Source organism: Diabrotica virgifera, chromosome 8 (assembly GCF_917563875.1).
Source record: "Diabrotica virgifera virgifera chromosome 8, PGI_DIABVI_V3a".
NCBI lineage: Eukaryota > Metazoa > Arthropoda > Insecta > Coleoptera > Chrysomelidae > Diabrotica > Diabrotica virgifera.
In genome coordinates this window covers 31,959,251-32,103,429 of record NC_065450.1, presented here as the reverse complement: position 1 = coordinate 32,103,429, position 144,179 = coordinate 31,959,251, and the positions used below count along the sequence as shown (strand labels likewise).

The 144,179-nt window shown below is 34.5% G+C and overlaps 2 protein-coding genes and 1 pseudogene across 5 annotated transcripts; 1 reads left to right on the top strand and 2 right to left on the bottom strand.

Annotated features, from left to right (window-relative positions):
• Positions 1 to 2,546: 2,546 nt before the first annotated feature.
• LOC126890124 (uncharacterized) lies at positions 2,547 to 3,296 on the top strand. The gene has a single exon (XM_050658971.1). The coding sequence runs from the start codon at positions 2,547 to 2,549 to the stop codon at positions 3,294 to 3,296; it is 750 nt and encodes a 249-aa protein (XP_050514928.1).
• A 30,485-nt stretch (positions 3,297 to 33,781) lies between these two features.
• On the bottom strand, positions 33,782 to 141,971 carry LOC126890455 (zinc finger protein 227-like). Of its 4 annotated transcripts, none has more exons than XM_050659398.1 (3): positions 141,628 to 141,827; positions 127,352 to 127,561; positions 33,782 to 35,345 (listed from the first exon to the last, which is right to left on the bottom strand). In XM_050659398.1, the coding sequence occupies exon 3, from the start codon at positions 35,323 to 35,325 to the stop codon at positions 33,787 to 33,789; it is 1,539 nt and encodes a 512-aa protein (XP_050515355.1). In that variant the 5' UTR covers positions 35,326 to 35,345; positions 127,352 to 127,561; positions 141,628 to 141,827; the 3' UTR covers positions 33,782 to 33,786. The 4 variants fall into 4 exon arrangements, 2 of the variants coding, with proteins under 2 accessions (XP_050515355.1, XP_050515356.1); XM_050659399.1 differs by lacking the exon at positions 33,782 to 35,345 and adding an exon at positions 76,871 to 78,456; XR_007700325.1 differs by lacking the exon at positions 33,782 to 35,345 and adding an exon at positions 90,878 to 91,946 and having other exon boundaries at positions 141,628 to 141,971.
• Positions 65,490 to 74,424, bottom strand: LOC126890526 (zinc finger protein 41-like; annotated as a pseudogene).
• Positions 141,972 to 144,179: the final 2,208 nt, after the last annotated feature.

Genomic DNA, 144,179 nt, shown 5'->3' with positions numbered 1-144,179 from the left:
TGTATAGTTATATATTATTGTATTATATATAGTTAAATGTAAATATACATTATAACTATATATTATGAAATACGTCCACCGACAACAGCCATTTCCTATTTATTAGATTCACTGACAGTAGGTACAAATTTAAGCGTATAATTTTTCGGAAAAGAATAGAACTTATATTGACTAGTTCTAGTTGTATTTTTACAATAAATAAGAATTTAGTAATAGTAGGCAACCAATTATTCAGCCACGTACTTGGGGTAAATAGCATTTAGGTATTTCTGTAAATTATTATAATTAAATCTCGAGTAGTTGATAATTAAATTTTTTACTAATTAAAATAAAAAAAGTCGTAGAAAAAGTATAGTATTCTACTCGCATGTAATGGCTATTACTCACTCTGATGAATTACGACACTCGCCTACGGCTCGTGTCGCAAACTTCATCATCGTGAGTAATAGCCATCATTACATGCTCGTTGAATAATATACTATTTTGAGTCCTTTCTATTAAAATATTATGTTTTTCATTGATACTTTACGACAGAAAATGCAAATTTGTTTAAATAAACACCAAATCACTGTAAAATCGCATAAAATCACATTTTGAGAAAAAAAGAAGATTTTTTGACCTTAAATATCGTATTTTTACGTCCCGCAGAAGCTATATACCAATTTTCAGACAAATCAGAGATCCAAAATTTTTTGCCTGAGTGATTTGACATGAAATGTACCGTACACTTTATAATACAAATCAAAGAAAATGCCATTTTATAAATGCAATAAACACAATTGATTGTTTTTATACCAAATTTCAAATAAAAGGGTTATACTGCAATACCTTTTTCATATTTGGCTGATTGCAATTTTGACTACTGTCAGATTTAACTAAAATGTCACGTTAGAATAAATGTGCATTATCACGGACTTACCTTTTTTCTGTCTATTTTGACCCCAAATCACAATTTTGGATTGTTACTTTATAGATAGATCTTAATTTTTAATCGGCACTCTTCCGTCTATCTGTATTTTATATATTTTATTCATAAAATCATGCACACAAGATTTAACGGTTAGAAGAGATAAAAAGCGTCATATTGCAGACGTATTCCCAGGACATTTGGATATTACTGAGCTCAGATAGAACAAAAAATACAAAGGGGCGGTGCCATTTGTGTTGTAGAGACAAAAACAAGAAAACTATGCGTAAAGTGTAATACTTTTGTATGCCTAGAACACGCGAAATCAGAGACAGAGACAGTTTCTGTACATTCTACAAATAGTAGTAGTTGTTATTTAGTCTGTTAGTATCAATCAGTAGAATGTATTTTGTAGTATAGTCCGTTCGCTAAACTCAGACTCAACTGGCTAGTGATTTAAGCTAGTAATTTTGCCAATTTGATAAAATTGGCAAAAAAATAATTACTAAATAGTTAATAATTAGGTACTAAATATTTAGTAATTTTGCAAATTTTGTCAAAATTGGCAAAAAACAAAAAAATTACGAACTAAAATTGTTGATGCCCCCTTAATTCCTTTATTTTGCCTTTTTTTATGACGTGGCAACGTGGTTAGTTTATACCAATATATTCACATATCATCATACGAAAACGAGAGTCGCATACCGGCAGTCGGCGAAGGCACACATTCGCACAAAAAAGGTTCGTTATAGCATACGCGTTAAAACCCCACGGACAGGTCATATGGGTGAAATATTCCCTTAGCGTGCATCATAATCTCTTCAAAGTGTCAGTGTCGTGGCGTGTTTTTTATCAAAACTTTTGGACAGTTCAAGTATACGGACTTATCCTATATTTTGCTGTTTAGTTTTAGTGTCTTAGATAATAAAGTCGATATCTCTTCACACGTTTTAATCATTTAACCAGCATCTTATTGAAGTTATTTATCGCGTTGACTTCACTCAAATTCATACGGGTCTCGATCCGTTTCCATGGTCCTTCTAAGCGAGCCAAATAAATACTTAACGTGAAAGAAGATAAAAGACTTTTCAAACGGGCCCTTTTTACAGTATACGACTGGCCGACTGTAATTCTTAAGCAACGTTGCGACCATTGCGAGCGAGCGGCCTGGCAACGCAAGCCAGATGTTTTAAGAGTGTATCGGTTCTTATCTCAAAAGTCGAGCGTGAATAAAGACTGAGTACCTGTGGTTTGTGGTTTTGAGGACAACTGATGACAGCATCTGCAAACGAGGGTGAGGTTCCTTTATACTTAAATTTATGACATTATTTATTGCGTGCTTTTGTTTGTATATTCGACGAAGGAATTTAAAAGAGCGTTTGGTGGGAAATTTTGAATAAATTACAAGCATTTCATTTAATAACTATTTGAACGATTTTGCGGATTCATTTTAAATAAATTATATTGTCATCTTGTCGAATAATCATTGTTGCGGATTATTACATTTAGCATTGCATTTATTTTTCATTTGCGATTTATTTTGAATAAATTAGGTACATTGTCATTTTATTGAATGATCATTTTGGGTTTTTATTTTGAATAGATTACTTTAGCAATTTTTTAAACAATCATTTGCGATATGGAAGGTCTTAGTCGTAGACGAGGTTCTCAGAAAGCCAAGGTTACAATCTTTAGCAAATACATATCTCCATTACATGACAGAATAAAAAAGGGTGAAAGCATTTCCGAGTTAGAGGTGTTACAGACGGTCGAAATGTTGAGCGGTATTGAGAACTTAGTTGAATTTAATGAAATTCAAGATCAAATTGAAACTTTAGTCAAAGCGGATCAGTTAGCTACGGAGGTTCTTGAGGGCGAGGAATTTTACAATAAGCACTCTTCTGTAGTAGCGATCGCGAGAAAAATCATCCGCGATTATGGGGGCGATAAAGCTAGTGAGCACTCTAAAAATTCATACGCGGGTCACTGTATTAAGCTGAAACCGATAGAATTAGGGCATTTTAACGGGAATATGGAAAATTGGCTTGATTATGCTAATATCTTTGAGTCCTTAGTCAACAAGAATGAGTACTTAGATAATATTAGGCGTTTTTATTATCTAAGAAGTTCTCTACAAGGCAGCGCCGCTCAAATCATACGAACTTTGGAATTCACCGCGGAAAATTACGAGATTGCGTGGAAATTAGTTAGGGAAAGGTACGATAATAATAGATTATTAATATCCAATCACGTCAATGCGTTATTCAATATAGAACCGATAAATAAAGAGTCATCTGGTAGATTGCGGCAACTAGTTGACATTTTTTCAAAACATTTATACGCATTAAAGCAACTAGGCTTACCTACAGAATATTGGGCGTTCTCCTGATTCATATTATTTCGAGCAAATTTGACACATATACTTTACGCGCGTGGGAGAACAGCAAGACGAGCAACGAAATACCTAGTTTCGACGATTTTAAGACGTTTTTAAAATCAAGGGCGGACCTCTTGGAATCAATTGAGGCAAATCAAGCGGAAAAACAGAATACGCGAAATAATTCGCAAGCGGGCGCATATCCGCGGAATACAAAAAATTCGCAGAATACTCGCGGTCTATACTCATCGCAAGACACTCCAAACAATATGGATAGTGCAAGATGTTGCCCTATGTGCAAGGGGGAACATGCTATCTATCAATGCGGCGAATTTTTAAGGCTTTCATTGAAGGAAAGATTCGATAAAGTACGAAAGATGAACCTTATTTGCACTAACTGCCTTAAAGGGGGGAACTACTACAGGAGGTGTAAACAATCAACGTGCAAGAGGTGTTCTTCTAAACATCACACGTATTTGCACCCCGATAGGTCAAGCGAGCGAAACACACCTTCAATGCGACAACCTGTAGTAAACGCGAGCGAAAATCAAGCGGTAGATGACCTACAAGGCACTCTAAATACTACCAATTTGACAGCTTCTGCTGTTAGCAGCAAGGCCAGCCCTGAACAAAGCATACTATCCACAGTATTGGTCAATATTGTCGATGGCCAGGGCAAATCATACGCGGTGCGAGCGCTACTAGACTGCGGCTCGCAGAGTTCATTTATCACGGAAAATTTATGCGATCGGCTTCGAATTAAACGAAGCAGAGTGGACATATCTGTCTTAGGGATAAACAACGCGTCATCTCCCGTTCGTTTCAGGTGCGCAATAAAAGTACAATCCCGTAACAACACGAGCTTTTGTACAATGTTAAACTGTTTCGTAATTCCGGAAATTACAGGCTCATACCAGCGGTTAAAATAGATATTAGAGATCTAGGAATACCCAGCCATTTGCAGTTAGCGGATGATTACTTCTATAAACCACAACGGGTCGAATTATTAATAGGAAGTGATCTGTTCTGGCAAATTCTTGGCACGACCCTAATAACACAAAACATTCCAGGAATGTTCCTAGAAGGTACACACAGGACATTGAAAACATTCCTGGAATGTCCCCAAAAGCACACGAACGTCCCTGGAAAGTCCCAGGAAAGTGCTGTGTCAGCATTTTAAATATTCCTTGAATGTCTTGTTGAAACATTCCATGAATGTCTACGAATGTTCTTTGAACATTCACAGTATATTGTTTAGACTGAATGTCTTGTTGAAACATTCCATGAATGTTCTTAGGACATTCAAAGTATATTTTTTAGACATTCTCTGAAATATATCGTCAGTGATGTGACAATACCTCCTATATGTTTTTTTCATGAGTTTTGCAGGAGACGAAAAACATTTTTTACGGTCACCTCCTGTTTCCATGCGTAAGTTTTGACTTGTTTTGTAGTAAATAGATAGTTGAATTTCCTACAAAACAAATCAAAAAATATGTGAAAACACGAGGTGGCCCAAACAAGTTTTTCATCTCCTACAAAATTCATGAAAAAGCAGATAGGAGGTATTGTCACATCACCGACGATATACCAGAAGTACAGTAGGAAAAATGAAAGAATACCCATGAACGAACATATAAAACACGCTGTATTTTCCTGTCACCGTGTCACACAAAAAACTGGTCAGCACAAGTACATGTAATAATTATTGTTACTTGCACTGGACAATTTTCTTTGTGACACGGTGACAGGAAAATACAGCGTGTTTTATAATGTTCATTCACGGGTATTCTTTCATTTTTCCGACTGTATATGTAGCCATACCAAATAATACATCCTTGATAAATATAAACATTTTTATTGCACAAAATCTTGTCATATATTTTTTTCCATAATCATCACTAAGATGACGATTCATTGTATTGAATTGTTCATTAGAATTACAATCTGGTCATAACTCTGACCAATGAGCAATTTTAATTTAACCTAAATTACTACTGTTCCTTAAAATGAAGAGCTTACCCATAGCGTCTCTTATCTAATCTAACAGGCACACAAGCACTATGCTCTGCTTTTCTAACCGCACTATTCTAACATACACATGCACACAAGAATTATGCTCTGCTTTTCACTATCACTCAAACTAGTTCAAAAGGCTTTGTCCTCTTCAATCTTCTAGTTTGCCCAGTAGTATCCAGGAGCTGGATTTCCTCAATATTCTTGTAGGTACTTACGAAGTTGTTGCTTGTGACTTCCAACTTTACTCCAACTTTAAAAACAAATCCAGCTGTAAAATATTTATGTGCCTGAAGGCTTTTGTCTGCTTTCATCTATAATATCTATACAGTAATCCCTCGTTATCCGCGGACTCATCAACCGCGGTTTCGCTTATCCGCGGTTGCGATATCTGTTGAATCTTTAATGAGAATATTTTATTATTTTTATATATTTTTTATAATTTGACCAGTCGCCTTAAATTACTCATGATACATCACTGGCGCTTGTTCTTAGTAGTAATACTACGGCAATTAGTTTATAGTTCGGAAGGTTTAAAATACTGGCGAATGTAGACGCTGATCTCTGCGTCTTTATTTTTGTTGATATGACTAACTGCTTATTTTATTGTTTCATTTATACAGGGTGTAAATAAAATACAGGTCATATATTTAATCACATATTCTGGGACCAAAAATAGTTCAACTTAACTTACCTTAGTGTAAATATGCACATAAAAAAAGTTACAGCCCTTTGAAGTTACAAAATTAAAATCGATTTTTTTAAAATATATCGAAAACTATTACATATTGTTTATTGAAAATGAACATGTGGAATTCTTATGGCAGTAGCATCTAAAGAAAAAATTATAGTGAAATTTGGACACCCCATCAAAACTTTATGGGGGTTTAGTTCCTTTAAACCCCCCAAACTTTTGTGTACGTTCCAATTAAATTATGATTGTAGTACCATTAGTTAAATACAATGGTTTTAAATTTTTTGCCTCTTAGTACTTTTTCGAAAAGTCAGTTTTTATCGAGATATTTTGAATATTTGTCAAATCCACTACAATTTGTATATGGTTAAGTACGTTTATGGAGACTTGGTAATACATAATATGATTTATTTATGATTTACATTTTTAGGTATTTTTTGAACCATATTAAAAAAGAAGCCACATCTCGATAAAAGGTGCCTTTTCGAAAAAATACAAGGAGGCAAAAAAAGTTTTAAAAACACTGTGTTTAAGTAATGGTACTGCAGTAATAGTTTAATTGGAAAGTACACAAACATTTGGGGGGTTTAAAGGGACAAAACCCTCATAAAATTTTTATGCAAACATATTAAAAAAGAAGCCCCAACTCGATAAAAACTAACTTATCGAAAAAATACTAAGAGGCAAAAAAGTTTTAAAAATATTGAATTTAACTAATGGTACCACAATAGTAATTTAATTGGGACGTACACACAAGTTTGGGGGGGTTTAAGGGAACAAAACCCCCATAAAATTTTTATGGGGTGTCCAAATTTCACTATAATTTTTTCTTAAGATGTTCCTAGCATTAGAAAGCAACATGTCCATTTTCAATAAAAAATCTTTAATAGTTTTCGATATATTCGAAAAAATCGATTTTCATTTTGTAACTTCAAAGGACGTATAACTTTTTATGTGCATATTTGTACTAAGGTAAGTTAGGTTCATTCGAACTATTTTTGTTCCTAGAATATGTGATTTAATTTATGACCTGTATTTTTGTTACACCCTGTATATAATGTACATAATTTCATCATATTTCTTTCTATGTACTAATATACGTATCCAAATTGGGATTATGTCATATTCGTCTTTGGATCGTGGATCCCTCGCCAACCACGGTTTCACCAACCACACCTTTCTCTTCGGAACGTAACCCCCGTGGTTGAAGAGGGATTACTGTAATAGTAATTTGGTGTAATGCACTTTATGGTAAAATCCAATTCTGACTGAATTGTATATGGATCTAAATCCCCAATTATTTTCAGCTTTAATAAATATCTAAAACAATAAAAGAAATAATGTTATTGCTTGCAAAATTCATCAATATTGATAAATATCAGAGAAAAATGAACATTGATAAAAATTGTTTGCCCTACCTTTCTCCAAACATCTGGTGTCTCCAATAATAATTTCCTTAAATAATCACTTTGCAGTGTGGTAAAGTTTATAAAGTTCACAAAATACAGCAAACGAAATCCAAATGAATCCAAAATATGATGATAAACAGTGAAATGAAATGATATTACAAACATAACCTCTGTAACCTGTGTGTATGCCATGCCAACCAGAACCAGATCACGTGGTTTGGATTGCCTAAATACATATACACGCGCAGCAAATTTGAAAATGAATGCAAATTGAATAGTAAATGGCCTCTCTTAAAATATAGGACATTGGTAGTATGTTCATAGAATGTCTTGTGGTAACATTCCACGAATAACTTAATCAGATATTCACCGAATGTTCCTTGAATGTCCAGTACATTCAAACATTAATAGAACTTTGATAGTACATTCCTGGAATGTTTTGTGTTGTTAGGGGAATAGAATTTTTGTGTTGTTAGGGGAATAGAATCAGTTTAGGGAAGAATAAACCATTTATGCAGGAAACTTCATTTGGTTGGATCATAGCAGGGCCGTACTTTACCCGAAATAACTCAGCAGGAAACGGAACAACCAAGTGTAATTTTGCCAACACTATGGAGGTCACAGAGCAGTTAAGTAAGTTCTGGGAGCTAGAGGAGGTTTTTAGCGACAAACCGGCCTTCTCAAGCGAAGAAGTTGCGTGCGAGAAAAATTTTGCGAATACCGTTAAACGCGATGCGGCGGGAAAATTCATAGTATCCTTGCCGTTCAAGGAACCGATAAGTTCACTCGGAGATTCTTTTCGGCAAGCGAAATATCGTTTTTTAAATCTCGAGCGAAAATTAAGTAAATACGATGATTTGAGAACTCTTTATAGCACATTCATTGAGGAATATAAAGAATTAGGTCATATGAAAAGTTTGTGTAAAGTTTCGGAAGCGGTAACAGACTTTAGCGAAAGGGCACATTTTATTTTATGCCACATCATCCAGTTCTAAAGGAAAGTTCTCTGAACACACGTTTGCGCGTCGTGTTCGATTGTAGCGCTCCAACAACGAGCGGCGTCTCATTAAATCATATTCAAATGGCTGGGCCAACCCTGCAAAATGATTTACTCTCCATTTTATTGCGGTTCCGAACCCATCTATATGTGGTGAGTGCCGACATAGAAAAGATGTACCGCCAGGTATTGGTTGAAGACGAGCAGAAATCTTTGCAATGCATTTTGTGGCGAAATCGTCCGAAAGAGGCTATTGAGGTTTTTCAATTGCAAACAGTGACGTATGGGATGAAATGCTCTTCATATTTGGCGATAAAGTGTCTAATGACATTGGGCGAGGAGCTAGAAGCTAAGAACCCGGCCCTTGCTGACATTATAAGGAACGATTTCTACGTAGACGATATATTAACGGGCTTTAATTCAAAACGAAAGGCGCGCGAAACCTGTAAGCAACTTTTTGAGGTCCTCAAGACAGGAGGATTCACATTGCGTAAATTTTATTCAAATAAACCGGAAGTATTAAGAGATATTCAGGATACTACTGTAGCGGGCTCGGTTATTCAATTCGGCGAAAATGAAAACGCGAAAACTTTAGGTTTGTTATATTCACCTCAATCGGATACTTTATTTTATAGTATAAATTCGTCTCTATGTCGTACCGTTACGAAGCGAATTTTATTATCGGAAATAGCTCAAATTTTCGATCCCTTGGGTCTGTTAGGCGCGTGTACAATTACCGCGAAAATTATGCTGCAAAGGTTATGGCTGGAGCGTGTTTCTTGGGATGCTCCCATACCCGAGCATTTAGCGAAAAATTACATGCAATTCAGGAGCGCACTACGGCATTTAAATAAGTTAAAAATACCGCGGCACGTCATATGCTCTCGTGCGGTCAATGTTGAACTGCATGGATTTCGTGATTCATCTGAAAGAGCATACGGCGCTTGCATATACGTAAAATCTACCGATACGTTAGGTAGATCACATTCATTTTTATTGTGTGCGAAGAGCAAAGTTGCGCCCGTAAAACCCGTTACCTTGCCGCGTTTAGAGCTCTGCGGAGCAATAATTTTGTCGCGTTTGACCAATAAGGTCAAAATGTCATTAAATGTACAATTTAACGCATGCTACCTCTGGACAGACTCCTCAATAGTGATTAGCGGTTGAAAACCCCGGCTAATTTATTGAAGACATTTGTGAGCAATCGCGTAGCCGAAATACAAGAAACCACGTCATTTGCGCAATGGCGGCATGTTCCTGGTAAAGATAATCCTGCAAATTTAGTGTCCAGAGGCGTGGAGCCAGAAAAAATAATGGAATGCAACTTATGGTGGCATGGACCCGAGTGGCTCATGCAAGAATCTGATAAATGGCCAAATTTACAAGTTGCGCCTACTGAAATAAACGAAGAGCGAAAAAACATAAAGGTTTTTGTCAACAAGCTGGACGCAACACACAATGGGGAAGTATTTTCGTTTGAGCGCTTTTCCAATATTTTGCGATTGAAGCGAACCGCCGCGTATGTGTTCAGATTTATTCACTTTTGTAAAAGCAAAGAAAAGACTTCCGATCCCCTTTCGGCAGAAGAAATAAATTCCGCTTTTAATCGAATTTTAAAAATATGCCAGGCACAAACGTTCTCTAGCGAAATTGGTCTTTTGAGTCAGAAAAGGCCTCTGGAGAAAAACAGTAAGCTCATAAACTTATCTCCATTTCTTGATGGTCAGGGCATTCTGAGAGTAGGCAGTCGTTTAAAACATTCGGAGTTTGCGTATGATAAAAGGCACCCAATCATTTTAGGGGCAGATCATGTAGTTACGGTTTTGATATTTAATCATTTTCATAAGGCCTTAATGCATGCGGGTCCTCAACTTTTACTCTCTACAATAAGAGAAACTTTTTGGCCCATATCGGGTAGAAACTTAGCACGACGTACCGTGCATAAATGTGTGAAATGTTTTCGTTTGAAATCTAAGCCCATTCAGCCAATAATGGGAAATTTACCTGCGTCGCGCATCGCAGAGGGTCCACCGTTCATCGTGACCGGTGTGGATTATGCGGGACCTTTCTTAATTCGCGATAGAAAGGGTCGAGGTTGCCGATTAATAAAGAGTTATATGTGTTTGTTCATTTGTTTCTGTACGAAGGCCATACATTTAGAATTAGTTACAGAATTATCTAAGGAATCATTTCTGTTGGCTTTTAAAAGATTTATTGCGCGTAGAGGCAAGCCTCAAGAGATGGTTTCCGATAATGGGACCAATTTCATAGCAGCTAGTTCGGAATTGGGGGCTTTGAAAGAGTTTTTAGAGCAGCACACTCCAGCAATAAGAGAATCCTTGCTAAAGGATAATATTTCGTGGTCTTTCATACCTCCGTATTCTCCTCATTTTGGCGGCTTGTGGGAAAGCGGGGTAAGAACAGTAAAGCATCATTTACATAGAGTCTTAGGAAATGCCCACCTAACGTTCGAGGAATTTTATTCGTTGCTTGTGCAAATTGAGGCCATAATAAATTCCCGACCTATTCATCCTTTATCCTGTGATCCTAATGATCTCTCCCCCCTGACTCCTGCACATTTTCTCATCGGAAGACCACTTACTACTAATCCAGATCCAGATCTTCGTCATATTCCAGTTAATCGTCTCTCGAAGTTTCAACATATCCAGCAGCTTTCCCAGCACATATGGGAACGCTGGAACAAGGAATACATCTCCGAACTACAGAAGCGTACCAAGTGGACTACTACTCATGGTGAAGTGACGGAAAACGCGTTAGTGCTTATTAAAGAGGACAATTTGCCTCCATTAAGGTGGAAGTTAGGTCGCGTGATTGAACTGATTCGCGGCAGCGATGGCGTAGCAAGAGTTTTTAAGATAAAGACAGACAATGGTATCATTACTCGTTCCTTCGCCAAAGTGTGTCCGTTGCCTATTTCGGACTAAGTTACTTAAGACATTTGAACAGTTGTTTAGCGGTATTTGTTGGCAGTGTTTGCCAAGGCGGGGGCCATGTTGATGCCCCCTTAATTCCTTTATTTTGCCTTTTTTTATGACGTGGCAACGTGGTTAGTTTATACCAATATATTCACATATCATCATACGAAAACGAGAGTCGCATACCGGCAGTCGGCGAAGGCACACATTCGCACAAAAAAGGTTCGTTATAGCATACGCGTTAAAACCCCACGGACAGGTCATATGGGTGAAACATTCCCTTAGCGTGCATCATAATCTCTTCAAAGTGTCAGTGTCGTGGCGTGTTTTTATCGAAACTTTTGGACAGTTCAAGTATACGGACTTATCCTATATTTTGCTGTTTAGTTTTAGTGTCTTAGATAATAAAGTCGATATCTCTTCACACGTTTTAATCATTTAACCAGCATCTTATCGAAGTTATTTATCGCGTTGACTTCACTCAAATTCATACGGGTCTCGATCCGTTTCCAAAAATCATTAGCCATTTGCGTCTTAGTTTAGCGAACCGACTATAATGTGTATGCTTTAGGGCCGGTTGTTCGAACGCTAATCAACATTGATCACTATCAAATATTTAATTACTGTCACAACTGTCAATGTAAACTTTGGTTGGGTTGCTGAAAACATAGTTAATTATAATTATGAGATTAGTTAGTCAATTAACATAACAATTATTAACATAATTGATTAACTAATTTCATAATTGTCATCAATAATTATGTTTTCGGCATCCCAACCAAAGTTGACATTGACAGTTGTGACTGTAATTAAGTATTTGATAGTGATCAATGTTGATTATCAAATATGTAATTACTGTCACCAACTGTCAATGTCAACTTTGTTTGGGTTGCTGAAAACATAATTGATTACAATTATGAGACTAGTTAATCAATTAACATAACAATTATTAACATAATTGATTAATAAATCTCATAATTGTAATCAATTATGTTCTCAGCAACTTTCATGACAGTAATTAAATATTTGATAATGATCATTTTTGATTAGCGTTCGAACAATGATAACTATCAAATATTTAATTACAGTCACCAAAACTGTCAATGTCAACTTTTATCGGGTTGCTGAAAACATAATTGATTATATTTATGAGTTTAGTTAATCAATTAACATATCAATTATTAACATAATTGATTAAGTAAGGTAAGCGAGTGTAATTTCGGCGGTAAGGGTTATTTCGGCGGTTTTCTCAAATTATTAAATTTATTAACGTTCACAATAAAAGAAATTAAAATATAGGCATTTCTACTCATTCCCTATACATCTGGCAACAATATTAAATAATTTCGGTTGGAATAAATACCTACGTGCCGGCCTAAAAAATCATAGTTTACTCGTGTGTTAGACATTGTAGAAGATGAATCTGCGATCTTATAAGGTAAGTGATCTGTACGGATTTTTAAAATTCTTTTTTCTTGCATTTTACTTGTATTTGAAAATATAATTTTGTGTTCGGAGTAGTCTGTAAGGTTTGAATTTTATGCTTTGAGTCGTATTTTTACGTTTTGGCTTAGTTTTTACAATAAATAGAGCACCCCGAAATTACCAACAACCTAAAATAAAGTGTTGGTAATTTCAGCGGTATTGCCGAAATTTACCGCTACACCAGTTTATATTAGGATTTATTTATTTAGTTTAATTGTCAGCTAAAAATATAAAAAACAATAATTAAGCTTAATAAAAAAATATCTCTTTTTTTTTAGGTAATTTCGTCATTCTTTTTGTAAGGTTTATTCTAAGTAATACTATTCCTAATTTTTGACGTATTTTGAATTGCATTAAAAAAAATTAAAGTTGCAAGCATTTTTTTCTATACATTTTTGTTTATATTAAAATTGTGTTTTAAATATTGTTTTTCCTCCAGGTAAGCCTCAAAGGTTTAGACTTGGTGTTTTAAGTCGTATTTTAGTTTTTTTGTTTTATACTTACAAAAAAAAGTGAATGCCGAAATTACCAACAGCCTAAAAGAAAGTGTTGGTAATTTCAGCAGTACTGCTGAAATTTCCTGCTAGACCAATTTGTATTAACATAAAGTTTGTTTAATTCTATTGCTAACAAAAAATATGAACAACTATTAAATTTAATAAAAAAAAAATAACACATTTTTTTCTTGAGGTAATTTCGTCATACTTTTTAAAAGTTTTATTTTAAGTAATACTATTTCTATTCTTTAACGTGTTATGCATTTCACTAAAAAAAATTAAAGTTGCATGTATTTTTTCTATACATTTTTGTTATACTAAAATTGTGTTTTGAATATTGTTTTACCTTCGAGTTAACCTCAAGGGTTTAAGCTTTTTGTTTTAGGTGATATTTTGACTTTCTGTTTTATACTTACAAAAAAAAGTGAATGCCGAAATTACCAACAGCCTAAAACAAAATATTGATAATTTCAGCGGTACTGCCGAAATTTCCCGCTAGAACAATTTGTATTATTATTTATTCTTTAAATTCAATTGCCAACAAAAAATATGAAAAACTATCAAGTTTAATAAAAAAGTATCTAATTTTTTTCTTGAGGTAAATTCGTTATTCTTTTTGTTAGTTTCATTCTAAGTATTACTGTTTCTATTTTTTAACGTGTTATAAATTACATTAAAAAAATGAAAGTTGCATGCATTATGTATTATGTCATAGATTTTTTTATATTCTAAAGTTGTGTTTCAAATATTATTTTAACCCCGGGTTAGTTTCAAAGGTTTAAACTTTATGTTTTAAGTCGTATTTAAATTTTTTGTTTTATACTTACAAAAAAAAGTAAACGCCGAAATTACCAATAGCCCAGAACTAAGTTTTGTAGTTTCGGCACTATTGCCGGAATTGCCTTACAGACCAATTTCATTAAGTCATAAAGTTTTTAAATTTAAGTAGTTGTTAACAAAATTGATAAAAACGTATATAGTAAGTATTTTATTAAAAATTGTCCAACTTTTTTATGCGGTAATTTCGTTATATCTTCTTTCAGTTTAGTTTTAGTTAACTAATATTATTAATTATAACTTAACAATAAATTGGGTCTTCAGTAGTTAAGTAAGTACTTAGCTATTTTTTTTAGCATAATGAAGCCCAAAAAGACAAAGCCTTATATACTCAAGAAGCTATTAAACAAGCTGTTGATGCCATTGAAGCAGGAATGTCCATCACAGCTGCTGCTAAACAATTTAACATACCCAGACAAACTCTTTCTGATAAACGAAATAACAAACATACTGGATCAGTTGGGACTCAGACAATTTTGTCTAAAGATGAAGAGCAATTTTTAGAAGAATGGATACTTAACTCAGCAAGGCAAGGATTTCCCGTTACAAAAGAGCAGCTTTTAAATAACGTAAAAGGAATACTGGATGATCTGCAGCGCCCAAATCCTTTTCACAACAAACGGCCGGGTAGGGATTGGTATGACAGATTTATGAGAAGGCACCCAATATAAGTCTAAGGATGTCCCAAAATTTGACTAAACAACGTTCTAAAGTATCGGAAGAACAGATACGTAACTGGTTTGCAGAAATAAGTAGCTACCTTGAAAAAGACGGCTTCTTAGATATCCTCCTAGATCCAAGCAGGGTGTATAATTGTGACGAGGCGGCTTTTTTTCTGTCTCCAAAAGGAGACAAAGTTTTGGCCAAAAAAGGAGATAAAAGCGTCTATGCGTTTATTACTACAAGAGAAAAAGAGTGCCTTTCTTCATTAATAATGGTTAATGCTCTAGGCCAGTTGCCTCCTCCTATGGTAGTTTACGCAATGCAACGAGTTTCAAAAGTGATCAGTTCCAGCTTTCCCAAAGGTTGGGCAATGGGACGCTCCGAAAATGGATGGATGACCCAGGAAACTTTTTTTGAATACATTGCGAATGTATTTATTAAGTGGTTACATGATAACAAAATTCAAAGGCCAATTATTTTATTTGTTGACGGTCACACTTCTCATCTAACCCTTCAGCTCAGCCGATTCTGCTCCAAAAATGGAATAGTTCTGATCAGCCTATATCCAAACTCTACCCACATATTGCAACCATTGGATGTGGCTTTATTCCATTTTCTTAAATCAACCTACAAAAAACTTATTCAAAACTGGCGCGTAGATAATCCTAATAAAACCTTTGCCAAAGATGATTTTGCTCCAATTCTAAATGAAGCGTTATTAAAAAATTGTCACTTTTCAAAAACAATACAAAATGGATTTCGAACTTGTGGGCTCGTGCCCTTTAACCCAGATAACATAAAATTCCAAAAGTTTTTTAAAAACGGTGTTACTCAGGATCTGCAACAAAGTTTAGATGTCGAAAAAAAACTAAAAGAAATCAAAGAAAAAGAGGAAAGAAAACAAAGCAGGATTGATAAACAAAAAGAAAAGGAAAACCAGCAGTTAAAAAAGAAACCAAATACAAAAAAAATAAATCTTTCAAAGATGAACCAGCAAAAACTGCTTTAAAATCAGATGTTGGAGAGTATTTGTGGTAAATTATGAGGACAACCTATTTCCAGGAATAATTATCTCTGTGAATAAGGAAAATAAAAGTTTTAATGTCAGGTGTATGGAAAAGTCGAGGTCTTTTTGGAAGTGGCCACAAAAGGAGGACATTATAACCTATCCAAAAGAACATGTTGTCTGTTCAATTAAAGAACCAAAATTGATAAATGAAACCAAAAAAATATATGAAGTACCGGATATGCCAAAAAAGTTTATCAAATTATTTAATAAATAAGGGTTCCTGTAATACCAAAAAATAGTTTTAAATACCGTTAAATACCTATTAAGTTCAACACTGTTTTGCAATAATAAATGTTTTGTGATTATTAGTTGGTATATTATTAATAAGGAATATTTTTAAACATTTAGATGTAAGTACTTATTTGTCCGTTCTGTTTTGTTATGAACGTTTTTTGACAACATGAAGTAAGTAATGTTTAATGTGTTGTCATATTTTCACATCTATACATTTTTTAGGTGTTTATTTCAGTTTTAGTTCCTATAAATGTTTGTTTAAAATGTTAATAAATGTTGGTTTATTAAATGTTTGTTTAAAATTTTCTTATTTAAATTTTAAATAAAAAAAGGCAAATATTCTTCTAACAATAGTTTGTCTTCAGTCACCACCGAAATTACCAGCATAACCATCACGAAAATAGCACCTCCCTATGCCGAAATTACTGACGTAGGTAGTTTCTGCACTCTTCTTTTATTTAACTAAATCAGAAAAATAAATAAAATAACTAGCCTTCCCCTTTTGATAAAGACATTATTTCTGAGCCGAAATCACATACTGCAATTTTTATAATGTGTATAACTGAGAAGTGCTTGCCCTAAAAAATTATACCTTAACAAATAAGGCCTTAAGCCGCCGAAGTTACCCTCACTTACCTTAATTTCATAATTGTAATCAATTATGTTTTCAGCAACCCAAACAAAGTTGACATTGACAGTTGGTGACAGTAATTAAATATTTGATAATGATCATTGTTCATTAGCATTCGAACAACCGGCCCTAAGTCTAATAAATGTTCAATACTATAAAAATATAGTGTTATTGTTACAGTTTTTTTTTTCGTATACACATAGTTCACGCATTATCAGAATTGGGTCCAGACCCCCCGTCTTTTGTGTAATATATGAGGCCCGTCCGATGAAGGTTAAACTACGCTAACTAAAAGAAACCTTCCAGGATGAATTTGCATAAATGAAGATAATTTAACTGATTCATGGCTCAGATCCGAATCGGCTGTGATTATCTCTGTATGCTCATAACTCGGATTTAAGTCGATAGCCCGATCAAAGAACAATCTGACCCCAACAAAAATAAAGGAAGAGTGAAAATTTGGGAATAGGTAGTTGAAATTGTCTATTATTATATAAGACGAAAGTAAAAAATATACATTCAAAATAAGACCGGAATTGGATAAAATGACTAAGTCTAAACAACTTTTGTTCTATAGAGTTTTTTCGCTAAGTCAATACTTTTCGAGTTATTTGCGATCCGAAGTGAATTGTTGCGAGTGAATATGTTCATTTTTAACAAAAAAAAAACATGTTTGTGGACGGTTTTTCGGGAATAACTCAAAAGGTATTTTGTTGAAAAAAATATTCGTAGCAAAAATGTAGCTTATAAAAAATTGAAAAACATGGTGTATGCATTGAGTTGTATCGAATGAAAAGTAGGTTCTTCTTCGTCAAATTCCAAATCGAATATTTCAATGGGAAATTTCAAAAAACGGCGCACTTTTCGAGGAAAATTCATTTCAACTTTTTTAAAGTGTTTAAAAAAAGGTTTTTTTTGTTTTTTAAAAAACTTCTTAAGTGAGTTACGCTCAAAATATTGTTGGTCCCTATTATTTTTTGGTAAAAAAAAATCGCGAAAATTACCTCCTAATTAGCATAACAAATAAATTTTATCATTACCCCTTGATAAGTTACTTTGCTTATGTATTATTTATATGATCTGTAAGATTCATCGGTTCAAAGTGCTTATTTTTGAAAAAGCTGTAGTTAAAATAACTTGAACGAGTAACTAATCACGAGTTTAGGCAAATTTTGAACAGCCATAGCATAACCAATTTTTGTCTGTAACAAGAAAACGAAAAAATCAAAAATATTCAGAAAAGCAAAACGAACATTTTATTACTCTTTGAGATTTGTGGTATTACTAATAATTTTTACGTTACCTAATTGCATAAAAAATTTCATTTTTTTCAAAATTAAAAAAAAATGTTTTATTTTAAACCCAATTTTTTTTCAATAATGAGCACTTTGAACCAATCAAAACTTATAGGTAATATAAACAATACATAATGGACCAAGAGCTGGCAACGTCGAAAAGAAATATTTTAAGACAACTGGTTCTTTAATATATTATTCCCTATGCTTCCTCGAACACTGTACCGGCCATCTGGCTGCTGATACAGGTTGCATTCATTACCGCGCAGCACACTTGTACAGGTAAATAGATCGAATTTAAAATTATTTAGGACGAAAAATTATTTTGTCATTACTTTTTAAACATTATTAGAAATATGAACTATAATTGCCAGACATTTTTGTGGTTTAAAAAGTAATGACAAAAATTTTTTCGTCCTAAAATAATTTAAATTCAATATGCAGGGTGATTGATGAGTGTGATCAAGCTCAGTAGATCCGCTATAGTAATAGATAGCAATAAAAGTTGATAACAAAAATTGTAGCCAACTTTCAGCTTTACATTACGAAATTAGTTAGAATGTTACAGGGTGTTCTAACATAGTGGCAGACCAAACTTATGTTTTTTTAAATGGAACACCCTATATTTTATTTTTTATTCGAAATTCTCTTAATTTTCTTATCACAAAAATATAAAGGTTTGTTATGTTATATAGGGCTTTTACAAAGTTATAATCAATTTTTTATGAAAAACGTAATAAGTTCAGCTCCCTGTATAAATAAAAATAAGCAGAACAGCAATGGTTTATTGGTGCTATATTTTTTTGTTGATTGTGAGAATTTTTAAGAATTGTTGATATTGCCACAGAATATATAGCCACACAGAAGCGAATCTGACTGCCGTTTCCATTGATTTTGTTGGGACCGAAATATTTGACCTTGTGCACCAGTTATAGAATAGAACTTGATGTTCTAAGGAATAGACCATTAAAAATTAGGTAATATTTTTATTTATTTATTGACGGGATTACCCCATTAAAAGTTATACAATTAACAATAATAAGTTTACGAGCTAAATATGTACTAATAATACTTCAACAACATTATAATTAGATAACAAATATTAGAATAAGAATAGGTAGGTACTTGTAACCTTAGAACTAACAAAAAGATTAAATAAATATGTACTCTATTTAAATTATTTTTAAACATATTCAGAGATATATCAAAAATTTCAATGTGTTTGTCATTTATAAGTTTACAGTAACGATCTATAGGTGAATTTTGGCCATAACTTGTGCGATGGAAAGGAATATAAAATGTTATAAAATCACCTCTTAGATTTCTAGTTTGTATATCAACATTAATACACTGTAATAGATCACAGCAATCTAAATTTCCATTTATTAAATTATACAAAAATACTAATCCTACTTGATTACGTCTATTTTCCAGTGTATTAAGTTTTAAACTGTTTTCTATTAATGAATAATCGTGATCTACAATAGTTTCACCTAATTTAAATGCACAGAACCTCAAAAATTTGTGTTGAATTTTTTCAACAGTCATATTATGAACTGCATGGTATGGAGACCATACTATAGAGCCATATTCAAGTTTAGATCGCACCAAAGAACAATAAACTCCTCTTACAGTGTCAACTGAAAAATTACTACAGTGTCTCAAAATAAATCCTAACATTTTTGAAGACTGAACTGTTACGTAATTAATGTGTTCAACAAAACTCAAACTTTCGTCAAAAATCCCTCCCTAAATCTTTAACTTTTGAAACATATTTCAGATCTTCATTACCCACTTTATATGAAGTATTGATCTTCCTATTACCTTTGAAAAAAACTAATGTAACAGCATTTTGAGACATTTAGGTTGAGTTTGTTTACTATACACCAATGTGTCAATCTATCCAGGTCTTCCTGCAGAAGGTGTTGGTCTAAAGGACTAGAAATTATCTTTGATATTTTAAAATCGTCAGCAAAAGCTAAACCATCACTGTTTTCAAAGCAGTCGAAAATAGAATTCACAAACAGATCAAAGAAAATCGGTGAGCAGTGCCCGCCCTGAGGAACGCCCGATGTAACTGCAATAGAGTTTGACAGAAAGGATCCAACCTTAACCTTCTGCTGGTGGCCAGACTGTGGTCTGGTCAAACTCTTGACCCAGGTGACTGTGGTTATGCCAAAACCAATATCGATGAGCCTCTTAAGGAAAATGCTATGGTCAACTCGATCAAAAGCTTTAGAAAAGTCTGTATACACTGTATCAATTTGTTTAAAGTCTTCCATAGCATTTATTAATCTATTCTGATATAAAACTAAATTGGTAATAGTAGATCGACCCGAAAAAAACCCATGCTGATTCTTATTTATTAAATTTCGACATAACATAATTTTTGACAAGTTGTTATTAATTAAATATGAAATATAAAATTTAACTATAAAATATAAATTAGATATAAAATAAAACATATATAAATATAAAATTTAACTATAAAGAACTGTCACGTCGCGTCAGTCGCAAAAGTGAGGTTGCACCAATTACGTTGACACATGAGCATGAAAATTATGTTACCGTTTTCGGCAAGAGTTTCGCTTCTGTATGGGTATTTATTCTGTGATATTGCTAATTTTCCTTATATCGAATACAGGGTGAGTCAAAACGCAAGCACATTCTTTTCTCAGAAATTTTAAATGGAACACCCTATATTTTATATCACCATCGAAAAGTATCATTCATTACCGTACTTTAATTGTTGTATAATATTCCCTATGCCCAAATTTGTTAGTTTTCCAACCTGCCATATCCGGACCTCCCCATATCCGGACGGTTCTGCGCCGTCTGGATCTACCGAAATCTACCGAGAAAGGCAGTGCTGCTGTTGGACAACGCACTAAAAGAAGAACTAAAAGATGGCGAAATAATGTATTATAGAATCTATAAAACGTGTCTATCGACGAAAGTTATTGATGGCGTTGATTACTGGAATGTATGAAGGAGAAAACCTTTCAGAGACTGTAAAAGAAGTAGTGGTCTTGATATCCGGATTTTTTCATATCCGGATCAGTCTGTCGCCACATTGATCCGGATATGGCAGGTTTTACTGTATTTTCATTTTTCAGAGCAAGTTATTAATTAAGGTGTTCTATTTAAAATTACTGAGAAAATAATGTACTTGCGTTTTGACTCATCCTATATTCGATATAAAGAAAATTAGCAATATCAACCATTTTTATAAACTTTGACAATCAACAAAAAAAAATGTGACACCAATAAACCATTGTTGTTGTTTATATTTTTATTTATACAGGGAGCTGAACTCATTACGATTTTCGTAGATCATTGGTTATAACTTTGTAAATACCCTGTATACAATAACAAACCTTTATATTTTTGTCATGGGCACCCAGGATATACGTGAGATGTGTTTCTTTTTATTTTATATTCGAAATGTTAAGAACATTTCGAATATAAAATAAAATATGGGGTTCCATTTAAAAAAAACAAAAGTTTGGTCTGCCACTATGACATCGAACACTCTGTAATATTCTAACTAATTTTGTAATGTGAAGCTCAAAGTTGGCTAAAATTTTTGTTATTAACTTTTATTGCTATCTATTACTATAGCGGATCTAATAAGCTTTATCACACTAATCAATCACCCTGATTTTGTATTTACCTGTACAGGTGTGCTGCGCAGTAATGAACTCAACCTGTATCAGCAGCCGATGGCTGGTACGGTGTTCGAGGAAGCATAGGGAACAATATATGAAATAATCAGCTGTCTTAAAATAGTTTCTCGAAAACGTTGCTAGCTCTTAGACCATAAGTAAAGTAATTTGTGAAGCGGTATCGATTAATTTTATTTGGGAAACTCATTAGGGGGTGATTTTCGCGATTTTTTTAGCAAAAAACAAAAAGGACCACCAATATTTTGATCTTAACTCACTTTTAATGTTAGAAGTTTTTTTAAAAACAAAAATAAACCTTTTTTAAACACTTTAAAAAAGTTGTAATGAATTTTCCCCGAAAAGAGCTTCGTTTTTGGGATATTTCAAATTGAAATATTCGATTTGGAATTTGACGAAAAACCTACTTTTCATTAGCTACAACTCTTCTTCTACTGTGTCTACAGACCTCGTGCATACTACACCATTTTTTCAGTTTTTTATAAGCTATATTTTTGCTAAGAATATTTTTTTCGCTAAAATACTTACTTTTTGAGTTATCTGCGAAAAGTTGTCCAAAAACATGTTTTTGTTGTTAAAAATAAACTACATATTCACTCGCAAATAACTCGAAAAGTAAGTATTAACTTAGTGAAAATACTCTATAGAACAAAACTTACTTAGAATGAATCATTTTTATGCAATTTCGGACTTATTTTGAACGTATATTTTTTCACCCCCGAGAAAATATTTTTCACCTCGTATTTGCCAATTTTTGTAAAATGGAGGGGATGTAGAATTATTATAAACTTTTTCTTATATAATAATAGACAATTTCAACTACCTATTCCCAAATTTTCATTCTTCCTTTATTTTTTTGGAGGTTTTCCTAAAATCTTGTGGGAGACCCAAATTAAAAGCATCATTACTCTTTTAGCGCTTGAGTAAGATCATTGTATTTTGACGAACGTGTTTGTATACCCTTCTGTATTTAAAAAGTGGTTCTCGTTTGTGAATCGTAACATACAGTGTGCGAATCTGGATGTACAGCAACCTGGCATTTCGGGAATTAAAAAACTTATACTACGAAGTGTAAAATTCACACAGGACGAATTATTTAAAATTCTAACAACTCATTTAGTGATGACATATACAGGGTGAGTCACCACTAACGCGACGGAAGATTACAGCGAAATGGTAAAAGATTTGAAAACAATTTTTAATTAGTGGTTTGTGCGTTGATAAAATCTACATTTTAAAATTATTTTGAAATATACAGGGTGTCCCAATAAATGGCGGCGTATCAAAGTTATATTTTTTCTTATGGAACACCTTATATTTTATTGCATTTTTTAATTGTTCGCAAAAAATAAGGTATAGTTTCATAAGGTTTCCCTATACCTATGTACAGAGTGTTCTGAGTTATGGTGACTTTTCTTAAAATGTAAAGTTTTAAAAGAAGGCTTATTATCAAGTTATTTAAGAAATTATAAAAAAAATACTTTTACATCTAAATACATATTTGGATATTGGTTGAATGTATTTCATGATTGTTACACATTTATTTACAGGGTGTTCAAAATTTACAGTTTTATTATTGGATTATTCAATGTGTCATATGATTCTTATTTTAAATGGAACACCATGTATATTAATAATAATTATACTAAACAAATCTCTCTCTTTCGAATGGTATATGGATGTCCTATACCTAGGTGTCATAGTGTTTGCGTAATTTACAATTATTAATAAAATTCTTAATCTGTAAATCGATTTTAAAACAAAAGATGTAGTTAATTAATGGCATTGTATGACGTTGTCATTTTGTGACAGTACGGTCTGGTAAGTATTTTATAATTAATGTATTCCATGATTGGTTAATACACATTTATTTGCAGGGTGCTCAAAATTTACAGTTTCATTATTGGATTATTTAATGTGTCATATGATGCTTATTTTAAATAAAACACCATGTATGTTAATAAATTATTATACTAAACACAGGTTACTCTTTCGAATGGTATAGGGATGTTCCATAACTAGGAGTCATAGTTTTTGCGTAATTTACAATTTTCTTAAACGGTAAATTGGTTTTAAAAATAATATTTATGCACTCTCGATTTTTAAACTGTACGAAATAAATGTTTGTTTACTGTATCATAATGAAATGAAAATTATGTCTATTTACTAGACCATTATTATGAAAAGGAGGTAGCCTGTATACAATACATTTAAAAAAAATCAGGATCTGCTCCAAAGTCTTAAGTCCATACACGAAATATTTATCATAATCCTGTTCGGTCTAATATTGGTGTAGTTTAGTTTTATACGGATAATAGTGGTTTCTCTTAAGAATTCTAACAGTCCTTTGACTGATTTACCCGAAATTTTTTCTTTACTAGCATTTGGGTTTTCCGTAACAGAAAGCAGGACATCAAATTCCTTGACGTGATCACAAATAACTGGTTTATTTTTATTTAACTTTCCGAAATTTCTCAAAAACCTCCTTTTTGGGTGTCTTCTATTAGGATACCAACTTTTGAGCATAAATTTTAGAAAGTAAGATACAATTTTGCAAACACTCCCCAATGCAAAGTACAATGTCTAGTTTATATTTCTGATAATTACCAGACCGTACTGTCATAAAAGGACGATGTCATACCTACAATAAGATACATCTTTTGTTTTAAAATCGATTTGCAGATTAAGAATTTAAATAATTGCAAATTACGCAAAAACTATTAGACTAGGTATAGGACATCCATATACCATTCGAAAGAGGTGACTTCGTTTAATATAATTAATAATTAATATACATGGTGTTCCATTTAAAATAAGCATCATATGACACATTTAATGATCCAATAATGAAACTCTAAATGTTGAACACTCTGTAAATAAATGTATAATAATCAATCATGGAATACATTCAACCAGTATCCAACTATTTAGATGTAAAAGTATTTTTTTTTATAATTTCTTAAATAACTTGAGAATAAGCCTTCTTTTAAAACTTTACATTTTAAGAAAAGTCAACATAACTCAGAACACTCTGTACATAGGTATAGGGAAGCCTTATGAAACTATACCTTATTTTTTGCGGACAATTAAAAAATGCAATAAAATACAGGGTGTTCCATAAGAAAAAATATAACTTTGATACGCCGCCATCTATTGGGACACCCTGTATATTTCAAAATAATTTTAAAATGTAGATTTTATCAACTTACAAACCACTAATTAATTTTTTTTTTCAAATCTCTTACCATTTCGCTGCAATCTTCCGTCGCGTTAGTGGTGACTCACCCTGTATATTAGCGACGAAGACTCTGAGATGCTCTGAGCCTCCCGAAGATGATTATTCCGGTAGGTTAAAGAGATAGTGGGTGCATTCAGCAGACTCAATCGATGACTAATCGCTTAGTGATTTTCTGCTGAATGCCACATAAATTGTCGATTAGTTATCATTCGATGACTTATCGGTCGCCATTTTAAACATCGGTTTTGAAACCAGGGCCCGGATTACGAACACTCGATACGAATCGTATCCGCCATGTTTTCCCATAAGACGCTACGGTAAAACATGGCGGATACGATGCGTATCGAGTGTACGTAATCCGGGCCATGATTACTTAGCAAATCAAAATAAGATTGACGTATGACGTGTGTCTAACACGTATATTTTAAGTTATGTATCTTAAAATTAAAAAAACATGAATTGAAGGCAAGGAAGGCTGAAAGGCATATAAATCACGCTGATAAATATCTGAGCTGCTTTGTTGGATTATTCGTAACCTATTAGGTTTACCTATGTCGTAAGAAATTCAAGAATTTGAAACTATGTATGAATTAAATGGGTTTATTTATAAATTACCATTTCATAATAATTTTTATTTCTGTTCTTGGGGTGTCTTTCACGTATTTGCAAATCATTTTGAAAAATGTGACAGTTGTCATAACCTATTTCGTATGTACACGAAAGTATACCATTCAGAAGAATCGTTAGCGATTACACATCGCTAAGTAATCGATTAGTCATCGCAGTTTTCTGCTGAATGCAGCCAAGTGTGTTCACTCTCAAATTACTTGCTGTAATAAACTGCTTCAAACAAATTTCATACATCTGAGGTTCTTCTCCAGTGTGCACTCTCACAGGGCCGTGCCGTGCTATGATGTGGAGAGACAGTCGCATCACAAGGGGGGTAATGATCATAATCAGTAAAATAAAAAAAATTTCAGATTGTGTAAAAATGTTGTCAGAAACTATAGAAAAAATTAAAAGTTAGAGACAATATGGCTAATGACCAAATAAAAATTTAATGAAATTGAAGAAAATTTTGATATTAGTTTCGAATTACCAGCTGAAAATGAAATTAGAGCCAGGAGAAAAAAGCGTTTATTTGACTACGAAAAATATGTGGAGGAGCTCTTAACAGATAAAGCTAAATTGTAAATTTTGTTCATCTATACTTTAAACATTGCTGTTAATTTGAATGATCGATTTTCCCTTCTAGAAACTCATAATAAAAATTTTAAATTTTTATATATTTTTAAATTGAGGGAAATAGGTGATGAAACACTAGAAAAATATTGTATGAATCTTCATTCAATACTTTCAATAGAAAAAGAAAAAAATCTGATGAAATAATGATCTTCTAGGAGAATTGCTTAATATATTTCAAATGATACCATACTCCATGAAACCTTTATAGAGGTTTTGAACTATTTGTGCCAAATTGACCTAATGTCTTTATACTCAAATGTAGTTGTAAACTAAGAATTTTATTAACACTCCCTGTCTCGGTAGCTAGTAGGGAAAGAAGTTTTTCCAAATTAAAAACTATTTACCAAGCTCAATAACACAAATAGTTATGTCGCCAGGGGGGGGGGGTACAACGGCCTCCTTAATTCAGATGGACTTACCCAAGTTTTTTTATGTATTTTGACCCGTAGAACACGAATTTTTTGGGTAACAGTTGATCCGAATATCGATAAGATTGTTATAAACAAAGAACTTGAGGAATTACATAACAGCGATTTCTCACAAAATAAAACATTTTTTTTGTATTTTTTGGGCCATTCTAAGCAAAAAAATGTTCTTACAAGTTTTTTCGTAGGATGCATAGTTTTAGAGATAAACGCGGTTGAACTTTCAAAAAATCGAAAAATTGCAATTTTTGAACCCAAATACCTTTTGATTAAAAAATAAAATAGAAATTCTGCTTACCGCATTTGAAAGTTCAAGTCAAATTATATCGGTTTTGATTATTTGCTTTGGTAAAAATTTATTTTTTTATTGTTAAGCAAAGCTGTAAACACATAGTGCTTGAGTGATGTTTTCAATGATCTCCCATTTAAAATCGAACGACTAGGTAGAGTAGGTATAAGTGTAAGCGAGACTATTTCTACGTAGCATGCATTAAAACGCATGTATTTTGCACGGGAAACACTATGTGTTTATAGCTTTTTTTAACAATAAAAAAATAAATTTTTAGCAATGCAAATAATCAAAACCGATAAAATTTGACTTAAACTTTCAAATGCGGTAAGCAGAATTGCTATTTTATTTTTTATTCAAAAGTTTTTCGGGTTCAAAAATTGCAATTTTTCGATTTTTTGAAAGTTTAACCGCGTTTATGTCGAAAACTATGCATCCTACGAAAAAACTTGTAAAAACATTTTTTGCTTAAAATGACCCCGAAAATACAAAAAACTGTTTTGTTTTGCGAAAAATCGCTGTTATGTGATTCCTCAAGTTCTTTGTTTATAACAATCTTATCGACATCCAGATCAACTGTTACCCAAAAAATTCGTGTTCTACGGGTAAAAATACATAAAAAAACCTTGGGTAAGTCCATCTGAATTAAGGAGGCCGTTGTACCCCCCCTGGCGACAGGACTAAAACACAACCAAAAAATTTACAATTTATTTCAATAGAGTTCTCACTAGCTGCTACACCTGTCTCCCAACTAGACGACACCAATCTGATTGATGAGTTTGCCAAAATTAAAGTCAGGAGGGTAAGGGCTTGTTCATATAGGGCGGTTTGCCAACGTCGGCGTCGCGGTTTACCTTTTTTCCCCCTGTTTATCTTGGTGACTTCAAAGACGGCATTAGGGTGAGATCAAGTAAAACAGGTAAATCGCGTCGACGTTGGCAAACTGCTCTTATATGAACAATCCCTTACTTTATAATTTTTGTAAATGTTACTTAAGAGCATAGGCGCAAAATTTGCTTGCAATGCTTTTAAAATGCATTCACTTTTTTTCAGATCCTGAAAAAACTAACAAATATTTTTGAAAAATTTAAACGCAGATTGAAAGCTTACATTATTACAGAGAGCCGAAAGTCTCTTAGAATAAACAAAAAGTTTCTTTTGAATAAAATATTTGTAATTAAAAATTACACTCAATTTTCTCTTTTTGGAGTTATACTTCTTTAGGCACGAGGGTGAATTTTTATTTTCCTGGGCGCATGCTAGGGATGGGAAAAACCTACCGGTTATAACCTAAAACCGTGTTTTTAATTCGATACAACCGGTTTTACCGGTTGTTTTTTTGTCCCGGTTATAACCGGTTTTTCTTTTTAAAGTAATAACCGGTGAAAAACCGAATAAGTTACATGTGGACAAAATTTATTTAGAGAAAAATGAAGAAATTTCTATCTATTTTCGATCTCAATCATATGTATTATAAATAATATGCGAAGTAATTAACCCAAACAACCATAATTCAACTTTTATTTTATTTGCTAATAGAGAACTGGACGTAAGTGTCACATCAGCTTTTATGAAACAATTTTGGGAATAGTTATTTAGATTTAGATGATAATATATTTACATAAAAAAGTAAGTGATCTGCTTGAAATCCATATTCCAACCATCATCTAAAAAATTGTTTATACTTGAGTACTTGAGACTTAGAGTCTTGTATGAAATGTGAATACCGAAATACGATTAGGAATCTCCATTATGTAATTTTTAAACAATAAATAATTCTTAGGAAATAAAAGGTAGGTATTATACAAACGTATTAAAAAATATTACCTACTGAAATTTTTTGATGGCAATAGAGAAGTAAATAATGAATTGGTTTATCGAATTTATTTTTAAGTAAAATATAAGTCATTTGGATATTTTTTTAAACTTGATAGATCCAAGGGTCATTTCGGTAGATCGGTAGGATCATCACTTTTAGGAATATCCCAATTATTGACAACGCAATATACGCCGACGCCGTCTACAACGAGAGACGAATCAGATATTGGGGTACTTTCACCCATTTTTAGGGTAATTTGAAAGCGCATGGGAAAATTTTTATAGGTTGAATTGGTTGGGGAATTTTCGGGAGGAAAATTGAGCAAACTAAAGTGCTATATAAATATAACATTATAACCTATTGAGTATTTGCTTTTGATTAAAAAATAATGTGTGTGTACTTTGTACGCACGTAAGAAGTTATATTGTCCTTTTCATGATCATTTTTCAGTGCGTAACAAATGATAGGAAAAAGGGTAATTCCGTGATAATACACATTTATAACATTTATTCTAACATGACATTTTAGTTAAATATGACAGTTGTCACATTTTATTTTCAATTTGGAATAAAAACAAATCAAATGTGTTTCTTGCATTTATAAAATGGTATTTTTTTTTTATTTGTATAGTGTTATAAATTATACAGATTATATTTGTAATATTATTATCTAATTAAAAAAAAAATTTTTATTTATGGCGCCATCTATCGACAACTAGAATAACTAGAATGTTATAAAAATGTCACCGACGAAATGTAATTACCGACGTGCCTTTTTTTCTGTCACATACAATTTAATGCGTTAGAAAGAAATCGAAAAACTGTGACGCACTGAAAGATGATCATGAGAAATACTGTACTTCTATTATATGATTTCTTAAAAATAAATATACTTTAAACAGTTTGTTTTAATTTTTTTTTAAACACCAAACTAATTTTGTGCTTACCGCTTTCAAAAAAATAAAAAAAGTATAGGATTGCACTGGATTCGAACTCACGACCTCTCGATCTCTTGCCGAATTAGTCGAGGCATTGAAGCACAAAAAAAGGCCTTACTCTCGATTTTTGGCGCAGTAAGACGGATTTTAATGCAGTTTGGTGCATTGGATTCGTGAGAATGTCAGGAAATTTTGTGAACTATTGTAATGAATAAGAAATCTGAAATTGCATTTGCGATACAACGGCGATATTAGGTATAAACAAAACAAATTGGTAAGTAAAAATTGTAAAGAAAATTACTACATACTTAAATGTATTATAAAATTAATATATTCCTAAATTTTAGAAGAAACATTCGTAAATAGGTATTATTAATATCTATTAATGTTACTAAATGAAATATAAATATTTTGACGTTTCACAATTTGACAATTCACTTTTAACTGCAGTGCCTTAAAATTTTTAAAGCACCGGTGCTTTAAACTAGCATTTTTAACGCTCCTATGGAGTGCTATAAATTGCATTTTTAACACGTTTGTAGAAAAATATATTTAAAAACACTAATATATTCTTTCCATACCTTTTCTGGACTGATAAATACATAAATTAAAACATTTAGTAACGAACTCCATACTGCCTGTGTGCGCAGATTACTAAAAAGAAGTATAACTTCAAAAAGGCAGTATAACTATTAACTAACCTTTGTTGTTTATCTTCCCACAAATTTTAAAACGCAACAACCATACATAACCAAACCGTCAACCGTCCACACCACAGCTGTGCTACAGCTGCCATATTGAATAATTTTTGACACGTCATTTGAACATCCAATCAGAACAAAGTTATAATGCGCATGCGCCCGTATCGTACGTTTTAACATATAAAAACTCACCCTCATATCGCGCGTAAAGAAGTATAACTTCAAAAACGAAAACCGGTTGTAACGTCCCTGGTTTTATGGCCGTCAGCCGGGTGACTGTGTTGTTGGTCGCGGTAACAAATTCTTTCCGTGTAAAATGATGTGTTTTTCGTCGGCGGCTGATAATGGAAATGTTTATGACACGCGATAGGAGCAGGTGCATTTTGGAGGATAGTAAAAGGGATTTATGATTTCGTTTGTTGGGTGTTGAAACTTCTAAGAGACGAGAGAAAAACAGATTCGAGGATTTTATGGCAGTGTTATTTTGTTCTTTGGGGAGTGCGCTGCGAAGAACGGTCAAAATAAAAGACGATTGGAATGTTTTTTTTGCTCGGCGTGTGTGTAAGCGAACGAAGGGTAATTGACTTTTCTTATTTCTTAGTAGGACCTTAGAACATTATAGACGGTTCGGTACACCGGTTTTTGGAACAACCGGTTTTTTGACCGGTTATAACCGCCAAGTTGAACCGTAAGTAAAAAAAAACGGTATAACCGAAAACCGGTTTTTTGTTCAACAACCGCCATCCCTAGCACATGCGCACACCGACAGTGTGGTCACGTATGGTATTAGTCGCTCAAACGTTATACGGGATCTGATTGGGTGTTAAAATCATCTGTCAATAATTGTTCAATAATATGGAGGTTATGGATAAATAAGTGTTGTGTATATTAATTTTTATTGTTGTGAGGACAGAGACAAAAAGCAAGTTTATAATTGTAGTGACTTTTTACATAGTTTTTAAAAGCAACAGTTACGTACCGTATTGTAATAGTTTCGGTATTGTAATAAAAAATTACAAATTACATACCTATTTGCAAAATGTACTTACCTAGCTAGTAGGTAATGCTTTGATTTACATAATTTGATATTTTGTCGCATTTTAATTCCACAAGAATCAAACTTATTTGATTAAACTAAGAGAATAAGCAACTGTCAAATAAAAATTTAAAACGTTTAGTGGCTATATCTTCCCACTTCATTCACATGTCTCGGTAGTTAAATTCTGTGTGGGGAGAGTTCAAAATAATGTAACAACCTGATAGATGCAGGTTCAAATCCAAATTGTATCTATTATATATTTTTTTCAGAAAATACGTATTTATTTATTTAAAAATTTTCTCAACAATTATTGTTCAGAAATCATTTCTCTGTTTCATTTTTCAATGTGTTTGCGTGTATTTTATTCTTATATTTTTTTAATTTTTGGTATTGTTTAATAAAATTTTTTGGAAAGTAGTAAGTATTAAAATTATTTTAATATTTAAATAAAATATAAATAAACTGTTCAAAGTATATTGATTTCGTTGAAATCATATAATAGAAGTATAACGTGCGTATACAGTACACACACTTTTTTTCACCCTGTAACCTATTCAAATAAACATTATAGAGATTTTCAGGGACGTTCGGCTCTCTGTAATAATGTAATCTTTTAGTCTGCATTTAAATTTTTCAAAAATACTAAATTGTTTTCTCAGGATTCGAAAAAAAATGAATACATTTAAAAAGCATTGCAAGCAAATTTTGCGCCTACCCACTTAAGTGTTAATACATATTTCATTTAATTTAAAGTATGTTTTGTTTTTAAAATAGAAGTTTTCGTTCATTTTGTGTAGTTTCTCTTAATAAAAATAAAAGTTAGGTAAGTTTCAATAATATTTAAGGGGCGGCACTTCGAAGACTTGCATCATATTGAAAAGATGTACCGCACGGCCCTGCACTCTCACATGTAAATAATAAACTGCTTCAAACAAATTTCTTGAAACAAATTTCACACTTGTGAGGTTTTTCTCTAGTGTGAACTTTCATGTGAGAAGTTAAATGAGTTTTTGGGCAAACTGTTTTAAACAAATCTCATACTGATAAAGTGTTTTTCGAGTGTGCACTCTCTGCTGAAAACAAATTTCGTACTTTTAAGGGTTTTCTCCTGTATGATTTCTTACATGTTTATTCAAATTACCCCTATGAGAAAACTGCTTAAAACAAATTTCACACTTGTGAGGTTTTTCTCCAGTGTGCACTCTCAAATGCGTTTTTAAATTACCTGCTTCACTAAATTGTTTAGAACAAATTTCACATTTATGAGGTTTTTCTCTGGTGTGAACCTTCATGTGAGTAGTTAAATGATCTTTTCGAGCAAACTCTTTCAAACAAATCTCACACTGATTAAGTGTTTCTCCAGTGTGCACTCTCAAATGTATGTTCAAATCCCTTACTGTAAGAAACTGCTTGGAACAAATAACACAATTATGAGGTTGTTCTCTAGTGTGTATTCTCAAATGTACTTTTAAAGTAGTTGCTGTAATAAACGGCTTAAAACAAATTTTACACTTATGAGGATATTCTCCAGTATGCACTCTCAAATGTATTTTTAACTTATATACTTCACTAAACTGCTTACAACAAATTTCACATTTGTGAGGTTTTTCTCCACTGTGCACTCTCAAATGTGCTTTTAAATTGCCTGCTTCACTAAATTGTTTAGAACAAATTTCACATTTATCAGGTTTTTCTCTGGTGTGAACTTTCATGTGAGAAGTTAAATGAACTTTTTGGACAAACTGTTTTAAACAAATCTCACACTGCTAAGGTGTTTCTCCAGTGTGTACTCTTAAATGTTTCTTCAAATCACTTTTTTGGTTAAACTGCTTAAAACAAATTTCACAATTGTGAGGTTTCTCTCCAGTGTGCACTCTCAAATGCGCTTTTAAATTACCTGCTTCACTAAATTGTTTAGAACAAATTTCACATTTATGAGGTTTTTCTCTGGTGTGAACGTTCATGTGAGAAGTTAAATGAACTTTTTGGACAAACTGTTTTAAACAAATCTCACACTGATAAGGTGTTTCTCCAGTGTGTACTCTTAAATGTTTCTTCAAATCACTTTTTTGGTTAAACTGCTTAAAACAAATTTCACAATTGTGAGGTTTCTCTCCAGTGTGCACTCTCAAATGCGCTTTTAAATTGCCTGCTTCACTAAATTGTTTAGAACAAATTTCACATTTATGAGGTTTTTCTCTGGTGTGAACTTTCATGTGAGAAGTTAAATGAACTTTTTGGACAAACTGTTTTAAACAAATCTCACAATGATAAGGTGTTTCTCAAGTGTGTACTCTTAAATGTTTCTTCAAATCACTTTTTTGGTTAAACTGCTTAAAACAAATTTCACACTTGTGAGGTTTTTATCCAGTGTGCACTCTCAAATGCGCTTTTAAATTACCTGCTTCACTAAATTGTTTAGAACAAATTTCACATTTATGAGGTTTTTCTCTGGTGTGAACCTTCATGTGAGTAGTTAAATGATCTTTTCGAGCAAACTCTTTCAAACAAATCTCACACTGATTAAGTGTTTCTCCAGTGTGCACTCTCAAATGTATGTTCAAATCCCTTACTGTAAGAAACTGCTTGGAACAAATAACACAATTGTGAGGTTGTTCTCTAGTGTGAACTTTCATGTGAGAAGTTAAATGAACTTTTTGGGCAAACTGTTTTAAACAAATCTCACACTGATAAGGTGTTTCTCCAGTGTGTACTCTTAAATGTTTCTTCAAATCACCTTTTTGGTTAAACTGCTTAAAACAAATTTCACAATTGTGAGGTTTCTCTCCAGTGTGCACTCTCAAATGCGCTTTTAAATTGCCTGCTTCACTAAATTGTTTAGAACAAATTTCACATTTATGAGGTTTTTCTCTGGTGTGAACTTTCATGTGAGAAGTTAAATGAACTTTTTGGACAAACTGTTTTAAACAAATCTCACACTGATAAGGTGTTTCTCCAGTGTGTACTCTTAAATGTTTCTTCAAATCACCTTTTTGGTTAAACTGCTTAAAACAAATTTCACAATTGTGAGGTTTCTCTCCAGTGTGCACTCTCAAATGAATTTTCAAACTACCTGCTTCACTAAATTGCTTAAAACAAATTTCACACTTGTGAGGCTTTTCTCCAGTGTGTACTCTTAAATGTTTTTTTAAATGTTCATCTCGACTAAATTGCTTTAGGCAAATCTCACACTTGTGAGGCTTTTCTCCAGTGTGTACTCTTAAATGTCGTTTTAAATGTTCATCTCGACTAAATTGTTTTAGGCAAATCTCACACTGATAAGGTGTTTCTCCAGTGTGTACTCTTAAATGTTTCTTCAAATCACCTTTTTGGTTAAACTGCTTAAAACAAATTTCACAATTGTGAGGTTTCTCTCCAGTGTGCACTCTCAAATGAATTTTCAAACTACCTGCTTCACTAAATTGCTTAAAACAAATTTCACACTTGTGAGGCTTTTCTCCAGTGTGTACTCTTAAATGTTTTTTTAAATGTTCATCTCGACTAAATTGCTTTAGGCAAATCTCACACTTGTGAGGTTTTTCTCCAGTGTGCACTCTCAAATGTACTTTTAAAGTACCTGCTTCACTAAATTGTTTAAAACAAATTTCACACTTGTGAGGTTTTTCTTTGGTGTGAACTTTCATGTGAGAAGTTAAATTAACTTTTTGGGCAAACTGTTTTAAACAAATCTCACACTGATAAGGTGTTTCCCCAGTGTGTACTTTCAAATGTACTTTTAAATAACCTACTGTAGAAAACTGCTTAAAACAAATTTCACACTTGTAAGGTTTTTTCCCAGTCACAACTTTCGTATTTTGATTTGATGTTTTTTCCTCAGCATGTGGATTCATATAATTTTCTTCGTAAGATGAATGTTCATTTAGTGTCTCCATAATTACCATCTTGTTCTCTTCGAGACAACCTGAAAATCAAACTGACTATAATATTATAAACATTTGAGTGCAATGGAAAATTAATGTAAAAATAAAGAAATCTAATATTTAAGTTCAATAAAATTCATTCTACTGAATTATGTAAAGAATTTTTCTCTTCGTGAAGTTAAATTTGTTTTTTCGTTAGTTTGTTGTCAAAATTAAACTTAAATTATACTAAATTTACAATCAAGATTCAGTAGAAATAAACAAACTAAGACACGTTAAATGCTACTAGGAGCACTCCCGAATCATAATTTACAATGTATAATTTAGTCATTTTTATAGATATATTAAAAATTGGAACTATTAAACCACTATTAAAATCTGGCGAAGAAATATATTGTCAAAATTATAGACTTATAACACTGATCTCAAATATAGGCAAAATATTTGAAAAAATAATCAAAATAAGACTTACAAATTTTTTTTAAAAATTTAATATACTATCTGAATGTCAATATGGGTTTCAAGAGGAAAAATCAACCGAAGATGCAATCTGTGCTCTAACAGCTAACATCTACAAAGCTCTTGATAATGCAAAACCATCTCTTTGCATATTTTTAGATTTAGCAAAGACATTTGATACGGTTTCACATAAAATACTGCTGAATAAACTTCAAAAATATGGTATAAGATTACAGTAGAACGTCAATAATCCGGATTAATTGCGACCGGACCCCATCCTGATTATCAAATTATCCGGATTATCGAATTTACCTCAAAAAAGGCCAGTATACACATTAAAGTACAACAAACGTTTTAAAATTTTATGTTTTCTCTTGTACAGTAAAGTATCTAGAGGGGAAATTAATCAAAACATTTTTTTATGTTTAAACACTGTATTGTAATTAATTTATAATAGCACCATGTGTACAGTAAAAACATCAGACACTATTTGGGCTTTTAAAAAAATGTGTAAAATATTTTGAACTGCGGTAGAGGTTCGTTTTTCGCAACGAAGTTCTTAATTTATTTTAAAAGAATCAGATATTTTTGCTAGATACAAATCCGGATTATTGACGGTCCGGATTTTTGACGTCCGGACTATCGACGTTCTACTGTACTTGCATATAACATCCTAGAAAGTTATCTGCTAAATAGACAACAACATGTTTCTATAGATGGAGAAATCAGTAAAGGAAGAATTATATCTTACGGAGTACCACAGGGAACAGTTTTGGGACCAATTATCTTCAATATTTATATCTATGATCTATTTAGACTAAATATCACAGGTAAGATAATAAGTTTTGCAGATGACACAGCTATTTTCTATGATGCAAATACATGGAATAACTTAAAACAAAAAGCTGAAACAGATTTTGCTACAATTCAGAAGTGGTTTCAGTTTAATAAACTTACCTTAAATGTAGAAAAAAACAAAATATATGCCATTTACATCATATGTTAATAACCTTCCAAATCTTGGCCCATTAAAAATTGATGCAAAAAATGAAATTCCACATACATACGAGATTAAATATCTAGGTATAATAATTGATAAGCATTTACGATGGAACACCCAAGCAAATAATATAGTAAATAAATTAAGAGGACTCTTATCAAGATTTAAATTTTTAAAACAATTTTTAGGAATAACTCATTTACGAATTCTTTATTATGCACTTATACAATCTCAACTTACTTATGGTCTTTTAGGATGGGGTGGAATACGCAATAATTACTTACATTCTCTAAATATTATTCAAAAATGGCTAATTAGAATTATATACGGGAAAAATTTAAGATATTCTAGTGAGCTGTTATATAACGAAAGTAAATTTTTAACTGTACGTAAATTATTCTATTATAAAGCCCTTATACATATACATGAAAAAAAGATAATATTAAATTTTAACAGTCATGCCCACCAAACTAGATATATAAAACATAATGCAATTCTACCAAAATATAATAAATCCATCCTCCAAAGATATGTTGGTTACATAGGGCCCAAATTGTACAATTTACTACCGGATAATTTAAAACAATTTAAAAATTATAAAAAACATAGGTATAAATATGAAATTAAACAATGGATTGGGAGCAAATCAACAAAATTCTGCGAATAACTTATTAATGGACAATTCTAATAAATAAACTTAAATATGAAATAAAAAATGATAATCAAAAATAAAGTTTGTATCTATAGAGATTTTTATTATCAACTGCAACATTCCTTGAATTAATGGACATTTATATCACAAATTACATATAGTAAAATTAGTATATTTTTATTTTTTTCTTATTTAATGTTAGAGTTTTTAGTATTTTTATAAATTCCCATATAACTGTATACATTTATAGATTTGTTAAATATTTTTTGTTTTTGTTTATATTTGTAAGTTAAAATATTATATTTTTAAGTCTCACGCACAAGGGGTGCTACTTTTGTATGTATATTAGTAATATATATACAAGGTAGTTCAACTTCAGTGAGTTATTTATGTTTATTTAGGTAGTACTCATTATGCTTTTTATTTTTTGTAAATCTTTATTGTTATTCCTAAATAAACATTATTATTATTATATAATACGTAAAAACAAAGAAATCTAATATTCTAGATCAATAAAATTGATTCTACTGAATTATGTAAAGAATTTTTTTCTTCGTAAAGTTGAATTTGGTTTTTCATTAGTTTGTTGTCAAGATTTAATTTATTTAGTACGTAATGTATGGTAGCATATAATATTTTCCTTACTTCTAGATTCTTAGTAAACCAAATGTCTATACCAGTGTTTTTTAGAGCCCCAAAACAGCACATGTGAGGTTAAAGGTCGATTCGCATTTTACGGAACGTCAACGTACCGTCATGGACCAGCAACGTCCCGTCAAAATATTCTGTAATGTATTTTAAGCCAGAATTTTTTCATATGTTACCACCGTCACGGAACGTCCCGCTCTCAGAACGTTTCTCTGAAACAAAGTTTTACGTGACGGTCTGTGTCGTTGATTGTCCATTCCTGCATATTTCTAGTATGCAAATGCGGAAAGTACAACACCGGCGTCAGGGACGTATTTATAGTTTTTTAATGGGGGGGGGGGATCCTAATTACCAAATTAAGTAAAACCGGGGCTTGGTTTTGAAATACCTTTGAAAAAAATAATAAAAACAAATTTCTAAAAAAATTATTAAAACTTAAAATACCGTTTTACAAAATTAAATTCATTCTCTTCCTTCTTTCAGCTAACTTATTTACAATTTCTGAGGAATTTAGACCTATTGTCACATTCCGATGAATACTCATGAGAGCTAATCCTGTAAGCCTCTCGTCTCCCATTCTATTTCTAAGATAAGTTTTTAACCGTTTAAGTGATGAAAAAGTACGTTCAGGTGTGGCAGTAGATACTGGAAGTGTTGCTAAAATTTGAAGAAGTTTCCTAACCGTTGGAAAAAAAATTTCATCACATCGGTCCATAGCTTCTAGTGCAGTAGACGGCTGTTCTTGATTGCACCAGTGGTTGTGCCAAAGCTCATACTCACTTACTAAATGTTTTATTTCAACTTCCCTGAGAAATATTTCTCCGATTCCTGCTATACATTTATATGCTCTCTCAGTATTTTGGGTGCGATCTGGTAGAAGCAACTGAATTCCTGAAATTGCTTCTTCGTGAGGTTTAAAGCGAGCATCAAGCTCGGTCACTACATGTTCTATAAATGGATAAAATATATTTCGCCGATAGTAAACTTCAGCAGTGTCCCCTGGTATATTATTGCGGTTTAATTGTCTCCTACTTACTCTTGGAACAGTTATATCTGCTGAAATTAATTTTTTTTACTTCCTCAAAAAGATTTGAGAATTCACGTTCGTTACGAAGGTTCTGTAAAGTGGTTTTTATTGTTTTTACGTAACTGCAAGAGTCGGTTAAATCTACATTGACTTTTTGTAGGGTTCGGTTTAAGCTTGACGTATAGGAGAAAACCTTCCTTAAAATAGTTAGTGAAACTATAAATTGACTGTTTTCCATTGCGACTTGTAACTGGTAAGCTTGGGTTGCAATTTCCCTTCCAGATTCTTGAAGTTCTTGAAGCACGGAATTTACTACAGGAAACATCTCCGCAAATTTTTCGACGGCTGTATGTTTTTCTGTCCAGCGTGTCTCACAAAGCGAGATAAGCGTTGAATGAGGTGCTTCAATCTCGTCCGCAGTTCTTTTTAAAAGTCCATCCCGGAGTGCAGATTGCCGAAAGAAGTTAATTATACTTTTAATAGTTCCGATGCAGTTTCGTATTGCAGGGATCTCGCATGAATGACCCAAAACTAAGTTTAATGTGTGCGCCACACAGTGTACGAATAGTGCTCGAGGATATTTGTCCATGATTATTGTTCTTACTCCTTTAAATCGTCCGCTCATCACAGCCGCACCATCATAGCCCTGGCCAACTAAATTCTCCAAATCTAATCCAAACGACTTAAGTTTATCGATGATTATCGTAGTTAGAGCTGATCCTGTTACTTCATCAACGTGGATAAATTCAATGAAATCCTCTCGAATAAGTGCCTTTCCAGAAGAGCAGTCTACATACCGAAGGCAAAGTGAGAGTTGTTGGTGACGCGAAATGTCTTGAGTTTCGTCGGCAAGTACAGCAAAGAAACCTGATTGTTTCACTCTATTTATTATTTGCTCCTGAATAGCATTTCCACACAAATCAGTAATTTCATTTTGAATGACGGACGATGTGTACATAGCCCGAGAATGATTGCTTTGAGAAATAAGGTGATTTTTAAGTACTTCATCACCAGCTTGTGCACGAAAACGAAGTAGTGCACGAAAATTACCGTCATTATGTAGAGGATCTATAATACCGATTTCACCAGAGTCTTGATTTCCTCTCAAAGGCAATTCCTGCCGTCCGCAGAATAAGATTGTGTCCACTATGGCACATAGCCTCTCTCTATTTTCTCGGGCAATTTTTTTATTTTCTCCATTAAACGACTCTGTAATATCACGAGTTTGACCTTCCATAACGCTTACAAAATTTCTTGCCCGTTCAACAGCATATTTATGATAATTCTGTAAAATCATCTGTACTAATAGAGAGATATCGCAAATGCATTTTTATCGCACGCTAATAGCGGAATACGCTATTTTGACATGTACGCAAGCGTAGAATGAATGTTACGCTAATACCGGATAGCGTGTCCCGCTATTTAGGTTGAAATAAGGGACGGTAATAACGTTAACGCTAATTTGACATTTGGGATGAAACATAAAAATAATTTATAGAATACAAATTTTATAAACTAAATACTGTGAATCATCTTATGTTGAGAAACACGTGCATTTTTATTTTGTCTACAATAGATTACTTTTTGTGGTTAGGATATTAGTTATTCAGATATTTTATATTATTTTTATACTAATTATTTATATTTATTGTTGGTTAAATCATTAAAATTAAAATGCATGTCAACCAGCTCAATATCCAAATTCATTTTTCAATAAAAAACAATTACAGTATTCCTCAAAATTAATTTCTAGGTTACATTTTAATACCAAACGTCGGTTGTCATAATAACGTTAAGCCCCGCCCCAGAACATTTGCGATAACTCTCTTGTTGCCTGTGCTGAAATAGAACGTTATACGTTATTTACGTCTTGACACGATATTATCGTTTGCATTTGCGATATCTCTCTAATATCCATACTCGGCGTAGTTAGAATTTTATCGTTTTGAGGGTTCAGTTCATCATTAGTTTTCCCCTTCTTTGGAAAAAATCCCAAAAGCGACTGCTGTAAAGTTCGTTTCATACTTCTTTCACTAAAACATTAATATTAAGCAATATCCAAATAATAATTATTATATTATCTATATATACGTAACGACACTGTAGATACTTACACAAACACCACAAAAATTTCGACAAATACAACAGTTTACTGAATTTGTAATTGTACAATAGCAACAAAATAAAGAAAACAATACACAAATCCACATATGCACCGGCCGGCCGACAAACAAGACTGGCACTAGACTGCGACTCATATATAACCACCGTTCAGTGATAGAATAAGTTGGGTCACTCTCGATTTAGCGCCGGTTTACCTGCCCCCGTCGTCTCACGCCCCGTACCTACCAAATTCTCACCAGTCAGTCCTCTCAAAATTTCTATCGTTCAGGCACCGTTCAGTGTATTTGCGGAGCGTTCAATATAATTTATGACTACCGGCAAAAAATCTTTCGGCGAGAGCCGAGATCAAAAGAGTGAACCTACTATTTGGAATAGGTGTACGGTGATATAACTACTAATAGCGTTCTAATTCTAATAGGTATTAGTTTATCTGTATCTACGCTGCTACTGCGGACCGACAGCATCCGTGCGCTGACTCATTAATTTATTTTTATTTTTTATACATGTAATGATATTGGATTAAAAGTAATAGTTTTGCATGGACTGCAAGGAGGGGGTTTGAACCCCCTAAACCCCCCCATAAATACGTCACCGGCATCACAATTGAATATTTGGAGATATTATCTCTTCAGTTTGAAGTTTGAAATAAACATGGTACATAAAACTAATCCCGAGACATTCTGAAGTATTTATAAAAACAAATTTCGTCATCATCTAGTTCTTTAAACACTCTCAATGTATGGTACCTACTCACGTATTTTCTATTAAAAAAGGTCCTTCGCACCCACATCTTTTTTTTTAGGTTTGTTGCTTGCCTGCGCCTGTTCGTCCAATATTAACACAATTATTGCTATTTTTTTTTTGCTTAATTTGCTCATCGCTAAACCTTTTGTTGTAACTGAATGAAGTGACAAACCTTCGTAAACGTTACTGCACGACGTACACTTCGCGTCAAAAAAAAACTGGTACAACTCTTATAACCGAAAATCGTGTTTTTCAAGTTGTGTAAGTTGATCTTGTCACAAGTGTCATTCCAATTCTAGGGCAACGTTGCCAGTTCAACGAAAATATTATATCAAACTAGGTAAAAACGGGGCTGTGCGACAGACCGCATTTTTAATATACTAAAAACTAAAACAATTGTAATTTTCCGTCATGTCAATTAAGTATCCATACATTGATTCGTGTTTTATTATAATTTATGAAAATATTTCAATTAAAAAATAATGATAGATAATAAATCTTGACATGACTTTAAATTATTATGTTTAATGTCAAATCGAGAGGTGTGAATTAAAAATTTAATTTGAAATTAATACAAAATGAATAACTTTTACAGTGAACAAGTGTGTAATTTAAATATATGTATTACAATTCGAAATATACATTTCAAACGTTATTTTTTGTATTTAGTTTTAGTGCAAATCCGTTATCTGTGATGGCAACAACGAAGTGATTCACGAACAATAATTGTCAGTCTGAACACAGGTTTACATTGGGAAAAAAAAGTGTACCAGTTTTATATGACGCGAAGTGTACGTATAGTGTGAATGAGCGACAGTTTTGACGTAACGTTGCCGGTCCGTGACGAGGCGTTGACGTTCCGTAAAATGCGAATCGACCCCTTACACGTTCGGCCCCGGCATGACATTTTTTTGTGAGATCTGCGGAATCTGTGGAAATTAATTTTACTTAAATTATCAAATATGAACCTTTAAATAACCCACAATATAATTTCTGTTCAAATTTAGTCAATTGTGTTTCATTTATGTAGCAGTGAAAGTGAGAGACACGGGTGGCTTACCCTGTCTGGGGTGCAGATGAGCACATGTTTTCGATGGTTGTTGATGGCTTGTCGGTTCTTATTTCACTAAATTAAGGCGTTGAGGGTTACTTGTGAATATTACATTACTTGTAATGTAGTAATTGTTGAACGCATAATTTGATAAGTGTTAGAAATAGCGCAGTATGTCTTCTTTTGAAGCTAAACAAGCTCAGATAAAGAAACTATGAGATGAAGTAATGTCAGATGAAGATATTAGTTTTATCAAATGATTTTACAACAATTATAAACCAAACCTAAGCTTTATTTTTGTTTAGAATAAATATTTGTACAAGTACATATGGCTGTTTTTTTATGATTCATAACTTGACATCAAATTATCCTTAAATCATCTTGGAGAAGACTACCAACTCAGTGAGAACTTTATTAGTGGACTGTTTGGCATAGGGGTGAATTTAAAATAAAATAAAAAAATAACAGTAAAAAAAAACAAGACCTTAAAGTAAATTGCAATAAAAATATCTCCTACCTTGTCATTTCTCGTTGCACAAGCTGGAGCAGGCCTGCTATGCCTCGTACTGCTATTGCTGAGTAGTATAAATCACTCGCGAGGACTATATTGAGTTTCTATACACTTTTCGGAATAATTATTGTAAGTGACTGTTAACCAAGAGAGTTGGTTGGCGAATTGTCTTTTTAAAATGATGCGAGTAGGTAGGTAATTATATACAAAAAACTTTAAGGTTTTTACTTGAAAATAATGATAAAAATTAATACATACTCACTGAATTAGGTATTGGCCTACTCGTATATACGGGGTGTCCCATAATATTGAAAAGAAAATGAATTAAAATATTCTTTACAAAAACAAGAAAATTAAAAATTGTTATTCCTACTTATGTGGACGAACCACAACCGCCCACCACAATACGCAGTATTGTTACGGCTCAAAAGGCAAAGGACTTAATTTTACTATAGAGCGTTTATATATACCACTATTAGTTTTCACTGTGGCCACTCTAACTATACCATCAGATCCAGGATGAACCTCAATTATACGGCCCAAAGGCCATTGTAGCGGGGGAATATTATTTTGGCGGATTACCACTAAGGTACCTAGTTGGACGTTTGAAGACGGAGAATTCCATTTAGCCCTTTGATGAAGAGTTTGGAGGTACTCCTTAGACCACCGTTCCCAAATCTGTTGGTGCAACTTATTTAATAATTGCCAACGATTCAACCGATTGTGCGGAACATCGAGCAACGTTTCTTCGGGCGGAGCACTCAAAGGCTCCATGGTCAAAAAATGTCCTGGAGTTAACGCACTAAGATCGTTTGGGTCTGAACTTAACGGGCATATTGGCCTCGAATTCATGATGGCCTCAATTTGAGAAAAAATAGTATATAACTCTTCAAAAGTTAGTACTTGTTCTCCAATTGTGCGAATTAAATGACCCTTTACCGTCTTAATATTAGATTCCCATAAACCTCCAAAGTGTGGAGAAGAAGGGGGAATGAGATGCCATTGAATAGATTCATGAGAAGCAGCTTGTGATGCCAATCTGTTAAGTTCTGCTCTGGCTCCAACAAAGTTAGTGCCATTGTCACTATAAACATGTTGACATCGGCCTCTACGACTGACAAATCGCTTAAACGCAGCTAAAAACGCGTCAGTGGATAAATCAGATACGAGCTCTAAATGAAGAGCTTTTGTTGAGAAACAAATAAAAAGCGACAAATACGCTTTAAGAGTTTGAGACTTTCGAAGTTTGGAAGCTCTTATAGGAAAAGGGCCCGCAAAATCAACTCCAACATTACTGAAAGGTTTTAGTTGAGATATTCGAGCTAGCGGTAGATTTCCCATTAACAGAACTGGAGACAAAGGATTCACCTTAAACATTTAACACATTTAGACAGTACTCTACGAATGGCTCGTTTGGAAGATATAATCCAAAAACGCTGAGAAATTAGGTATTGAACAGTTTGAAGCCCGGCGTGTAGATATTGCAGATGAGTAGATTCAATAATCATATCAGTTAATTTACAACTGTTAGGAAGTAATGCCGGAAATTTGCGATCATACGAAATGGGCGCATTAGCTAGGCGACTACCTACACGTAGAATTCCCTTTGCATCGATAAAAGGTGAAAGCTTTCTTAAATTTTTTGGAAGCAGCTGTTTATCTTGGATAAAATTTATTAAAGTATTAAAAAAGATCTGCTGTGTTCGTTTAACAAAAACCAGTAAGGAGTTATGTTGCTCCAATAAACTTAAACAACCTATTTCCAGATTACCATATCGGTTTTTGGTTACATAATGGAAAAAACGAATAATGTAACACAAACATCGAACACACCTATTTAAAGACGAATGACGATCCAATAAAATATCTAAAAAATTATTGGGAAGTTCAGCAATCAATGTGACAGTCCTCACTTCCAAATTTACATTAGTAGACTCCTTTCAATTAAGTTCAAAGAACGTTAGCGGATCAGAATGTAAGAAGGTTGGCCCCGCCCACCATTTGGAACAGTTATTAACTCAGAGGGTAAGCAACCCCTTGAACCAATGTCAGCAGGATTTTCTTCAGAAGGAACATAATGCCAACATGAAGAAGCTACTCGTTCCTGCACATAAGCTACTCTATTGCTCACAAAAGTTTTCCACTGATGAGGGGAAGATTGTAACCAACGTAATGTAACAGCAGAATCAGAATAACAGTATATTTCCTTGATTTCTACTTTATCTTTAATAACAGAAGAAACAAAGGAGACTAGTCGAGCCACTAAAACCGCAGAAGACAATTCTAATCTTGGAATAGTAAGTCCCTTATTAATGGGTGCGACCTTAGATTTAGCTATAACAAAAGAAACAAAAGGTTGGCCTGAAGGTGATAAGCATCGAAAGTACAAGACAGCGCAGTAACCTTTCTCGCTAGCGTCACCAAAACAGTGAACTTCTAAGCGTAAAATATCGTCAATTAATAAACGACGAGGTAAATTTAATTTACTCAAATATGCTACATCATCAATGTATTTTTTCCATAAACGGATAATTTCTTTTGATGGAGCATCATCCCAACCAATCTTTTGAGTCCATATTCTTTGAATAAGGTGTTTAATTAGAAATGTTATTGGAGATAAAAATCCAAGAGGATCAAATATTTTTGCTAAATTGGACAAAAGATGACGTTTTGTACAAGAAGAGTCTAAAACTTGAACTTTAAAAGCAAATGTATCCGAAGAAGGGTCCCATTCCAACCCTAATACTTTAAGTGTTTTGGACGAAATATCATCATTAAATGTAAGAGGTTTTATTGCTAAATCTGATACAGCTAATCCTTTCAATAAATCGGGTACATTACTGGACCATTTTTTCAACTCAAAACCTCGTTTGGCAAGTAAGGCAATAAGTTCGTCTCTTAGTGCTAAGGCATTTTCGAAACTAGGACAGGAAGAAACGATATCATCAACGTAGGTTCCAGTTTTAAGTGCCTCGGCTGCTAGAGGAAACGAATCCCCGTCATCATTAGCCAACTGATGTAGACATCTAATAGCAAGATAAGGAGAACAAGAGACCATAAACAACTCTGTTGATACGAAGATCTCGAACAGGTTCAGAATTATTAGAACGCCAAAGTACTCTTTGATAATCTGTTTGAGTAGGATTAATTAAAATTTGCCTATACATTTTAGAAATATCGGCCGTAATTACATAACCATGCAATCGAAAGTTAATCAAAATTGTACAGATGTCAGTCTGAAGCTTAGGACCAGTGAATAATTTGTCATTGAGTGAGGGTTGATTTGGAAGATGCCCGGAACCATTAAAAACGACCCTTAATTTACTTGTTAGACTTTCAGGTCTTAAAACACAATGATGCGATAAATAGTAAACATAAGGTGAATCGAAGTTATTCAATGGGACAGGTTCCATGTGACCGAGCTCAACAAATTCCTTCATAAAGGTGCGGTATTGGTCATAAAGTTCAGGAGATTTTTGAAGCCTTCTTTCTAATGAATAAAACCTACTAAGAGCAAGTGATCTAATATTAGGAAAGACAGGATTTTCTTCCTTAAAAGGTAGATCTACTACAAAGCGTCCTGATTGTTCACGCGTGTAAGTATTCATAAACATATTTTCCACTTTAGCGTCATCAGGAGCTAAGCAAAAAACTTCAGGGACTGCTTCTAATTCCCAGAATTTCTTTATTTGCTGATCCAAAGAAACCGTATCTTCAACTTGGCAAAATAAAGAAGTAAGAGTAGGTGCCTTTGAAATATTTACTTTTCCCATAAGCACATAGCCAAATATAGTATTAATTGCATCAGGTTGATCTTGATTGCCGTAAATACGTCCATCCAAAAGAATTGTAGAGAATACATCAGCTCCTAAAAGAATGTCTATGGATCCTCTACGAAAGAAGTTATCATCTGCTAACTTTAAATTAGCAATATGGGGCCAAGTATTAACTTCTAAATTACATAAAGGCTGATCCTCACATATTTTTGTCAAGACTAACGCATCGGTTGTCAAAATAGGAGAAGATTTAAGTACTGGTTTAAATGAAATGATAACCCCACCTAAATTAGTGTTCGACTGCATAGAACCTAATCCTTGGATGTTAGCTGAAGTTTTCATGGGACGTAAACCTAAACGCCTAAGGGTCTTTTGACAGATGAAGGACGTCATGCTTCCCGAATCTAACAGACACCTAACAGGTTGGTAGTTACCGTGACAATCAAGCACCTCAATACATGCAGTGGAAAGCAAAGTACTTTTATCAGCGGAAGAAAAACACACAGAAACGGATGATCCAGTCGTTGAATTTAAAGTGGATGCCGCCGAATCTTGAACATTCTCTTCTTTCTTAGAAGAGGAGGAGCAAAGTAGTGTATGATGTTTTTTATGGCACGAGTGACAAGTCCATGTAGATTTGCATAGGCTAGAACGATGTGATCCAAGACAGTTAATACACATCTTGTTCTTTTTTATTAATTGAAATCGATCTACAGGAGATTTTGCCAAAAAAACGGAGCATTTATAAATGGCATGGGTATCATTAGTTTTACAGATAGAACATTTTGGTTCAGGTTCTGTTTGAGCAAGCAATGATGTAGATTTGGAAGAATTAGGTTTTTTAGAAAAGTTAGATTTTGGTTTAGTGTGAAAATCAATATTATCTAAAGCGAGACAACTTTGATTTAAAAAATCAATCAGTTTTTTATAGCTTGGGATGGTTGAATTATTATGAAAAAGCTCAAAACGTGTTACTAAAGAAACAGTTAATCGTTTTAAAATCATTTGAACAAGTATAAAATCCCAATGTACTGTGGGTACAGCTTATTTAGAGATGCCACATTTTTCGAAAATGTATCTAACAACTTGCGTAGTTCTTTTGGATCTTCTGAAGTCAGTTGTGGTGAACTTTCAAGGTTATTCCATAAATTGGCAGCGATTACCCTAACATTATTAAACCTTTCACAAAGCAGATCATAGGCAATTGGATAATTGTTTGCTGTGATGTCAATATGATCCACAGCATCGCGCGCTGCACCCTTTAAACACGATAGTAACAAATTAAATTTGTCAATTGGTTGTAAGTAAGTAAGAGTATGAACGCGAGCATCAAACTGATCTATAAAACTTCTAAATTCAGTTATTTTTCCACTGAAAGATGGCAATTCCGGTTTCGGTAAATTAAAATAATTTATAGGTAAAGGATTTTGAGACTGTGAAGTTGATGTAGTTTGCTGACTTGATGTTGAAGATTTTCTAAAGGCTTGCACGTATGTTAATTTAATTTTATAATATAATTTGTCAAAATTACTACGGCAATCATCTTCGACTTTAAATAGCGCGTCCTCATTATCTTGCTCAGAAACTAACATAATTATTTTATTATGAAGAACATAAAAATTGTCACGAATTTTTTCCAATCCTTCATACATAACTTCCAAAACCGGGTAAAAATTCTTATCGTCAGCAGCTACCTTTAAAGCAACATCATGAATTTCAGTCATTTGTTGCACTTCAACTTGTCTTAAAGATTGATATTTTTTAATTTTATCTGCCATTTTGTAAATTTAAATGTAGAATTAATAAATTTAGAAAAATATGAAATTTGCGTTAGGAAATAAAATAGGTTCACCACACGAAAATTAATAAAATACAACCGAACTTTGTGCTAATAAAATAGAAAACTATGTCCTCTGCTATTTGAATATTTATAGACAAAAAATAATTGTAAAACATAAACCCTTTAAATAAAAATTACTGTGTAAAATAAACACACAGTTTCATCTATAATAGAGTCAACCTGTATAATAATTATTATAACAAAATTTGTCTATTGGCCGACGTTGACAATTTAATAATAATTACTTTTACATTAATGTGTTCCTTTTTTACTTAAAAAACAACATTAACTGAGGTATAGGTACCACTAACGATCGGCACAAACAAAAAACCAATTTACTAATTGATACGTGATTTTAATTTTGTAAAGAATATTTTATCGCCTTATGTTAAAGAATAACAAAAAAATAAAGTCAAAGGAAATGCGGTTAAATAACCTGAATTTGATTTTGATCTTTGTAAATTAGCAAAGTATGACAATAAAATCAAACAATTCAGGTTTAAAAGAAACTTTCCCCGACTATATTACCCTCTTAGAAAAATGAAAAATGCAAGAAAAAAATATAGAAAATGGATCTATCAGGCTCGTAACGGATCAATAAATCATCTTGGAGAAGACTACCAACTCAGTGAGAACTTTATTAGTGGACTGTTTGGCATAGGGGTGAATTTAAAATAAAATAAAAAAATAACAGTAAAAAAAACCAGACCTTAAAGTAAATTGCAATAAAAATATCTCCTACCTTGTCATTTCTCGTTGCACAAGCTGGAGCAGGCCTGCTATGCCTCGTACTGCTATTGCTGAGTAGTATAAATCACTCGCGAGGACTAAATTGAGTTTCTATACACTTTTCGGAATAATTATTGTAAGTGACTGTTAACCAAGAGAGTTGGTTGGCGAATTGTCTTTTTAAAATGATGCGAGTAGGTAGGTAATTATATACAAAAAACTTTAGGGTTTTTACTTGAAAATAATGATAAAAATTAATACATACTCACTGAATTAGGTATTGGCCTACTCGTATATACGGGGTGTCCCATAATATTGAAAAGAAAATGAATTAAAATATTCTTTACAAAAACAAGAAAATTAAAAATTGTTATTCCTACTTATGTGGACGAACCAATCCTATTTTGAAACCGCAAACACTGAAGTGTTCCCCTAGACCGGCGTTATTTAATGGTATAATACATCAGATTACATCGTGTCTCTTCAGCTGCTCACGCGGTCTGGCAAGATCACAGCACCGTAAGACAGCATCTGTGTCACGCGGGGCTTAATGTGTTAAAGGTTGAATGAGATTTTTGAGCAAACTGTTTTAGACAAATCTCACACTGATAAGGTGTATCCCCAGTGTGCACTCTCAAGTGTATTTTCAATGGATCTGCGTGACTAAACTGCTTAAAACAAATTTCACACTTGTTAGGCTTTTCTTCAGTATGCACTGTCCAGTGGAGACGCGTGACTTTCTAAAGTGTTACCAAAATCAGATGCAAAAAATCTTATTTAAAAAAATTGAAGATATGGCTAAATGTATGGCTTCAATAATATAATTTTGTATATCACTTGAAACTATCGAAAAAAACAGTTGATGTTTCTAGATGTTGGCAAAATTTTTGACCTTTTTTATTGGTAATTAATGTTAATAATTCCCTGTTATTGACTCGATTGTCAGAGTTATCGCCCACAAAATGACCAAAAACGTTAATTCTGGTTTGACCAAAAAACATACGGCATCTATAAGTGTGCTAGCGATATATCTATTTTTTTAACACTTATTATGTTTAGCAACATTTGCTTCAAAAGCTTGGTTAAGAGACTTTCGATTCTTGTTTTGCCAAAATGAATCAAATTGGTTATACATCTTACATGTAGATAGCGGAGAAATTTCATGTCTCCTTTTTAAAACTCTCTCTCTCTCTCTCTTGGACCATCACTCCTAGTGGAGTATTCGGCGCATCTGCGTTTCTTGTGGATTTGCATCTGAAGAAGAAGTCTTTCTCCCGTGTGTGTGCACTCTCAAATATTTTTTCAAATTGCTTGCCGTAATAAACTTCTTAAAACGAATTTCACACTTATAAGGCTTTTCTTCAGTATGCACTCTCCAGTGGCGACGCGTGACTTTTTTCAAAGTGTTACCAAAACCAGATGCAAAAAATCTTATAAATGAAAATATGGCTTCAATAATATAATTTTGTATATCACTTGAAACTCTCGAAAAAAAAACAGTTGATGTTTCTAGATGGTGGCAAAATGTTTGATCTTTGTTGGCGAAATGACCAAGAAACGTTCATTCTGGTTTGGCCAAAAAGCATACGGCATCTATAAGTGAGCTAACGATATATCTATTTTTTAACACTCATTATGTTTAGCAATATTTGCTTTAAAAACTTGGTTAAGAGACTTTCGATTCTTGTTTTGCCAAAATGAATCAAACTGGCTGTACATCTTACATGTAGATAGCGGAGAAATTTCATGTCTCCGTTTTAAAACTCTAAAACCATTTAAATCGTGAACTCCGCCGCTGGTCCACTCAGTTTTTTTCTGTAGAAAAAAGAAAACGTGACCAACAATACAGTCTATTTTTTTGCAACCACAACCAAGGATTTTCACTGTACCAACTAAATTTAAAATATCGAACTACTTTTTTTGATTCCTTTTTTAAATTGTTTAAAATAGGTCTTCCATTTTCAATAATCTCATTTTTTTCTTCAATATTATTATACAATCGATACTCATCCATGGTTAATTGCACTCACTGTAATAGGTACTAAACTAACCAATAAGTATCTTAGTAACCAAAAAAAAAAATATAGTAACGAGCCTACTGATATACACAGCGCGCCCACGCCGTCGCTCCTTCAAAATTTTCAGACATGAGCCGTTGCCGACCGAGAGCTAGGATCATCACGCGTAACCACAAACGAAAGTGGTAACAACGTATAATAAAATGCAACCGATGTTTTCGGTTATCTCCAATATTTTCGTCAATAAACTCGCCAATATTTTCGTGTGTCTACGAGTAGTTGGCTATTTAGTGAATCAGGTACTATTAACACATATTTCCATTGGTAAAAGATATAAATGGAATTATTTCACAGTATTCATAAAATATTTCATAGCCCATACCTCGCTTTACGGCCGCTCTTTATACGGCATTTCGTTATAACAGCGCTCTTCAATTAAGGCACGTTTTCGATTTACGGCCTAAAATGTTTCGCTATAACGGCCAAAAACTTTTTTTTTGATGTCGATACACCTACATTATGGAAAATTATATTAACTCTATTATAGAAAAAAAAAATGGAAAAACTATTGATTATATGAATTGAGGACAATAACAAACAGAGAATGTCAATAAATCAAATGACTGTCCATGAAAAACCTTTAAGTATTTTCGAAAATTTGGAATGGAAATATGTACCGATAAATCTGCTGAAGATGTCACATTTCAGGCAAGCCGAGGATGGTTTGAAGATGAAAAATGGTTTAATTTGCATCATATGAAAATGAAAGAGGAAACAGCTAACGCTGATGAGACCGCAAGGAATATATAACATTTTAAAGCGAATTATTGAAAGAGGTGGTTATAAACCTGAAGAAGTGTTTAACATAGACAAAACAGAGCTGTATTGAAAGCGAATGTTTGATCGCACGTACATTTCATCAACCAAAAAATCTGCGCCTGGTTACAAGGTGTCTAAAGAACGATTAACATTGCTACTTAATGCAAATGCCACGGGTAATTTTAAGCTAAAACCGAGCTAACTATGTTACATATTTAAAAAATTTGGAACCGATCCGAATACTTGATTTCTTATACGGCTTTTCGCTTTACGGCCAAGTTTCGTGGAACGTATCTAGGCCGTAAAGCGAGGTATGGAATTCATAAAAATAAAACCTGTCTTGTCCCAATAAAATATTTATTTACAAGATTTTTAACTGTTACCAATTAACAGTGGTTACATGGACGATTCGCCAGTGGCACTCTCAAATGTCTTTTCAAATCACATGTAGTACTAAACATGTAATGCTAAACAAATTTTACACTTGTGGGTTTTTCTCCAGAATGTACCTACTCTTAAATGTACTTTCAAATTACTTGCTTGGTTGAACTGTTTCAACAAATTTCACACTTATAAGGTTTTTCTTGAGTGCCCACTCTCAAATGTACTTTTAAATTACCTACTTGGGAACATCCATAAACTACGTAGTTGTAAAAGGGTAGGGGGGACTTGGCCTATTATGATGGTATACGACAGGGGGGAGGGGGCCATGAGTGCACATCCGACGTCGTTTGATGTTCACGAATATAAAAAATATACCCTATTTTAGAATTGAAAGAATATATTACTTTTATCGCATACTTTTAATAATAATAATATAATAATAAAGGTCTTTATTTTTCCTTCAAGTACATACAGTACACAAAACATACAAAATATAAATGCATAATATAATAACAAGAAAGAAAAAATGCCGAAGATCAGTTGGTACTGATTTCAAGAAATCAGCACCTCTGCTTTTCATCTTAAGCAAGAGAAAAAAAATGATATATTTTTTTTCATGTTCTGTAACAAATCGAAAACCGTGACTAATAGGAACATTTTGTAATTAAATATTGTCCAAAAACTATCACATAGTCATAGTCTACACATGCTATATAACAGGTCATTAACTATGGCACATGTGTTACTCAGTTAGCAATTTAGTTTTAAGAGATTTCTTAAAAGATACAATCGACTTTAATTTGAATTCTTTTGCTAATTCATTATATATTTTTGATATTTGATATGTAAATGAGTTTTTGAATTGCTCTGTACGATGTGGTGGAGCTGTAATTGTGTTTTTATATCTTGTATTGACATTATGTATGTCAGTTCTATATATAACTTTTTTAAAAAGATATGCTGGTAATGAGTTTTTGATGATTTTATGGAACAGACAAGCAGCATGTAGATATCTTCTCTTTTCCATGCTCAACCATTTTACGTGTTTTAGTTTGTGAGAAATAGGCTGGTGTCTTCTTACACCACAGATCAGACGAAAACACGAATTTTGAACCACCTGGATTCTTCTCCTGTCATCTGAACTAATACAAGGCCCATACACAACATCACCATAGTTAAATTTAGATAAAACTAAACTTTCACACAGTATTCTTTTTACCTTGTAAGATAGATAGCGGCGATTATGATAAATTGTTCTTAAACTGAGAAATGCTTTACTCACACAGGTGTTAATGTTTTGTAAATTTTAGGTGGTTATCTAAAGTTAAACCTAGATTTTTTGCACTAGTTAAAGGTTTAATGATTTCATTATCAACAACTATTTCAATGGTGTTACTCATCTCCAGACATACCCGGCTAGGACCACAAACCACCAGATTAGTTTTTTTAGAGTTTATATTTAATGCATGATTTCTTGCCCAATCAACCAATGATTTAATGTCCTGATTAACAGTCTCAATAGCACTTGCTCTGTCAACCAGGTAAAATGAATGGTAAATTTGTATATCATCTGCATATATATAAAATTTACAGGTATTCAGGGAAGTCCCAATCTAATTAATTATTATTACATGAACTTGCCCTGGTCAATTTTTTTTGTGACACGGTGACAGGAAAATACAGCGTGTTTTATATGTTCGTTCATGGATATTCTTTCATTTTTCCGACTGTATTCATGGTTCAAAATTGGCCATTTTCATTAAAAACTGACACCTTTTTAGACGGTTTTCTGCGAATACCTTAAAAACTATGCATCTCATTAAACAAGCTATATTGTAGCTTATAAAAAAACAAAGAGATTCGTTCCTTCATAAATCTTCTAGTTATAATACAAAAAGAGATGTAGTAGGAGAGAAGAGTTTGTTTTTTTGGTACATGCTCAAATCGGTGTATTCAACTTGAAATAACAGAGAAACAGTCGATTTTAGATGTATAATGCTACCAATACCTTTTGTAGTGCTTGAAAAGACTTTTAACCCTTATCCGGGCAAGGTGGGTCCAACAGGCCCGAGACGCCAATTCTTTTATCATAAACTGAAATTTTTATTGAGTTTTATGCATCACTGAATTTATTTAGAAGTATGTTTCCTTTAACATAGTCATGAGCTATTCAAAATATTCATTACCATTTTTGAAATTATTGCGTCGAAAGAATTTTGTCACGTAAAGGGGCAACACGGTCCCGTCGGACCCTATTTGTATTTATACCTAAAGTCTAAAACTTTGTTACAGAAATTAATCTGGCAGTCAGGTAATGTTTTCGTGGATTATCTAAACGACTTTTATGATTCCGAAAATCCAATAATAAAGTATAAACCTGTAACAAACAATGTAAACATCTCTTTGGTGTGAACATCAAAGAGATGCTTACAATAGGTGTTATATCTATTCTAAATGAATTTTAAAAACTGATAATCATTGTTGGAATGCAATAATATTGTTAGGTAGGTATATATTATTGCCCTATAAGCTCATAAAATTATATTGAATTACAGTGAAAGTAGATAGTGCGAATAAAATGTCCCGAAAACCATTATCAGCTGCAGAACTACAAAATATTGCTAATAATTTATGGGATTTCGATGATGAAGAATCTCTTAAAGTAGGTGGCATTAAAAGTGACTCTGAAATTCAATATCATTTTTCGGAAGCAAGTGAAGAGGATGATCAGCAAGTAGTATTGAGTGATAATGAAGAAGAATGTGTAGCTACAAGTTCTCGGATTTCAGAGTGTGTAATTTTTGAAACTAAGGATGGAATAAACTGGAAGAGTCAACCACAACCGACAGGACGTATGCGATCTTGCGACATAATAAAAAGCAAAACGCACAAAGTAATGTTAGCCCCTGGTCAAAGTGTAGATGATCCTGTTGATTCCTTTTGTTTGTTTGTGGACGAAAAAATTGTGAACGAAATAGTGAAGTGTACAAATGAAGAAGCCGAAAAAGTCCTGGGGATAGAAGAAATATTGAGACTCTACAGAGCTATATGCCTTTATTGGACTACTACTATACTACTAACTGCAGGGCACCTGAGTGCCAACATCCACTAAACGATTCAAAAATTTGCTAAGATTTGTTCGATTTGACCATAAAGACACGAGGTCTGAACGAAGAAGGAACGACAAATTAGCAGCAATACGCGATGTGTGGAATCCAGTCAAACAAAACTTTCAGAAATACTATTTACCAGAAAAAAACATAACGGTAGATGAGCAACTTGTAACGTATCGACGTAGGTCTCCTTTCAAGCAGTATATGCCTTCAAAGCCAGACAAGTATGGCATGAAAATATGGCAAATCCTTCAGGTAGATCGCACCCTCAAGGTAGACCGCATACTATAGTAGCACTTTTTATTAATCTAGACAATTTAAATATAACTTTTGTAAAAAATGAAAAAAGAATATAAGAAATATATGGGTAAATATTAATAGTACATTCACGAACAGTTGAGGGCCCAACGGACCCGAGTTGCCCGGTTACGTAAGTAAAATGTGTTGCCCGGATAAGGGTTAAAATGAACAATATTAAATGTCGATTACATTCAAATTAAGCGAGATATCCTGCAAAAAAAATTGATGACTAATATATTTTAAGAAAAAATAAGTATATTTAATCCCTCATCCACCAGAATTTAAATGCCTCGTTTTCTTTCTACTATACCTTTTATTATAGTGTTATTTCTATGTTCAAAAGTTGGACGGGTTTAAAATGAATGGTTTTTGAAAAAAATAAGATCAAATTATAGAGCGCATTTTTAAATTTTCTTAAAAATCTTTTTTCTTTCTCCCTGTAACTTGAAAACAGTAAGAGATACAGTAATGTAAAATGAAAACAAAATTTTTATCTAAAAAAACCCTACATTTTTGTTCGGCATCTTTTTTCGTATCTCTCATCATTTTCGAGTTACATGGAGAAAAAGGAAGATTTTAAGAAAATTTAAAAATGCGCTCTATAATTTGATCTTATTTTTTTCAAAAACCATTCACTTAAACCCGTCCAACTTTTTGAACATAGAAATAAAACTATAATAAAATGTATTCCAGAAGGAAAACGATGTATTTAAATTCTGATGGATGAGGGTTTAAAAATATATTTCGCATTTTTTCTTAAAATACATTAGTCATCAATATTTTGCAGTATATCTCGGGTTGAATGTAATCGACATTTAATATTGCTCATTTTAACCCCTTCGATACGGTGATGCACCCGTGTGCATCATGCTTGACTGTCCACTCAGTACGGTGATGCACACGGGTGCATCATGAGTTTTCGTTCGCCATAAGGCGGTGACACCATCTTCATCATATTTCAGGTATTTTTGTTTCGTCCGAATTACCTTATTCAAATCTAAAAGTGGGGAAACCACGCCCAAAAGTGGGTGATGTCCAGAAGGAGATTAGATTTAGTTAATTTGATTGGTGATAAGGTTGTTTGGATGTTTGACTGATGGGATTGTGTGGGAGGTGAAGGTACTGTGCTGCTGTTTACAACTTACCTTACTATCCCTTGCAAGATAATTCTGATGGAATTTCAGATTAGGAGACTGGGACGATATCAAGCACAAAATAATCTGGGGAGTTCCATCCGAATTATTTTGTTTATCTTTTTTACTAATTTTTGTTTAAAATGGTATTTTATGGATAAAATTTAATTTAACTCACATACTATGTGTATCGAACCGTCTATAATGTTCTAAGGTCCTACTAAGAAATAAGAAAAGTCAATTACCTTAAATCTACGACTTCCGAAGTCTCAGCAAACACACGAACTGGTTGACGTCCTCTGCGATGGCGATGAGACACCACCTCTAGTATCCGCCACTGTCTTACTGCTCCCGGGTCCCAGCTAATCCGCCATTTAGTGTTCCAAGTCTACACTCTAGACGACAACTTCGGACATAGTTAGTACGGTATTACGCGAATTCGTATTTTTTCCCGCAGATCACTAGTAGTTCCGATCGCACCCCTTTCCACAAGGAATTAATCCGTAACAAAAAAAAAATTACCCTTCGTTCGCTTACACACACGCCGAAAAAAAAACATTCCAATCGTCTTTTATTTTGACCGTTCTTCGCAGCGCACTCCCCAAAAGAACAAAATAACACTGCTGTAAAATCCTCAAATCTGTTTTTCTCTCGTCTCTTAGAAGTTTCAACACCCAACAAACAAAACCATAAATCCCTTTTACTATCCTCCAAAATGCACCTGCTCCTATCGCGTGTCATAAACAATTCCATTATCAGCCGCCGACGAAAAACATATCGAATTACACGGAAAGAATTTGTTACCGCGACGAACAACAGTCGAACAACAGTCACCCGGCTGACGGCCATAAAACCAGGGACGTTACATCACTCCCCTCCACATAAAAAGATTGCCCCAAGGGTAATCCTTTTCAATCCTCTACACGATATCTAAGGGGTTTTCGCCTCTCTCGCTGAGGCCGGCCTCCTCTTGATAACCTAGGTTCCTCCACGGTTGCTTCGTTAATTACGTCTAGGATTTCCTCGTCACCCGAACTTTCCCCTACTTCTGCCGCTACCATCTGCTCTTCTTCACTGTTGGTGTCCGTAAGCTGCTGTAAGTCCTGCAGTTCTTCACTGAGACCGGAGTCATCTGTCCAGAACTCACTTTCGTTAACTCCATCGGAGGTTGGAGTGTATCGCTGTGGAGGCCTTCTCGTTCTTGGGGTTATCATTCTCGATTCGTCCGGAACGTCTCCAATATCTGCCGTACCCCCTAAGTCATCGTCGTCAACCTCTGGCTCTCTTGCATAACCCCATACAATCTCTCCTTCCTCGTCGCTTCCCTCGTCGTCGGTCATCCTGGGTCTCTCCTCTACTCCATCTTCTATTATTCGCGGAAGGGATAACGTAGGTTTTGCTTGGTTGCCGATTTGTTCTTCCGATACGTCTGGATCTTCCCAGGCTTTATAATATTTTAGCCGATCTATGTGGTAAGTTTGGGTCTTACCGTCGCCCTTATCTACCACGTAGTTCACAGCCCCGCGTTTTTCTATGATTTTGTATGGCCCACTCCATGGTTTGAAAAACTTCTTACTGACTCCGCTGGGCACGATCGGATTTTGAATATATACATAATCACCCTCCTTTAAATTTCTCTCGTGCCTTCCCCGATTCATTCTCTCGGCATTAGTTTGTTCTAGTTTCCGCGCTTGTTCTGCTGCTAATATATAAGCCTCGTCCAGTCGCCTTCGCAGTTCCGCTGGGTAGCTTAACTCTCCTCGGTCATCTATTCTCGGTCCCACGTCACAGTCAAAAGGAATATGTACTTCCCTCCCAAAGGTTAACCAATTTGGGGTGAAGCCCGTAGCATTATGTTTCGCACTCCGGTAAGCCATTAGCGCCAGTCCTATATGTTCGTCCCAGTCCCGTGCCTTACTGTTCACATAATGCTTCACCATTCCAATAAGTGTTCGGTGCAATCGCTCCACCCGTCCATTTACTTGGGGCCGATACGCCGTGTTGAGTTGCCTTGAAGCGTAGGCTATCGGATGCTCTTCTCCTCCAAGTCGCTGTGACAAAACCGCACCTAAAGCTAGTCCCGACGCATCAGTCGCTAGGATGAATGGCAGTTCAAAATCTGGATAGCGCAATACGGGGTGTTTCGACAAACTCTCTCTTAGTCGGTCGAACGCTTCCACTCTAGTTGGGGTCCACTCAAACGTAGTTTCCACTCTTATTAGTTCCGTTAGCGGCTTAGCTATTTCCGCATACCCTTTTATGAACCGCCGATAATATCCCGTCAACCCCAGAAAGGCGCGTACTTCTCGCACCGTCTTCGGCCGCGGATATGTGCGTATTGCTACAACCTTCTGTGGGTCAGGTTTTACACCTGCGCTGGTGACTAAATGACCCAAATATATCAGTTCACTCATCATGAACTGACATTTCTTAAGGTTCGCTTTAACACCTACTTCACGTAGCCGCTGTAAAACATTTCGCAACCGCCTATTGTGTTCCGTCTCATCCGCTGCAAAGATCACTACGTCGTCCAAGTAAACATAGCACTCCGTCCCCTTTATTCCCATTAGTACCGCGTCAATGAATCTCTGGAACGTCGCTGGTGCTCCTGACAGTCCAAACGCCATCCGGTTATATTCATAGTGTCCATCAATCGTATTGAACCCAGTCTTCTCTCGGTCCTCTGGTCTGATCTCAATCTGATGGTACCCGCTGGCTAGATCAATGGTCGTGTACCACTGGCATTTTCCCAACCGATCCAATGTTTCATTTATGTTGGGAAGGGGATAGGTGTCCGCCCTTGTCACCGCGTTCAACCCCCTAAAATCAGTACAAAACCTGTACTTTGCCTCCTCCCCCTCCAGAGCCTTTTTCTTTACCAACACCACTGGTGCTGCCCATGGTGAAGTCGACGGTGCAATTATACCCTTGTCCAGAAGATCCTGTATTTGCCGTCTCATCTCGTCCTGCAAGCGGAAAGGCACTCTATAAGCCGGTTTAGCTATCGGGGCAGCATCCCCCGTGATGATCTTATGTTGCACCTGATTAGTACATGAGAATTCCCCCTCCGTCTCTGCATCCATCACATCGCGGTATTCAAGCAATATCTCCCCTATATTTTTTTCCTGCCCAACTGACAAGTGGGCCAACTTCTCGTGAATTTCCTCTGTGAAGTCGGACCCTTGAGATTCAACTCTCACCTGTCTCACCAACTTGGTATTATCTCGAGTGATTATTGCCGTCTTTCCTACGACTCTTCCCGAACTTAGCTCCACGGATTCCTGGTTACAATTTATGAACTTCACCCATACGTTATCTCCCATTCGCGTTGCCATCACTCGGTTCACTCTAACACCTGATGGTAGGTGTCCAAACTGCTCGACAATTATTTCCTCTGGTTGGTTCGGTCCTCTAATTTTGGCTTTTAGTATAGTTTCGCTCCAGGCTGGCAGGTGGGCCCTACTTTTTAGTACCACTTCAGCTGGCTCCCAATTTTTCTGACAGACTCCGCCGCAAATTGCTCTTATTCGCCGATCCTTTGGTGCCCGCTGAATCTCGCCATCTATTACTTTAAAATACTCTCCTTCATCCATATGATCTCCCTGAATCTGAGTCCTCTGCAAACACACAAATTCGTCTTCCTTGCTCCTTCCATTTTCCTTTGTTTCTTTGAAATATTCCCGCACAAACTCGACATGTTTCTTCTGGTTCTCTCTATGCTCTTCACTTTGGTGCGAAATAATGGGGATATTGTCCTCCTCTGCCTCAAGTAACTTAACACGATTCTTCAATTCTATTCCACCACGTATCCCACTTTCATCAGCTGTACGCTTTATCGTCTTCTTTCGTTCCCTATTCGTTTTGCTTTTGCTCTCTGTACACTGCCGTGCATTTTGTTCCATCACTCCTTTGATTACTTCCCAATATTTATCCCGCATTACATATTCTGTCAACGCTTGCCTCTCACAGCATCTCTTGTCGGGTTGCAAGACCTCTCGAATCCTTTCTGCTAACTTAATCTTTCCCTTAAGATTAAAATGGAATCCCTGCTTGGTATAATCGCTTCTCCTTGTGCCGCTGTATATATCGACCAGATCTACATTCATATGTATCTGCATCACCATTAACAAGTCCAAATTATGTTGACGGATGTCTTCTACAACAGTAGAACCTGACACTACGTCGAATCGTTTTGGTAGATTACAGAGAATAATCTTAGGTTTTTCTGTCTTCACAAATAACCTCGCTCTTGCATCATTTGCTTGCTCTTGTTGTTTCCGCCGAATATCGTTGGTGCCCGTTAACAAAACGAGGCAATCATTAGTTCCAAGTGTACTCGTCCGTTGCTGTACCCCATTAATAATATCTACAGTACCATGACCTGGCCAAACCATTTCCTCGATTTCCCATTCATCTCCAATCCATCGCTGAAGAAGTGGTTTCAGGAAGCGTCCATGACTATCCGCTGCGATCACTAATGTTCGTCGAGCAGAAGTTTCCTTACGGTTAACCCCCCTACCGTCATTTCCTAGCTTTTTCATTGTTGTCTCCACATGATACTCCTTGATTTCGTTTCGCTGTAAATCAAATGTTACTTTTCTCCTTTTACCTCCCAGTATCTCGTGAGTGACTTTCCGTATAACAGGTATCATGGCCTCCTTCGTCCGCAATTCATTTCTATTAACGTCGATCACCAGTCCAAGTCGTTTCATCAGATCGAGTCCCAATATACCTTCAGCTCCACAGTCCACATCGACTACCCATACCTCATGTATGGCTGCGGTATCACCGATGGTTACGTTTAGCTTCTGCTTACCCTGGATGCGCTGACATACCCCCGTCACCCCCGTAATGGTCTCGCTTCGGCCGGTGATAACTGGTACACCCTCCACAGCTTCTCGCAGTAAGGTTACATCGGCTCCCGTATCCACTAAAACTTTTCTATTAGCCCCTTGAAAATCGGCGGTAATTATCAAGGATGTTACTCCCCCTGCGGTTACGGTCGCTTTCCCAATATATCCCCCTCCAGTTTTCTGGGCCATCTCCAAGCTAGGGGAACCTGGAGGGCCACCTAGTTTGGGGAAACGCTACGGCTTTCAGCCCGTCTTCCGGCTAGGCTCGCATAATCTTCCACCCCCCTGTCTGACTTATCTGATTCCCATGGCCGTTGTCGCCGCGAAAATGGGCCCCTCCTCGCGGATGTTCCAGTATTTTGGCACTGTCTCCACACGTGACCGCCATATCCACAATTATCGCATATGGTCTGTGGACATGTGTTTATAAAGTGCTCCGGTCGCCCACACTGAAAGCATTCTTCGTTGCTCGCCCTTTTCCCCACCCGTGTTCCTTCTTCCGGTTTCCAACGTGACTCTCCACTCTTCTGGTAGCCCAGATGTATCGTGCACTCCCGTGTCCAGTGACCAACCTGTCCACACCTCCTACATGGGGTGTACGGTACTCTGCGCAGTGATCTCTGCCGCTCTCCTTGCACTTCTCCAGCCGGATTCGCCCTATCATGCCATTTACTCCCGCCCGCTACTATAGCATCTGCGCGGTTCATCTTTACAAATCCTTCCTTCTTCTCAACTTCGATCCGCCGAATTCCTCTTCGCTCGCTGCTATTGCTTACTACCGTCGCAAAGCTCTCCTCAGAACCGCTGCTGTTTGCTTCTTCTTCCTCTAGTTCCTTCCTCACCTTCCTTACTCTTTTCCGGTCACCTTCCTCTCCTATGTCCTTCAACATATCCAATACCACCGTCAGGGTATTTACTCCCTTCCTAGCCTTCACCACACGTCGTACCTCGCTATTTAAACCCTCCATGAATACTCCCAAGATCATCTCCTCTCGAATCTCATTCGCTACTTGCTTTTCCTCTTCTTTCTCATATTCTTTCACAACATAGCGCGCCGCTGTTCTACACCTATCAGCGAATCTCCGATAATTTTCCCCCTCCTTCCGTCGGATGTTCATTAGTTTCGCCATTTCCTCCACTCTGTCTTTTTTCACCCCAAACCGCTGCAATAGCAGCCCTTTTATCTCCTTCCATGTCCATCCCTCTTGCTTCTGACTCGTCGCATTTCGCAAAAATTCTGCCGACTCGCCAATCATTCTTCGTCTCACCAAATCAGCTGTGTTCTGCTCAGTCCACCCATTAATTTGCTGCAACATCTCTACTCTCTCAACAAATTCCTCTACACTCATCTCTCCTTCGCTACCACACCATTCTTTCACCTCTCTGGCACCTATCATTTCCACCCTCCTATTTCCGGCCATTCTCAGTTCTTCCATTTCCTTCCTCAAATAGTTCAGTTCGTTTTGTGCGACCCTCTGTCTCTCATCTTGTAACTTGCATACTTCCTCTCTCGCCTTTTCTAACTCTTGTTTCAACCTATCTACCTCGTCACCAACTTCCGCCATGGTTTTTAGAGACAAAACAAAACCCCAGTCTTACACCCGTCGGCACCGTGCCTTTCGCTTGGTTCTCGTCACACCTATACCCCGAGTAGACAGCCCAATGTCCACGACAACTAATAACTAATCTATCCCACCGCTGCCACCATTGTATCGAACCGTCTATAATGTTCTAAGGTCCTACTAAGAAATAAGAAAAGTCAATTACCTTAAATCTACGACTTCCGAAGTCTCAGCAAACACACGAACTGGTTGACGTCCTCTGCGATGGCGATGAGACACCACCTCTAGTATCCGCCACTGTCTTACTGCTCCCGGGTCCCAGCTAATCCGCCATTTAGTGTTCCAAGTCTACACTCTAGACGACAACTTCGGACATAGTTAGTACGGTATTACGCGAATTCGTATTTTTTCCCGCAGATCACTAGTAGTTCCGATCGCACCCCTTTCCACAAGGAATTAATCCGTAACAAAAAAAAAATTACCCTTCGTTCGCTTACACACACGCCGAAAAAAAAACATTCCAATCGTCTTTTATTTTGACCGTTCTTCGCAGCGCACTCCCCAAAAGAACAAAATAACACTGCTGTAAAATCCTCAAATCTGTTTTTCTCTCGTCTCTAACAGCTTGTTTACATGGGCGGTTTGCCAACGTTTGACGCCGCGGTTTACCTGAAAAACCCAACCGCCGCGGTTCGTACACATGAGAGCGATTGACTGGCGGTCTCATTCCTCCCCTAGTAAACTTACAACCGCCGCGATTTGACGACGGAAAGGTTGCATGTGTACGATTTTGAGCGGTTGCATTTGTTTCTATGTTAAACTTGAACCGCGGCGGTTGGGTTTTTCAGGTAAACCGCGGCGTCAAACGTTGGCAAACCGCCCATGTAAACAAAGCGTTAGAAGTTTCAACACCCAACAAACAAAACCATAAATCCCTTTTACTATCCTCCAAAATGCACCTGCTCCTATCGCGTGTCATAAACAATTCCATTATCAGCCGCCGACGAAAAACATATCGAATTACACGGAAAGAATTTGTTACCGCGACGAACAACAGTCGAACAACAGTCACCCGGCTGACGGCCATAAAACCAGGGACGTTACACTATGTAGAATAATAAATTTAATAGAAATAGTTTTATTTCTAAAATTAGTGTTATTATTACATTAACTTTAATTGTAGTGTGATACTGTATTGTGGGTGGTTCCCACCCACAAGATAAAAGCGCACATCGGCATTGGGTAGACTTTGTTTAATTATCTATTCCCTACTTACTCTGAAAATATCCAGTAAATCGATGTAGTAGGATAGAATTCGGAGCCAAATATCCTCATTGACTGCCCTAATATGTAAGTATATCGGTATAAGATTACCACGTTGCCACGTCATCAGAAAAGGCGTTAAAATTAAAATAAACCATAATAGGGCATAAACACTCTGCTTCAAACAAATAGCACTTTTAAGTTTTTTTCCTGTATAATTTCTCACATGTTTATTCAATTGACCTTTATGAGAAAACTGCTTAAAACAAATTTCACACTTGTGAGGTTTTTCTCCAGTGTGCACTCTCAAATGTACTTTTAAATTAATTGCTTCACTAAATTGTTTAGAACAAACTTAACACTTATGAGGTTTTTCTCTGGTGTGAACCTTCATGTGAGTAGTTAAATGATATTTTCGAGCAAACTCTTTCAAACAAATCTCACACTGATTAAGTGTTTCTCCAGTGTGCACTCTTAAATGTATGTTCAAATCCCTTGCTGTAATAAACTGCTTGGAACAAATTTCACAATTATGAGGCTGTTTTCCAGTGTGTACTCTCAAATGTACTTTTAAATTAGTTGCTGTAATAAACTGCTTAAAACAAATTTTACACTTATAAGGCTTTTCTCCTGTATGCACTTTCAAATGTATTTTTAACTTATTTACTGCACTAAACTGCTTCAAACAAATATCACACTGGTGCGGTTTTTCCCCAGTGTGCACTCTCAAATGTACTTGCTTCACTAAATTGTTTAAAACAAATTTGACACTTGTGAGGTTTTTCTTTCGTGTGAACTTTCATGTGAGAAGTTAAATTAACTTTTTTGGCAAACTGTTTTAAACAAATATCACACTGAAAAGGTGTTTCTCCAGTGTGCACTCCCAAATGTACTTTCAAACTACCTGCTTCACTAAATTACTTAAAACAAATTTCACACTTGTGAGGTTTTTCTTTGGTGTGAACTTTCATGTGAGAAGTTAAATTAACTTTTTTGGCAAACTGTTTCAAACAAATCTCACACTGAATAGGTGTTTCTCCAGTGTGCACTCTCAAATGTGTCTTCAAATCACTTTTTTGGCTAAACTGCTTAAAACAAATTTCACACTTTAGTCTAGAGAAATAAGATTTTTCTCGTGACACATCCCCCGCCAGGCCGAAACCAAATTTTTTAGAATAGAATAGAAATATGCTTTATTGTCATGAAAAATTGTACAATTTTATCGACAAAGCTTATAAAAAGTCAAGAAAACAAAACAATAACAATCCAATTTACTAAAATTATATAAATCGTCAATATATTTACAATAATAACAATAATAATGAAGTTAAACAGAAGTAATCAATTGCAAAATTTAAGTAAATTGCAAATGCATAGTCTACATAGTAATTAATAAGTTTAAAAGTTAAGCTGCTGCATATGACACCCAAATATAGACAAAAAAAATGATAATAAAAATACTACTTGTGCAAAGGGTACTGTAATTTCTTAGTTATTGATTAAGAAAATCTTCTACTGAATAATATGGTCTTTCAGATAGGTAGGCTTTTGTCAGTTTACGGAATTTGGGGAAAGATGCTGCAGATTTAAGTTGTAGAGGGAGATGGTTGTAAAGTTTTTTTGCGGAATATAATATAGATTTCTTTACTAACTCAGAGGACGGGGTCGGCATATAAACGTCAAACGTAGAATTTCTCGTGAAGTAGTCATGATTAGGTCTTGGTGGAAAGACATGTAGATGTTTACGAATTAAACAAACAGTTTCTAAAATATACAAAGATGGAAGGGTTAAAATTCTGTGATCTTTGAAGTAACTTCTGCAATGTGTTGTTCTTCTGAGGCCAAACAGATATCTAATTGCTCTTTTTTGTAATTTGAAAATAACATCGAATTGGGCAGCTGTACCAGAACCCCAAAAAGGAAGACCATAACGAAGATGTGACTCGAACAAAGAAAAATATGTTATTTTGGAAGATGCTAAATCGAGTTCATTCGAAACAGATCTTATAGCATAGCAAGCTGAGGATAGTTTCTTCCTTAACAAATCGATATGGTGGGACCATTTAAGGTTGCTGTCTAAAAAAATACCAAGAAATTTCACAGAATCAACGGTACTGATCTGGCTGTTATTAAGAGGTAAGGGTTGAAGGACTCCTTTATAAGACAATGCTACTGTTTTATCTACGTTAAACGAGAGTAGATTAGAGTCAGACCAGGTTTTTATTGTAAGTAGATCAGAAGTTATAGTAGCATGAAGAGTTGCAATATTTGAGTTGCTCCAAGTGATACTGGTATCATCAGCAAAAAGAAAGATTTTTCCATCGATCTTTAAACTAGTGATGTCATTAATAAAGACAAGGAAAAGTAGAGGACCCAATACTGAACCTTGAGGTACCCCACATACAATGTTTTTGAGACTAGTCTGTATCATTTGCTCTAACCAGTTGTTTCCTATCATCCAAGTAAGATTGGAACCAATCTAAAGAAATACCTCGAATTCCGTAGAAATTTAGTTTTCTTATCAAAATGTTATGATTTACACAATCAAAAGCTTTGGCGTAGTCACAAAAAACGGTGGCAGTGTGAAGATTATTGTTCAGTGCTTGATAAACCTCATGTAGTACAGAAAAGATGGCATCAGTGGTGCATTTATTATTTAAAAAGCCGAACTGATTTTGTGATAAAATGTTGTTTTCAACTAGAAAGGACATAAGTCGGGCTTTTATGAGTCTCTCAATAATTTTGGAGAGTACCGGTAGTAGTGCAATAGGTCTATAATTGCAGGTATTAGATATTTCACCACCCTTATGAAGAGGAATAATGATGGCTGTCTTCAGGCACTCTGGAAATTTACCTTTCTCAAAGGAATCATTAATTAGTGAGATGAGGACTTCTAACACATTTTCTGGGAGATTAGAAAAAATTTTTATCGATAGACCATCAGTACTACAGGAGGATTTGCTTTTGATACTATTGATTGTTTGGATCAGTTCAGATTTATCGACTGGTTTTATAAAGAATGAATTCGAGACCTTTCTTGAATTAGGGAGATAAGCAATGGGATCTTGTTGTGGCAAAATAGTTGATGTAATATTTTTACTCACATTAACAAAGTATTCATTTAGATTTTCAGGGTCTGGAAGGGAAATTGTTTTAGCAGTGTGGGTTTTATTTCGAAGATCGTTTATTATGGACCAAGTTTCTTTTGCAACACTTTTTGAGCTTCCCAAACGGTTATGGTAGTAGTCTTTTTTAGCTGATTTTATAAGTTTAAGATAGGTTGCCCTGTACTTGGTGATATATTCAGTGATAGAAACTTTGGTAGTAAATTTCCTGATATAGAGAAGAGAACGCATATTCTTGGAAGATATTCGGATACCTTTAGTAGTCCAGGGTTTGCGATGTTTTGGCTTAATTGCAATTAAAGGAAATGCTTTATTGAAGATACAGACAAGCTTATCCAAAAAAGCACTGAAATTATTATCCACGTCCATAGCAGGAAAGCGCCACTCAGAGGTTAAGCATAAATTTTGGAAATTACGAAAGTTCCGGGTGGAAAAAATCCTGCCTAAACGTCGGGTTTTCGAGGAGGGTTTGCTCAAGATATTAAACTTCGTATAAACTGCTTCATGATCAGATAGTCCAGCATTAATAATTGTAGAGTGGACGTCAAGGGGTGAAAAATCTGAGACAGTATAATCAATTATTGTAGATGAAGTTTTTGTAATCCTTGTAGGAGAATCAACGTGCATTGTTAGACCATACGATTCAAATATGTTGACCAAGGATATTTGTGTAGCACTAGCAGCAGCATAATCAATGTTAAAGTCCCCGCATAAAATTTTTCTACTTTTATGGGGCAGGTCATCTAACAAATTTAGCAGGTTCTGAAAAAATAGTTCTTATTGTAAATTAACGAAAACTCAAAGAAGGCTTCACTTAGCAGAAAGTCATATTTTGTTACCGAAGAAAAATCATTGCTCGTAGATAGAATTAGGGTGCCTCCGTAAGCTGAGCTTGGACGATCATACCTAGCAATTGTGGTGTATTTTTCTACAAAAAAAGGCTCGTTGACTTCAAGCCAGTGCTCTGTAACCGCAACTACCGGGGGAAATCCTAATTCCTCTAGGAACAAAAATAATTCATCAGTTTTGTATCTTATAGAACGAATATTAATCAGAACCATGCTAAAGTTGTTATCACTAAAATAATTTGAGGATTTTAGTCCCTCAGAACACGTCGTGATGTTTAAAAATTTCGTTTTGGAGAGGCAGCGGAATAGTAATTTCGGTGACATTCCCTTGATTTCTGCAGGTGAATAATTCTTTCAGAAGTGAGAAAGGATCTGTAAGCATCAAGATCAGCTTCCACCTCATCTGGACCAATCCCATAGGCATTGTTAAATTCCAGCAGAATTCGTCGTAGATCTTCAGTCTTAGTGGGAAGTCCCTCGGAAGCCAAAAAGAGTTTAACGCTTGTATTGGTAAATCCATCGTAAAACACTGAAGCTGGTTGGTCGTGTAGATAAGCAAGATGAAGTTTAATGGCTTTTAAGATATCCGGTTCCCTTAATCTGGCTAGAAGATATCGACTATTCGAGTTATTGGTTAATCTAACTCTTGGTGGGGTCAAAGGATCCAGATTTATCGAAGGTTCTAAAGTATCCTTCTTAATGAAATTTACAGGCGAATGGAACGGATTCTTAGATTTACAAACTTCGATGGCCTGCTTGTCTGTACGTATGTTTGTGTTTTCTACTTCATCTTTGTTCTTGCGAGAATTGGTAATTGGATTTTCCAAGGTGACAGGACTTCTGAGATTCTTCTGATTCATATGTGACTCAGATGAAAGCGTTGGTTCAGAATTGGAAGATTCTATAGACCATTTGATGTTAACACCAGGTGGCCAAATTTCCTTATTAAATAATAGGTTAATAGCTGTTCTAGATTTTATACCTATTTTGAACGAAGAGCCAGTTGCTGTGTCGGCATCTTTAAGGAGTGTGTAACATCTAATGTATTCCTTAATGCCTAGCCTCTCTTTGATATAGTGCACAACTTGTATAGGGGTGTACGTTGGGGTCAAGTTACTAATAACTACAAAGTGCCATTTATCTTCTGTAATTTTTGGCTTTTGCTCTGGACTTGGTTCGAGATGTCGGGGCTCTTCAGTTTGGGTACTTGCGGTGGCATAAGATGTATTTTTCTTCAATATCTCTTTTTTAGTTGGTATATTAGATAGATTTTTTGTAAGACTGCTCATTTGATTTGAAATTTCACCGATATTTGAAGAGAGCCTTTCTAATCCCAACTTAATCTCAGTTGAATTTGTGTCTTGGATTTCAACCTTGATAGTCTCATCTGAAGAAGAGCCGAAAAAAACTGACGATATGTTAAAAATGTCGTGTTCCATCTGCCTTACAGATTTTAAAATCTTTTCAGGATTCAGCAGGTTGTTTAGTTTGTGGATCTCGTCAATCTTTTTCGTAAGATAGTCCAGTTTGCCGTCATTTTTAGTTAATAGGTCATAAGTCTCGATGAAAACAGGCAAATTGTCATTTAGTTTTTTAGTAACTTGAATTAAGGCCTCAAAGTTCTCTAAAGGTATTTGATTTTTTGATAAATTTGTAATTTTGTCATTTAAATAATTTAAACTTGGAGAGTCACATACAGTACAAAAGAATCTAAGATGAGAAGACTTTTGGTCCAATAGGGCTTTAGTGATGGTCTTGTTTAATTTTGTACATTTCATACAGAAGTTTCTTTGGCAATCTCCATTACATCTTAACTGGTTGTATTTATCCGAGTCAGAATATTGTGTAAAACAATGTTCACAAGTATACGTCATTTTCAAGGTTAGATGTGCAAAAATTAACTAGGTCGATGTGATGATGGTAATAAAAATTGAAACACTTACAGCTAGTATTCACAACACATAAATCAAAACAAATAACAAAACTTGTGTAAACACAAGAAAACAAATCAAAACATACATCCGTATACTTCCACTGCTGGAGAACGAATGAAGTAGTATGGACATCTATATTAATAACCTATATGTTTCCTGCAGCCGATTTTGATGATATTTATTTATTTATTTATTTATTTATAAAAATCCAAACAGGTCCTAAAACCTTTTTACATGGACAGTTATAATCATAAACTTTATATAACAAATATAACTAATATATACAGTCATTAGCACAACTATTGATAGGCAGATATAGAAGACTTTAACACAAAAACAGCTAGACTAATGATATCTATTATCCATCTACTAGTTTAAAGTGCTCTTGCACTATATGTCTATAGCAACCAACTGACATTGTAAAATCAATGTTTTTTACTAAATTTATATTGTTCGCTAGTTTCAACATGGCCTCTAGAGGAGAGCAAACAGATGTTCTTATTTTTCCAAACAACAACTGATATCTCGTTGCTTTTCGAGGAACATTAAATGGTATCCGCATTCGTAAATCAATTGTACCTGAAATATTATTAATTATTTTATATAAAATCATTGCCATTACAAATTTGCGCCTACTAGTCAAAGACAAAACTTCAAATTCTTCCCTTAGCATGGTTGATCTTATGGTTCCATAATCAGGCCATCGATGATGTTTTTTGAAATACAAATAACGAAGAAACTTATTCTGAACTTTTTCTAGTGCCTCTAAATGTACTTGAGGTTGTTGTCCCCAAATAATGGAACCAAATTCTAATATTGGTCTAACTAAAGTATTATATAATATTTTTATACCCTTAATACTAGTAAAATCGCAAGTTTGTCGACATATAAAACCCAGCATACGGTTCGCTCGTTTTGCAGCTTTACCAATATGTGTAGCAAATGACAGTTGGTTATTATAAATCAAACCCAAATCCTTGACCTCACTGGTCCTTTTTAAAACATTCAGTCCTATTAAATAATCAAATACTATTGGTTCTCTTTTACGGGTAATAGACATAACGTAGCACTTATTTATATTGAATTTGATCTTATTATTGTCACCCCATAATAAAATGTTCTCAATATCCCTTTGAATCATTACGCAATCCCTAACAGTTTGAATTATTTTGAATAACTTAAAATCATCTGCAAATAATAAGTAATCTGAATACTGGATGACGTTTGCTAAATCATTTATAAACATTAAGAACAAAAGTGGTCCAAGATTAGACCCTTGTGGTACTCCCGAGTTAGCCTTAAATTTACCAGAAGTATTTCCATTGTGTTTTACAACAAAACTCCTATTCTGCAAATAACTTTTAAATAACTTTATTAGATTATCAGATAAGCCAAAATTACATAACTTTCTTAAAAGAACATCGTGTTTTACTTTATCAAAGGCTTTTTCGAAATCCGTATACACTACATCCAATTGCAATTGTTTTTCTAACGCATTGTTTGCAGACTCGGTGAATGAAATAAAACTTGTGTTTATCGAGCGACCCGACATAAAACCATGTTGATGATCATTAATACTATTTTTGACGTGATTATATACATGAGCATGCAATATTTGTTCGAAAATTTTTGATGGAGCACACATAATAGCGACTCCTCTATAATTTTCAATATCTCTTTTGTTACCCGCCTTAAATATTGGAGTAATTGAAGATAGTTTCCATTTTTCTGGAAATTTTGAATAAGTTATTATTAGATTAAAAATATGTAATAATGGTAACTTTAACCACTCTTGGCATGCCTTTAAAATATACGGGGGGATGCCATCTATACCGGCAGCTTTCTTTGGTTTCAGCTTTTTGACTGCATTATCATAATCTACGCTTGTTATTGATGGTAAATTCAAAACATTGTTATTACTAACAATATTTGTAAAATTAGTGTTATAGCTAGAAATGTCGGTAGAATAAACAGATTCAAAATATTTCGCAAACTCATTAGCAGTATCACTCTGATTTATTTCTTTACCCCCAAAATAAAATATTTCTGTTTGATTAGACTTAGAATTCTTATTATTAATGAAATTCCAGAAATTGTTAAACTCATTTTCTATATTTTCCTCAATTTGCCGTATATATTTCCTGTGCTCTATGTTAATTAATGATTTCAGTTTTTTTCTGGTCTCTATAAATTGATTGTTAAAATAAATTGAAACATGTCTTAACTTTCTAAAATTATTTTTTTGTTTGAGCAACTTTTTGATATCAGGCGTAAACCATTTCGGAAAATTAGAATAATTCTTGTAAATATTATATTGTGGTACAGATCCTTCAAATATATTAAGTACTTTTGAGTAAAAGATATCTAGAGCTTTATCTACCTCTATTTCCTCTGTTACAGCTTCCCACGTCATATTTCTCATCAAATCACACATCAAATCAAAATTTGCTTTTTTAAAATTAAATCTATTACCAACTAACTTATCTGTTTGTCTAAAACTTGATACTGTAAATGAAAGTTGAATTTCCAGAGATGGATGTAATCTATCTTCCTTTACTAACGGTAACTGCTCTTGACATACCTTACAACTATTTATATTATCTGCAATGCTACTACTTGATCTAAAGTTTTGCCCTGCCAGTTTTTTACATTGTTATAAAGCAAAAATGAATTAAAATTTAAAAACTCAATCATACTTTTAAACTTAGCACTTCCATTAGTAAAATCTAGATTTTCGGTTCCTTTAATTTCTGCAATATTGAAGTCGCCAAAAATAAACGTGTTATTAATATCAGTAATATGTGTTTGTAACAATTCGAAGCAATTCGCATAGTCATGTAATTTACAATCTGGTGGAATATACACTCCAATTAATTTTATACTTAATTTGTTATTAATTTTTAAATCCGCAACCAAAATTTCAAAAGATGAACAATGTTGTGTTACTTTTAAAATCTTATGCTCCTTTTTTATTACCATTAATACTCCTCCTCCCTTAGTTTTGCCAGAAATCTCCTGGTTTCTGTCAGATCTCAATAAGTTAAATACATTTATATCAATTAGTTCTCCATCAACCATATCCTCCCGAAGCCATGTTTCTACAGCTACTACTACATCATAATTACCTTCCAAGCAATTTTTATAGAATTCCGCAGTTTTCGTGTTAAGTCCCCTACAATTCTGAAAGTTTATGTGAATCCCTGTCATGAATTGAGTTGTCCCCTGATATCAAATCCTAATCATATTATATTTATTATTTAATATATATTTTTTTACACCTATTTTATTTCTACTATACCGTAGTAAATTCTTTTCATACATTTTTGACAAACCAAATAACTTAAAACAATAATTGAAATAATTTAAAACATCCAGTTTTTCTATAAGTAACTCATTAACAACATCAATATTTTTATCCTCTTATAAACTACAAACCAAAATCAACGAATTTAAGTTCCAAATTAATATATCTAAATTACTATCAACAAAAACTTATCAGTCACTAATATACACATTACAGAAACTTTGAGTATAAAGTAGCCCACACACGTTAATTGTCAAGATCCGATTCGCAAGTAATCACTTTAATTTCATCATTCTTCTTTATAAATACTCTACCATCGTAACTCCATGCCTCAGTCTTCCCGAACTTACTCCTTGCCTTCTTCAATAATGAATACCTATGTTTCGTTAGATCTTCATTCACAAATATTTTTGTTTCTCTTAATTGTCTTCTAGCACTTAGAATTTCCTTTTTCTTCAAATAAGAACTAAAGTCTACCACCACTGTTCTCGATTTATTAGTTTGTAAGTTTAATTTACCTTGTCTGTATAAATTAGAAATTTCGCTGGAATTGCATTTTATTTTCAATGTGTTGTTTATAATATTTATGACAACGGACATCAAATTTTCATTATTAGTTTCATTAATGCCATCAAAACGCAGGGTCCTTTTCTTTTGAAGTGCCTCTATGTCATCAATTGTTTTTGATATGTTGCTAATTTCTGTTGTGTGTGTTTCTATGTTTGTTTTCATATTTAATATTTGTTGTGATACATCATTAAGTGTATCCTGAACTGCATCAAATTTTTTCTCCAAATTATCTAAATTCTGGTCCAGTTTTGTCATAAACTTTTGACATACTTTTGATATTATGACTTCTAAACTGTTTTCGTCCAAAGAAGCACCACTTGATAAGATTCCGCTTCTAGTTTTTGTTGCCATTATACGTGTATGGATCCCTTTAGCAGTTATTAATTTAATATTCACCAATACACTGTATTACTGTAATTGCTCAAATTTCTCTATTAATTAGTATATTTCTAACTTACTTGGACCTTCACTAAGTACTGCAACATCAGTTGTCACCACTCAACAAAGATGAGAACTTTATTACTGAAACGAATTACTACTTATTTTAAAAATTTCGGGAGCACTCATATACACGACTATTCACAACGAGTGACCATGACTGTGTTCCATGATATATATCCACTATATATATCCATAGAATTACTACTTATTTTAAAAATTTCGGGAGCACTCATATACACGACCATTCACAACGAGTGACCATGATATACATAGTCATAAACAAATGAAGATCAAAAAACGGTAAATTTTCGCTTTTTTCGTCTATAACCAAAAAGTTAAGCATTTTAAACAAATTTGAGAGTAAGAAACTCATAAATCGTCTAAATAATTTCAATGTGGCGTTCGCTGAATATGTCTATCCTTATTGGTTGCTTAGAAAATTGCAAAATAAATCATAAATGTTTCTCGTGACACATCCCTCTCCAGGCCGAAACCAAATTTTTTGAGTAGTATGGACATCTATATTAATAACCTATATGTTTCCTGCAGCCGATTTTGATGATATACATAGTTATAAACAAATGAAGATCAAAAAACGGTAAATTTTCGCTTTTTTCGTCTATAACCAAAAAGTTAAGCATTTTAAACAAATTTGAGAGTAAGAAACTCATAAATCGTCTAAATAATTTCAATATGGCGTTCGCTGAATATGTTTATCCTTATTGGTTGCTTAGAAAATTGCAAAATAAATCCGAAATTTTTGAGTTTTTATAAATATTCATAACTTATGTAAAAATTAACTTAAATTCACATGTTTTTGCAAAATAATTTTGCAGTATTTAGAATTATTTTTTGTCATTTTTTTAAATCAAATTAATAGTATAAATCTTATTCTTTTATAAACTATCCAAAGTATTAGTGTAACTTCATCATTTTCTGACTTATAGCGTTGGAAAAAAAAATTAATTTGGGAGAAACAAATTAAATACCTTTTAAACTATTTGACCAATTGCTTTGAAATTTAGGGTATGATTTAAGCACCAGAAGTCTCAGCATTCCGTGTACTAAGAAAGTTTTAAGTTAATTTTTACATAAGTTATGAATATTTATAAAAACTCAAAATTTATTATTTATTTTGCAATTTTCTAAGCAACCAATAAGGATAGACATATTCAGCGAACGCCATATTGAAGTTTTTTATACGATTTACAAGTTTCTCACTCTCAAATTTGTTTAAAATACTTAACTTTTTGGTTACAGACGAAAAAAGCGATATTTACCGTTTTTTGATTTTCATTTGTTTATAAATATGTATATCATCAAAATCGGCTGCAGGAAACATATAGGTTATTAATATAGATGTCCATACTACTCAAACAATTTGGTTTCGGCCTGGAGGGGGATGTGTCACCAACAGGATGTTTTTTTCCTTATTTCTCTGAACTACTTGTGAGGTTTTTCTCCAGTGTGTACTCTTAAATGTTTTTTTAAATGTTCACCTTGACTAAATTGCTTAAGGCAAATATCACACTGGTGCGGTTTTTCTCCAGTGTGCACTCTCAAATGTATTTTCAAATTACTTTTATGAGAAAACTGCTTAAAACAAATTTCACACTTGTGAGGCTTTTCTCCAGTGTGTACTCTTAAATGTTTTTTTAACTGATCACCTGTACTAAATTGCTTAAGGCAAATATCACACTTGTGGGGTTTTTCTCCAGTGTGCACTCTCAAATGTACTTTTAAAGTACCTGCTTCACTAAATTGTTTAAAACAAATTTCACACTTGTGAGGTTTTTCTTTGGTGTGAACTTTCATGTGAGAAGTTAAATTACCTTTTTGGGCAAACTGTTTCAAACAAATCTCACACTGAAAAGGTGTTTCTCCAGTGTGCACTCTCAAATGTAGTTTTAAATTGCTTGCTGTAATAAATTGCTTAAAACAAATTTCACAATTGTGAGTTTTTTCTCCAGTATGTACTCTCAAATGTACTTTCAAACTACCTGCTTTACTAAATTGCTTAAAACAAATTTCACACTTGTGAGGCTTTTTTCCAGTGTGTACTCTTAAATGTTCTTTTAAATGATCACCTCGACTGAATTGCTTAAGGCAAATCTCACACTTGTGAGGTTTTTCTCCAGTGTGAACTCTCAAATGTGTCTTCAAAACACTTTTTTGGCTGAACTGCCTAAAACAAATTTCACACTTGTGAGGTTTTTCTCCAGTGTGATTTATCAAATGTATTTTTAAATTACTTTTATGAGAAAACTGCTTAAAACAAATTTCACACTTGTGAGGCTTTTCTCCAGTGTGTACTCTTAAATGTTTTTTTAAATGATCACCTAGCCTAAATTGCTTAAGGCAAATATCACACTTGTGAGGTTTTTCTCCAGTGTGCACTCTCAAATGTACTTTTAAAGTACCTGCTTCACTAAATTGTTTAAAACAAATTTCACACTTGTGAGGCTTTTCTCCAGTGTGTACTCTTAAATGTTTTTTTAAATGATCACCTAGCCTAAATTGCTTAAGGCAAATATCACACTTGTGAGGTTTTTCTCCAGTGTGAACTCTCAAATGTCTCTTCAAAACACTTTTTTGGCTGAACTGCCTAAAACAAATTTCACACTTGTGAGGTTTTTCTTTGGTGTGAACTTTCATGTGAGAAGTTAAATTAACTTTTTGAGCAAACTGTTTTAAACAAATCTCACACTGATAAGGTGTTTCTCCATTGTGCACTCTCAAATGTACTTTTAAATAACCTAATGTAGAAAACTGCTTAAAACAAATTTCACACTTGTAAGGTTTTTTCCCAGTCACAACTTTGGTATTTTGATTTGATGTTTTTGATGGATTCATATAATTTTCTTCGCGAGATGAATGTTCAGTTAGTGTCTCCATAATTACCATCTTGTTCTCTTGGAGACAACCTAAAAATCAAAGTGACTATAATGTAAACATTTGAGTGCAATGGAAAATCAATGTAAAAACAAAGAAATCTAATATTCAAGTTCAATAAAATTCATTCTACTGAATTATGTAAAGAATTTTTCTCTTCGTGAAGTTAAATTTTGTTTTTCCTTAGTTTGTTGTCAAGATTTAACTGAATTTAGTATGTAATGTATGGTAGCATATAATATATTCCTTACTTCTAGATTCTCAGTACACCAAGACCAACCATTTCTATTCGCCGCGTGCAAGTACTTATAGGGGATACGAGAAACGATCATACGCGAACAGCGGAGAAATCTTGCAACTTTCTTAAATAATTCATGGTCAACTTAAATTGTCAAATTGACATATATTTCATATCTACCGTCAATGAAGAAGGCTTGGCTAAACAGTTTACAACAAATTTCACACTTATAAGGTTTTTCTTGAGTGTGGACTTTCAAATGTACTTTTAAATTACCTGCTGTACTAAATTCTTTAAAACAAATTTCACACTTGTGAGGTTTTTCTCTGGTGTGAACCTTCATGTGAGAAGTTAAAGGAGCTTTTTGGGTAAACTGTTTTAAACAAATCTCACACTGATAAGGTCTTTCTCCAGTGTGCACTCTCAAATGTACGGTCAAATCCCTTGCTGTAATAAACAGCTTCAAACAAATATCACACTGGTGCGGTTTTTCTCCAGTGTGCACTCTCAAATGTACTTTCAAATTACTTGCTATAGTAAACTGCTTTAAACAAATTTCACACTTGAGAGGCTTTTCTCCAGTGTGTACTCTTAAATGTTTTTTTAAATGTTCATCTCGACTAAATTGCTTAAGACAAATCTCACACTGCTGAGGTTTTTGAAGTTATACTCCTTTACGATCGAAAGTGAAATTTTATAATGCCGGGCGCATGCGCACACAGACAGTATGTAGTTCGTTGCTAATATTTTAAGATATGTATGTATCAGCGCAAATAAGTCATTAAAAGGATATACAGGGTGCGCCAAACCTGTGGTTTTCTTTGATTACGGCTAACCTATGAGATATACAAAAAAATGTTTATAACAAAACTAATGTGTATCAAAGACGTCTATAATTTAAAATGATTTTCGATTATACAGGGTGAGTCAGAACGACGGTATGAACCAAAGTTGTATTTTTTTAAATGGAACACCCTGTATATTAAATCATTTTTGAATATATTATTTAAAAATATGAAAAATTTGTATAAGGTCCTTTAGGCCTAAAGTTAATAATTTTTGAAATATTTACATTTTTATTGAGAAAAATGGTTAATATTTTAAGAGAAACGTTAATAAAATTATTTTTTTCATTTTAATTGTGGCTTATTTCCCATATAAATAATTAATCATAAAAATGCCACAAGGAAATAGCTTCAGAACAATATTTATAGGGTTGTGAATTATGTTTCCAAGGTAATAAAAATTTAAGTGATAGGTCAAAGTTTTTATAATATAGTGTTATTTTTAAATAATTTAATATCTTTTACTTTTAGCCATAAAATATACAGTGTGATCACTATTTTCAAATACAAAATTTTCTCATTTTTTTTAAATGGCACACCCTGTATATTAGTTTTGCATTTTGTAGTTATAATTACAACCTTTCTTTTGGTATAAGATTGTATGTACCTAGCATGTTTCGTTTTGTAGATATTTAAAAAAAAACTATAGATTTTACGTTTTTGCGGATTTTTTATTTAAAAATTTTTTTGCAAAAAAAGATACATAATTATAATCTGGTTTTAGACACACACTAAAATATAAAATGTGAAAATAAAAACGTAATTAAAGATTAAAATAAATCGTATGCTAGTACAATTCAATTGAATTTAATAATTTTAAATTATTTTACAAAAAATATTTTACCATGCTAATGAATGCATAAATTAGTTACTAACTTAAGTAAACAACCAAATTTTAAATCTACCCTAGTAATTTTTCTACCGCAGCAACTTTCCTGTACCAAATTAATTGTTAGGTATATTGTATTTACGAGTAAGATCAGTTAATAACTTTTTAATTTACCTACATCTTGACAACGTATACAGTATGCTCAGTGGCGTAGCTGACAGGCCCGCAGTGCCCGCAAGGCGGGGGGGCCCGACGTTAGGAGGGGCCCCTTAAAGCCTTCAAGCTTAATATTTCTACTTTCTTTAAATTGGGGACCAGAACATATTTTTCTATTCAGAAGTAATGAAGCGGGTAATTGACGTAACTCTTACTATTTCTGGGTGCAATTTAGCGTTTCGTGGACATGTTGGTAGTTTAGATGAAAGTGAATCCCAAAAAGTTAATTTTGGTTCCATGGTTCTTTTACTAGCTAAATATGATCCTGTTTCAGCTAAATTAATCGATAAAAACAATAACAATAACTTAAACATTACTTGAGTCCCCAAATACAAAACGAAGTTATAAATTTGCTGGCTTAAGAAACTGAAAACAAAGTGAATAATTTAATTAAAAAAAGTTGTTTTTATTCAATAATTCTTGATACCACTCAAGACATTTCCAAAGACGATCAGCTTAGTTTTATTTTCCGGTACCTATGTAAAAATAACTTGCGATGAAAATAATTTACACTCCAAGCAGAAGAGAAAGTGCAGAAGGTCCTGTAAATGAAATTTTAAAATTTATATAATCAAAGCACCTTTCCGTACACAACTGCAGAGGAAAGGGGTATGATGGGGCAGTTTCCTATGTTCATTGTGCATCCCATAATCTGAACCTAATGTTGAATGATGCCGTTGCTGGTGTACAGGAGTTGTTTTTTTTAGAATATAATGAAGAGATTATAAAATATATCTTTTTTGTGCAAGTATTAAAAGATGGGATGTACTATGTACTATTATGACTTTGGATTCATCGCGTTTGACAACATTTAAAAAGGTTATGTGAAACCCGGTGGTCATCCAGACATGATGCTGTTATAGCTTTGCGTCGAGCTTTCCGACAAGTAATGAAATCTTTAACGAAAATTTCACTGTTATCAAAAAACTATAAAAAATTAGAAGCTAATGCATTATTAGAGCATATGAATAATTTTGAATTTGCCGTTAACATTACTATTCAATCTGAAATACTTAACTTTATTCATCTAACATTAAAACTTCTGCAATCTGAAAGGGCTGAGTTAACGGTCCTTCAACTTTTTGGAAAAACTCGTGATAATCTTCGACAAATGAGAAATTCGTTTTCCGAAATTTTATCAGAAGGAGCAGGAATAGCAGAATAGTGGGGATTACACCGGAATTTAAAAATAAACGGATAAAACGTATAAAAAATCGGAATAGGACGTTTCATCGCCGCCGGTTCATCGCCGTCCGTTTCATCGCCAGTTAGTCAGTTGATTTTGTTTTATGGGAGATGACACGACACGACGTTAAATTCAGTTCAAAACTTATGACAATTAAAAAGATAAAAAATATTATTATATTTACTGTTCTACTTCCCCTAAATTTTTGTACAGAAATTTTGGGTTCTTTTCGAATTTAAGAAACAGTTTCTCTTGGTTGAAAATGTTGCCCGTAAAATTTAAAAGATTATCATTATAATATATTTTATATTATAAAAGTTTAAAAGTCTATTAAAAGATTAAGTATGGCAACGGGAATGGTCATATCTCGCATTTCCTAGAATTCCTAATTAATATTAAAAATAAATAATAAATGTAACTGTCGAAAATTCGGAAATATATCAGATAGCGATTAACTGACTGGCGATTAATCGGCCGGTGATGAATGGGCCGGCGATGAATCGGCTGGCGATGAACTGACGGCGGCGATGAAACGTCCTAGACCCTAAAAAAATTTACGAAGAGCTCAGCTGCAACGAAAAAATTACTTATAGCAAAAAAAGTTTTGAAACTAATGTTTCCAATGTAAATTTATATATGGTATTGCAACAACTTCATAATAGTTTTGTCGGATTAAGAGACATGAAGGTATACTTAAAAGGTGTTCATGTCTATTCCCAAAAAATCTATTAACACTAACTGATGAAGACTTATTAAAAAAGGCCAAATATTGTCATTTACACATATTTTAGAATTATACTGTTATTAGTTGTCGTTATGTTTATAATACGGGGGCCCACAAAAATTGTCGCGGGGGGCCCCGCAATCTTCAGCTACGCCACTGAGTATGCTTTGAAACAAATGAACGGTATGGAAGTATATTAAGAAGTAAATAGTATCTATGTACCTACTCGTATCACAAAAGCTGGTAATAATTTCCTAATGGTTTCGCCTAAAACAAATGTCATATCCACCAATTGTTCGGTTGAAAAATTATAATTTAAAATATAAAAAATTGTTACAAAAATTTCAACTACAAAAGTATTACCAGCTTTTGTGACACCAGTAAATACTATTTATATTAATAAATAATTTGGCTGATACATTTAGCATTCATTTGTTTCAAAGCATACTTTATAATTATTATGTTCTCAAGATGTAAGTAAATTTAAAAGGTAAATTAAAAGTTAACTGATCTTACACGTAAATACAATATAACTAACAATTAATTTGGTACAGGAAAGTTGCTGTGGTATAAAAATTACTAAGATAGATTTAAAATTTGGTTATTTATTTAATTTAGTAACTAATTTGTGCATTCATTAGTATGGTAAAATATTTTTTGTAAAATAATTTAAAGTTATTAAATTCAATTGAATTGTACAAAAAATACTAGCATACGATTTATTTTAATCTTTAATTACGTTATTTTCATATTTGATATTTTAGTGTATGTTTCTAAAACCAGATTATAATTATTTTTTTTGCAAACAATTTTTTAATAAAAAATCCGCAAAAACATAAAATCTATAGTTTTTTTAAAATATCTACAAAACGAAACATGCTAGGTACATACAACCTCATACCAAAAGAAAGGTTGTAATATTTACTACAAAATGCAAAACTAATATACAGGGTGTCCCACAGTGCCGGCGCTAGGGTATAAGGTGCCCGCCTGCAAAACTAGCAAAGGCGCCCCCCCCCCCCACATACACACAGACACTCGTAGAGCCCCAGCCTCGGGGACATTATGTGGGTATGTGGGTTCTAATGGAACAGTGAGACCCACATGTCCGAAGATCAAACCGGTCACACTGCGTAACCTGGAGTTGTACCTATCTGACGGCCCATAACCTGGAGTGATACCTATCTGACCCCCAAGCTATACCACCATCCCCCTCCCGTCGCGGTCGCAGTATATAACGAATGCGGAGGCTTTGTACTAAACATTTCTCGATCCGGACGTCGAAGAGTTAGGTCACTGCTTGCACACCCCACTCTTACCGACGAACAGCGAGAAGCCTGAGAGCACCAAGTGCTGAAGTAGCGGCGCACAGCTAGCCCTAAGCGATTAGTTTGGACACAGTGTGAAAAACCAACGACGCTTGGCCGTGTAAACCAAAAAGGTAGACGGATTGCTGGGTTACAGAGGAATACTCTGGCCCTGGGCTCGAGCGAGTTCGCTCGCCCCGAACTCTACCTAGTGTTCACATACAGTTCCAAGAACAAGTGCGAGTAAGGTGGACAAACTAATCACGAGAAAGGCTTTCAGCGAGGGACCCACCAGCGGCAGGGTAAACTGCACCCATCAGGTAAATATAGCCATTGTCTAACGCCGGAAAAGCACGGAGGGGTGGACAAGCCACCTTTATCCCTGGGGTTTACCCCCCAGAACACCTTGAGGCTGAGGTGCCCTCCGATCGCCAGACTAGCATCCTCCCAATTGTCATGCCTTCATCAGTAAGGTCCGTCAGCTCCACCCGGTCGCTTCGTCCTCGGACGTCGACCTCGACAAATGTTGCCACCACTATCATCACCACTACAGCCAACCAATATGCCTCCTTGCAACAGGAAGGCACGGTACCCCCACATAGCGGCTACGACCGGCTCCAGGCGGAACTGGACCTCGCGACGCTTAGCGCGGAGATGAAAATCGTCCGCGAGAAGTATCTCGAGGCCTACGGCCGCATCGAGCAGGAAGACGCCAATAACCCCTTTCTGCAGCGATATGCACGCGACTTTCCGCCTTTAACGCGACCAGCACAGGCTGGTCCTCAGCGTCAGAGCACTCACCTTAGGCAGGGTGCTATACCAAAAGTTCCCACTCAAACATCCAAGCAAGCAACTCAACCATCTCAACAACAACCCACACCACAACAAGCACCCATCAGCGCCAACAATCCGCAACAATCCAACGACTTCGTCTTCCAAAGAAGACAACTAAAACAAATTTCATATGCCAATGCCGCAGCAAATCCTCGCCCAAAAAATCAGTCAAAAAATCAAAACGTCATCAACGCCATTAATGATCCGACTCTGTCCGAGTATCTTATCAAAGATCTTCCAAAAGATCTATGCAATAAACGTACCTTCTTTTGGCAAATAAATGCCACCTCTCTTCTAGCCAATAAGATTCACTCATGTAAAGTTCTCTCTCACGGCATCGCACACTTGCGACTCTTTAATTCAATAAATGCAGAGGAGATAGAGAAAGCTATCCGAAAAGCAACTGGCCAAACAATGGTTACGGTTCACAGCCGTAGCAAAAACCCCAACACTTCCTCAAGAGAGCCCACTTACCTCCTCTGCATCACCGGAATCGATGTGGATTATTCTGAGGAGGAGGTCACAGCACTGCTCACCGAACAAGATTTCCCAGTTGAAAAACTGTGGAGAGTCAAGTCCTACAAGCTAGGCAGGGACTCGAAGGTGATCAAGGTTGTGACTAAATCCTTAGAAAAATTCACAACAGCATTGAGCCGATGCATAACTCTCGACGGAGAAATCTACAATGCCGAACTTCCACATGGCTCCGATCCAACTATCCCTACCCCAAAATATTGCAGCAAATGTTGCATCAACGGACATTCTATTGACGAATGCCCTCAAAAAGCATTCGTCTGCCCCCACTGCGGCGGCAATCACAAATCCAGCGCCTGCACAAAACAGCAGGAACCCAAATGCCCGAATTGCAGCGGCGACCACCCTGCATATTCCAATAAGTGTCCACAAAGACACACTATCCCCTCCGCCCCACATGAAATACAGCCACTAACGATCGAAAGATCATTCCCTCCATTTGAACTCCCAACGGAAACGAAAAACATCCTGTCTATTCAGACTGCTCTGTTACTGAACTTGTTGCCCGAACTTCGCGAGCATATCGCTGCTATCACGGCTAATAAGTCTACGACCACTCGACAGTGGTCCACGGGTACGGAAGCAATGTCACGGTGACATTCCGCTCCAACCACTAAACACCCTCCCTTTATGGATTTCACCCTAGGCACAGTCAACTGTCAGGGTCTCTCCAAAAAGAGACCCCTCATCAAGAATATCCTGTCGAAGCATAACATCCAGATCCTCGCACTCACAGATACTCTGTCGAAAAGCGATCCACACTTCGCAGGATATTCGATCATCCATCGAAGCCGCTGTCAGGTTTCACGCGGGAATGGTATTCTCGTTAAACACGGAATACCGCACACCACACACACATTCCCACAAAATTTTCGTCCACCTGATGTGGACTTCCTGGCAATTGACGTGCATATCCCCAATAACGAAACCCTCACGATAGTCTCTTACTACAAACACCCGGATCAACCACTCAACAGGCATTTGCTAGAGTATTTTTCAAGGCTCGGCAAAGCTGTGTTGATGGGCGATCTAAATTGTAGACACACACAGTTTGGTGATCACCGTCAAAACCCAGAAGGCATCCGCCTCACGGATTTTCTACTAGACCTTCCTATCTCTCGAATCACCAACACTGAATACACGTTTCTGAACGCTGCTGGGGCCTCTATTGTCGACCACATCCTAGTTACTAGTAACATTCTGGATCGGTTCGAGGATAGATGCCACATCGGTGACTCAGTAACGTCAGACCACGTACCACTTCTTGTCAACACTGACATACTAACTCCAAAACAACCCAATCCTCCAAGAACTATAAGAGACTATCGTCACGCTAACTGGACTGAATTCCAAAATTTCATCACTCAAAATCTCCCTATGTTAGGCGAACTTGATACTAACGACAGTATCGACACCAGTGCAACCGAAATTGAGAACCTCATCACCGAGGCGATCACGCACGCTATTCCACTTAAACAAATATCCTATACATCACCGGCACTTCCACAATACATCATTGCCAAAATCCAACAAAAAAGACGTCTTCTACGTCAATATAAGGCCAACAGAAATCCACTAATCAAAACAGAATACAACCGGATCTGCGCCAGGATAAAGAGAGAGATATCTGACCTAACGGCTCGCCGGTGGGAAGATGCTACCTCAAAACTGGACTACAGAGACGGTAGTAAATTCTGGCACAAATTCAAAGTCCTAACAAAACAAAAAGTATCTCAACCATCTCATCTGTTGGTCAACAATCACATAGTCAATTCCCCAGAAGGGAAAGCCGAAGCATTAAAAAATTCGCTTCAAATCAACTTTCAAACCCCAGACAACCCGAACTTTGATCACTTGTTTAAACTCAACACAGAATACATAGTAAATGTTACTCTCAATCACCACGTTCCAGTCTATGATCCTATCATGGACCCCCTCACAAACAGGGAAACGGAGAGCTTTTGCCAAATTGGTAAAAACAGCGCTCCCGGACCTGATGGCATCAACCGAAGATGCCTCAAAAAACTTCCAGAGAGTATCATCCCTCTTCTAACTAAAATATTCAATGCATGTCTCAAAAACAGCCACTTTCCTACTCCTTGGAAAGTGGCCAATACCATCATGCAACGTGGAATCCTATAGACCAATTTCTTTAATCAACACTCTGGGCAAAGTTCTTGAGCTAATCCTAAAAGAGAGGCTCAATGACTTTCTCGAAAACCATAATATCATACCAAAATTTCAATATGGATTCCAGTCAGGTAAATCTACCAAACATGCAATAACTGATTTCACTACTAAAGTTACTCAAACCATCAACGATGGTTCATTCGCCATAGCCACATTCCTGGATGTGCAGAAGGCTTTCGATCAGGTCTGGCACGACGGACTTGTTCGGAAACTTCTGGACATCGGGCTACCATTGCAATTTACCAAAATTGTACACTCATACCTCCATAACCGAACTGTCAGAGTGAAAATAAGTGATCAAAAATCCACCCCCTTCACTCCACAAGCTGGAGTTCCCCAGGGTTCAGTCCTAGCACCGCTGTTGTACATCATCTACAACAGCGATATCACTAACCAAAATATCCCAGGCACTCGGCTGTTTCTCTATGCAGACGACACGGCTCTGCTCACAACAACCTCTCGATACAACCCAAGACTTCTCTTCAGAAGAGCCCAGGCTCTGTTGGACGGTGTCGGCGAATGGTGTTGTAAGTGGAGAGTCACGCTGAACGCGAAAAAAACAACAACGATTGTGTTTCGCGCCCCTTCTGTGTCACATAGAATCATAATTAATGAAGACGACCAATATCCTCTGATATTGTTGGGAGAAAGGCTTGTTATTAGTCCGACTGCGAACTATTTAGGAGTTCTGTTCACCAGGACTCTTAACTGGAACGCAGATCTAAAGGCAACTTTAGATAGGGTAAGGAACAGGGCCAGACTTCTCAACTCTCTCTCTGGACGAATTGGCAAGACACACAAGAAGACTCTCATTCACACTTACAAGACCTTTATTCGACCCGTCATGGAGTACAAATCTTGCCTCTACTCTCTTTGCGCTAGAGCAAAACAAGAGTGGTTGTTGCGCGCTGAACGTAGAATCTTGCGTAGATGTAACTATGAGCACTGGCGATATCCCTCAAACGAAATCCATAACATCTCGAACATCCCCAAAATCATCGAGAGAATAAACTCTCTGAACAGGAACTTCACAATCAAAGTAATCAACGGCCCCCCCCCCCCCCCTCCGACACACAAGAATCTCTCAAATGTTCCTGTTCATCTTCCGGCCACGTACTCCACCGAAAACCCAACCGCAAAAAGATTCATTTACCGTCCGCTCTAATGCAAACATGCATTGACGAACTCCCGGTGGAGTACGAAAACATCCTCGAGGCTACCCCGTTAGCCTACCGTACCCACCTTTAACATTTCCTCTTCCCTACCCCGAACAGGGAGAAGTTGGTTTTTTGCGGTTTCCCAACTTCATTGCACAATTATACCTGTTCGTCCCAAGAAAATAGCCGCAACTATTTTCTCCACTCGAACGCACACTGTCCACGCCGCGCTCAAAGCCACCTCCTGACCGCCGACGAGGGACGCAGGTTCGCCTGTCGTTGTACAATGGTTTCTAGGGAGACTGGTCGAGAGCAAAGCACGGACAGTACACGTAAATGTCTATGGAACCAACAACAATCCATCAAACTTTCTTCTCTGTTGACTTCTTAGCCTTCTGGACACCACCGTCCGGCATAAGCCAGGATCCAAAAACACCAGGACACGGCGCTTGCCCCAGTGTGTTTTTCGGACTGTGCTTTTGCTGCCAACACTATACATTCACTACAAACCCTGAAGAGGACAAAATCCTAAACGGGGACAATCATTGATCGCATTTCCACATAGCATTATATCTATACACGCAAATCAAACAATGATAGTAGTTTGTACTAAACATTACCTTGGATGCCCTGGGCCTCTGTTTACCTCGGTTTACTTTATATGGTTAAACCACCTGATTTTAGGGGTAGGTAGCTGGAAGAGCTTTTCGCCTTATTAATGCTTGATTTTAGAATTGTGTCCTAAAAATGTGTGTTCCGGGCACCGACTAAGTCGGTGTCCCGCTATCCGCAAATGTCCCCGGTAAATAAAGTTCGGTACAGTTTTATTGGACCCATCATCTGACAAAACAACATCACTTTAACTCTTTTAAGAAATTGGCTAAGAGAACTAAGATGGTTTTTTTTTCATTTCTTCTTTTTCGGCTTTTTTGATCATTTTTTTTGAATCCATTTTTATTTACCTACATAAAAATAATAACTTTAAAACCTTAAGATTATGAAAATAGTAATGTGAAACTGTAATTTAATAATAGTAATGAGTACTTAACAAATATAATTTTATATTAATTGAATGCAACACTGGATTCTTTAACTGCAGATGCAGAGTATACAACTGCCAAACTATTCTGTATTATATTCACATGAAATAATACTAAAATGTTTATGTTAAATATGTTTTTATGGAATTAATCCTTAACTTGATACCTAAATTAATAGGTAAAATACATAATACTTAAATTAGACAAACCGCAAGAACGCAGTATCACAATCTTGTTTGTTTTACAAGAAATCATTCACTTCCTTTCATAACTGCTGATACAAAACTAACAACTTGCAAGAAATTTGGAGAAAATAAACAAAGCATTCCCATTAAGAGCAAAGTTGTTTGGTTGAAATATGATATCTTTGACCAATAAATTATATTACCTACTACATGGAAAGACTATTTCTATGCGGCATTGCATATTTTTGTATATTTTACATGTGAAATGATTTTTTTTTATCTTGGTATTTTGCATAACACCAGCCGAAAAAAGCTCATTTTGGCGCCCCCCAAACAGGGGCGCCCGCCTGCAGTGCATCCCTTGCAGGCCCGTTATCGCCGGCTCTGGTGTCCCATTTAAAAAAAATGAGAAAATTTTGTAATTGTCAATAGTGATCACACTGTATATTTTATGGCTAAAAGTAAAAGATATTAAATACTTTAAAAATAACACTATAATATAAAAACTTTGACATATCACTTAAATTTTTATAACCTTGGAAACATAAACCACAACCCTACAAATATTACCATTTTTCTCAATAAAAATGTAAATATTTCGAAAATTATTAACTTTAGGCCTATAAGACCTTATACAAATTTTTCATATTTTTAAATAATATATTCAAAAATAATATAATATACAGGGTATATTATAAATTTTATTAATTTAAAAAAATACAACTTTGGTTCATACCGTCGTTCTGACTCACCCTGTATAATCGAAAATAATTTTAAATTATAGACGTTTTTGATACACATTAGTTTTGTTATAAACATTTTTTTGTATATCTCATAGTTTAGCCGTAATAAAAAAAACCAGAGGTTTGGCGCACCCTGTATTAGTGTTTTTAGTAAATGTATTATTTATTATAATTTTTGTCTTTGGATTTGTCTTCCTCGGGAATAAGATATTTTATAATAATAGTAAGTATATTTAAAGTATTTTTGTATACTTCAGTCTATTAAATTTGTCAGTATTTGTATGAGAAATCTTGTAACCTGTCAAAGCAAAGGTAATATAGCTCAGCGGTCGAGCTTTTTTTTTAATTTTTGGTATCGTTTTAATAATTTTTTTTAAAAGTGGTAGGTAAGAAAGTTAGTTTAATATTTAAATAAAATACAAATAACCTGTTAAGTATATTTATTTCTTTGAAATTATATAATAAAGTATGACTTCTCAAATGTGAACTCTAAAATGTACTTTTAAATTATCTGCTCTACTGAATTGTTTAAAACAAATTTCACACTTGTAAGGTTTTTCTCTGGTCTAAACTTTCATGTGAGAAGTTAAGCGAGCATTTTGGGTAAACCGTTTTAAACAAATCTCACACTGATAAGGTCTTTCTCCAGTGTGCACTCTCAAATGTACGTTCAAAGTCCATGCTGTAATAAATTGCTTCAAACAAATCTCACACTGGTGAGGTTTTTCTCCAGTGTGAACTCTCAAATGTACAGTGGAACCTCGATAAGTCGGATTAATCGGGACCGCGGCCAATCCGGGTTATCGAAAATCCGGGTTAGCCGGAGAATATGGTAAAAATTAATAAAATACGGTACTCTTACAGATAAACTTAATTATTATAATTGCCAAAAAAATGAAGTACTTATGTCCAGTACATCTAAATTACCTACAGTTGTAACATTCATGTTTATTTCTTAGTAAAAAAAACTCAGTCAAAGTGAAAACATTTTTATTTTATCTGATGAAAATCGATCCGGGTTATCGGAGGCCGACTTATCGGGGTTCCACTGTACTTTCAAATTACTTGCTGTAGTAAACTGTTTAAAACAAATTTCACACTTGTGAGGTTTTTCTCTGGTATGAACTGTCATGTGAGAAGTTAAATAAGCTTTTTGGAAGAACTGTTTTAAACAAAACTCACACTGGTACGGTTTTTCCCCAGTGTGCCCTCTTAAATGTGTTTTCAAAGAACCTGCTTGGCTAAACTGTTTAAAACAAATTTTACACTTGTGAGGCTTTTCTCCAGTGTGCACTCTCAAATGTACTTTTAAATTCCTTGCTTCACTAAATTGTTTAAAACAAATTTCACACTTTGAAGGTTTTTTTCCAGTCACAACTTTCGTATTTATATTTGATGTTTTTGTCTCAGCATGTGGATTCATATAATTTTCTTCGTGAGACGAATGTTCAGTTAGTGTCTCCTTGATTTCCATCTTGTTCTCTGGGAGACAATCTAAAAATCAAAGTGACTATATTACATATAAACATTTACTAGAAACAGTAGTCCAGGGCGCATCTGTAAAAATATGAGTACAGTTGGATGTTGAGAGGTGACTCATATTTTGTGCAGAAATAGCTTGGAAATATTTGAGTTATCCTTCCACTCAAAAAGGTCCGGAACATTGTTTAACACATTGCGTGCCACGCCTTAATCGGGATAATACTCTCGGGGCTACGGCATATCCACGGCAATATGGAAGTCAGTCGTTACGTGTATATTAAAATGAGTGACGTGGCCCCTAGCAGAACATCCGTGTCTCTCATATATGAGCGACGGCGACGTGGCACGCAATGTGTTAAATAATCAAAATGTCAAAAAATGAAGAATATTAGATTTTTTTCTTGGTTTTTTTATTATAACTTTAAAAATACCTATTCATTTCCGAGAAAAGTTGCACTAATATAAAAGTTGCGTAATTAAATACCCTAACTCCGCCTAGGACGGTCCCAAGCCCGGCTGAAAAAGGAGGAGGGTTGTGCGTAGAGCTAGCAACCCTACCACGTAAAGAACACAATCGCTAAAGAAACATCTACTGTTGTCCTCGGAAACAGGTCGGATAAAACGATGACGAACACAGCGAGAAAAATGGACACGAGGAAAACAAAATATATAGTACGTTGGAATGTCCGCACGATGAGAGATATAACAAAAGCATTGCAAATAGCAAGTGAAGTTAAGAGATACAAAATCCAGATCCTAGGGCTAAGTGAAATAAGATGGAAGGAAAAAGGTAAATATAAATTAAACTAGAAACGATTTTGTACTCTGGCAAAGAAGAAAACGAATCAAACTATGAGAGTGGTGTAGGATTTATGCTAGATAGAGAAGCTACTGACGCGTTACTAGAATGGGAAGGAATATCAGATAGAATAATCTACGCAAGATTCAATACAAGATTTCAGAACACAACTATAATAAATGTTTATGCCCTACCACCAAGGAAGAACTACCAACTTTTCTATGAACAACTACAATCACAATATGACAAATTACTGAACAAACATAAGAGAGACATCTTCATATTTATGGGAGACTGGAACGCTAAAATTGGTGAAGCAAATAAAGATAGAGAAACAGTAATGGGCACAGATGGCATAGGTACAAGAAATGAAAATGGAGAATTATTAATAGATTTCTGTGCCCCGAACGGGTTTGTTATAGGAGGAAGCCTTTTCTCCCATAAGAGAATACATAAAACAACATGGACATTAGGGTGGAACGAAAAATTCGAAGTCATTATTTTTTATGAGGCTAGTGCGAAAAAGTTGTGTTTTGATGTATAATAAAACTGTAAGAAATCTTTTATATATTGGACCCTATCTTCAGGTTCCATATTAAATTTAAATTTTTGGGAATAACAAAAAAAATTGAATTTTAAAAATTTATTTTTTATCAGTTCTTTGAATCTAAATAATAATTTTTTTATGATACAATATACATTTTAAGATTGGTAGTCTGATTTTATGTTAAAAAACGGCATAATGTTTCTATTCTAGACTGCAACCTTGAACGAATAAAGCCATCCCTTGATTCTGGTCGATAAACAGCAGCTGATGCTTCAGTTATTAACTTAACAGTTCTTTCCACGGATTTTGTATGACAAGGGCAGTTTAAGACCTCTATGTTGTTGTAATTCCCAGAATCAATAATATCTCTTACATCTTCATTTGAAATATGTTTTAGCAAATGAGGAGCCGTAACTTTGAATCCAGAAATAGAAATTAAGTCATAAATTGAAGCACTAAAATTTAATGGATAACGGCATCGAGAATTTTTCTTTGGTCAACTGGTAGAAATCGTGAATAATGGATCATTCGCCATAAATGTTTTGAACCATCAGAACAGCTAGGATACAGTTTTATATAAAACCAAACTGGTGCATACACAGTTCCAACATACAATCGAAGCAACCGATTATCAACTGTCAGCCACCTTGCGTGTGATATTGTCACAGGTTTTTTAAGGCTCAAATCATTAGGACATTTTCCCGCAGCAACTGCCTGACTGATTTGGTACAAGTACTTCTGATCGGTACTAAGGTCTGTTGTTTCTAAGAATACTGCTATGTTGTTCTCTATTGCGACAAAATCGACAACAGCCTTCTCTTCACAGCATTCCAGAAGTTTCCCTATTTATCCTGAAAAACCAAGTGGTCCACTGGTGCGTCAATCTAACTGTTGAATTAAATGACGTAAAGGTAGCTCATTGCAATGAAATAAGCATACTAGCCATTTAAGTGAAGTGCCGCAGTATTTGTGACGTAGATGTTTGGACTGTAACTGTTGACAAAAGAGCAACGAATTCTTCTTCATGATCATCTGCATCAGAACAATAATTTGTCAGACAAGTTGCTACTTATGGAAGGATTAGAGGAATCAACGGTACATGCTTTAAAAACAATTTCGTCAGTATTATATTTCTGAGGACTTGCCTTTGCCTTCATGGTTCTTTCAATTTTCTTCCTTATTGCTGCAGATGCTGCAATATCCACTGGTCCAATTGCGGTTTTTTGACAGGATCGTTGATCTTGAAGAAAAATTCGCTCATTTTGTGGTACTTTCTTGATTTTATCACAAGTACACACACAGAGTTCTAGTCATGTTGCACTTGCAAGCCGCAATATTCAATAACTTTTTACACTCCTTTCGAAACTGGCAAATCTTTTCTATTTATGAATCAGGTGCTTGCTGAGATTTTGTGCCCCTATCGCTTAAGATTTTGATACTCTGTATAAATATTTTTAATCATATCTTGAATGAACTTATGCGATAATGTTGGAATAGAAGCTTTTATTCATATTTGTTTTACTTTCGTTGCAACGGCATTCAAGACGTCGGCGATAGATGGATCTTTATTATTATTTGTCAACGTAAGTTCGTTACGAATAAAGAGAAAGCAATTTAGAATGTCACACTTAGTTGGTAAAACACAATCATTGAAATTTGATCAGAGCCATATTGATTTTTTCGACAAAAATAATTTATTTTGTTTTTTCATTTTTCAAATCCAATATGAAACCTCAAGATATTTTTTTATTTCAAAATGCTCTCGCGCCAATTGTTTTCATCACCTGACAAAACTTTTAAACGATAGCCACAAGAATTTTTCTTTTTTTTTATTTTTTTGACCTTTTTCGTTCCACCCTAATGGACATCCCCTGACGGAAAGACACTAAATCAGATAGATCATATTTGTATAGCAAAAAGATGGAGAAGCTCATTATTAGATGTAAGATCGCAGAGGGGAGCAGATGCATCAACAGACCACACACTAGTACGAGCAAAACTGAAAATCAGACTAACTGCCAAAAAGAAGCACAAGGATAACAATAGGATCAGATACAACACGCAATGGCTTGACAATGAAGAAACAAGAAAAAGATACCAGGATGAATTCGACAACAATATAGGAAGAAAAGAAGTAGTTAACGAAAATATCGAAGAATTCTGGACAAACTTAAAAACAGCTATCAAAGATACAGCCGAATACGTCCTTGGCAAAAAACTCAGGAACAATAAACCATTCAAGAAAAGACAAAAGAACATACTACGATAATTTAGCAATAGAACCCAAACAAGCTGCAGCAACTAATGATATGAGGAAACTTTATGAAAACACAAAGAAACTCGCCAGGAAATGGCCACATAACACACATATTAGAGATAAAGATAATCAAATACTAACAGCAGAAAAAGATATAGCAAGACGATGGATGGAATATTTCACTGACTTGTTTAACCACAATGTGAATTCATTAGAAAATATTGAGAAGGAAGAAAACCCGGAACCGTTAGATATTGATGTCTCCAACTTCAGCCGAGAGGAAATAACAGAGTATAAAACAACTCAAAAAGGGAAAGGCAGCAGGTCCAGATGATACTGTAGGTGAGCTGTTTAAAGTAAACACTGAAAAAATGATACATTTACTGTATAAACTATTTGAAAATATATGGAGTCGAGAGAAAATTCCCAAAGAATGGACAGAAAGCATTATAATCACTATCCCGAAAAAGGTGACACCTCAAAGTGCCAGAACTGGAGACCTATAACCCTCTTATGTGTTGCGAGCAAAATAATGACCCGTATCATGCTTAAAAGAATAAAAAATAAAATAGACCAAAAATTAAGATCAAATCAAGCTGGCTTCCGAGCAAATAAGTCATGTATAGACTAGATCTGCACGCTCAGAATAATCATCGAGCAGTCAGTGGAATGGCAAAGTAAACTATATCTAAACTTCATTGACTTTAGAAAGGCGTTTGATATCCTATATAGAGAAAAATTGTGGGAAATAGTAGAGAGTTATGGGATACCGGACAAATTCTTAAGAATAGTGAAGTTGTTTTATGAAAACACCACAGCAAAAGTAATATACGACGGGAATTTAACAGAACCAATCCACATTAACAGCGGTGTAAAGCAGGGTTGTATACTGTCTCCTACTTTGTTTATTATTGTCATGGACTGGCTTATGAGAAAAAGCAGCAACGGTAAAACTGGGATAGACTGGAATACCTTTGAACAATTAGATCTTGAATACGCAGATGATGTATGCCTACTTTCAGCAAAGAGACAGAGCATGCAGAAAAAAAAGTGAGAAATTAGCCAAAGAAGGTAAAAAAGTGGGTATGGAGATAAACATGAATAAAACTGAATTAATGAAGATTAACACACCGAGAGCAAACACATAGAAAACCAAGAGCTGAAATCAGTGGAAAGAGTTAATTACCTAGGAAGTATACTGAACACGACAGGAGGAGCAGAGGAGGATATCCAGACACGAATTGGCAAAGCACAGACAGCATATTATATGTTAAATAATATATGGAAATCTAATGAAATAAAACTGGACACCAAAGTAAAAATTTTCAATAGCAATGTAAAGACATATTATACGGATCACAAACATGGAGAATAACAAAACACAACACTGGAAAGATTCAATCCTTCATCAATAAATGCTTACGAAAAATTCTAAGAATATTTTGGCCCAACAGAATTACAAACTCAGACTTATGGAAAAAAACGAAGCAAGAACCAATACATAAAGAAATAAGAAAGAGAAGATAGAAATGGGTGGGCCATACTCTGCGGAAACCAGACACAGACATAACAAAACAAGCATTGGAATTCCAACCTCCAGGAAAACGGAAGCGGGGGAGGCCGATAGATACATGGAAGAAAACAATTATTAAGGAAGCAGAAAACGTCGGCCTAACCTGGAAAGAAGTTAGAGAAAAAGCACAAGATCGGCAAAAATGGAGAATGACAGTAGATGCCCTATGTTCCAGTGGGAACGAAGAGGATAATGTAATGTAATTAAATATCCTACAAGATAGAATTGGTTAAAAATTTTAAAAATTGTCACCCTTGTTTTGTTGTAAAATAGCAATAATTGCGAAAAATCAGCAATATACCCAACTGGGGCGCATCTGCGGACACACTACGAACATCTGTGCTAAGTTTGGTCTACTCTGTGGCAGAGTACTGTGCACCGGTCTAACTAAATAGTCGTCATGTGAAGATAGTTGATACGCAGCTTAATATAGCAATGAGAATGACTAGCGGCGGCATCAAGACTACTCCACTATATTGGCTTCCCATACTTAGCCATATACCTCCGCCTATTCTACGAAGACAAAAGGCCTTGATAACGGAGTATTCGAAAGTAAATAGCAACTTGCAACTACCAATCCATGAAGACATCCCGAGTTTAGCAGCAAACCGACTCCCATCCAGAAAACCACTCATAAGAACAGCCCAACAGCTAACAGCAGATGATTTCAATGTTACCTCCAGATGGCGCACGCTGTGGACTGAGGAAGCCCCACCTGAAGTATCCAAGCTTATTGACCCAGTCCAACAGCCTGATGGCTTCGACCAGCCACGAAACATATGAAAGAGCCTAAACCGAATTAGAACGGGACATGCAGTATGCGCACACAACCTACATAAATGGGGAAAACAGCCTACGTCCAGCTGCGACTGTGGTGCTCCAGATGAAACCATCCAACACATAGTGGAGACATGTGAATTGAGGGCATACCGAGGGAACCCAAAAGACTTTTTCAAAACTACGCCTGCAGGCCTTGAATGGATAGCTCAACTTGACTTAAAGATATAACCTTATCTGTATGTATTATCTTATATTTTATATGTATTTTGTCTATGTTCGTTTTTATATAAGCTTATGTTTGTATTTTTGAATTGTGTACTTATGTACGTTTTTTACAATTATTATTGTATTTATTCCATGTATTGAGCCATACGCTAAAGCTAAATAAATAAATAAATAAACCGATTTTAATTTTGCAAATTGGAAATGAATAGTACAGTGTTCTTTTATATGTAAAAAAAATTCAACTTGCTATCTGCTTTATATTCAGTCCTGCAAAATTTTTAAAAATTGCATTTTTCTATGGATGCTAAACAATGTGCAACTTCTCTCACTACTTATATACATTCAAAACAAACAATTTCTCAGGCAGTGAGAAAAGTCGGCCATTGCAGTGAGAAATATTTTTTACTCACAATCGGTTAGTAATTTATGGATTTCTAACCTTTGAAGTAATCAGGAAGCGACTTATTACTTACTTTACTTTCCCAGCTAGCCGGGAAAGTACTTTCCCGGCTAGCATCTGTCACTTTGCTACCTGCAAATGTCAATGTCATTTTTGATTAAAAGATGGTTTAGAAAGAATAGAATCCACTCAACATTTATTTAATTAAGAAACAACAACAATAACAAAAAGAAAACTATTTGGAATTATAAATATTAATAGTTACATTGGAATTATGATTACTATTAACGGTTAAATTATTCCCGCAGTTAGGGTGGCGTACATTCAAATTCACTATCAGACATTTTTGTAAAATAAACACAATTTGATTATATGTACAGCTGGTTCCTAAAAAAACTGATACGACTCTTAGTAAGATTTGATCATTTTGAGCAGTGTATGATTGGTCTGACATTATATTATATTTATTATGACAGACAAATAATAAAATAAACAAACAAACGGCCATTTTTTGAGGTTGAAGTTATTTGACCAATTTTAAGATTTGGCAGTAACAGTGACAGTATGTAAATAATAAGCATTTATCCTTCAAAATATAATCAATTAAATATAATTAAACTCATATTCATTATATCACACCTCATCAAAAGCTTTTTACAAGAACATAGTCAGTGATTTTGATATGGCTTAGAGCCAGACTACATCAAGATCGCCTATAAATCGTGCTGGTAATTGCCTTGCAGCGAGACCAAAAACAAAAAGAATAGGAAGAAGAAAGTACACTGCTCAATTTTCTACAAAATACGCTTTAAGAGTCGTATCAGTTTTTTTTGGAACCGGCTGTACAATTAATGGCGTCGTGTATCGCCTAAATGTCAGATTCAACAAACTTGTTTTGTTACCTAGCAACGATCTCACAGGTTACTTAAAATAATTCATCTTATCACGTAATGAGAATGGATACAGATATTTGAAATGAAATTATTATTGGTAGATTGTGAGTATTAGAAATCCATAAACTACTAACCGATTGTGAGTAAAATAGTATACAAACCTCGCGGGAACTCATTCTAGCCTCGCGTCTGTAGTTTACCTCGGTGCTTCGCACCTCGGTAAACTACCTTGCCGCTCGGCTGAAATAGAGTACTTTCCCGCTAGGTATGTAATATACTATTCTCACGGGTTCACCACCGGTTTACATACATATGATCGCCTTTTCCATGGTAATATGCACAATACAAACACAATTATTTTTGTCAAACAAAATGTGTTGACACTTGTCAAAACTTATCAAAAATTACCTTTTATAAGAATGTTCAACTGTGAATTGTAATGTTAAATAAAGAAAGTATATAAATATTAAGAATATTACATACTTATGTGTATATAAAGGGTGTTTGATAAAGAATGGGCCATAGCTTAACCTCAGGTTCCTGAGGTTAGAATAGGCCGATTTAAGCTAACTTGCCTTACTACAAAGTTTATAATAACCGAGATACAAGTTAAACTGTTTTTTTTTATGTATTATTGAATATTTCCTGATAGGTATGAGATAACAACATGAAATTTGGTATGTGGGGGTTTTTTGGGTCGTGAAAACTAAATTCCCTACCAAAAATGATGTATTGCCCAGAGGGCGCCACATACGCCTTTCAGCACTCATTTATTACGTTAAATTTTTTTATCCCTCAATCTGTATAATTTTGACATTAAAATTTTTATTCTCCTATTAGTTTTACTTAAAAAAGGTATACTTTTTTCATCTCCCTAAACTCAACCGTTTTCGAGATAAACGCATTTTAAATCTGCGATACACCATCATTTTTAGCATAATATCATTGTAGTTCCACCCGAAAAATAACTTAAAACCATAATAATTGTGCCAGTTCTCAAATTTATGTCATTGCATCGCAAAATTCCAATTGAAGAAATTTGCGATACATTTTTGGATAATTTTATGGTTTTAAGTTATTTTTCGGGTGTAACTACAATGATATTATGCTAAAAATGATGGTGTATCGCAGATTTAAAATGCGTTTATCTCGAAAACGGTTGAGTTTAGGGAGATGAAAGAAGTATACTTTTTTTAAGTAAAACTAATAGTAGAATAAAAATTTTAATGTCAAAATTATACAGAGTGAGGGATAAAAAAAATTGAACGTAATAAATGAGTGGTGAAAGGCGTATGTGGCGCCCTCTGGGCAATACATAATCCTTGGTAGGGAATTTAGTTTTCTCGACCCAAAAAACCTCCACATACCAAATTTCATGTTGTTATCTCATAGCTGTCAGAAAATATTCAATAATAAATAAAAAAAAAGTTTAACTTTGACACCCTGTATCTCGGTTATTATAAACTTTGTACTAAGGTAAGTTAGCTTAAATCGGCCTATTTTAACCTCAGGAACCTGAGGTTAAGCTATGGCCCATTCTTTACCAAACTCCCTGTATGTATTTTATTTCAATTTATGCATATAATATACCTAAAAGCACCTAAATTATTTAATTTTGAAGTTTTAACTCTTGAAAAAACGCATCCATAGAAAAAGTACAGTGTACAACACGAGAGAAAATGACATATTTCTCTCTCGCTTGATTTGCGACACTCGCCTCGTTCCTCGGCTCGTGCCAACAAATTTCTGCGCTCGTGAGAAATATGTCTTTTTTCTCTCTTGTTGTACAATATACTATTTTTTTTTGCAAAAGTTTGATTGCAAAATTATTTTCTTAAAATCTGTTGAACCGATCTAAGGGCCGGTATTTCCAACCTCACTTAAGCCAAAGCTTACTGTAAGCCTTTGCTTAAGCTTAGATGCCTGTATTTCCACTTTAATTTGAGGCTTAAGCCTAGGCTTAAACCAAATAATTTTAAGCTCGCGCGGGAGTTGGTTTAAGCCTTTGCTTAAGCTTAGATGCCTGTATTTCCACTTTAATTTGAGGCTTAAGCCTAGGCTTAAACCAAATAATTTTAAGTTCGCGCGGGAGTTGGTTTAAGCCTTTGCTTAAAATTTGTTTTCTGTTTTTTGAGGTTATTTCTATAGATTATTAATTATAGAGTTGTTTTGAAAACCAACTTTTAAGTAATAACGTTATTATTGGATTATTAAATAATAATCTATTAATTTATTAATCGTAATAACGATTATTAAAATTCTTACTACTTTTGGAAGGTGTAGGCACATGAAAATTGTTTATTTCTACAATGCTTGGTAGGTATTAATATATTTATTTTACAAAAATAAACTTACATTCCAATTTGACATTTTAAGGAATTTATCCAATAAACAAAATTACAAAGACGGATCTATTGCTTATGCAAAATAACAATAAAATATAGCCAGAGAAAATATAGACAATAAACTAAAAACACATGTACCATGTACACAACGAAAAAAAGATATCTTGCAAGCAAGAACAGTAGAAGAAAGAACGAACCGACAACAAGAATATACAACACTAAATAAAGCAGTTATAAGAAATGCAAGAAGAGACAAAAGAAGGTGGGCTGAAGAACTGGCGAAACAAGCAGAAACAGCTGCACAACACAACAGGACTAGAGAGCTGTACCAAATTACTAGACGATTAACAAAAAATGAGCCTAACTGTTCGAACATTGTAAGATCCAAGACAGGCGAATTACTTACTACAACGGATGACCAAGTAGAGAGATGGAAATAGCACTTTCAGGAGATACTAGGCACGCCCGGGGATAACGCAGATGAAATTGTTGAACACCCTCAGAATATAGACTTGCATATATCTTGCGAGTCCCCTTCCAAAACGGAGATAATAACAGCTATCAAATCTCTGAGAAATAACAGGTCCCCGGGAATCGATAACATTGCTGCCGAACTACTTAAAACTGACCCGCATCTAACCGCTGAACTTTTGCTCCCTATAGTCCGAGAGGTGTGGGAAACAAACCGCATTCCAGCGGGCTGGAAAAAAGGTAACATTATTAAGCTTCCAAAAAAGGGCAACCTCACACTGTGCAAAAATTGGAGAGGAATAACCTTGCTTACCGTCATAAATAAAATTTTTACGACCATCGTACATAAAAGATTAACAAACAAGGTTGAATTTCGAGCAAATCAAGCAGGTTTTAGACCAGAATCTTCCTGCATAGATCACATTAATACTGTGAGGGTAATAATGGAACAATCGGTTGAATGGAACACACCTCTATACATGGTTTTTGTTGATTTCGAACGTGCCTTTGACAGCCTATCTCATGCTGCTAAATGGAAAATTTGAGAGCTAAGAAACATTCAACATAAAATAATTTCGATTATAAAGTCACTGTACACTGAGGCGACGTGCAGCGTGACACACAATGGGATCAACAGTGACGAATTTGACGTACTTACTGGAGTCAGACAGGGATGTGTGCTTTCTCCGTTTCTGTTTAACATAGCTCTAGACTATGTTCTCTCCAAACTAGACTTCGACACAAAAGGGATACGATGGACGTTAACCACACGCCTAAGTGATCTTCAATACGCCGACGATATCTGCCTGTTAGGACAAAGGTTCCAGGATGTGGCCGACCAATTGGAAACACTATCCACTGAGGCCAATAAAATAGGTTTAAAAATCAATATTAGTAAAACCAAATCCATGAGAATAAACGCAAGGAACAACACGTTATTTAATATTGACAACATGCAGATTGTAAAATGTGGAAAACTTCACGTATCTTGGAAGTGTCATAACAGAAAGCGGAGGTACAGAAAACGATATTCGTATGAGGATACGAAAAGCTCAACAAGCATTCAGCATGCTTAACCCTGTTTGGAGGTCTGGGGAATATACTACAAGGACAAAGATCTGAATATTCCAGTCAAATGTTATATCTGTTCTACTCTATGGATGTGAAACCTGGAAAGTGACAAAATCCCTTACAGACAAATTGCAGGTCTTTGTTAACAAATGTCTACGAAGAATTGTGCGTATTTTCTGGCCAAACACCATCAGAAACGAAGATCTGCTACACCTGACCCAACAAAATACCAGACGAGACATCGACAAAATGAATGCAGAATCATTACAGCTGCATCTTAAACTAAGTAACACAATCCATCCAACATTATGGAATTTCTTTGAACAACTGACAAACTTTCGAGCAGAAACAGATGCTGATCTCACTAAGACCAAACAAATTAAAAAGTTTGAAAATTTGTTACTACAACAGCGGCCAAAAAAGAAAGAAAATCCACAAATAGAAACAAACAATTTAGTATATAACTTTTCAAATCTGACACTGGATGAAGCCACGAATAGTGTTCTTGCAAAAGGTTTCAATTTTGCTGTTGCACCTACATACTTTCCCGTAGAAAACATCATTACTGAGGTAGAGACTACAATTACTAATCTCCCAGCAGAAACAGCCGAGATCATACGCCAAGACGTATCAAAAATATTAAGAACAGCTAAACCACCAAAAAGAAATTTAACACGGGAAGAGAAAGAAGCCTTACATAATTTGAAGAACAACAAAGAAATCATCGTGCTTCTAGCTGACAAAGGCAATGCTACGGTAGTGATGAATATTCAAGACTACGAAACAAAAATAAACGACATCTTAAATGATACAACATATCAAAGCATCTCGTCAGACCCGACAACCTATCTAGAGAAAATAACAAAAGCCAAGATCAAAGCCTCAAATATCAATAAAGAACAACAGATCCATCTCATACCTAGAGAGAAGTCATCAAGATGCCCAAAATTGTACGGCCTACCCAAGGTACACAAGGCAGGATTACCACTGCGACCAATTGTGAGCTCCATCGGATCTCCCTTACAACCGTTGGCGAAATTTCTGGCCCAACAGCTGCAACCATACGCGGAAGAAGTGGATTCTTACGTCAAGAACGCGAGCCACTTCATCGAGCGTATAAAAGGTGTGACTCTTGAGCCGGGACATTTGCTAGTCAGCTTCGATGTAGTCTCACTTTTCACGAATGTTCCTATAGATGAATCACTGGACATCATAAGCAAAAAGTATCCAATATCACCGGATACACTAAACCTAACCAAACACTGCTTAAATAACACTTATTTCATCTATAAGGAACAAAGATATAAACAAGTTGAGGGAGCACCGATGCTTAAATAACACTGCTTAAATAACACTTATTTCATCTATAAGGAACAAAGATATAAACAAGTTGAGGGAGCACCGATGGGTTCCCCACTGTCAGTAATAGCGAACTTGTTTATGAAGGAAATAGAACAGCGGGCAATAGAAACAGCTGAATACAAACCCAAACTGTGGCTTAGATACGTGGATGACACTTTTATCATCTGGACCCACGGAGAAGAAAAACTAAAGGCTTTCCTAGAACACATCAACAATATCCACCATAAAATTCAGTTTACCATGGAACTGGAAGAAAACGATCAAATTCCATTCTTAGATGTGTTAATAATAAAGAAACAAAACGAACACATAGGCCATACAGTGTATCGGAAACCGACACATACCGACAGATATCTAAATGCTGCTTCACACCACCATCCTGCACAATTGCATTCAGTCATCAAAACCTTGATTACAAGATCCGAAAGACTGACAGACCAAGAACATCAAGATAAAGAAATGCATAACGTGAAAACAGCGTCAAGAAAAAACGGCTTCTCAACATACAACATCGAAAAAGCTCAAAATGCTCGAAGAAGAGATAAGGACCCTACAGAAGACGATAAACCGATCGGCAAAACCATTCTGCCATATGTGAAGGATACTACAGAGAAAATAGGGGAGAGTGCTGAGAAAACACAACATAGAAACGATATTTAATACGGACAGAAAGATCTCAACTATTTTACCAACACCAAAAACCAAAATATCGTTAGAAAGTCAAGGTGTATACGAGATTCCGTGTGGGGATTGTGGAAAGTCGTACATTGGACAGACCAACCGAAGAATCCAGGTAAGACGAGAAGAACACCGAAATGCTATCGAACGGGGAGAAACCACGTCATCCCTGGCTCAACATGTCGCAAATACAGGACACACAATAAACCTGAACCAAACAACGATGTTAGCTAACATCGAAGTAAAAAGAAAACGGGAAATCAGAGAATCGATAGAAATTGAAAGAAATCCCAACGGCTTAAACCAAAGAGATGATGCGCAACGGCTTCCTACAACATGGAAAACGGTACTGAAGAAAAAGACCAAAATAAATCAGGCCGCAACATCCACGCGTAACATCCCTCCGACGACTGCAACCTACACCGGACCAATAACAAGAGCCCGAGTTCGCGCAGGGCAAGCAGCAGCATCAGGATCAACTACATAAGTGACGGTATCGTGAGTAAGAATTCAGTTTACTTCAAGCAGCAGCGAGAAGCGGAACCACCTGACTTGACAATGGCAAGTGAGATCTTGCCGAAACGTCGTCAAAATAATGGTTTTTCTCAAAACCAAAATTATTCAACGCGGAGTCAAACCCGGAAAACAACAGAAAACACATATAGCTCCCGCGGAAACTTCAAGTGTAACATAATTAACCTCTACGGGGAGGAAATTCTACCAGACATCAGAAGATACGAAAAACTACGATCGAAACGAAGGACGTTGTTATGCAACCTGACGTTTTTAGAACGCTGCCGTGACGAATACATTATACCGACTTGTATGAAGCTCACTTTTCACAAAAACAACTATAAAACTAAAAACATCTTAAGAAGAGCAAGCCTGGCGCTTATTAGAGAGGCCATTCATGATACCAGACGAGACATCGACAAAATGAATGCAGAATCATTACAGCTGCATCTTAAACTAAGTAACACAATCCATCCAACATTATGGAATTTCTTTGAACAGCTGACAAACTTTCGAGCAGAAACAGATGCTGATCTCACTAAGACCAAACAAATTAAAAAGTTTGAAAATTTGTTACTATAACAGCGGCCAAAAAAGAAAGAAAATCCACAAATAGAAACAAACAATTTAGTATATAACTTTTCAAATCTGACACTGGATGAAGCCACGAATAGTGTTCTTGCAAAAGGTTTCAATTTTGCTGTTGCACCTACATACATTCCCGTAGAAAACATCATTACTGAGGTAGAGACTACAATTACTAATCTCCCAGCAGAAACAGCCGAGATTATACGCCAAGACGTATCAAAAATATTAAGAACAGCTAAACCACCAAAAAAAAATTTAACACGGGAAGAGAAAGAAGCCTTACATAATTTGAAGAACAACAAAGAAATCATCGTGCTTCCAGCTGACAAAGGCAATGCTACGGTAGTGATGAATATTCAAGACTAGAAACAAAAATAAACGACATCTTAAATGATACAACATATCAAAGCATCTCGTCAGACCCGACAACCTATCTAGAGAAAATAACAAAAGCCAAGATCAAAGCCTCAAATATCAATAAAGAACAACAGGTCCATCTCATACCTAGAGAGAAGTCATCAAGATGCCCAAAATTTTACGGCCTACCCAAGGTACACAAGGCAGGATTACCACTGCGACCAATTGTGAGCTCCATCGGATCTCCCTTACAACCGTTGGCGAAATTTCTGGCCCAACAGCTGCAACCATACGCGGAAGAAGCGGATTCTTACGTCAAGAACGCGAGCCACTTCATCGAGCGTATAAAAGGTGTGACTCTTGAGCCGGGACATTTGCTAGTCAGCTTCGATGTAGTCTCACTTTTCACGAATGTTCCTATAGATGAATCGCTGGACATCATAAGCAAAAAGTATCCAATATCACCGGATACACTAAACCTAACCAAACACTGCTTAAATAACACTTATTTCATCTATAAGGAACAAAGATATAAACAAGTTGAGGGAGCACCGATGCTTAAATAACACTTATTTCATCTATAAGGAACAAAGATATAAACAAGTTGAGGGAGCACCGATGGGTTCCCCACTGTCAGTAATAGCGAACTTGTTTATGAAGGAAATAGAACAGCGGGCAATAGAAACAGCTGAATACAAACCCAAACTGTGGCTTAGATACGTGGATGACACTTTTATCATCTGGACCCACGGAGAAGAAAAACTAAAGGCTTTCTTAGAACACAACAACAATATCCACCATAAAATTTAGTTTACCATGGAACTGGAAGAAAACGATCAAATTCCATTCTTAGATGTGTTAATAATAAAGAAACAAAACGGACACATAGGCCATACAGTGTATCGGAAACCGACACATACCGACAGATATCTAAATGCTGCTTCACACCACCATCCTGCACAATTGCATTCAGTCATCAAAACCTTGATTACAAGATCCGAAAGACTGACAGACCAAGAACATCAAGATGAAGAAATGCATAACGTGAAAACAGCGTTAAGAAAAAAACGGCTTCTCAACATACAACATCGAAAAAGCTCAAAATGCTCGAAGAAGAGATAAGGACCCTACAGAAGACGATAAACCGATCGGCAAAACCATTCTGCCATATGTGAAGGGTACTATAGAGAAAATAGGGAGAGTGCTGAGAAACCACAACATAGAAACGATATTTAATACGGACAGAAAGATCTCAACTATTTTACCAACACCAAAAACCAAAATATCGTTAGAAAGTCAAGGTGTATACGAGATTCCGTGTGGGGATTGTGGAAAGTCGTACATTGGACAAACCAACCGAAGAATCCAGGTAAGACGAGAAGAACACCGAAATGCCATCGAACGGGGAGAAACCACGTCATCCCTGGCTCAACATGTCGCAAATACAGGACACACAATAAACCTGAACCAAACAACGATGTTAGCTAACATCGAAGTAAAAAGAAAACGGGAAATCAGAGAATCGATAGAAATTGAAAGAAATCCCAACGGCTTAAACCAAAGAGATGATGCGCAACGGCTTCCTACAACATGGAAAACGGTACTGAAGAAAAAGACCAAAATAAATCAGGCCGCAACATCCACGCGTAACATCCCCCCGACGACTGCAACCTACACCGGACCAATAACAAGAGCCCGAGTTCGCGCAGGGCAAGCAGCAGCATCAGGTTCAACTACATAAGTGACGGTATCGTGAGTAAGAATTCAGTTTACTTCAAGCAGCAGCGAGAAGCGGAACCACCTGACTTGACAATGGCAAGTGAGATCTTGCCGAAACGTCGTCAAAATAATGGTTTTTCTCAAAACCAAAATTATTCAACGCGGAGTCAAACTCGGAAAACAACAGAAAACACATATAGCTCCCGCGGAAACTTCAAGTGTAACATAATTAACCTCTACGGGGAGGAAATTCTACCAGACATCAGAAGATACGAAAAACTACGATCGAAACGAAGGACGTTGTTATGCAACCTTACGTTTTTAGAACGCTGCCGTGACGAATGCATTATACCGACTTGTATGAAGCTCACTTTTCACAAAAACAACTATAAAACTAAAAACATCTTAAGAAGAGCAAGCCTGGCGCTTATTAGAGAGGCCATTCATGATACCAGACGAGGACAAAATGAATGCAGAATCATTACAGCTGCATCTTAAACTAAGTAACACAATCCATCCAACATTATGGAATTTCTTTGAACAGCTGACAAACTTTCGAGCAGAAACAGATGCTGATCTCACTAAGACCAAACAAATTAAAAAGTTTGAAAATTTGTTACTATAACAGCGGCCAAAAAAGAAAGAAAATCCACAAATAGAAACAAACAATTTAGTATATAACTTTTCAAATCTGACACTGGATGAAGCCACGAATAGTGTTCTTGCAAAAGGTTTCAATTTTGCTGTTGCACCTACATACATTCCCGTAGAAAACATCATTACTGAGGTAGAGACTACAATTACTAATCTCCCAGCAGAAACAGCCGAGATTATACGCCAAGACGTATCAAAAATATTAAGAACAGCTAAACCACCAAAAAAAAATTTAACACGGGAAGAGAAAGAAGCCTTACATAATTTGAAGAACAACAAAGAAATCATCGTGCTTCCAGCTGACAAAGGCAATGCTACGGTAGTGATGAATATTCAAGACTAGAAACAAAAATAAACGACATCTTAAATGATACAACATATCAAAGCATCTCGTCAGACCCGACAACCTATCTAGAGAAAATAACAAAAGCCAAGATCAAAGCCTCAAATATCAATAAAGAACAACAGGTCCATCTCATACCTAGAGAGAAGTCATCAAGATGCCCAAAATTTTACGGCCTACCCAAGGTACACAAGGCAGGATTACCACTGCGACCAATTGTGAGCTCCATCGGATCTCCCTTACAACCGTTGGCGAAATTTCTGGCCCAACAGCTGCAACCATACGCGGAAGAAGCGGATTCTTACGTCAAGAACGCGAGCCACTTCATCGAGCGTATAAAAGGTGTGACTCTTGAGCCGGGACATTTGCTAGTCAGCTTCGATGTAGTCTCACTTTTCACGAATGTTCCTATAGATGAATCGCTGGACATCATAAGCAAAAAGTATCCAATATCACCGGATACACTAAACCTAACCAAACACTGCTTAAATAACACTTATTTCATCTATAAGGAACAAAGATATAAACAAGTTGAGGGAGCACCGATGCTTAAATAACACTTATTTCATCTATAAGGAACAAAGATATAAACAAGTTGAGGGAGCACCGATGGGTTCCCCACTGTCAGTAATAGCGAACTTGTTTATGAAGGAAATAGAACAGCGGGCAATAGAAACAGCTGAATACAAACCCAAACTGTGGCTTAGATACGTGGATGACACTTTTATCATCTGGACCCACGGAGAAGAAAAACTAAAGGCTTTCTTAGAACACAACAACAATATCCACCATAAAATTTAGTTTACCATGGAACTGGAAGAAAACGATCAAATTCCATTCTTAGATGTGTTAATAATAAAGAAACAAAACGGACACATAGGCCATACAGTGTATCGGAAACCGACACATACCGACAGATATCTAAATGCTGCTTCACACCACCATCCTGCACAATTGCATTCAGTCATCAAAACCTTGATTACAAGATCCGAAAGACTGACAGACCAAGAACATCAAGATGAAGAAATGCATAACGTGAAAACAGCGTTAAGAAAAAAACGGCTTCTCAACATACAACATCGAAAAAGCTCAAAATGCTCGAAGAAGAGATAAGGACCCTACAGAAGACGATAAACCGATCGGCAAAACCATTCTGCCATATGTGAAGGGTACTATAGAGAAAATAGGGAGAGTGCTGAGAAACCACAACATAGAAACGATATTTAATACGGACAGAAAGATCTCAACTATTTTACCAACACCAAAAACCAAAATATCGTTAGAAAGTCAAGGTGTATACGAGATTCCGTGTGGGGATTGTGGAAAGTCGTACATTGGACAGACCAACCGAAGAATCCAGGTAAGACGAGAAGAACACCGAAATGCCATCGAACGGGGAGAAACCACGTCATCCCTGGCTCAACATGTCGCAAATACAGGACACACAATAAACCTGAACCAAACAACGATGTTAGCTAACATCGAAGTAAAAAGAAAACGGGAAATCAGAGAATCGATAGAAATTGAAAGAAATCCCAACGGCTTAAACCAAAGAGATGATGCGCAACGGCTTCCTACAACATGGAAAACGGTACTGAAGAAAAAGACCAAAATAAATCAGGCCGCAACATCCACGCGTAACATCCCTCCGGCGACTGCAACCTACACCGGACCAATAACAAGAGCCCGAGTTCGCGCAGGGCAAGCAGCAGCATCAGGATCAACTACATAAGTGACGGTATCGTGAGTATCCCCTTCTGGCTGGTTTGTCCAATGTATTTAACAATGTTTTTAACATTGTTTTATTTTGTGACGTCTATTATTGTTTTTGTTCACTGCCAACTTTACATGCAGGGTAAGTCAAAATTTTTTCTTAAATTTTGGTATTGTATCTTTGACGAAATGTTTTTTAGTCACGTAATGATCTTGAAAAAGGCGAGGATATTCCTGTCGAAACGTCGATTAAATCATATGACATAACATCATAACCATCTCTTTTTCTTTGTGAACCTAAGCCCAAGAAACCCAAATTAAAAAATATATTAAGGTTCAAGAATCATATTCAAACTATATATATATATATATATATATATATATATATATATATATATATATATATATATATATATATATATATGTACACAAAATTAAGTGAAGTAAAAATAACATTGATACAGATGACAAGATAAAATTAAATGTCAACAGTAGTGGTTTTTACCTCAGAACAGTTAGCTCTGGCACTTTGATGTATTCAGAGGTAAAAAACCAATGAACTTTACAGCTGAGCATCAGTTTAGTTAAGAGAATGATGGAAATACGGCACCCAGCTTAAGCTTCTCCTTAACTTTTGACACAGGCTTAGCTAAGCAAAAGCTTGAGTAGCTGTTAAAATACTGGCCCTTAATGAAATTTACAGTGTTCGTTTACTGTAGCTTGAAGTTTTTCTGGGTAAAGTATGAAGGTTCTAAGTGTAGCATGAATGGTTGAAAAAAAGTAAAATGCGAATACTTGTGTTTTATGGTTTTTTTCGCAATTATTGCTATTTTGCAACAATTTCTGCAAAAAAGTATTATATGAGTCACCTCTCAACATCCATCTCAAAACAGATGCGCCCTGGACTACAGTGACTATAATAAAAACAAAGAAATCTAATATTTAAGTTAAAGGTTAAAAGGAAAACGGAAGACAAAGAACAATGTGGATAAAAAACTGGTTAAATAGATGTTCCGCGTTATGGACATGGAGAATTGCCTTGAGGACTCCACTGTGAGCCAGATGACAAATTTTTTTTAAGAATGGACGTACAACTGTTTCAACACCTTCTTCTTCTTCTTCTTCCTACTTTATAAATAGGCTCAATGCCTGTTTTACTTCAGTTTTTAGCCTCAATATTTTTTCCTAGTCTCTTGCTATTCGTACTATTCTATTTTCTGTCATTCTTTCCTTGTGTTAATTTCATTCTATTTTTCTTCTTTTGGTCCACATGTTTATTTCTTCTATACCACATCTAGCTCGTATTTCCTCACTTTTTACTCTGTCTCTTAAAGTTTGGATTGTTATTTTTCGTAAGACTTTCATTTCTGCTGTTTTCAACTGTCTTTGTGTTTTCGCCGTATCTGCTCTTGTTTCCGCTGTGTACGTCATTATGCAACAATAAGACCGTCATTATCGGTCTTATTGTTGATTTATATATCCTGGTTTTCGTTTCCGTTATGAGGTATCTGTTTCTCCAGATTGTGCTGTTCAACATGTTCACTTGTTTTTGTACTTATTCTTCCACTTTTCCGTAGCTTGACAGTTTTATTCCCAAGTATTCCGTTTCCATCATTTGTTCTATTATTTTGTTATTTACGACCAGTTTACATCGTCTCGGTTCCGCTGATATCACTATCGATTTAGTTTTCTCTGTTGAGATCACCATGTTGTATATCAGCGCCGAGTTTTCGAGCTCTTTAATTATTAATCTTTGTAGGTCATCTTCATTTTCGGAATAATTGGCAAATTTTTATTTAGTTACGAATTTTGCACATTAATAATGTACATACTTTTAATAAAATGCCATTATTGTTATGTATTTGATCCCGAAAGAGAAATTTCGTAAAACGGCAAAAAATATCAGTAAAATTTAAAATATGGTGTAACATCTTTTCCAAAAGTATTTTGTTAATTCTACTTTCATAAATTGTTTTTCAAAATTGTTAGACTATGATAATCTTTGTTAAAAAACTGAAAATTTTTAATAACAATAGATATGATAAATATTTTATGGGTGGTGTTGATTTATTTGACTAACTTGTTGGCACTTACTCAATCTCGTGCAAGTCACAAAGATGGTGGCTCAAGATTTTTTACTATCTTAAAGAGTACCATAGTAAATTCATACATTTTATACAACACAGCAGTAAATATGTCACAAAGTTCAGATAAGCCACTAAGTCATCTCGTGTTTCGCAGTCAGTTAGCTAACCAAGTAATCAGTGAATTTTCTAATAAAAGAATCAAATATGGTGGACGCACACCACAATATAGTAATAACGAAGGAAACTAAAGTAAGTGAGAGAGTGTAGGAAATGCGCCTACTGTGACACAAAAGATAAAGTTAAGCGTTCAAGAATTGAAATTTTTGCAAAGTTTCTCTTTGTTTGGAGTCTTTTAGTCCTTTTCATTTACCAATTGATGGATTCCCATGTAGTTTTGTCTTCTGAATCCAAATCTGAAAACGGCATTTCGATATCTATAACCATCCTCGAGATAATCGACCTCTAAGTCAAAAATGAGACGTCACAATCTTTCTTCAAATATTTATTTTTGCCGACACAGCTAAACGTCAACTCAAATCGTTGCTAATGAACATAGGCAATGCAGTTCTTATGAGAGTTTTTAGCGTGGTGATGCCGATTTTATCAAAAATAATTTGTAATCGAATATTAGAGAGATTAAATTAAAACTGTTTTAGAAAGACAATCTACAATTTTAGGATTCGTTCAAATTTATTTGATATACCATAGTTATTACGCAATTAAATCCTAAAATTGTAGATTGCCTTTCTAAAACAGTTTTAATTTATGTAATAATGTTCGATTACAAATTCTTTTTGATAAAATCGGCATTGTCTATATTCACACTGTAAAGTCAAGGTCGGACGGATTATTCGCGGTGTGCAAGTACTTGGAAGGGAATTGAGAAACGATCGTGCGCGAATAGCGGAGAAATATTGCAACTTTCTTAAATAATTCATATTGTCAATTGAAATTGTCAAATTGACGTACATTTCATATCTACTGTCATTGAAGAAGAAAAAGTATATGTTGCTCCACAATATTGATATGGTATGCAATTATTATATAAAGGTAAATTTAATTAATTGTATTTTGCTTGCAGTACTGCATTTTAATAACTAATTTTATTTACTTCATACAATTGTTTACGTTTTAATAACATAACCTGAATCTTATTTTTTCTTCTTATTATTTTTTTGGACTATGGCCTTGACGATTATCCAGTAACCAGGACTAATGAAATTGGCCAATACAATTAAAAGTGCGAATAAAGTTGCAGAGCGTAGAAATAGGTGTCGCTTTGCCGAACTTGCACAGTCCCAATAATAGTAGGCTAGTTTTAATCTGAATTTGTTAAGCACAGCATAGGTTATTTACATTTGAGTTTGACACTTGGTCAATGTCAAACTAAATTTTAAATCAGGTATTAATAAAGTATAAATGACATTACAGTAGTAGAAATGAATTATCGTGTGGTATATCTAAAGAAGATCACATCAGGAATGAAGATATTAGAAGGAGGTCACATACTGTATATTCCAGTGTAGATAGAATTGAAACTAGACAACTAGAGTGGTATGGTCACGTGAAACGAATGAATGAAGATAGATGAAAGGTATATCATGATAGGTCAAAGAAAGCTTTAAATTACATACCTCACCAAAAAAGAAGAAGGGGAAGACCTTCAGTTGCCATCAAAGAAGACGAATGGGTGGACAGAAAACGATGGCGGTCGAAATGCGAGAAGCGGCACAGGTTGTAGGAACCTCGCTTATAGATAGAGATAAATGACTTTTGAAAGTGAATTTAATTATTATATAAAATAAATACGATGTTTAAAAATACAATTTGAGTATAATTTGAAAGCAATATTTATTAACAACTTTAAAAAGGTTTGTACGAGTATACGGCCTCCCCTTCAACGGGAGTACCTAATAATAAATGAACTCTTCAATTTTCATCTGTTGACGATTCGAAACACTTTACTATACTTCATCAGTAATTACATTTTTCCCCAAATTAAAGAAAAATATTGGTTACTTTATTAAGACAATAATTAAAAGCTTCATGTAACTTTATTTATATTTATAATCATATGTTTCAGAGCCCACTAAGATGACAATAATTTTGGATCACTGGATATTTATGTCCATATTATATACAGGATGTCACTAAGTTGCGCATATAGGTATTATGGGAATTTTTTTTTATTTTTAATTTTACGAAAATAGTTATTCTTCATAAAAAGTTCTGCATGACCTAAAACCTAAGTTTCAACCATCATATATCAAATTTTATCTATTTTATACGAGGTATCTATGTCAAAAAATATACAAGAATAAAAAACCGCCAAACGTCGTAAAAATGAGTGGCGCATACAATATTCCAGCTACAAAAGAGCTGATATGAATATTATGTGACGCAAAAATGTATTTTCATTTTGATGGAAAATAAAATTCTAGTTTTATTTTGAAAGATTTTTCCATAATGTTTGCTAAATTTGAAATAAAACGCGCCACAACAGTAACTTTGATACAGTTTGCATTTTGAGGCTCTTTTGTAGCGCGTTTTACTTCAAATTTAGCAAATATGTATTATGAAAAAAATCTTTCAAAATAAAACTAGAATTTTATTTTCCATCAAAATGAAAATACATTTTGGAGCCACGTAACATTCATATCAGCTCTTTTGTAGCTGGAATATTGCATGCGCCACTCATTTTTACGGCGTTTAGCGGTTTTTTATTCTTGTATCAAGAGTTTTTCAAAAATTTTTATAAATTAAATGTATAAAGTTATCGCCCGGTTTCCGAAAGGATGATCATCTCAAAAATTATGTAATCGACGATTAACAATAGATTAAATGCGTCAGAAACGTCAACCAAACTAGTTTTAACAATAGTCGATCACCTGACAAAAGATTAATCGTTAGTTAACAGCCGATCATGAGTGTTTTGAGTCTACGAAAGGTCGATTAACCAGTTTCGCTTGTCAAACGGCGGTAAAAATGGACTGTTACCTAATCTGCGACTATCCGTCGATTAACGAGCTGTTAAGAGTTTTTTTAGTTTTTTAATTACTGTAATTAACAAATACCGGGAAAAAATTGTCAAATAACACATATATAAATGATATAAATCATATTATTCAATAAAAATAAGATTTTTTTATGGAAGAAATAATTTAAAATATTTATTTAACTTGCAGAACATGGATATCTCGGACATTTTTTATATTTTATTATATAATTTATATTTTTTTCTTTTAAAAATGTAAGATAACAAGGATGCTAGACTCATAGAGCTATTTTTTGAGAGGCCAGAGCTCTAAAAAGCAGAACATAATGATTATAGCGATGTAAATAAGAGGGAAAACGTGTGAGAAATTATAGCAGCTAACTTTGAAGACAATAAAACAGCCGGTAAATAAATTAAAAATAAATATAAAAAGTAAATATATAGACCAAAAATGAAAATACGATTATAAAATATTATAGATCATAAATAAACTGTTTTATATCTCCAACTCCCGTCACATAACCTAGCCTCATTTTTAAAATGCTCTCGTTCAATTCTTGCTCCAAACAAAAGTGACAGTACGTAAGAGAGAATGCACCTTTAGAATCTAAAGATACAAGTTTGGATTTAGAGGTTAATATAATTGAAATTTTGAAGGATAACAGCCAATTGTGACAGTATCGCTACCAAATCGTATGTCAGATCATCGATTACATGATCTATGATCATGCAATTTTACAATAATTGGCGTTTGAGAAACCCATCACAGGTTAACAGTTGATCAAATCTGACAGCCGATTAGATGATCGGAGATTTGAATAACGTTTCGGAAACCGGCTGTATATGTAATATTTCTCGATTATACGTTAAGCGTTACAAATGGTCACCTTTGTCGCATTCTCTCCCAAATGATCTAGTGGTTACGACACCAGACTTGTGATAAGACAATCCGAGTTCATATATCCCAGTCATCCTAATAATTATGGCCGGCAAATGAACTCGGATTGCACGATCAATCTTAGCGTCGTAACCACTACAACTACATAAACCATTTCGGCGATAATGGTTAAATGGATTATACTTTTGGAGCTGGATTACTTCTGACCGGCTTAACCGATTTTGATCATTAAACATGATCAGTATGATAACTGAAGGTATTACAGAAATTATTGAGCTTGAAAAACCGTTTTCCCCATACTTATGAAGCCTATTACTTAAAAAGTCGAATTTTCCCAGATATGAGGTATACACCGTTAGACGCAGTTAGAGTCCTGCTACAAACGCTCAGTTATTGGCGCAATTGAAAGCTTAACTCAACGCTATTGATTTGGTGTATTTGCGGTTTTCCTGTCTCTCCTTGAACCCAAGATATATACGCCCAAAAATATGCCATTTTGTATCTACCAAGCCCTATAGCTGGCTTATGGGTGGTTAAAAGTCACAAAGTACACCGGTTCTGAATCGGCCCTGACCCCCTCTTGAAACACAGAAAAAAAAAGAATGTGTGTACTTTGTACGCACGTAAGAAGTTATACTTCTATTATATGATTTCAACGAAATCAATATATTTTAAACAGTTTATTTATATTTAATTTAAATATTAAACTAATTTAAATACTTACTACTTTCCAAAAATTTTTATTAAAACAATACCAAAAATTAAAAAAATAAAAGAATAAAACACACACAAACACATTGAAAAATGCCACAAACAAATGATTTCTGAACAATAATTGTTGCCAAAAATTTTAATTAAATACGTATTTTCTGAAAAAAAAATATATTATTATCCTTACAATCATAAAATGTATAAAAAAAAATAAAAATATAATAACTTGCATTGGGGCTCGAACCGGCTTCCCGTCGATCCCGCCGGTCGAAAGTCAAAGCGATTTCCACTGCGCCACCTTCGCGTATATGTCATGTGGGAATATACACCAACTGAACGTTTACACCATAAACTTTTTGACATTTTGTTTATTTATATGAATTTAATCAAATTATTAGTTTGATTTTTGTCGAATTAAAATATTAAAATACAACAAAATATAGAGTAAGAAAACGATATATTAGATGAAGATTTGTAGAAAGTTTGTTCGTAATCAGATTATGTAAATTAAAGCATTGCCTACTAACAGGTAAGTACATTATTTTTTTACATTTTCCAAATAGGTATGAAGATAATTTTTTCTTTCAATACAACTGAAACATTTAGAATTACGTACCTGTGGCTTTTCAAAACTATTTAAAAAGTCACTACAATTATAAATTTGATTTTATTTCTGTCCTCCCAACAATAAAAACTAATATATACAACATTTTTGTTTACCGATAACCTCCATATTGAACAATTATTGACAGATCATTTCAACACCCAATCAGAGCCCGTATAACGACTAATACCATACTGTCGGTGTGCGCATGCGCCCAGTAAAATAAAAATTCACCCTCGCGCCTAAAGAAGTATAACTTCAAAAATTCAGATCGGCGTAACTTTTCCACACACATACATACATACACATACATATCCACAAACATTTTCCCCTTTTTAATTAAAAATTGAGTCATACTTCTGAGCTCGGTAACTTTTGAATGGTATAACTGATAACATTAGACATACGCTGAAACCATGATACTACGACAACCAGAGATAAAGCCACGCGCATGAATAAGCCTGTCTCTCTCTCGTCTACGCCTACGTCACTGACCGACAAACGCCAGGCCAAATGTTCGAATTTTAACTTGGGTTTGTTATTTATATGCAGTTTGCGGAAGTTTTCGGAAAGCACAAAGCTATATTTTCGGGATAAAATTCTTAAATATAATTAGAAGTAGTCATTACTGCCCTTTCAGAATGGTATTATTGTTAGTATTAAATCTTTGCGACTACTCTTTCTAGATTTAAAAAAGATTTCAACATAATTGTATAACAACATTTAATTTAAATCAAGATTGCTTAGAAGGACTATTCTCAGTAATACGTGCGATTGGAGATTTACATGATCATCCGTCTCCTTTGCAATTTAAATACCGTCTTCTTAATTTTATTATGGGTCGGAACGATGAAGTTATTTCACTCTCAGCTAATGTAAGTAACCTACCAGAAACAACAAACATGTAGCTTCAAAACATGAAAGCAGGAAGCTCTTTGAATCTTGATTGTTACAACAATGACGTAGTAGATTCAGTGATGATAACCGAACCACTCTTTAGTCAATTAAATCTTCCAGTAACTTCAGAAAACGAAAACCATCAAACAGATTTTGAAATGGAAGAGTTGTATAATGATGGACTAGAAAATTTAGCTGGTTTCATAGCTTTCAAGCTACGACATGAAGAGAGTTTGGGCAGTTCTACAAATAGTAACACTTCTTCCTCGTGGGTAAATCATCTCTCAGAAGGGGGTGTGGTGAAGCCTTCAGAAATATTACTTACGAACTGTCGTGAACTAGAAAATATTTTTTGCCAATTCAATGGGGACACTATTAAAGTTGGCATCAAAAATCTTTATTGGAAAGATCAGTTCATGTTAAAATATCTGGTGATGTGAAAAAACTATTTTTTAGATGTCGGATGTATTTTCGAATGCGAGTTTTGAACCAAAAGTTGAAAGAAAAGTCTAAAATACAAAAAAAATTGCAAAAACCGTTAAGTAAAATGAATCAAATGTAATATTGTTTTTTCTGTTGTTTTTTTTTGTTGTTTTTTTTTGTTTTGTTTTTTTTTTTGGACCGAGGGATGTGCTCTTTTTCTAGTCGGCGTAAAGCTGAGCGGGAAAAGAACTAATCTCAGGGGATGAGTTTTGCTTGGAGAGTCTTAGGACTTTGCACCTCCTTAAACTATCCCAAGACCGCTGGGTACTCCCAACATTGATTGGGGGTGTGTAATCTTTGATTGCACCCTTCTCGTGGTGGCCCTGTTGAAACTAAACTTAGCGGATCTACACTACATCATAGATAGTCGATAAACAATCCCTGCTAATAATAGTAATATCAGCTCTAGTTAAAGCAACCATCAAAGCAAGAGAAGGTGGAGGCTGTCCACAAGGAGGAGTTCTGTCACCTCTACTTTGAGCAACCTTGGTAGATGATCTCAAAAATCTCTCCACAGAAGACTATTTTGTCTAGGATACACTGACGATATATCAATCGTCATCAGGGGCAGGTTTGCCCAGCTGGTGTCTGGGAGAATGTAAGCAGCCCCAAATATAGTTGACGACCGGTGTAAATAAGAGAGACTGATAGTCAATGCTCAGAAAACAAATCGCCAACTGCACCCAAAGGACAGCACTAGAAGGCTTAAAACTATCGGTGCTGGGAGGAACAGAGATTTCATTTGCCAAAAAAACAAAATACCTTGGGATTTATACTGATCATAGGCTGAAATGGAATACTCACATCCTGAAAACCACACAGAAAGCTACTATGTCCTTGGGTAAATGTAGAAGAATGTGCGGTGAGAATTGGGGCTTATTGGACCTTTTAAAAAGGGCCATACTAAAGAATGTAATCTAGAATTCGAGGACCACAATAGATCTGAAAAGGTAGCAGTGGAATAGGCTAAACGGCCACCTCTTTAAATCCATCTAAATCTATCTACTTAATTTTGTTTTTGTAATTTTAATACTTTTTTGAAACTTTAGTTTTTTTATTATTTATTAATAAACCATCTTTTATTTGACGCGGTTTATTTAAAGTTTTCTGCATGTCAAGAAACCTGTTAAATTTTTGCAATGAAAAAACTATTACGTTTTTTAGTACAGTACCTATAATATATTATATTATTTTACTGGTATGATTATAATAATTCATCAAAGTATAAATTAAACAGTGTAACAGAACAGACGAACGGCAATTTCAGTTATTTAATAACACGAGAATGTATAAAACCGTATAAAACTCTATGCCTTCCCATAAGTCTCCGTACAAGTTTGTCGGGCGCTGACGTCATGCGCGCACCGGTTAAAAGTTGTTCTCGAAGTGGCTTTATCTCTGGTTGTCGTAGAATCATGCGCTGAAACGGTAATAATCAGTACTACCAGAAGCCGCAAAGGCCGGACTTAAATTTTTGAAATTTTTGGGGACGAGAACGAAAAACAGACAATAAATGGGAAGGGCCGTAAAATCCACACGCTTGGACCAAAATGGAGACTTATGGATGGACCAGTCTTTTCCTAAACTTTAAGATGGGATTTGGTCCGATGTTAAATTTAGTCAGATTTAGAAAATCGAAAATTTCGTGTATATAGTGTCGCATGTAGGGGTATTGTGCGCCATTGACGAGAACTGCAATCCTTTGGTAAATATGAATCTCGCTAAAGAGTAAAGTATCTTTATTTATTTCACAAGCTTGACAATTGTTATTATAAAATGTTATTTGGAATAAAAAATTATGTTCTGATATATGCAACTATATCCTTCTAATGGAAAAAAATATTTGAAGATTTTTCTTAAATTATGGATACCAACATCATTTTCATTTATAACTCTTTTATTTTTAATTTGACGAAGAAAAGTTATTTTTCATAAAAAGCTCTTCGTGGTCTAGGATTTATGATGCAACCATCATATATCAAATTTTATACGAGGGATATAAAAATATGAATGAAGAGTAAAGTACCTTTATAGTTCACAACATTTAAATTAGAATGACATAATTGCACATTAAAACATAGTTTTTAATTCTAAACAACTGTTCATAATAGCAATTTTCCATAAAATGAATTTAAATACGTAAATAAACAAAGTTTTCGTTATGATAATTCTCGCATTATCAGCTTGTTTAATAATAAATTTTGTAAGACTATTAAAAATTCTCATTTTTTAACATGTTCCGTGCGGATGGCATACATGTGAGTCACATGATGCCTTCACCTTCATTGATTATACACATTTTTAATGTTTTTTTTTTGTCCGTTCAGAGTAAAGTCTTGTGTTAGTTTAACAACAGTGGCGGCCGGTCAGGGTCGGCAGTGCCGACACACACATTTATGGACACATTGTAGATTTTCTAAATATTTAATTTAATCCAGAGTTGATATTTGTTTCTGTAAAATAAAAAAATCTGTGAGATAATACAGACTAAATTTTATTCATTGTTTTTAAAAGAATTCGATCAATCCGATACGTTAAGTGATCCCTACGCGTAAGAAACTTTTCAAATTAATAATCCCAGCCGTGCATCCGATTGCGATTGTGTGAATTCTTTTTTATAAGATCCTGCTTCGACAGTGACGGCGAGCCGTCCCTAGATTCTACGATTTGAAGCGCTGTGGAATATTAGCCGATAGGCAACCAATTATACATTTCACCACAATTTCACCCGTATTTGAATGGCGAGTCCGGCACATAAACAATCTGCCGATCGGTGATAGGTAGACACCAGCAGCAGGCAAGCCACGTACCCTTCTAATAATGCGCTCGGGATGAAATTAATTATGAAATAAAGTAGCTTTTGGAATTTTAAATCTCGGTTAGTTTTCACTGTAGCAGATTTTCGTAAACAGCTTTTGGAAGTTTTTAATTTTATTTTATTAAAAAAGGCGACAATTTTGCAAGTGATGATATCTCGATTCGTGAAGCAATCGGTTTGAAAACTTTACTAAATGATTATTCTTTTAATATTTTTTAAGAAAGTGTTTACCCAAACTGATGTGATTCAATGTTGTTGAAAATCAGTCAACTGACATTATTTATTCCAAAAATAGAATAACAAAGCTGGTAAAAAATCTCAGAGATAGTAATTTTCAATATAATATACGCAGTGACGTTTTGGATTCGCTTGATATTTCCGAACACCCCCAAAAAATACAAAAGTATGATACAGATCTCGAAAAACAAGTATATTTTGAAATTTTTGATACTATTATTATTTGTGCAATAAGATACAAATTTTGAAGATTTGCAAAAATTTAAAAGTTACGCCAAAGAATTTTCAAAATATCTATTAGACAAGTGTATTAAAACTATGCATCATTCTTTAATCAAATAAACAACTAAAGAAATTAATTAAAAGTTTTATATGCTGATCCAAATATTTTCGGAAGATGGGATAAGTTACAAAATATGTATAATTTTATATACTGCAATTCATTGCAACAAACTTTTCACGAAATTAATAAATTATTATCATGATGAATTCTCTCATTGCTACCAACTTTTGCCTTAAGGTGATACAGTAGCGATCAACAGGTAGCAACAAATGCGGTCCAAGATTGCGAAAGTTCTGCGAACTTTCAAAAGTGAGGCAACAGTGCGTCGGTGATTCGACACTGACAGTGACGTTTATACTTATACTATCAAAAACAATAATTTCTATACACATATGCGCGAAATGTTGCCAAGTCAGTGACGTTCGATTTCTTGTTATAAAAAATCGATTTTTGGTAGTTCCAATGTGACACAAAGTCTAGGCACGGGATAAAAAAGTTTATTTGAAGAAAGTGTATTTTTTTGTCTTTCTTAATGGCGGTAGAGGCTCCTTTTTGCAATATTTTATTTAGTTATAGAGTAATTTCCACATACTAACATATTTCTGAAATTGGGTACCGTCATTCTTTATTATATTACGAATAAGTGTGCCAAATATCTCCACAAAATATTCAAAATTACAGCCGCAATCTTGGAACGCGTTTGTTGCTACCTGTTGATCGCTACTGTTTCCTCTTAAATGAACGGGATTTCTCTTGTCTCAAAAGTGTCAAAACGTATTGTCGAAACACCATGAAACAAAAGAGAATGTCAAGCTTTTCTCAAATGTCAATAGAAAAAAACTATTAAAATTTCTCCAACACATTAATAAATTTTACGATGATGTTATAACCCATTTTGCTACGTCCAAACAACATAGACTAAAGTTAATTTATAAACATGTTTAGGTTCTAAATCTATGTGAAAAAACAAAAAAAAATAAAAAAAACAAAAACCAAAAATCTTCTACGATGATGGAAGTCTTTCAATTAGATGGTATACCTATCTGAGGAGACAAAAACCTTGCCGACCCTGTCCCTAAAGCCACGAGCCGCCACTGTTTAACAATGTCTTGTCTTGTTTTAGTTTAACAATGTATAAGTTAATTTGATTTTTTCTTTATCTTGTTTGTTTGTTTTTATTAATAAATAGCTTAAAAAGTATCAAAAATTGTGTTATTTAGCAACCAAAAAATTGTGTACACATGTTTGACCACCAAACAAGTAGATACTAATATGCCCTTAAACGGTTAGTGGGCACATATTTAACCACCAGAGATAAGCTATTTACAACCCTGTAATGCACATATGAAAGAAATTGCATGGATTTACATCCAAACAAATGCCTTACTATGTATGCATTTCTCTAAAAGTCGTTTCCCCTTGGCTTTTTCCTATGCAATTTCTAAGACCATCTTGACAATATGTCAGCTACTAAGGATCTTGGAGTCTTATTTGACAATGCTCTATCCTTCAAATTTCATATCTCAGAGATTGTTTCTAGAGCCCTTAAAATGGTTAGCTTTGTCAAGAAATGTACAAGAGATTTCACAAATCTCTCAGCAATCCGCCTATTGTATTGTTCATTGGTCAGACCCCCTTTGCAATATGCTTCTTCAGTGTGGAATCCTCTCTATACATGTCATGTACACAAATTACAAGTGCAAAGAAAATTTTTGCGGTACTTGGCCTTTATAGTGCTGTCGCCAGGGGGTGGGGGAGGTACAACGGCCTCCTTTATTCAGATGGACTTACCCAAATTCTTTTTTATGTATTTTTACCCGTAGAACACGAATTTTTTGGGTAACAGTTGATCCGGATGTCGATAGATTGTTATAAACAAAGGACTTGAGGAATTACATAACAGCGATTTTCCGCAAAACAAAACATTTTTTTTGTATTTTTTGGGTCATTCTAAGCAAAAAAATGGTCTTACAAGTTTTTTCGTAGGATGCATAGTTTTCGAGATAAATGCGATTGAACTTTCAAAAAATCGAGAAATTGCAATTTTTGAACCCGAATAACTTTTGATTAAAAAAATAAAATAGCAATTCTGCTTACCGCATTTGAAAGTTCAAGCCGAATTATATCAGTTTTGATTATTTGCATTGCTAAAAATTATTTTTTTTACTGTCAGTCAAAGCTTTAAACAAATAGTGTTTGAGCGTTTTGACCCGTACCCAATGCATGCATTTTAATGCGTAGAAATACCTGTTTGTAGGCGCGCCTACTCGTTCGATTTTAAATGAGAGATGCATTGAAAACATCACTCAAGCACTATGTGTTTATAGCTTTGTTTAACAATAAAAAATTAATTTTTAGCAATGCAAATAATCGAAACCGGTATAATTTGACTTGAACTTACAAATGCGATAAGCAGAATTGCTATTTTATTTTTTAATCAAAAGTTATTCGGGTTTAAAAGTTGCAATTTTTCGATTTTTTGATCAACCGCGTTTATTTCGAAAAATATGCATCCAACGAAAAAACTTGTATAGTCAGTTCGCTAAACTCAGACACAACTGGCTAGTGATTTTAATCTATATTTTTTTTGTTTTTTGCCAATTTTGAAAATTGGCAAAATTATTAACTATTTAGTAATTATCTTTTTTTTTTTTTTTGCCAATTTTACGAAATTGGCAAAATTACTTACAAAAATCACTAGCCAGTTGTGTCTGAGTTTAACGAACCGACTATAAGAACATTTTTTGCTTAGAATGACCCAAAAAATACAAAAAAATATGTTTCGTTTTGCGAAAAATCGCTGTTATGTAATTCCTCAAATTATTTGTCTATAGTCTATAATAATCTTATCGACATCCGGATCAACTGTTACCCAAAAAATTCGTGTTTTACGGGTCAAAATACATAAAAAAAAACTTGGGTAAGTCCATCTGAATAAAGGAGGTTGTTGTGCCCCCTGGCGACAGGACTATTACGGTTGGATTGGATCCCCCTGATAACTACCATTACAACTATGATTCACTTCACACGAGATTTTCTCTCTCCCCTCTTCAGATTCGTAGGCAATGTAGGGACTTACAGAATTTTTACAAAATGTTTAATGGTATATATTTCTGATTGCCCAGATCTACTGTACTCTATTGGTTTGGCAGTTCCGTCAAGGAATACTAGATTTCACCTAATGTTTCATCAACCTTTATGTAGAACTAATGTAAAGCAAATAGTTTTAGTTCAAGGTCTGTAAGGAGAACCAATAACTTATCTCCAAACATTGATTTCAGTGTAACTCAAAGACGCTTTATGTGCTTTATTAAAGATTATAACGCTCAGGGTAGAACACTAACTTATAAATTAATAAGTATACAGTGATGAGCGCGCTAATAACCGGCAAAATAGATCAAAAGATGGAAAACATAATACATTGCGAAACAAAAAGAGATGAAACTAGTGGAGGTGGAAATTATCGTTATAAACATCTAAAATAACATTACATTAGGTACATAGTTTCCCACCTTTAGACATATCAGAGGAGTATGACAACTGTCACTGTGACAGTAGAATTTTATAAAATACTCCTGTCACAGATGTCTAAAGGTGGGAAACTATGTAATGTAATGTTAATTAACACGTTTATAACGATAATTTCCACCTCTTCTAGTTTCATCTCTTTTTGTTTCGCAATGTATTATGTTTTCTATCTTTTGAGCTATTTTGCCGGTTATTAGCGTGCTCATCACTGTATTTATAGGTAGCTAGGTGATTTAGTATTTAGTGTTAAGTGGCCAAATAATTGTCAATGTTTAATATTGCCTGTTATATGTTATCATTTTGTGATTTAATTAAGTGTATTTACATATTTTTATAATTTATTTTGAGGTTATAATAATGTATATTTTAGCTTTTAAATTATTTTGTAATAATGGTTAAGGCCCGTAAATAAATAAATAAATAAATAAATGTAACGTTAAATAGCACGTAATTATTTGAATACAAAGCTATTTACATGGTTAGGTACGTTAGTTCCCATAATATAAATTGGACTATTCAGGTACTTTTCAGGTGGCTACTAATATAGCCACAAATCGTTAAAGAGTTAAATAATATTTCGCTACTAACCTTTTTCAATTTCTTGGTTTTCTTCAAATGGATTAAGTTCATTTCCATGTTGTTCTATTTCAGTATTTACGGGACATTTATTTAAGCCTAAGGAATCATATAGGTCATGGCTATTGGATTCATCCTGAACTTCACGTTTAAAGCCATCCAAAAGAGCATCATCCAAGTCATGATATTCTATTTCTATTTTACAAGTTTCCTCGCTGATTTCTTGAGAGAGAGAGAGATAGAGAATTATATTTTATTGAAATAAACAAACATAGCTCACTCTGTGAGCAAAACATCACCAGACATAAGATGAAAATGAAGAATCTGTATAAAATAGCTACATGGAATGTAACAACTTTATATGAAGCCGGTAAGCTGAGAAATCTACTCTCTGAAATGGACAGACTAAACATTACTATCATGGGGGTGAGTGAAACAAGATGGCCAAATACAGGGAATTTCATAGCACACGAATACGCCGTTTATTTTTCTGGAAATCAAGACCATATGCATCGAAACGGAGTAGCAATAATTATGAAACAGCATATTAGTAAGTATGTGACTAACTTCATCATAATGTGAGACAGAGTAATTTTAATACATACAGCTGAATGCTAAACCTTTAAATATAAATATAATCCAAGTTTATACTCCCACTACAGATGCAGAAGATGAGCAGAAAATTGAAGAATTCTACCATCAAATAGAAGAAGTGCTAAAAACAACAAAGAAACAAAAAATATGGCAGACTTTAACGCTAAAGTTGGACAAAAGATGACACAAAACATCACCGGAAAGTTTGGCTTGGGAGAGAGAAATCAAAGAGGTGAGCGTCTAATAGAATTCTGCCAAGAAAATGATTTCGTCATTACAAATACCTGGTTTCAACTTCCAGAAAGGCGTCTCTACACGTGGAAATCCCCTCAAGATGGACATCAAGGTAGAATAGTACGGAATCAAATAGACTACATCCTAATAAACCATCGATTTCGGAACAATATTAAAGATGTAAAAACTTACCCCGGCGCCGACATAAACTCAAATCATAATTTACTCTGCTCCAAAATACAAATTAAATTAAAGAAACTAACAAAGCCAACTAAGCCTAGTAAGATATATATCGACCCCCTTAAAAACACCCAAACGCGCGAACACATATCACAGCAGATAAATAGTAAAATGCACAGAATATCAAATATACCAAACGAAAACAGAACTATTAACGAATGTTGGTACGATATTCAAAACTCGATTTTGGAGGACGTAAGGGAATCTTTAAAAACACCTACAATGTTGGCAAAAAATGACTGGATGAACCAAGAAATTCTAGACCTGATGGAAGTTCGACGAAAATACAAAAATAGAAATATTATCAAATACCGTGAAATCAACAAACTCATAAAAAGAAAAATTAAACAGGCCAAAGAATCCTGGCTCGAGAATTCATGTAAAGAAATAGAAGACCTCCAAAAAAAGCATGGCAGTTTCAACCTCCACAAGAAACTTAAATATACCTCCGGAATTAGAAAACAGAAAAATGCTCACGTACTTAAAACCGCAGACGGAAAAATTTGTGATCACTAACAACAGCGCAAAGAATGGGAGAGACACATCAGTGACCTTTTTGACGATGCTTCTCGAGAAAATGCTCCAAATACTACCTGTGACAACCAATTAGACAGAGGTCCCAGTATACTGAAGTCAGAAGTCATAAAAGCAATACAACAAGCCAAAAACAATAAAGCACCTGGACCAGATCAAATCCCTCTTGAGCTACTTAAACTTTTAGATGAGGAAAACATTACCTACTTGACTACTTTCTTTAACAAAATTTACAACGAAGGAAAAATACCAGATGATTGGTTGGAGTCACTGTTTATAACATTACCAAAGAAAAGCAGGCCCAATAAATGCAGCGATTTTAGACTAATCTGTTTGATGAGTCACACACTTAAGATATTTTTACGTATTATACAAAACTGAGTATTCCTTCTGTGCGAAACTAGAATGGGTAATAAGCAATTTGGATTTAGAAATGGTCTAGGAACTAGAGAAGCATTATTTTGTATGCGCGTTCTATTACAAAAAAGTTGTGAATTCCGAAAGAACGTTTATGTTTGTTTCATCGACTTCGAGAAGGCATTCGACCGAGTACAACATGATACACTTTTCGATTGCCTGCAGGCAGCAGGACTTAACCACTACGATATAAGACTGCTGAAATACTTATATTACAATCAAGTAGCCTCTATCCAAGAGACAGTCGTACTGAAAAACTGCCGATAAAACGTGGAGTACGACAAGGTTGTGTTTTATCACCCACCCTTTTTAAACTGTACTCTGAAGAAATCTTTAGGGAGGCTTTACTTTGGATGACAGACAAGAGGGAGTAAGGCTAGGCGGAGAAGTAATCAACAATATTAGACACGCTGACGATACAGCCATTCTTGCTGAAAATTTACAACATCTTCAGACAATCCAGAACATCAATAAATCTAGTCAGTGAAGCAAGTTATCGGAGAGGCCTTAAAATCAACATTTCAAAAACAAAGTGGATGGGAGTTGGAAAGATTAATATAGATCAAGGTCAGCTTTCTCTTGATGGAGAAGAGTTAGAACGGGTAAATCATTTCAAGGACCTTGGCAGCTGGTTAAATGTAAATTGTGACTCTGATGAAGAGATAATAACTAGGATCTAAATATCACGGAAGGCTATTATGACCTGGAAACCAGTTTTATGCAACAGAAACCTGTCGATGAATATTCGAAAGAAGGTGCTGAAATGAATAGAATAGAATAGAAATATGCTTTATTGTCACTGAAAATTATACAATTTTATGGACAAAGCTTAACATAGATTCACGAAAAAGATATACATAACAATAACAAATACAATTTTATAAAATTAGATAAATCGTCAATAAAAAAATATAAACAATTTAAAAAAGTGAAGTAAGAAAACAAAAACCAATATATTGCAAAATTACTATAAATTGCAAAATTTACCTAACATACAACATAATATAATAAAACACAAACATAGGAACTAATAAGTTTAAGCTGCTGTATGTGACACCCAAATATATATAAATACACTTTTGTTACTTGTACATTACTGTGATTTCTTAGTTAGTCATTAAGAAACTCTTCTACTGAATAATATGGTCTTTTAGATAAATGAGCTTTTGTCATTTTACGGAACTTGAGAAAGGATGTTGCAGATTTGAGTTGTAAAGGGAGATGGTTGTATAGTTTTTTTGCGGAATATAGTATAGATTTCTTTACTAACTCAGAAGACGGGATCGGTAAATAGACATCAAAAGTTGAATTTCTGGTGGAGTAGTCATGATGAGGCCTTGCTGGAAAGACATGCATGTGTTTACGAATTAAGCAAACAGTTTCTAAAATATACAAAGATGGAAGAGTTAAAATTTCGTGATCTTTAAAGTAACTTCTGCAATGGGTTGTTCTTCTGAGGCCAAACAGATATCTTATTGCTCTTTTTTGTAATTTGAAAATAACATCAAATTGGGCAGCTGTACTAGACCCCCAAAAAGGAAGACCATATCGAAGATGAGACTCGAATAAACAAATATGTTATTTTAGAAGATGCTAAATTGAGTTCCTTCGAAACAGATCTTATGGCATAGCAGGCCGAGGCGAGTTTCTTACTTAACAAATCGATATGAAGGGACCATTTGAGGTTGCTGTCTAAAAGAATACCAAGAAATTTTACAGAATCAACGGTAGAGATCTGGCTGCTATTCACAAGCAGGGGTTGAAGAGCGCCTTTATATGATAATGCTACCGTTTTATCCACGTTAAAGGAGAGTAAATTAGAGTCAGACCAGGTTTTTATCGTAAGAAGATCAGAAGTTATAGTTGCATGAAGAGTTGCAGTAGTTGAGTTGCTCCAAGTGATACTGGTATCATCAGCAAAAAGAAAAATTTTTCCATCGATTTTTAAATTAGTGATGTCATTTATAAAGATCAGGAAAAGTAGAGGACCCAATACTGAACCTTGTGGTACTCCACATATAATGTTTTTGAGACTAGAGTCAGTATCATTTGCTCTAACCAATTGTTTCCTATTATCTAAGTAAGATTTGAACCAATTCAAAGAAATACCTCGAATTCCATAGTAATTAAGTTTTTTAATCAAAATGTTGTGATTTACACAATCAAAAGCTTTGGAATAGTCACAGAAAACAGTGGCAGTATAAAGATTATTGTTTAGTGCTTGGTAAACCTCGTGAAGTACAGAAAACATGGCATCAGTTGTACATTTATTAGTTAAGAAGCCGAACTGATTTTGTGATAAAATATTGTTATCAAAGAGAAAGGACATAAGTCGGGTTTTTATGAGCCTCTCAATAATTTTGGAGAGTACCGGTAGTAGGGCAATAGGTCTATAGTTGCAGGCATTAGATTTTTCGCCACCTTTATGAAGAGGAATAATAATGGCTGTCTTTAGGCACTCTGGAAATTTACCGTTTTCAAAGGAATCATTAATTAGTGGCACGAGGAGTTCTAACACATTATCTGTGAGATTTGAGAAGATTTTTATGGATAGTCCATCAGTACTACAAGATGAAATGTTATGTGTGGTCTATCCTATTGTATGATTGTGAGACATGGACGTTAAAAACCACAATGCTAAACAAAATAGAAGCATTCGAATTGTGGTGCTATCGACGAATCCTAAAGATATCGTGGGTTTCGCACACTTCCAATGAAGATGTTCTTCAAATGCTGAATTCAGAACGTCTGCTCATAAGCATCATAAAGAGGAGAAAAACAGAATACTTCGGCCATATAATTAGAGGACCTAAATACCATCTGCTTCGCCTTATAATACAAGGAAAAGTGGAGGGAAAGAGATGGATTGGTCGAAAGAAACTTTTATGGCTGTGTAATATTACGACAATGGTGTGGCTGCACAGTAGAAGAATTATTTCGCGCAGCAGCCGATAGAAAGAGATTTCAGGAAATTGTAAACATGATGACGGCCAACGTCTGAATACAGACACGGCACCTAAAGAAGAAGAAGAAATAGACAAAGGCCTCCCCATGAGTTCTCAATTCTTCTCTATTTTGTGCTATTTGGTCCCAGTTTCTCCCCATTATTGCTTTGATTTTGTCTAGCCATCGTTTTTGTGGTCTTCCTCTACTAAGACTGTGCTCGCGTGGTCTCCAATGTATATTGTTTCTCGTCCACCTTTTGATGTTTTGTCGTGCCACGTGTCCTACTCAGTTCCATTTCATTTGGTAATTGTTCCAATTACATCTTCTACCTTCATCCTGCTTTGCAGTCCTCATTTCGTATATGTTCCCTCAAATATACTCCTAGCATAGGTTGTTTGATCGCCCACTGTGTTGTTCTCATGTTCTCAATCTATTGGTTGATACCTCTGTAAGTGTCATCGTCTCCATTCCATAGGTCATACCAGGTAGAATACAGCTGTTGAATACTCTTTTCTTTAGATTTATTGGTATCTTTTTGTTTTTCAACACATCACTGACTCTTCCTACTGCTGCCCAAGTCATTTGAATTCTTCTAGTTATTTCTGCCGTTTGATTCTATTTACTAGTTTGATTGACCTAGGTGTGTAATATTTATCATGACAGGTAACCCAATCACAACTCCAGATATATTGTTTTGTTCTAAAAATATTATAAATAATATCACAAATGTAATTGTAACTCCAGATCTGGGAAGTGATCACTTGGCTTTGCAATTTGATTTTAATCTACATCATGATCCTGATCACATTAATCAAATTAAGCATAATATATAAGCACCATATAGCAAAATTTAATTTACAAAATGTAAATGGTATAATGAAAGAATTTTTGAATATAAGGCATGACATTTGCCCAAATTACATTAACAATTTCAACACTATATTGCCTAAATTAATAATAGAAAATTCGCCCAAGCAGAATAAAATCACTTTTTAATTACAATCTTCCACCCTTCATTTTATCTCTGATTAAATTTAAGAGACAGTTGCTCAGGCAGATCCAAAACAATGAGACACATCGTCCCTTAGCTTACAACACTGCTTAAGTCGAAAATTAACGGTTTTGACAATTATACATACCGTTGGATAGGTCTGCTCATTGCGCATCTAACCATTTGTCACATGATTTAGATTTCAGTCAATCAGATGCCGTAATTCAAAAAGTAGTGACACCGCGCAAGTCGTCAACACCTGTATCATGGTCAACACCGCACAAGTCGCTCTATGATTATATGTTTGTACGTGAGTTTTACTGCTGAAAAGTCTAGTATCCAAGAAGTTTTATAGAAGATTAAGAGGTAAGCTATATAATAAAGTAATGTTTATTCATTTACGTGTATTAATAAAGAAAGAAATGATAATAAAATAACTTAAGCGGTGTTTACTAACGGTATTTTTTTTAACTTGGGCGGTGTTTCAAAAAGTAGTTTTTTTCGTTTCCTGTAAAGTTGGTAAAAATGACTTATGCGGTGTTGTAAGCTAAGGGACGACATGCATTAAAATCACAATTTAATGAACTAAACAAAGATATTCACAAACTTATATCACAATTTAAACAACATAAATAGACCCTAGCATGTAAAAGTATAAAATTCATGAAAGGAAAAAGATACCGGAATGAAATAAAAAAACTGTCCAAATATAAATCGTTTAGACAACAGATTTCAGAACTGATATAATATGATGGCCAGACATATAGTACCTACAGATGAAGAAAAATGTAGTGCTTCTGCAAGATACTTTGAAGAAACCTACAAATTTAATGAGGATAACAATATTGATGGAGATACCATGGCTTGAAAATTTTTATGAAATTCTTTCATTCTACTATTTACATTTTTTACATTACATTTTGCTATATAGGGCTTTTCATGGATTGCCATTTGTTTCGAGCTTCTGTCATATGTTGTATAATCTGTGTATAATATTGTAATTGTATTAATATTATACACAGATTATACAACATATGACAGAAGCTCGAAACAAATGACTGTGAATGAAAAGCCCTGTAGGGCTTTTCATCGATTGTCATTTATTTCAAGCTTCTGTCATATGTTGTATAATCTGTGTGTAATATTAATATACACAGATTATACGACATTTGACGGAAGCTCGAAACAAATGACTGTGAATGAAAAGCCCTATCGGGGAGCTTAATTTGATTAATGTGATCAGGATCATGATGTAGATTAAAATCAAATTGCAAAGCCAAGTGATCACTTCCCAGATCTGGAGTTACAATTACATTTATGTGGTTGGCGGTCAAAAGTAGCCAAGTCAATTTTTGAAAAACATTTTTAATAATTAAAAACACTTATAATAGTTATTTATGTACCAAGTCAGTAAAGTGACTCTTTATCGAACGAGTCTGATATTATGAACCGAGCGAGCCTAGTGAGCAAGGCGAGTAACAGACAAGTTCGATAAAGAGTCTTTACTGACGTGGTGCATACAAAATTTTATCGCCAATCATAAAAAACATTAACACTTACTTAATTACATCCTATTGAAAAAAGAGTGTGTGTACTTGGTACGCACGTAAGACGTTATACTTCTATTATTATGATTTCAACGAAATAAATGTATTTTAAACAGTTTAATCGTATTTTTATTTAAATATTAAACCAATTTTAACACTTCAAATAAAATACCAAAAATTAAAAATACTGTTAATAGTTACATTATGTTTATGAAGTGTAGCCTCCGCAGAGCAGTTGTTTTTCCCTTGATGAATAGTAGAAAATCTAAATAAATATATTTGCTAACAAATTATCATTAATATCTGTCACCGTCCTATATACATAATATATGTAATCGAATTAACAAAAACATCATTTCATAATATACAATTTGTTTTTTCATTAATACAAAACTTAAACGATTTAAGAATTTTATTAATTTTAGACGAAATAAAAATTTTGTAAACAGTATAACAGTAATGACGATGACAGAAAGCTTTTGCGTGATGGCCGATTTCGATGTTTAATCGATAGTTGTTATCAATATTGAATAAGTACCTAATTATGTACAGTAGACGCCCTCTTAACCGACCATGACGGGACCTGCCCATAGGTCGGATAATCAAAAAGTCGGTTAAACCGAAAATCTTTAAAGCCACCCTCAGAAAGACATTACATATGTAACTCTATTAAAAATATATATATTTTATGATCTATAAACAAAAAAGTAGTATGTACACATAGTCCGTCCGCTGTAACTTTTCCCATGGGTCACGATTCATTTTCAAACAAATTAAGTCAAAACATAAAGTGAAACGAACGTCGATGTGTAATTAACAATATCACTCACAAGACAAATTATGAAACTTGTATGACCTCTAATCTAAAAATAGTATCATCCAAAAAGGAGTAGGGTCGGTCGGTTAAAGGGAGGTCGGTTAAGAAGGCGTCTACTGTACTAAATCTGTAAAGTTTTGATTTATGTTTTATGAATATAATAATTGCAAAATACTACAGAATTTCACTTTCTGCCATAAATTTAATTAATAATAACGTAAATTTTGTACAATATTTTTAATAAGTAAGTAAATAAATTTTAAGTTCACTCAAATAAATAATTGATTACTGCCATCGACCACTTACATTCAATCTCAGTTTATTTTGATTAATCGCGGAAGGTAAAGTAAAATTCTTCTTTCAGTACAATAAAGTGTTACTTTACTGCCGCAAATGGCGTCAAATGAGTACAATAATGAAAGACTTTAGTGATGGTTGGCGATAAAATATATTATCTACTTACTGCTGAAATACAACAGAAAAATAAATTGTTATATAATGTGTAGTTCTATATCCAATACTGAAATTTTTTCATAATCAAAATTTTAACTTTTGAAACTCAAAAAGTGACTTTTGTCCGCCGACCACACTTTTGTGACCTTATTTATATTTTTAGACCAAAATAATACTTCTGAAGTTGCGCCTGAGTAAATGTAAATGTCAGACGATCAAACTAGGGAAACAGAATCAAATGGCAGAAATAACTAGAAGAATACGAATAGCTTGGGCAACGAACTGTCAATACTGATGGAATGGGTATGAAGCGAATTTAATTCGGCCAATATACAAGAGAGAGGTCCTAAAGAGACACAGAAAAGAATCAGGGAAAAGTTGGACCATGTAATTTGAGTTGCCTATATAAACTTAAATCGGGGAAATGGACCTCATATTTTTAACTTGGTATCAGGGCTGATGGGCAGTATTTCAACATTTAAATACTTTTTTGTATTTAAATATGTCAGAACTCTCTTCTTTATTAAAAGAAGTACATAATGCTGTGGTTTCCAACTTGTGGGGCGCGCCCCCCTAGGGGGGCGCGAGACTCTTGCAAAGGTGGCATGCAAATGTTACAATTGTTTTTTTACAATTAGGAAATTATAACAAAATGTCTGAAAATTGATTTAAAAATAGGGTTAACACTATTAAAGAGCAAATTTTATTATTTTTTATATATATATTTTTACATGTAATTGTATATTATTTTGTAGCCCATTAAATAAATTATAATATCAGTTGATTATGTCTGAAATTATATTGTTAGGAAAATTAAGGGGGCGCAACAATTTTTTGTTTTTTTAAGGGGGGGCGAATTTCCAAAAAGGTTGGAAACCGCTGACATAATGGTTTTAGTCTTTCTTTTTGTCATTGTCATTAAAGATTTTTTGGCATGTATATCATACTAGTGACGTCATCAATCTGGGCGTGATGACGTAATTAATCATATTTTTAAATGAGAATAGTAGCCCTGTGTTAGCTTATTTGAAAGGATATTCAATTCTCTATTCACTAATATAAACATTCAGATAATTATTTTTACAGAGTGTCCAAAAATTTTTTTTAAATTAAATAATTGACACAAAGAGTTGAATGTATGCAATTTATTTAATTCTAAATACATCTTATTGCTGTCAGAAAACAGAAAAAAAGAATGTGTGTGTACTTTGTACGCACGTTAGAAGTTATTCTTCTATTATATAATTTTAACGAAGTAAATATACCTAACAGGTTATTTGTATTCTATTTAAATATTAAACTAACTTTATTATCTACCACTTTCAAAAAATTTTTATTAAAACAACCAAAAATAAAAAAAATGAATCGTCCAGGATTGGAATCCGGTACCTTTCGAACTCTAACCGAACGCTCAACAACTAGACCACCGAGTCTCCTGTAATTGACACGTAAGTTTCGGATATAATTACACAACACGGTGACAAATAGATTGAGTGGTATCGTGATAAAAATGTTATGCCTACATATTTTATTATCTTACTACAGAAGAAGAGAAATTCAAAGACACAAATATTATAATAAATAATATATTTACTAAAAACACTAATATATTCTTTTAATGACTTATTTGCGTTAATACAGATACTATCTTGAAAGATTAGAAACGAACTACATACTGTCTGTGTGCGCATGCGCGTAGATTTATGAAAAATTTTACTCTCAATCGTGTCTAAAGAAGAATAACTTCAAAAAAATTTATTTGAAAAATAAACAATGATTTTCGCTTAAACGAAATGTTCAAACTACCAAGAGTCAGGTGGGTTGCAGCTTTAGTATTGAATAAGCGAAAAACAATATTTATTTGTCAAATAAACATTTTTTTCCTGTTTTCTGACAACAGTAAAACATATTTTGAATTAAATAAATTACATATCTACATTCTTCTTTTTGTCTCAAGTACTTCAATTAAATTTTTTTGAACACCCTGTATAAATAATTATGTTAATGTTTATACTATTGATTAGAGAATTGAATTCCCCTTTAAAATGAGCTATCACATGACCTATATCCTTATTTACAAAATCATTGATGAGGTCATCACGCCCAGATGGATGAAGTCACTGGTATGATATATTATGCCAGAAAATCCTTTTTTTTTCCAGGAAAATTTTTCCGCTGGTTAGTAAGTCGCTGGTTTATGAAATAATGAATTTATGCATTACTTTATGGACGCACTGTATCATGGTACAGTTCTAAAAAATACAAAATAGAATATTATGCCAAAAAGAAAGACCAGTACCTACTTCTTTTAATGAAGAAGAGAGTTCTGACATATTTAAATTTTGCCCATCAGCCCTGATACCAAGTTAAAAAGATGAGGTCCATTTCCCCGATTTAAGTTTATATAGGCAACTCAAATTACATGGCCCAACTTTTCCATGGTTTTTTTCTGTCTCGCTCTAGGACCTCTCTCTTGTATGTTGGCCGCAATCTTGATTGACTATTTGAATGGGACGGGCCATTCCATCAGTATTGACAGTTCATTGAGGAAGACTCAATGATGTGTTGAAAAACAAAAAGATACCAATAAATCTAAAGAAAAGAGTATTCAACAGCTGTATTCTGCCAGGTATGACCTATGGAATGGAGACGATCACACTTACAGAGGTATCAGCCAATAGATTAAGAACAACACAGAGGTGGGTAGGACACGTGGCATGACAAAACATCGAAAGGTGGATAAGAAACATTGTACACTGGAGACCACGAGAGCACAGTCGTAGTAGAGGAAGACCACAAAAACGATGGCTAGACCAGCGGTTCTCAACCTTTTTTACTCAGCGACGCACTAACGTACTCCTTACAGATTCGCGACACCCTTATATGTAGAAATTTTTGCTAGTGGTAGGTAAGTACCTATAGATGAATATATTAAGCATATTATTTTTTGGTATATTATAACAAGTAAAAAATATAAATAAAAATATCGTATTCGTAAATCTCGCGACACACCTGATAGGTTCTTCTGGCACACCAGTGTGTCGCGACCAATGAACTGTCAATATGGATGGAATAGGCATGAAGACAATTAATGCAGCCACGATACAAGAGAGAGGTCCTAGAGAGAGACAGACAAGGTACTGGAAACTTTGACAGGCCGTGTAATTCGAGTTGCCTATATCAACTTAAATCGAGGAAATATAAAAGTAAAATAATTCTAAATATAAAAGTAACATAAAAACATAATCAAGGACTTCTTCACTTTATATAAAACAGTCACTAATTTAGTATTTAAATATTTTTAAAATTATTTAACTCCCAAATACTTTAGGAAAGTAGGTATTTGTTTTGATAAATACAAATAACAATTCTGAAAAGTATTTAAACTGATTTAAGGGGGTCGTCTAGTGTCTCTGGTGAAAAAAATCGATTTATTTTTTTTTGCATAAATATTATCTAAAATATGTGTAGAAGACGTGGGTAAAAGGATTTTTCGAAATTGAAAGTGGTTTAAAAGTTACAACCGTATATCGGAGCAGGTATACGGATAGCACGGGAGCTCGCTCAGCGGGGCATGTCAGGACAGTCCTCGCATCGACCATTCAGAGAGACGCTTGAGTGATTTCGCAAAAGAAGCCCGGGTTTTAAAGAGAGAACATAAAACGGCTTTGCAGGACTTTTTTGAAGAAGGTGAACTGTATGGTCCAGGTATAGCAGATTGATGGTGAGATCATTTTTTTATTATTAACCTTCAAACGTGTTTTTCTCGAAACACGTTTTTTTCAATTTGCTGCCATAAAATCTCAAAAACTATTGAACCGATTTTGCTCAAATTTTCACAGTATCTTTATAACATATATAGCTATACAGTGAACTAAAATAATTGAGATTGCTTTGTTAGATTTTTTTTTAATAGCTAAATAGACTCCCAAAAAAGTGGAAAAAATTGAATTTTTTTTGTAAAGTGTGCAAAAAAATTATTTCTTGAAATATCGACATTATTTTAGTTCCATGTAGAGCCTGAAGTCTCACAATTCAACTGGTGTTTGATTTTTTGATTTCAGATAAGCAGAACAGCCGAAATCATGGCAGCAGCTGAGAAACTTTTTTTTTATATGTGTCCCTGTTCGCTGATGTAATTAAAAAAAACACTATACCGACTTTAAAAAATTCATAAAGTTTGTTAAAATGTTAATAAATATGATATAAAAATTATAGAATATTTTATTTAAATCCTTTTCTAAAAAAAAAAAAATTCCAACAAAGCATTAAAAATACCGCCTAGACACTACTAGACGACCCCCTTAAACACCAAGTATGGTACTTTGTACTCTGTAAATACAAAAAAGTATTTAAATTTTGAAATATGTACTGCCAATCAGCCCTGAAAGTTAAAATATGAGGTCCATTCAACGAACTGTCAATACTGATTCAATCGGGTCCATTTATATAGGCAACTCAAATTATACAGTCTGTCAAATTTTCCAGCACCTCTCTCTGTCTCTCTAGAACCTCTCTCTTGTATGTTGGTGGCAATCTCGCTTCACTATTTGAATGGGACAGGGCCATTCCATCCATATTGACAGTTCATTGGTCGCGACACAGTGGTTGAGAACCGCTGGGCTAGATGACATCAAAGCAACAATAGGAAGAAACGGGCACCAAATAGCACAAAACAGAGAAGAATTGAGAAGTCATGGGAAGGCCTTTGTTCAGGAGTGCAAGCAAACAGGCTAAAGGCTGTATGACACTATACATTTTCTTGTATCATTTCTAATATCGTTTCTGATATGTCAAAAAAATGCATAGTGTCATACACAGATACAAGAAACGATATCAGAAACGATACATGAATTTGTGTCAGGCACAGATTATTGTACAAGAACTGCGCCAATTTCTGTGCAAAGAGCAAAAACGTAAAACCTGCTGGTAAAACATCTAATATGTCAAAATTACTTACTCATAATGGCGGCTGAAATGAAAATGGGATAATGTATTGATGAATTTATTTGTGTTTTTGTAGGTATTATTTATAAATCTTTTATTGATACCTAATATACCGTTTGGTATGGACTACTGTTCTACTAATAACCATATATTTAGCTCCTAGTAAAGTTCAAACTATAAATTTAGGTTTCATGGTGCATAATTTTTTAATAGACGAAAATACAATAGTTCCTAATTTGGTTAACCTAATTTAATTCTGGTTAACATTAAAATGTTAATTATATAAAAGTTTATAAATTTTATAAAATATTTAAAATCAGCTGTGTCTGTAGATGCAGTACTACCATAACGTGACACAGGGTGACAAACAAAATTTCGACCAATCACTTGCCGAATTTCATACAATTTTTGATACAGTGTCATACAGGGCACAAATATACCTACAAGAAATGATACAAGAAAATGTATACAAGAAACGATATCAGAAACGATATTAGAAATGATACAAGAAAATGCATAGTGTCATACAGCCTTAAGGAAGAAGAAATACTAGTTTACTAATACTAACCTTTTTCAGTTTCTTGGTTTTCTTCGAATGGATGGTTTTCTTCATTTCCATGTTGTTCTATTTCGGTATTTACTGGACATTTATTTAAGTCTAAAGAATCATATGGGTCGTGCCTATTGGATTAATCCTGAACTTGTTTAATGCCATACAAAAGGGCATCATCCAAGTCATGATATTCTATTTTACAGGTTTCCTCACTGATTTCTTGTGTTACTTCCATTTGGTGGCACTTGATTTTATGTATTCCAATAATAATTTTAAATCCAAAAATGTGAAATTACTCATATAAGGAAACAAACACTCAGTTTAAATAGGTACGATTAATTACAGGGACCCGATCCGTCAACTGTCAATGTCAGTTAAATTCACACGTGGTATTTGTGGGGAGAGATTAAATATCCAGCACGCAAGGGAGAGATTAAATATCCAGCACGCAACCGCGCTGTTGCCAGATTTACATATTTTCTATTAGCGGGAATTTTAAAATCTCGAATGCGAGTTGGTTTAAAATTTGACAGTTGTGTTTTCTCGAATCGGAATCTTAACCTTACTTTTGTGATTATTTATTTACAAATATGTAAATAAATTCAAACAAGTATTGTATGTACCTACTGTGTTATAATTTAAAACTCTTAATTATGTTAGTCTTTAAAAAAAATGAAGCTCACAAAAATACACTTGTTTACAGTGCAAATGATTTTTTAATGGAAATAGGGGGTAATTATTTAGTGTTGACTCACCGCTCCCACAAGTCTGACAACTGTATATATGGTATCTGCCTTACCTTCTTATCATTTTAAAATTAACAATTAACTGCGCTCGGCTTTAATTTTTGTATTTATCTCATTTAAAAATGTGAAATTTTCACATCAATTTCAAATTATGGCCGCCATTACAGTATGCGCAGATCGCTTACGTATGGATTGATGACAGTTTATTTCTGCAATGTTTATGTCTGCAATTGATATAATATGCAGTTTATGTCTGCAATTAATATAATATTAATTATTAATAAAATTAAAAAATTAATATATTATGTATTATACAGTACAATTTCTCAAAGGAGGAAGACCTAACCCTTCGGTCCAAACCTAACTTTCGGGTATTAGAGTGTAGAGTGTTTTGTTAATTATTAATAAAATTAAAAAAAAAATAAAGCACCTTCCGTCTTTGCACAAGAAATTATAAAAAATTTTAAATTAGGCAACATTGCAGAAATAAACTGTCATCAATCCATACGTAAGCGATCTGCGCATACTGTAATGGCGGCCATAATTTGAAATTGATGTGAAAATTTCACATTTTTAAATGAGATAAATACAAAAATTAAAGCCGAGCGCAGTTAATTGTTAATTTTAAAATGATAAGAAGGTAAGGCAGATACCATATATACAGTTGTCAGACTTGTGGGAGCGGTGAGTCAACACTAAATAATTACCAAATAGGGATTTAGGATTTCATTTGCAGGAAAAACATGGGCAACCTACCCAGTTGGTAAAATTGCAATTCAAAAACTCTTTAGGTAAGTATGGGTAACTTTCGCATTATTATTTATTTTTTAAGTATTAAGGTTGATGTTGATATCAAAAAGTTAGATTTCAAAGGTAGTTTTATGTAGGTAGATACTAGATAGAGGCCATTCCACGAACATACATCTGTTCCAGACCATCGCGACAACGAATATTTTAGTGTGCAACATAAGAAGTACTAAACTAAATTGCAAATTCCATTCTTGTTTATTGGAATAATTTTTAGAGCCATTTACTTTCATACTTCTTATGTTGCACATTAAAATATTCGTTGTTGCGATGGTCTGGAACAGACATATATTTGTGGAATGGCCCATACAAGTAAGCTATGAGTAGTATAACTTCCCATGTAGTCACCTGTTATGTTTTTGTAGATTTTACTGTCTGGATGGCACAGGAAGAGACACAAAATAATATTCAGTACTGCAGTCACAGGAGTACATAGTAGAGATATAAGAAAACAGCTGTTCAACATCACCTGACACCGTTTAGTTTTTAGAAAATGAAAAGTCTTTAGGTTGAATGCGATCTGCAGTATCTTGCATTGCTACATAATGAATGTGTTATGGTATTTTTTATTGAATAATCTATACAGGAACAACTAAATGAATGTATACATTATATTGCAGACATTGCATTTAGTTTTTTAGAGCAGCAAGTTTTTTTGTGTTTCAACAAGGTATTCAGTTTTTTTTTTCTTTTAGTATATACACATTATTATCTTGTAAAATAGCAAGCTAATACAGTTCGGTATCTAGACGTTATGGAGCATTCAACAGGTTTACCTTTTTTAAGCTTTATAACCCTTTCAACAGTTTTATTCCTTAAAAACAATAACAACTGATTTTCAATGGTCATATTACTGGTATTTTAATTCCATAATCCTTCCTATAACAATAGGTGCATTGTTGGAAGTTATTACAGTAGTTCTGCTGGAAATACTTACCAAAATTGTATGTATCTGCATCATTTAGAATTTTACCCAAACACCTATTAATACTCTATCTGAATCTAACATATATT

What these genes read in the sequence shown, in the direction of transcription:
- LOC126890124 (XM_050658971.1), top strand. Translation starts at nt 2,547, where the DNA reads ATGGAAGGTCTTAGTCGTAGACGAGGTTCTCAGAAAGCCAAGGTTACA.
- LOC126890455 (XM_050659398.1), bottom strand. Translation starts at nt 35,325, where the DNA reads ATGGTAATTATGGAGACACTAAATGAACATTCATCTTACGAAGAAAAT.